At 45.2% G+C, this 137,733-nt stretch overlaps 2 protein-coding genes and 5 pseudogenes across 10 annotated transcripts; 3 read left to right on the top strand and 4 right to left on the bottom strand.

Annotated features, from left to right (window-relative positions):
- Positions 1–1,258: 1,258 nt before the first annotated feature.
- Positions 1,259–2,815, bottom strand: LOC138845753 (olfactory receptor 7A17-like; annotated as a pseudogene).
- Positions 2,816–4,924: 2,109 nt separating this feature from the next.
- On the bottom strand, positions 4,925–5,996 carry LOC100356692 (olfactory receptor 7A10-like; annotated as a pseudogene).
- Positions 5,997–23,621: 17,625 nt separating this feature from the next.
- On the top strand, positions 23,622–25,942 carry LOC100340716 (olfactory receptor 7A17-like; annotated as a pseudogene).
- A 16,637-nt stretch (positions 25,943–42,579) lies between these two features.
- On the top strand, positions 42,580–114,935 carry LOC100338792 (olfactory receptor 7A17). 9 transcript variants are annotated; one of them, XM_070058910.1, is made up of 16 exons: positions 43,716–43,840; positions 46,362–46,446; positions 46,835–46,922; positions 47,958–48,178; positions 51,120–51,681; positions 53,038–53,189; positions 57,830–61,624; positions 68,034–68,165; positions 68,524–68,664; positions 70,777–70,902; positions 71,650–72,826; positions 83,515–83,595; positions 98,174–98,499; positions 98,595–98,697; positions 104,056–104,163; positions 104,516–114,935. In XM_070058910.1, the coding sequence occupies exon 16, from the start codon at positions 104,525–104,527 to the stop codon at positions 105,452–105,454; it is 930 nt and encodes a 309-aa protein (XP_069915011.1). In that variant the 5' UTR covers positions 43,716–43,840; positions 46,362–46,446; positions 46,835–46,922; positions 47,958–48,178; positions 51,120–51,681; positions 53,038–53,189; positions 57,830–61,624; positions 68,034–68,165; positions 68,524–68,664; positions 70,777–70,902; positions 71,650–72,826; positions 83,515–83,595; positions 98,174–98,499; positions 98,595–98,697; positions 104,056–104,163; positions 104,516–104,524; the 3' UTR covers positions 105,455–114,935. The 9 variants fall into 9 exon arrangements, with proteins under 9 accessions (XP_069915007.1, XP_069915014.1, XP_069915011.1 ...); XM_070058907.1 differs by lacking the exons at positions 98,174–98,499; positions 98,595–98,697 and adding an exon at positions 101,452–101,545; XM_070058911.1 differs by lacking the exons at positions 98,174–98,499; positions 98,595–98,697 and adding an exon at positions 101,452–101,545 and having other exon boundaries at positions 104,113–104,163.
- On the bottom strand, positions 68,591–83,773 carry LOC100339287 (mRNA export factor pseudogene; annotated as a pseudogene).
- LOC138845653 (olfactory receptor 7A17-like) lies at positions 114,083–115,044 on the bottom strand (annotated as a pseudogene).
- Positions 115,045–131,852: 16,808 nt separating this feature from the next.
- Positions 131,853–132,883, top strand: LOC100339792 (olfactory receptor 7C2-like). Its single transcript, XM_008252380.3, has one exon. The coding sequence runs from the start codon at positions 131,853–131,855 to the stop codon at positions 132,786–132,788; it is 936 nt and encodes a 311-aa protein (XP_008250602.2). The 3' UTR covers positions 132,789–132,883.
- Positions 132,884–137,733: the final 4,850 nt, after the last annotated feature.

Genomic DNA, 137,733 nt, shown 5'->3' on the forward strand with positions numbered 1-137,733 from the left:
AGTTTAAGGACTCTGCCCTTTTCATCTAACACATTTGTATTATTATTTTTAAAAAATGTATTTAAGTCATACAAGTTTCACGTATTTCATATATACTGATTTAGGAACATAGTGATTCTTTCCACCATACCTTCCCTCTCACCCATCCTCCAACCCTACTTCCTCCTCCCTTTCTCATTCCCATTCTTAATTTTTATGCAGATCTACTTTCAATTCAGAACAGATAAGATACGGAATCAACCCAGATGTCCATCACTGGATAAAAAAATATATGGTATATATACATTATGGAGTACAACTCAGCTGTAAAAAAAAAGATGAAATTCTGCCTTTTGCAACAAAATGGATGCAACTGGAAATCATTATACTCAGTGGAATAATCCAGTCCCCAAAAGACAGACATCATATGTTTTCCCTGATCTAACTCATAGAGTTTGTATTATTTTAAATAAAATAATCCATGTTTCCAAGAAATGCCCCCAACAGATTCAGCATACCCCTCCTTTGCAAACATTGTGCCTCATGCTATGGCTTTCAGAGAACAACGGCTTCTCCCATATTTCTCAGATAGGAAAAATTATTCCTAAGATATCCTTACTGTCTCATGGGACAAATGGTAATTTCCAAAAATTTGTGTTTCCATGTTAGGATTCACTTTGGGAAGGTAGGAAAACATCAAAGGGAAAAGCTGTGGATACTAAAGACAACAAAAAGCTTAGTGAGTTGCTGAAACTGTGTTTAGGGGTTCATATCCACAAAATGGAAACTCTAGTAAATAAACATAGAAAAAATTCTGTTTTCAAGTCATGTATTTACTGTGGCGAGGGTCACATTTCACCATCTGGTTGGCCAGCTCAAAGCAAGCATTGGTGATCTCTGCTACAGACAGCTGTTTGTGGTAGGCTTTCTCAGTAGAGATAATGGGGCATATGTGGCCAGAGGACAAAAATTTCTGATTCCATGTTAGGATTCAGTTTGGGAAAGTAGGAAAATATCAAAGGTAAATCTGTGGATACTAAAGACAACAGAAATCTTAGTAGGTGAGTAGCCCAAACTGTATTGAGGGGTTCATATCCACTAAGTGGAAAATCTAGTAAATAAACATACGAAAACATTCCGTTTTCACAGTCAGATCCAAGATTAAGAATTATGGGTGGTGAGGTTTCATTCTTGTAATCCTTGGCACTTCTTTGGCGTAAGACAATTAACCCTTTTATGGTTTCCCATCAAAAGTACTTTACAGGGTCTTCTTTATGTATTAATTTCTCAGACTGTAGATGAAGGGGCTCAGCATGGGGGTGACCAGAGTGTACATCACTGAGGCCATTGCAGTTGAGTGTGGGTTTTGGACAACAGCAGAGCTAAAATACACACCTAATCCTGTACAATAAAATAAGGAGATGACAGAGGTGAGAGGCACAGGTCGAAAATGCTTTAATGCTTCCCCTGAGCTGTTGACATGGCACAGATGGAGGACATGATCTTAGAGTAGGAGTAAGGATCCCAGCCAGTGGACCTCCACTCAGCAGCACAGATACAAAATAGAGAAACAGATCATTAAGAAATGCTTCAAAGCAGGTGCTATAGACCACGTGATTCAGTTCACAGAAACAATGCATCACTTCCAGGTCCATACAGGACCATTTAAGCACCATTAAGCTATGTAACAAGACATGCAGGACACTGATGATCCAGTACATGAGAGCAAGATGCAAACAGAGCGGGGGGTTCATGATGACCATGTAGTGCAGGCAGTCACAGGCCATCACAACTGGAAGGAAGGTATCCATTCCTACAAAAAGAAAGTAGGAGAATGTTTTGGTGATGCATCCATCATAGGTGATGGTTTTTCTCTGTGTCTGGATGTTCACCAGCATCTTGGGGACAGTGGTGGAGGTGAAGCAGATGTCCACCAAGGACAGGTTGGAGAGGAAGAAGTACATGGGTGTGTGGAGGTGGGGGTCTGAGAGGATGGCCAGGATGATAAGCAGGTTCCCAGCCACAGTGACCAGGTACATGGAGAGGAAGAGCCCAAATATGAGGGGCTGCAGTGCTGGGTCCTCTGAGACTCCCAGAAGGAATTCTGAAATTCCTGTATCATTCTTTGGTTCCATTTGCTTGAGATCACTACTTGGAAAGAGACAACAACATGACTACATTTCCTAGAAAGTCATGGCTCACAGAATTGAAATGCTACAATTTCTATTTTAGAGGCTGAAAATTGATCTCTACAGTGTATGTATGGATCTGGTCCCAAATAGGGGACTCTTGTACTGTCATATCTGAGCAAGCTTTCCTTTCTGCTTAGCATTTCACTGACATTCCTGTACATGTCAGACTCTTACTAAGAAATTTTTCTTGCCCTTAAGCAGTAGAAATTGATTTCTGAGCATGTTCTCAGCACTGTGCAGTCAACATCTCCCATGCTGAAAAGCAAAGTTCCCTACATTCTAATGATGGAGAAGGAACATCAACAAAAAATAAACGATATGAAAGAAAAGAAATAGGGCATAACACAGCATCAGTGAAGGGTGTTATTTCTAGCAGGTGCCTGGATAAGACCCGAACAGGATGCCATGGATCATAAATGAAGGGACACAGGTGATATCTGGAAGTGAAGGACTTGCAGGGGGTCAACCTGTGCACAGGCCCTGGGGCAGGTGTTCTTACCTGGCATCAAGGCTCCGAAGAAGCAAGTGAGGTGATGACAATGAGCAGGAGGGCGAATGGTGGGGGATGCATTCAGAGGATGTTGAGGAAAGAGGTCTCCTCACTGCTGCTTCTGAAGTATCCACACAGAGTCCACCGTCGGCATGATGAGCCTCCTGCACCTTATCAAGTTTTCACTATGCCATGTGAGTATGGTTTGTTTCAACTTTCTAACATTTTAAATGTTGAAAACTTTTAATCAGATGCACCAAAATTGCACAGATTTGTGAGGCAACTATGTGATATGTCAATAACTGTCATTGTATAATATTCAGTGGTGGTAACCATATTTATGTCCTCAAATTTGGTGCATTTCTTCGTGGTGAAAACATCCAAAATTAGTCTTCCAGTATTTCACAACATTACACAAGCATTAAATACAGGCACACTACTATGTAATAGAACCTCAGAACTTCTTCCTTCTCTCTAATTATAACTTATCATCTATGATTCCAGCTTTCCCCCATCCCTTCACCCTTGTTCCCAGCCTAGACTATGATAAACACCATTATAATTACTAATTTTTTATTTTTAACTTTTATTTAATGAATATAAATTTCCAAAGTACAGCTTATGGATTACAATGGCCCCCCTCATAACTTCCCTCCCACCCGCAACCCTCCCCTTTCATGCTCCCTCTCCCCTTCCATTCACATCGAGATTCATTTTCAATTCTCCTTATATACAGATCAGTTTAGTATATATTAAGTAAAGATTTCAACAGTTTTCACTCACATAAACACAAAGTGAAAAATACTGTTTGAGTGCTAGTTATAGCATTAAATCACAATGTACAGCACACGAACTTGCCCATGTAAGAAATAGACATGGTGATCATGCACCCTTAACACAGGTTCCCAAATGATGACATCTTGCAAAATGTAAATTATCACACTCAGGTTATTAGCATTGAGAACAACCAAAATACAAAGCAGGCGCATCAACATAATTTCCATGAGTAGCCCTTTTACAGCCACAACTGCTATTTTCCTGGTCCAATACCTGATCCCTTCAGCTACTCATTTCTGCACCTTTTATGTAGTGATAGTATTTCAAAATATCCTATAGGCCGGTGCCGTGGCTCACCAGGCTAATCCTCCACCTGTGGCACCAGCACACAGGGTTCTAGTCCTGGTCGGGGCGCTGGTTCTGTCCCGGTTGCTCCTCTTCCAGTCCAGCTCTCTGCTGTGGCCCGGGAGTGCAGTGGAGGATGGCCCAAGTGCTTGGGCCCTGCACCCGCATGGGAGACCAGGAGAAGCACCTGGCTCCTGGCTTCGGATCAGCACCGTGTGCTGGCTGCAGCATGCCAGCCACAGTGGCCACTGGGGGGGGGGTGAACCAATGGCAAAAGGAAGACCTTTCTCTCTGTCTCTCTCTCTCTCACTGTCCACTCTACCTGTCAAAAAATAATATCCTATAAACAACTCTACTGGAAATGATGAAGTAGATACTGCTGGGGGCATGTTTTACAGTGACAATGGTGGACACTGTATGTGGAACTGAAATGGGAACAGTATACTTAGATGGGGATAAAACACAATGAGAAATTATAAAGCACACTTAAAGAGGCCAACACTGTGGGGTAGCAGGCTAAGCTTCTGCCTGCAGTGCTAGCATCCCATGTGGGCACGGGTTTGAGTCCTGGCTGCTCCTCTTCTGATCCAGGTCTCTGCAGATGACCTCGTAAAGCAGCAGAAGGTGGACCAAGTGCTTGGGCCCCACATGGGAGACCCAGAAGAAGCTCCTGGCTTCTGCCTTCGGATTTGCCCAGCTCTGGCTGTTGTGGCCACTTGGGGAATAAACCAACAGATGGAAAACCTCTCTCTCTGTCTCTCCCTGTCTATATCTGTAATTGTACCTCTCAAATAAATAAACCTTTAAGCACACTTAACTATTTAATTCCACATTATCAGAAAGAGAAGTTAAATTAGTGATGGATACAGGAATGATAAGTGTAAGAAAGAAAAACTGTATTCTCAGATTTTGCTGTGCTACAGATTATGGAAATGAACATAGCTACCACACGTGGTCTGTAGACTACATGAGTATTTTTCAGCAAAAAAAAGTACCTAGGAAGGACTTATTTGGAAGATGTTTAACTGTATTGTGATATATAAGGGAATTTCCAAATATTTTTGATCCCAGGTTGGGGATATTTTTGGGAAAGAAGGATGCTGAAGGGAAAAACTACAGTATCCTAGGAAAAGCAAAAAGATTACTGAATAATTCCATTGTACAGAGAGTTTGAAGTCAGTGTAATAAGAACTGCAGTAAAGAAACAGAAGAAAAAAATTCTATTTTCACAAACAGACCCAAGAGTAAGAGTTTCTGATGCTGAGAATTTGGTCCCTGCAGTGCCTGGCAGTTCTTCAGTCCCAAGGCAATTGGCCCATTTAGGATCTGTGTTCCTTAGACTGTAGATGAAGGGGTTCAGCATGGGGGTGACCATGGTGTACAACACCGAGGCCATGGCAGTTGAGTGCGGATTTTAAGAAATGGCAGAACCAAGATACACACCTAGCCCTGTGCAATAAATAAGGAGACAATGGAGAGGTGAGAGGCACAGGTGGAAAAGGCTTTATTCTTCCCCTGAGCTGACGAGATTGCATGGATGGCAGAGATGATCTTAGAATAGGAGAAGAGGATCCCAGCCCCTAAGGGACCACCTCCCAGAAGCACAGATGTGAAATAGATCATGAGATCATTGATAAAGATGTCAGAGCAGGCACTGCGGAGCACCTGACTCAGTTCACAAAAAAGTGAGGGATTTCCAAATATATGCAAAATGATAGTTGCAGCACCATTGAGCTGTGTAACATGGCCTGCAGGACACTGAGGATCCAGGAAGCCAGGACCAGCTGCACACAGAACTGGGGGTTCATGGTGACCATGTAGTGCAGAGGGTGACAGATGGCCACAAACCTGTCATAGGCCATCTCAGCCAGAAGAAAGTCATCCAACCCAACAAACAGGATGAAGAAGAACATCTGGGTGATGCAGCCTGCATAGCTGATGGCTTTGCTCTGCATCTGGATGTTCACTAGCATCTTGGGGATGGTGGTGGAGGTGAAGCAGATGTCCATCAAGGACAGGTTGGAGAGGAAGAAGTACATGGGCGTGTGGAGGTGGCGGTCTGAGAGGATGACCAGGACAATGAGCAGGTTCCCAGCCACAGTGACCAGATACATGGAGAGGAAGAGCCCACATATGAGGGGCTGCAGTGCTGGGTCCTCTGAGAATCCCAGGAGAAGGAATTCTGAAAGTTGTGTTTTATTGTCTACTTTCATATATGTGATGTTCCTAGAAAACACAGAAACAGAACATGACACAAGGAATTATTATCACCTTCTGAAATGCTATTATTTATATTTACAGCCAAGAATTCAATCTATTTTGTGTCTAATTCCAGTCTCCCATACTGGATCCCTGTGCCAACTCTGATTAGGAGCTCCTGTCCCATACACATCCTTTCTCCTTGAGGACTACAGATGGAATGTTGACCTTATTCTGGTAACTGTCTATAAATGAGCAGACAATGCAAGATAACAAATGTGCCTACAGTAACAGGAGGGGAAAAATGAAGATAATCTATCAATAGTTTCTTAGAATAATGATCAAAATATATGTTTTGTTTGAAGGCAAAAAAATTGAAATCCATGCATAGCTGTTTCATAATAGGCATTTCTCATGGAATTTCTGTTGATCCTTCATATATGTGGATTTCAATATGTGTTTACACTGAAATAAAGTTGTATTTTGGGAAGCTGACATTGTGACATAGCAGGTAAAGCTTTTGCCTACAGTGCCAGCATCCCATATGGGCACCGGTTTGGATCCCAGCTGCTCCACTTTTGACCCAGATCCCTACTAATAGCCTGGGAAAAGTAGCAGAAGATGGTCCAAGCATTTGGGTCCCTGCATCCACGTGGGAAACCCAGATGATGCTCCTTGTGGCCATCTGGGGAATGAACCAGTAGATGGAATAGATGGAAAATCTTTCTCCCTCTCTCTGTCTGTAACTCTGACTTTCCAATAAAGAAATGAATCTTGGGCGGAGCCAAGATGGCGGAATAGTGAGGGCACGCACCGATAGTCCGGGAAAATTTAGTTTAATAAAAGGGGAGTTATGGTATCCTCAGAAAAAAGAACCAGAAAAATATTGCAGAGGAATCTCTTCTGGATTGAGTGGCTGTGAATCGGAGGACCTACTGGGAGAACAAGGTCGCCCACCGCGCGGAAGCCGAGCCGCGGGACTGAGCCGCGGAAGCCGAGCCGCGGGACCGAGCTGCGCAAGCCGCAGGCTCTGCGCGCCAGTGCTCCAGGGGAGTGCGTGCCACACAGACAACAGCGGGGAGACTTGGGATGTCCAGGGCTCTGAGTCCACACATCAGCGCTGGAAGGGGAGCGGACCTGCGTGGAGAGCATGGGAGCCCATAGTTCGGGACACCAGCGGCAGACTCAACACACCAGCGCTGGAACGCGAGGTGAGCCGAACCTCAATAGCCCGAGACACCGGCAGGCAAGCAGAGAGAGGAGACTAGAGGGAATGACCCCCGGGGGGGGGGGCCAACAGTTCACCAGGCTAACTGGAAGAGAGACAGAGAGAAAAAAAAAAGGGTGACTGGTACGGACACGGGTTTCTCTCTCTCCGCTCACCTCTCAAGGGCGAGCAAGACAAAGAGCAGGCGCCATCTTGGACATACGTCATAAGCAGAGCAACCTCAGGTCTGCACCGGCCCTGAGCCTAGCAGTAAAACCTGACTCTGGGTGGGGCGAATTAACAGGAGATTAGGATCTAGTAAATTTGTGGTGCTACTGAACTGAGACTGTGAAAAAAGAGACGGTGGGGGAGAGAACTCATGGAATTCACGTGAGCACTCTCCAGAGACGCTACAATTCCGTAACTTTGGCAACCCAGTGGGAGACTGAAGGAGACTTTGAGCCCACTCTGAGGGCAGAACAGATTCCCTGTGTGGTCCTTGGGAAAGAGCTTCTGATCTCTGGCTCCTGTGGGTATATCATTTGCCTCCAACTTCGTTCAGCTGTGCAGAATAACTTCCCTTTTGAATCAAAAAAAAAAAAGAGAGAGAGAGAGAGGTTTACCACGCCTAACCTGGGAGTGTCACCTTTGGCACACCAAACAGAGCTCTCAGGCCACACCCATCTCAAGCCCTAAGGCGCCATCAAAAACAGATAGTCCACTTAATCTAGAGTCATAGTATAACAAGAAAAAGCACCACAGTGAAGAAACCAAATATCTCCAATATGCCAAATATCAAACGCAAAAACCAAGGTAATAAAAACAAGGAAGTCACCATGAAGCCCTCAAATGAAAAAGACACCCCAATTCAAGATTATGAGGATGATGACATAGAAGAAATGCAAGAAGCAGATCTCAAAAAATTGATAAGAACATTAAGAAGTTCTCAAAAACAAATTCTTGAACTACAGAAATCCTTAATGGACAAGATAGAAAATCTCTCTCGTGAAAATGAAATATTAAGGAGGAATCAAAATGAAACGAAACAACTAGTACAACAGGAAACTGGGATAGTGACTGAAGTGAAGAATTCAATAGATCAAATGAAAAACACAATAGAGAGCCTTACAAACAGAATGGGTGAAGCAGAAGAGAGAATATCGGACTTAGAAGACAGAGAACAGGAAAGGATACAGTCAGACCAAAGAAAAGAAGAGGAAATTAGGAATCTAAAACATATTGTCGGGAATCTTCAGGATACTATTAAAAAACCCAACATTCGGGTTCTAGGAGTTCCTGAAGGCATGGAGAGGGAGAAAGGATTAGAAGGCCTTTTTAGTGAGATATTAGCAGAAAATTTCCCAGGTTTGGAGAAGGACAGAGAAATCCTAGTACAGGAAGCCCACAGAACCCCTAATAAACACGACCAAAAGAGATCCTCACCACGACACGTTGTAATTAAACTCTCCACAGTGAAACATAAAGAAAAGATCCTAAAATGTGCAAGAGAGAAACGTCAGATTACTCTCAGAGGATCTCCAATCAGACTCATAGCTGACTTCTCATCAGAAACTCTACAAGCTAGGAGGGAATGGCGAGATATAGCCCAGGTACTAAGAGAGAAAAACTGCCAGCCCAGAATATTATATCCTGCAGAGTTATCATTTGTGAATGAAGGTGAAATAAAGACTTTTCATAGCAAACAGAAATTGAAAGAATTTGTTGCCACTCGTCCAGCCCTGCAAAAGATGCTTAAAGATGTGTTACACACAGAAACACAGAAACACGGTCATCAATATGAAAGCAGGTAAAGGAAGGAAACCAAGGAAGGAAAGCTCACAGCAAAAGATCACAGGGAATTCAAAGCATATATTAGAACTTATCTTTGGCAAATGGCAGGGCAAAGTTACCACTTATCATTAGTCACATTGAACGTGAATGGCCTGAACTGTCCAGTTAAAAGACACAGATTGGCTGATTGGGTTAAGGAACAAAACCCATCTATTTGCTGCTTACAAGAAACACATCTTTCCAACAAAGATCCATACAGACTGAAAGTGAAAGGCTAGAAAAAGATATACCATGCCAACAGAAATGAAAAAAGAGTGGGTGTAGCCATCTTAATTTCAGACAACATAAACTTTACCACAAAAACCGTTAAGAGAGACAAAGAGGGACACTACATAATGATTAAGGGATCAATTCAACAGGAAGATATAACAATTATCAATGTATATGCACCTAACTACAGGGCACCGGTTTATCTAAAAGATTTGTTAACGGACTTAAAGGGAGACTTAGACCCCAATACAATAGTACTGGGGGACTTCAATACTCCACTCTCAGAAATAGACAGATCAATAGGACAGAAGATCAACAAGGATACAGTAGATTTAAACGACACTATAGCCCAAATGGATCTAACAGATATATACAGAACTTTCAATCCTACAGCTAAAGATTTTACATTCTTCTCAGCAGTACATGGAACCTTCTCTAGGATTGACCACATACTAGGCCATAAAGCAAGTCTCAGCAAATTCAAAAGAATTAGAATCATACCATGCAGCTTCTCAGACCATACATGAATGAAGTTGGAAATTAGCAACTCAGGAATCCCTAGAGCATACGCAAACACATGGAGATTGAACACCATGCTCCTGAATGAACAATGGGTCATAGAAGAAATTAAAAGAGAAATCAAAAACTTTCTGGAAGTAAATGAGGATAACAGCACAACATACCAAAACTTATGGGACGCAGCAAAAGCAGTGTTAAGAGGAAAGTTCATATCAATAGGGGCCTACATCAAGAAATTGGAAAGGCACCAAATAGATGAGCTTTCAATTCACCTCAAGGATCTAGAAAACCTACAGCAAACCAGACCCAAATCTAGTAGGAGAAGAGAAATAATTAAAATCAGAGAAGAAATCAACAGGATTGAATCAAGAAAAACATTACAAAAAATCAGCCAAACGAGGAGCTGGATTTTTGAAAAAATAAACAAAATTGACACCCCATTGGCCCAACTAACTAAAAAAAGAAAGGACCCAAATCAATAAAATCAGAGATGAAAAAGGAAACGTAACAACAGACACCACAGAAATAAAAAGAATCATCAGAAATTACTACAAGGACTTGTATGCCAGCAAACAGGGAAACCTATCAGAAATGGATAGATTCCTGGACACATGCAACCTACCTAAATTGAACCAGGAAGACATCAAAAACCTAAACAGACCCATAACTGAGACAGAAATTGAAACAGTAATAAAGGCCCTCCCAACAAAGAAAAGTCCAGGACCAGATGGATTCACTGCTGAATTCTACCAGACATTTAAAGAAGAACTAACTCCAATTCTTCTCAAACTATTCAGAACAATCGAAGAAGAGGGAATCCTCCCAAATTCTTTCTATGAAGCCAGCATCACCCTAATTCCTAAGCCGGAAAAAGATGCACCACTGAAAGAGAATTACAGACCAATATCCCTGATGAACATAGATGCAAAAATCCTCAATAAAATTCTCGCCAATAGAATGCAACAACACATCAGAAAGATCATCCACCCAGACCAAGTGGGATTTATCCCTGGTATGCAGGGATGGTTTAATGTGCGCAAGACAATCAATGTGATACACCACATTAACAGACTGCAGAAGAAAAACCATATGATTATCTCAATAGATGCCGAGAAAGCATTTGATAAAATACAACACCCGTTCATGATGAAAACTCTAAGCAAACTGGGTTTGGAAGGAACATTCCTCAATACAATCAATGCAATCTATGAAAAACCCACAGCCAACATCCTATTGAATGGGGGAAAAGTTGGAAGCATTTCCACTGAGATCTGGTACCAGACAGGGATGTCCACTCTCACCACTGCTATTCAATATAGTTCTGGAGGTTCTAGCCAGAGCTATTAGGCAAGAAAAAGAAATTAAAGGGATACAAATTGGGAAGGAAGACCTCAAACTATCCCTCTTTGCAGATGACACGATTCTTTATTTAGGGGACCCAAAGAACTCTACTAAGAGACTATTGGAACTCATAGAAGATTTTGACAAAGTAGCAGGGTATAAAATCAATGCACAAAAATCAACAGCCTTTGTATACACAGACAATGCCATGCCTGAGGAAAAACTCCTAAGATCAATCCCATTCACAATAGCTACAAAAACAATTAAATACCTTGGAATAAACTTAACCAAGGACGTTAAAGATCTCTACGATGAAAATTACAAAACCTTAAAGAAAGAAATAGAAGAGGACACCAAGAAATGGAAAAATCTTCCATGCTCATGGATTGGAAGAATCAATATCATCAAAATGTCCATTCTCCCAAAAGCAATTTATAGATTCAATGCAATACCAATCAAGATACCGAAGACCTTCTTCTCAGATCTGGAAAAATTGGTGCTGAAATTTATATGGAGGCACAAGAGACCTCGAATAGCTAGAGCAATCTTGTACAACAAAAACAAAGCCGGAGGCATCACAATACCAGATTTCATGACATACTACAGGGCAGTTGTAATCAAAACAGCATGGTACTGGTACAGAAACAGATGGATAGACCAATGGAACAGAATTGAAACACCAGAAATTAACCCAAACATCTACAGCCAACTTATATTTGATCAGGGGTCTAAAACCAATTCCTGGAGCAAGGACAGTCTATTCAATAAATGGTGGTGGGAAAACTGGATTTCCATGTGCAGAAGCATGAAGCAAGACCCCTACCTTACGCCTTACACAAAAATCCACTCAACATGGATTAAAGACCTAAATCTACGACCTGACACCATCAAGTTACTAGAGAACATTGGAGAAACCCTTCAAGATATTGGGACAGGCAAAGAGTTTCTGGACAAGACCCGGGAGGCACAGGCAGTCAAAGCCAAAATTAACTATTGGGATTGCATCAAATTGAGAAGTTTCTGTACCGCAATAGAAACAGTCAGGAGATTGAAAAGACAACCGACAGAATGGGAACAAATATTTGCAAACTATGCAACAGATAAAGGGTTAATAACCAGAATCTACAAAGAGATCAAGAAACTCCACAAAAACAAAACCAACAACCCACTTAAGAGATGGGCCAAGGACCTCAATAGACATTTTTCAAAAGAGGAAATCCAAATGGCCAACAGGCACATGAAAAAATGTTCAAGGTCACTAGCAATCAGGGAAATGCAAATCAAAACCACAATGAGGTTTCACCTCACCCCGGTTAGAATGGCTCACATTCAGAAATCTACCATCAAGAGATGCTGGAGAGGATGTGGGGAAAAAGGGACACTAACCCACTGTTGGTGGGAATGCAAACTGGTCAAGCCACTATGGAAGTCAGTCTGGAGATTCCTCAGAAACCTGAATATAACCCTACCGTTCGACCCAGCCATCCCACTCCTTGGAATTTACCCAAAGGAATTTAAATTGGCAAACAAAAAAAGCGGTCTGCACCCTAATGTTTATTGCAGCACAATTCACAATAGCTAAGACCTGGAACCGACCTAAAGGCCCATCAACGGTAGACTGGATAAAGAAATTATGGGATATGTACTCTTTAGAATACTATACCGCAGTAAGAAACAACGAAATCCAGTCATTTGCAACAAAATGGAGGAATCTGGAACACATCATGCTGAGTGAAATAAGCCAGTCCCAAAGGGACAAATACCATATGTTCTCCCTGATCGGTGACAACTGACTGAACACCAAAAAGGAAACTTGTTGAAGTGAAAGGGACACTATGGGAAACGGTGACTTGATCAGCATAGCCCTGACTGTAATGAACAACTTAATACATTATCCCTCTTAGTAGTTTTTTTGTCTGTTCTACTTAATATGACTGGTTTAATTCTGTAATTAATACACAGTTATTCTTAAGTGTTGAAATTTAACTGAAATGTGATCCCTGTTAAACATAAGAGTGGGAATAAGAGAGGGAAGAGATGAATAATTTGGGACATGCTCAAGCTGACTTGCCCCAAATGGTAGAGTCAGAAACATACCAGGGGATTCCAATTCAATCCCATCAGGGTGGCATGTACCAATGCCATCTCACTAGTCCAAGTGATCAATTTCAGTTCACAATTGAGCATAATGAAAGGACTAAGAGTCTAAGAGTCAAAGGGAGCACATAAACAAGTCTAGTACCTGCTAACACTAACCGATGGAATAAATAAAGGGGAGAGTGATCCAACATGGGAAGTGAGATACTCAGCAGACTCATAGAATGGCAGATGTCCTAAATAGCACTCTGGCCTCAGAATCAGCCCTAAAGGCATTCGGATCTGGCTGAAAAGCCCATGAGAGTATTTCAGGCATGGAAAGCCAAGACACTCTGGCAAAAGATCTCTGCGAGTGAGATCCCAGTGGAAAGAACAGGTCTTCAAAGAAGGAGGTACCTTTCTCTGAAGGGAGGAGAGAACCTCCACTTTGACTATGACCTTGTCTAAACAAGATAAGAATCGGAGAACTCCGAGGGCTTCCATAGTCTTGGAAACTCATGACTGGAGCACAGGGAGACTACTGATGCCATAGACAGGAGTGTCAATTGGTAAAGTCAACAACAGGAGTCACTGTGCACTTACTCCTCATGTAGGATCTCTGTCCTTAATGTGCTGTGTATTGAGATTTAATGCTATAACGAGTACTCAAACAATATATTTCACTTTGTGTTTCTATGGGGGTGCAAACTGTTGAAATCTTTACTTAATGTATACTAAACTGATCCTCTGCAAAAAAAAAAAAAAAAAAGAAATTATCAACTCCCAACTTGACTCTCACTGGGATTAAACATGACAATAGGTCTGATCTGATTTCATCTTCATTAAAAAAAAATCATCTGTTATTTTTCACTTTATGTTTCTGTGTGGGAGCAAACTGTTGAAATCCTTACTTAATGTATACTAAGCTGATCTTCTGTATATTAAGATAATCGAAAATGAATCTTGATGTGAATGGAAGGGGAGAGGGAGTGGGAAAGGGGAGGGTAGTGGGTGGGAGGGACGGTATTGGGGGAAGCCATTGTAATCCATAAATCGTACTTTGGAAATTTATATTCATTAAATAAAAGTTAAAAAAAAAGAAATGAATCTTTAAAAGCTTATCATTTAGGCTGGTACCATGGCTCAATAGGCTAATCCTGCATCTGCGGTGCTGGCACACCAGGTTCTAGTCCCAGATGGGGCACCAAATTCTGTCCCGGTTGCCCCTCTTCCAGGCCAGCTCTCTGCTGTGGCCCGGAGTGCAGTGGAGGATGGCCCAAGTGCTTGGGCCCTGCACCCACATGGGAGACCAAGAGAGGCACCTGGCTCCTGCCTTTGGATCAATGCGGTGGGCCGGCTGCAGTGGCCATTGGAGGGTGAACCAATGGCAAAAGGAAGACCTTTTTCTCTGTCTCTCTCTCTCACTGTCCACTCTGCCCGTCCAAAAAAAAAAAAAGGTTATCATTTGACTCTATCATACACAGAGTATTTGAATTACCTTAGCGCTCTCTCATCAGGGAAAAAATATATGAAGAAAAAGAAATGAACTACAAAGGCGAAAGCACAGGTTTTCATTGAAAGCCTGAAAAAGGGGCAGAATTCACTCTTCCCACAGCACATACATTTTTACAGAGGAATGGATCCCAGGCAAAATGTTGGCCTCAGTGGTGTGATCATGTTCTGCCTTCTGTCTAAAAGCATGTTAAGAATAAAAATATTAAACACCTACCCAGTAAACAAGAAAATAAAATAGGCTCAATGGAGAAAAAAATCTAATTATCTCAGTTGAATCCTGAGCAAACACGTAGGAAGACATTCACAGATTGGAAACAGTCCAATAGGAAAAAATATGAGTGGGGTCAGCACTGTAGGGTAGTAGGCTAAGCTGCCACCTGCAGTGCCAGCGTCCCATATGAACAACTGTTCGAGTCCATCTGTTCCACTTCAGATCCAGCTCCCTGCTAATGCACTTGAGAAAGCAGTGGAAGATGGCCCAAGTGCCATTGGGGGAGACCCAGGAGAAGCTTCAGGCTTTGGATCAGTTCAGCTCTGGCTATTGTAGCCATTTGGAGAGTGAATCAGTGGATGCAAGATCTTTCTCTGTCTCTCCCTCTCTCCATCTGTAATTCTACCTCTCAAATAAATAAATAATCTTTAAAAATATGAGCAAAGAGTACTGACAATTCAAAAAAGAAAATAGACTAAACACTCCAAACACACACACACAAAATTGAGTCATTTTTAGACAGAACAGTAGAAAAGTTGTTTGTGCCTGTTCTTTATATATTGGGCCTGTTGGGTTTTGTTTGGTCATGTGGATGACATGGTCCCCTTTCTCAAAATCTGCAGAAAATGGAACTTACTGACTCAAGTAGTGCAGAAGCATTTTGAACATTTTAAAAGCAGTGAGGATAACACAACTGGGTAAATAGACTTGACCACACAGATGTATATACACTCAGACAATTCCCCCAGATAAATCTATGCATAGAGAAAATAACTGAATCACAGACAGCAAAGGTGGCACAATTTCCAAGTCTTACATTTTAAAGCATACGGTACATAAAGCAGGAGTAAAAAAGCCACTATGACTGCATGGTGCAAAAACAAATAACTTGAACCAACACTAGAGAAAGTAAATTATTAACAAAATCACCAATATATTCAGACTCACCCATAAGGGAATAATTGCAAATGAAGCTCATTACTGTAGGCCCTTTTTACATGTTCAATAATGTGTTTCTTCTGAATATCTGGCATGAAGGAAGATTGATGAAGACTATGCACCTCATGCACTTCCATTGCAAGGCAGTGTTAGCAAGCAACCTTTGGTCAGATTCCTTCTTTTCAATGTGGAAGTGTACTCAGATATTCTCCATCTTAAAAATATTATCTACATATATTATCTACATATTATCTACATATATTATCTACATATCTGTGTACAGAAAATACCTGATTTCTGTATTCTCTATCATTGCAAATATTCTTGTATTTACATTCTACACATCACACCTTCCGTTCCCTGCTCTAACTGGGTTTCCACTACCATCACTTCAAAGTCAACACTCACACTCTTTTGCTGAGTTCCATGGCTGCTTCTCTTCCTAGCATCATAAATAAACACATCAATGAATCAGTCAATCCAGAGATCTTTCATTTCTGGGCTGGCATGGATTGTCCCTCAGATGACCTTCAGATGAGCTATCTCAGCTCTCCCTGTTCCTGAGCCTTTCCTGCAGCACCTGCTGACTTTCTGGGCTTACCTGGGTGAGATCTGAACCATCTGCCACACTGAGGGCAGCACAGATTCTTTGTGGGGTCCTAGGGAAAGAGCAGGTGAATGTTAAACCCACAGGAGCCAGAGATTGGAAGCTGACTACCTTCAATTCTGCTCAGCTGTGTGGAATTACTTCCCTTCTGAATGAAAAAAATGAGAGAGAGAGAGAGAGAGAGAGAGAGAGAGAGAGAGAGAGAGAGAGAAATTTACCACGCCTAACCTGGGTGTGTCACCTTTGGCACACCCTTAACCCTGAAGAACCAAACAGAGCTCTCTGGCCACACCCATCACAAGCCTCTAAGGATCTATCAAAAGCAGACAGTCCACTTAATACAGTCATATTATAATCAGAAAAAAACACCACAGCAAGAGAAGAAGAATCCAAAGACTATCTCCACAATGCCAAGCAACAAACACTGAAACCAAGGAAACAAGAACAAGGAAGACATTATGATGCCCCCAAATGAACAGAACACCCCCAGCCAAAATTATGAAGATGATGAGATAGAAGAAATCCAAGATACAGATTTCAAAAAATTTAGGATAAGAACATTTAGAAGATTTAAAAAAATGCTTGAGCTACAGAAATCCTACATACATAAGATTTCAGAAATGAAATCTTAAGGAGGAATCAAAATGAAACACAGAAACTAGTAGAATAGGAAAGTGTGATAGTGAAGAGAAATCAAAATGAAATGAAGAACTCAATAGATCAAATGACAAACACATTAGAGAGCCTTAAAAACAGAGTCAGTGAAGAAGAAGAGAGAATATCAGACTTAGAAGACAGACACAGTAAAGTATACAGTCAAACCAAAGAAAAGAAGAGGAAATTAGAAATCTAAAAAATATTCTTGGGAATCCACAGAATACTATTAAAAACCCAACATTTGGGTTCTAGGAGTTCCTGAAGGCATGGAGAGAGAGAAAGGATTAGAAGGCCTTTTTAGTGAGATACTAGCAGAGAACTTCCCGGATTTGGAGAAGGACAGAGCCATCCTAGTACAGGAAGCTCATAGAACCCCTAGTAAACATGACCAAAAGAGATCCTCAACATGACACGTTATAATGAAACTCACCACAGTGAAACATAAAGAAAAGATCCTAAAATGTGCAAGAGAGAAATGTCAGATTACTCTCAGAGGATCTCCAATTAGACTCACAGCAGACTTCTCATCAGAAACCCTACAGGCTTGGGGAGAATGGCGAGACATATCCCAGGTACTAAGAGAGAAAAACTGCCATCACAGAATATGAAATCCTGCAAAGCTCTCATTTGTGAATGAAGGTGAAATGAAGACCTTTCATAGCAAACAGAAATTGAAAGACTTTGTGGCCACTCGTCCAGCCCTGCAAAAGATGCTTAAAGATGTGTTACACACAGAAACACAGAAACATGGTCATCAATAAGAAAGAAGGTAAAGGAAGGAAACCTCACAGTAAAAGAACACAGGAAGTTCAAAGCATATATTAGAAAATATCTTTGGGAAATGGCAGGGCAAAGTTGCTACTTATCAATAGTCACATTGAACGTTAAGGGCCTCAACTCTCCAGTTAAAAGACACATACTGGCTGATTGGGTTAAGGAACAAAACCCATCTATTTGCTGCTTAGAAGAAACACATCATTCCAGCAAAGATGCATGCAGACTGAAAGTGAAAGGCTGGAAAAAGATATACCATGCCAACAGACATGAAAAAAGAGCAAGCGTAGCCATCTTAGTATAAGACAAAATAAACTTTAACACAAAAACTGTTAGGAGAGACAAAGAGGGGCACTATATAATGATTAAGGGATCAATTCAACAGGAAGATATAAAGATATCAATGTATATGCACCTAATTACAGGGCACTAGTTTATTTAAAAGATATGTTAAGGGACTTAAAGGGAGACTTAGACTCAAATACAAAAGTACTGGGGGAATTTAATACTCCACTCTCATAAATAGACAGATCAACCGGACAGAAGATAAACAAGGAAACAGTAGATTTAAATGACACTATAGCCCAAATGGATCTAACAGATATCTACAGAAATTAGCAACTCAGGAATCCCTAGAGCATATGCAAACACATGGAGATTGAAAAACATGCTCCTGTCTGGCTGAAAAGCCCATGAGAGTATTTCAGGCATGGAAAGCCAAGACACTCTGGAAAAAAAAAAGACCTAAATGAAAGATCTCTGTGAGTGAGATCCCAGTGGAAAGAACAGGTCTTCAAAGAAGGAGGTACCTTTCTCTGAAGGGAGGAGAGAACCTCCACTTTGACTATGATCTTGTCTAAGCAAGATAAGAGTCGGAGAACTCAAAAGGCTTCCATAGCCTTGGAAACTCATGACTGGAGCCCAGGGAGATTACTGATGCCATAAATAGGAGTGTCAGTTTGTAAAGTCAACAACAGGAGTCACTGTGCACTTACTCCTCATGTAGGATCTCTGTCCTTAATGTGCTATACATTGAGATTTAATGCTATAATGAGTACTCAAACTGTATATTTCACTTTGTGTTTCTATGGGGATGCAAACTGTTGAAATCTTTACTTAATGTATACTAAACTGATCTTCTCTATATATAGAAAATTGAAAATGAATCTTGATATGAATGGAAGGGGAGAGAGAGCGGGAAAGGGGAGGGTTGTGGGTGGGAGGGAAGTCATCAGGGGGGAGGCGGAAGCAAGTGTAGTCCATAAGTTGTACTTTGGAAATCTATATTCATTAAATAAAAGTTAAAAAAAAGTTTCCATAAAAAAAGAAAAACATGCTCCTGAATGAACACTTGGTCATAGAAGAAATCAAAAGAGAAATCAAACTTTCTGGAAGTAAATGAGGATAACAACACAACATATCAAAACTTATGCGATACGGCAAAAGCAGTGTTGAGAGGAAAGTTTATAGCAAAATGTGCCTACATCAAGTAATTGGAAAGGCCCCAAAGAAATGATTTTTCAGTGCATCTCAAGGATCTATAAAAACTGCAGCACACCAGACCCAAATCTAGTAGGAGAATAGAAATAATTAAAATCAGAGAAGAAATCAACAGGATTGAATCAAAAAAAATTACAAAAAATCAGCCAAACGAGGAGCTGGATTTTTGAAAATATAACCAAAATTGACAGACCATTGGCCCAACTAACTAAACAAAAAAGACCCAAATCAATAAAATCAGAGATGAAAAAGGAAACATAAACAGACACTAAAGAAATAAAAAGAATCATCAGAAATTACTACAAGGACTTGTATGCCAGCAAACAGGGAAATCTATCAGAAATGGATAGATTCCCGGACACATGCAACCTACCTAAATGGAACTAGGAAGACATCAAAAACCTAAACAGACCCATAACTGAGACAGAAATTGAAACAGTAATAAAGGCCCTCCCAACAAAGAAAAGCCCAGGACCAGATGGATTCACTGCTGAATTTTACCAGACATTTAAAGAAGAACTAACTCCAATTCTTCTCAAACTATTCAGAACAATCGAAGAAGAGGGAATCCTCCCAAATTCTTTCTATGAAGCCAGCATCACCCTAATTCCTAAGCCGGAAAAAGATGCAGCAATTAAAGAAAACTACAGACCAATATCCCTGATAAACACAGATGCAAAAATCCTCAATAAAATTCTGGCCAATAGAATGCAACAACACATCAGAAAAATCATCCACCCAGACCAAGTGGGATTTATCCCTGGTAGGCAGGGATGGTTCAATGTTCACAAAACAATCAATGTGATGCACCGCATTAACAGACTGCAGAAGAAAAACCTTATGATTATCTCAATAGACACAGAGAAAGCATTCGATGAAATACAACACCCTTTCATGATGAAAACTCTAAGCAAATTGGGTATAGAAGGAACATTCCTCAATACAATCAAAGGAATTTATGAAAAACCCACGACCAGCATGCTATTGAATGGGGGAAAAGTTGGAAGCATTTCCACTGAGTTCTGTACCAAACAGGAATGCCCACTCTCACCACTGTTCTTCAACATAGTTCTGGAAGTTTTAGCCAGAGCCATCATGCAGGAAAAAGAAATTAAAGGAATACAAATTGGGAAGGAAGTAGTCAAATTATCCTTCTTTGCAGATGATATGATTATTTAGGGGATCCAAAGATCTCCGCGAGATCCCAGTGGAAAGAACGGGTCATCAAAGAAGGAGGCACCATTCTCTGAAGGGAGGAGCGAACTCCCACTTTGAATATGACTTTGTGTAAACATGATAAGAGTCGGAGAACTCAAAAAGCTTCCATAGCCTTGGAAACTCATGACTGGAGCCCAGGGAGATTACTGATGCCATAAACAAGAGTGTCCTCTGAGAATCCCAGAAGAAATGTTGACAGTCATGTTTCATTGCCTGGTTCCATTTGGTTGAGATGATGACCAGGAAGGAGAAAAACAACATTTCTTCTCTTTTTCACGCACTGTCACTGCTCACAGAGTTGAAATGCATGAATCGTATTTACTTGTCAGAGTAGTGATTTACATATTTTATGCATGGGTCTACCTGGTTCCATTTTGGAGACTCCCTGTTGGCAACCCTGAGTAGGGATTCTATTTGGTTCTTGCTTGGGTTTGAGCTCTTACTCTGCTCCCTGTTCCACCCTGGCTGGCAGCAAGTGTCATGTTATGTAGTTGTGTTCTTTCCACTGATGTCTGAGATGCAGATGATTTCCAGCTCCTGGCTTTCATGAGATAGAGCACCTCTCACCAGGTAGAGCAATGACTGCTGCAGGCATACGTGGAGTGATCCGGAGTATGCTAGATCACTCTGTGTCTCTTCCTCTCTGTGACTGCCTGCTTCTCGAGCAAATGAAAAAAATATATGTAAAAATATAAGAAAACACACTTTGTTTGTTTATATCCTTCCAGAGTCACCTATTTTTCTCTTCCCTTGGATCCTTGTTATACTTTTCCTGGAGCCACTTCGTAATCTCTGCTTCTAGTATCATCATTTCAATGCCAACAATGAGTTCTGGGTGGCTGGTTTCAATGAACACTTCCATTTTCCAGCATCACAGATAAATGCAGTGAATAATTATCAAGCAAGCAGAGTAAGAATACAAGCTGTTGATCTGAAATAGACTTGCTTGGACATCAGGTGACTTCAAGGAAACATTCTCAGCTTTCACTCTCTCGGGGACTTTCCTGCAGTAGTGAGTGGGCTCTCAGGCTCACTTACATGAGTTCTCTCAGAAGATGACCCCTCCATCAGGACAAGTGATTCCTTTCTGGATCTCTGATGATGGCTAGGGAAGCTTTAGAAGTCACAAGACAGCAGGAAGGAGTACGGCAGTGGTTCCAGAGTCAGATCAAGTCTCCAAAAGCAGCCACTGTGCTTTGTCCAGGTCGAGGTTGTATGCTTGGTGGACCACAGCAGAGGGTGGTATTTACCGCTCTCTGTCTCTGTTCATTAGGCACAGCTCCCTCTTGGTGTTCCAGTCTCTACACTCCTGACTTCCCTGCAAGGACACTGGTGTGGGCCAAAAAAGTAAACATTTTTTTTCCTGGTGATTCTCTATTCCCAAGAGACCAGGTAAGAAGTCAGGTGTGTACTTAGCTGTCATTATTCTTTCTCTGTGAACTCCTCTGCCTCCTAGAAGTCAAATCTCCCACCAATTTATTTTTCTTGAGTTAAAGTTTTCTCCAGGGTCGCAAAACTTGTCTTGTTAGTTGCCTACAGCTTTCATACATCTCTTGGCAATGCCAGCTCCTGAAATTTGCAAAACTTCATACACCCCTCCCTCTTCAAGAAGGGAAAACTATGGTGGACATTTGTTGTAGCCATTAAGATGCTTTTCATATGGCTGTGACTCATATAATGGGCCCCTTTTTTCAAATCTAGGCTCCACTTTCAATTCAGGTTCTGCTGATGCTCATTAAGCTGACAAATCATCTTGTGTATATGTATATCCAACCTCTCTTCTTGTTATTTCCTATGGTGTCTCTGTGCTTTTCTAGTTTTTATCTATTTCTGAAGGTTGCATCACCTCCACCATCACTTAGCATCAAATTTTCTTTATTCTTCACTCAGCATCAGCTTTTCCACTCATGTTCAGATCTTCACATAAGTGCAGTGATAACATTAGATTCATTTCCTGCTCACATTTTTAAAGACTTATTTGTTTATCTGAAAGGCAGAGGTACAGAAAGAGATAGAGAGAGAGAGAGAGAGAGAGAGAGAGAGAATCTAGCATCTGCTGGTTCGCTCCCCAAATAGCTGCAATGGCCAGGGTGGGCCAGGTTGAAACTGGGAGCCAGGAGCTTCTTCCAGGTCTCTGACATAGACACAGGTGACCAAGCACTTGGGCCATCTTCTGCTGCTTTCCCAGGCATATTATGAGGGAGCTGGATCCTAAGTGGAGCAGCCAGGTCTTGAACCAGCACCCATATGGGATGCATACATTGCAGGCCAAGGCTTAACTCCACCTCATCACAATGCCAGCTCCTCTCTCTCCCTCTCTCTCCCTTTCAAATAAAAATGAACAAAAATAAAAGGGTGAAAATGACCATACCAGAATAGAGTCCAAGGTTTATCTGTTCATGGGAGGCTTTCTCTTTTTGGAAGATTTATTTATTTATTTGAAAATCATAATTATACAGAGAGAGGAGAGACAGAGAGAGAGAGAGTGAGGTCTTCCATCTGATGGTTCACTCCCCAATTGGCCACAATGGCTGGAGTTATGCAGATCCAAGGCAGGAGCCTCGAGCTTCTTCCAGGTCTCCCATGTGGGTGCAGGGGCCCAAAGACCTGGGTCATCCTCAGATGCTTTCCCAGGCCATAGCAGAGAGCTGGATTGAAGTGGAGCAGCATGTCTCAAACTGGCAACCATATGGAATGCCGGTGCTTCAGGCCAGAGCATTAACTCACCACACCACAGCACCAGCCCCCATGGGAGGTTTTCAAGCTGGAACTTGTGGGTGGCATTTACACATTTTTGTAGGAAAGAACTTGATTTGGCCTGCGTGTGTCATGTCCATGCATTGCCCTATCCGTGCAGCCAGGAATGAGAAGGGCACAGTACAAACACAGCCCCAAAAGGCCACAGTACCTGTGTCTGTGTTTGTCTCTGTGTGTTTGTGTGCTTATGTGCACCTGCTGTGAGGTGAGAACAGTGTTCAAGCTGAGTTACCTGGAATCATTATTCCAAGGTGACGATGTTACTCAGACAAGAACTCAATGAACATACGGTACTTAGAAGGAATCCTGTTCAAATCAGTGGTTGCCTTTTCAAACACAATGATAAAGTCTAATGGTGGATATTAGAGAATGGAAAGTGAAATGTGGGCCAGGGGTGGAGAAAGCTTGTTCTGTGCTCACTAGGTTACAATTAGGGAGAAGTAAGACATTGCTGGGTTCTGTTGCAAGGTAGGGCAACTATAGATCATGGAAATGCATGGTGAATTTCTCTGAAACAGAACTAGAAGGTAGGATTTTGGATGTTTTAGACCCTGAAGAAATGCCCCATTTTTGAGTAGATAGATGTATGCACCCATAGACACACCCTGATTGGACACAACACAAGCTAGGTAGGTACTCACATATCACGTAGGAGCTCAAAAATTTCTACATCTATTTACATTTTCTAATATTCAAAAGGATTTTAATTTTAGAAAACTGAAGAAATATAAATAGTAAAAATATTTAATCTCAAAAATGTGAAAGAAAGAGTGGGAAAGGGAGGGATGGAGGGGAGAGAGAAGAGGAGGGGGGAGAGAGAGAGGAGAAAAGGAGAGGAGGAATAGGAGGCTGGGAGGGATATATCATTCTATTCTTAGGATTGTACCCATGATCTTTGTTAAATCTGTTCTCTTTATGTTAGAGTAAATAAAGTTAAAAATGAATGAGATGCAAGAGGCTCCCGTGAGGATGAGGGAGTCTGTGTTGACACAGACATCTGCGTCCCCACCCCACCACTCTCCCTCTGCTCATCAGCACTGCCATCCTCACTTCCTTGGAATGCTCCTGTTCTGTAATAACAGCCACCAGGGGGCCTTGGCACTCATCATGTCCTTGATGTGATCCATACTTCCACAAATCATCTCGTGGCTGTGGATCTCTGGGCAATGACCCCCAGTTTCTAGTCCTACTTGAACAACTAGAAAAGAACACCCTAGACCCATTCTCCTTTATAGCTGCTTCCATTTTATTGACAGCATTTATTTGTTCTCTTATATTCCATCTCCATCACTGGGATGTAGACAATTTGTTCTTCTAAAATATTAGACTTCTGACTGGCCAATGCTTGAAACATGATTGGAAGTCAATTTATACAGTCCAACTGTAGGAGATCATTACTTATTAAAATAGTAGAATACATACATGCACTTTAGGGAAAATGCTAAGTGGGAAAGAAACTCTGCTCAGAGATGCTAGTAAGAAATTTCAAATGGACTAAATGAGTCCTACAGGGACCAGATCCATGCACAGTGTATATAAATCAGTGTTTGCCTGCAACATATAAATGGTAGAATTTCCCCAATATGAGCAATGGCTCCTCAGTGATCATGTAATTATCTCTTTCCTGGTAGTCGTCTCAACCAGTGGCATCAGGGAATGATTCACAAACATCAAGATTTCTTCTCCTGGGATTCTCAGAGGACCCAGCACTGCAGCCACTCGTAATTGGGCTCTTCCTCTCCATGTACCTGGTCACTGTGGCTGGAAACCTGCTCATCGTCCTGGCCATCCTCTCAGACCCCCACCTCCACACACCCATGTACTTCTTCCTCTCCAACCTGTCCTTGGTGGACGTCTGCTTCACCTCCACCACCATCCCCAAGATGCTGGTGAACATCCAGATGCAGAGCAAAGCCATCAGCTATGCAGGCTGCATCACCCAGATGTTCTTCTTCCTGCTTTTTGCAGGGCTGGACAACTTTTTCCTGGCCGTGATGGCCTATGACAGGTTTGTGGCCATCTGTCACCCCCTGCACTACATGGTCATCATGAATCCCCGGCTCTGTGTGCAGCTGGTCCTGGTGTGCTGGGTCATCAGTGTCCTGCATGCCTTGTTACAAAGCTTAATGGTGCTGCGGCTGTCCTTCTGCGTGCCCCTGGAAATCCATCACTGTTTCTGTGAACTGAATCAGGTGGCCCATCTTGCCTGCTCTGACACTTTTCTTAATGACTTGGTCATATACTTCATACCTGTGCTGCTGGCTGTTGGTTCACTGGCTGGGATCCTGTACTCCTACTCTAAGATCACCTCCTCCATCTGTGCAATCCCCTCAGCTCAGGGGAAGTGTAAAGCATTCTCCACCTGTGCCTCTCACCTATTGTTGTCTTATTCTATTGCACACATCTAGGTGTCTACCTCACTTCATCTGTTAGCCACAACTCACACTCACCTGCCATGGCCTCGGTGATGTACACTGTGGTCACCCCCATGCTGAACCCCTTCATCTACAGTCTGAGGAATAAAGACATAAAGAAGGCTCTGGAAGGGTCCATTGCTCTGGAGCTAAGGAAGCAGTGATAATCACAGGACTCAAATGCCTGGGCCAGCAATCCTGGTTCCATGACTAGATTGTGAAAGTAGAATTTTTCCTTCATTTTGGTTCCTGGAGTTGGTGTTACTCTGATTTCCACCTGTCTAACTTGAGCAACTTGCTCATTAAGGCTTCTGCTCTCTTCGGTATCTAAACATCTTTCCTTTTCTTACTTTCCTGCTTTCCCAAAGACTTCCCAAACATAGAAGCAGTTGGAATTCACCATTGTCTCATGGTATGGTAGAATATTTTAAGAATAAGTTCTCTACACATGATGTGTTCATACTGAGTACACTTTTGTTTGTTTTACTGAGAAACATTTTATGTTTTTTGCTACTCCCACAGTCAGACTACAGCTGGCAACTGAGGTCATTTACTGATGTAGGTTAGGAAAATCTGAGGCCACTGTCTTTCTCCTTTATCTCCATCATTCCTGGGTGTATCACTAACGGCTCTTCCCGATAGCGGAACTTAATACATCCGTGTCTTTTCTAACTGGTCATTGGCTTTGGGCTTTGATTTTCTCCTTTAGGCTCCTGTTTCTGTTTTATATCCAAGTGTCTCCCTCAACCAGTGCTCAACAGGCACCTCCTGGAATCTACGCCATCATGTTCCTTAGATGTGTTTATTGTCATCATTATCAATTATGAATCCATATCGATTTGTAATGATAAACAGGAGTGGAGGTTTTTTTTTTTTTTTTTAAAGATCCTTATTTATTTGAAAAGCAGAGAGAGAGAGAGATATGAAGTGGAGATTGGAAGTGGAGAGAGCTGGATCGGAAGTGGAGCAGCTGGGATTCAACATTGCCATATGGGATGCCAGCACAGCAGTCAGTGGCTTCTCTGAGCTGGTTCTGACGTCACACCTCCGTGCCTGCCCTGTGCTGTCCCCTGTGCATAGCTGGTGCGGTTGTGCACAGAGGTCTCTGATCTGAACGCTCGTGAGATTGGCGCGTAGGCGTCTCTGGACTCCACTGCAACTTAGTGCAGCACCCTGAACTGCACCCACAAAACAACTGGTAGAGGAGGTCTCTTCCCCCCATCCCCGAGACTGGGGGTGAGCGCAGCCAACACAAAGGAGCAGGTCTACGTGACCCCGCTGCCTGCTGCCCAGGACAGACAGAACCAGGTCCTGCCCGGGCTCCAAGTCACAAGGCAGGGAGACAGGCTGAGGATGGAAAGACGGCAAATCCGTGGGAAAGGCGCTGAGAAACGCTGTGACGTCACCGCCGTGACGTCACCGCCGTGACGTCATCGCGTTTCCTGTTCTTCCTCATGCTGGACCTTCCTGCTCCTGTCACAGCGGCCTGAGGGTTCCTTCAGATGAAGCCAGATTAGGGCGGCGGCGGGAGGGGGGTCTCCTCGGGTCAGGCCTGCCGGGCCTCCCTGGCGGTGCTGGGGGCCGCGCCCCTCAGGTGGGGTCAGCCACGCAGGCCGACGCCTGCTTCAGGTCGCCCACGGCCTCCTCCATGGCGCCTCCGCTAGCAGAGCGGACCCCGCAGGAGCCCCGCGCCCACCACCGCCGCGGACTCCGCCTTTGAGTTTGCCCGGAGCGCGTCCTGTCGCGCGGCGCGCCCTCTGACCCGGAAGCGCTCGGCGGCCCGCGGCGGGACCGCTCCCCGCGCGGCGCCCCCTCCCCACCAGAGCGGGCCGCCCTGGGCCAGAAGCACGAGACAGCGTGGCGCTCCTCGGACGAGGGTGAGGCGGCGGCCCTTTTTAACGCGCCCGGGGACGTTAGGAGCGCGGGTCCCGGCACGGGGCGGGTGAGGAGTGGTCCCGGGTAGTGGGCGGGGCTCGGGGGCTGAGGCGGGGGTCCTGCGCATGGGCCTGAGGGGGTTCTGAGGAGACGGGCGGGGTCCGGGTACAGCAGCCCAGGTGAGTCCCGGGAGAGTGGGCGGGGCCCGGGCGCTGAGAGGTCCCAGCTGGGGTGGTGGGCGGGGCCCGGGGGCTGGGGGAGGGTCCCAGCTGGGTGGTGGGCGGGGTTCTGGGCGTGGGTCTTACAGGGTCCCCTAGAGAGTGGGTGAAGGGTGTCCCGGCTGGAAGTGGCCGGTGGTGTCTTGTCAGCCCTCGCAAAACACACCGGACACCGAAGGAAGGGAAAGGGTTTACTGGGGAACACCCTACAGACCAGAGTGAAGGGGCGGCGAAGGGAAAAAGAGAGAGAAAGAAATAGAGAAACAGAGAGGAGAGGAGAGGAGCTAGTGAGGAGAGAAGAGAGCAGAGAGGAGCCGAGAGAGAGAGAGCCAAGAGACCAGAGGAGGAGGCTGGAGAGAGAGCAGGAGAGGCGAGCCAAGAGAGCACTTGTTCAGGAACAGGCTCTTTTAAAACTTTGCCCGAGGGCGGGCTGGGATGCAGGAGCAGGGAATCCCATTAGGATGGGGGTGGAGCCTGGCTCAGGTAGCTGGGCCATGCGGCCACCTGGCTAAAACTGCGCCAGTTTCCTAACAGCTGGGGTAACGGGCAGGGGGCTTAAATTAAGGGTCCCGGGATAGTGGGCAGGGCCCAGGGGTTTAGGGAACCAAGCTGGGTGGTGGGCTGGGTTCTGGGCATGGAACTTACAAGGTCCCAGGATAATGGGTGAGGGGGGTCACGGCCGGATGTGGCAGGGTCTCAGGTATGAGGCTTAGAGGCTCCTGGGGTAGTGGGTGGGGCCGAGGGGCTGGGGGTGGTTTCCGGGCAGGGACCTAAGGGGGTTCTGGGCAGATGGGCGGGGTCCTGGGGACTGAAGCTGAAGGGAGTCCCTGGATGATGGGCTGGTTCCCAGGAGTGGGGCTTAGAGGGTCCAGGATGGTGGGCGAGGCCGAAAACTGAGGGGGTTACAGGGGGGATGGTGGGCGGGGTCCCAGGGTTCAGGGGTTCAGGGACTCCTGGGGAGGTGGGCAGGGCTCAGGAACTAAGGGGGTCCAGGGTGATGGTGGGCAGGGTTGAAGAGTTAAAATTGTATATGTGCGCGTGTAAAAAGTTAAGCTTAAGCTTACAGGTTTAAACCTTCCTGGTACAGCTGTAAAAATAAGACAGAGTGAAGTAGCACCTTGACAGTAGGGACCCCATTTTGGAGCACTTGAGACTCCATTCTGAGAAAGCACCCCCTCCCCCACCGTGAGACTCTGGTCTGAAACTATGATCTCAAATAGTCGGACAATAGCAGTGCACGACATCACCCTTGGCAATGCACAAAAACCCCCTAGCATGATTGCTCAAGCTTAAAAGTAGAAAGGTTGCACCTGGGTTACCTGGGCTAATAATAAAGATGTGATTTGTCTGTGTCTTACATTAATGTCAAGTCCTAATTGCTAATTGTAATATTGTAACTGGCATTGTCAAGATTATGATAAATATTAATTTCACTTAGGTTTTAGGTTATGTTAACCCCAGTAACCATATACTCTCTTTTGATTTTATGTACGCTCTTTTGATTTTAGCAACTGTGTATAGCAACCGTGCATAGCAACCATGTATTCCCCCCTTCCCGGTTTTGCGGTTTTTGCCTTTATAAACCCTAACCTTTGGTTATTCAGGGCTGCTCTGTTCATGTATGATCAGACAGCCCCAGCATGCTGGATAATCAATAAATCTTTAACCCTTTGCTGGTTGCATGAGAGAAAAGTCTCTTGGAGCCGTTCCTCGGGCGGTGGGCTTTTTCTGACTCTAACAGGGTTCTGGCATTCAGGGGCCAAGGGACCCCTGGGGAGGTGGGCCTGGGCACAGAGGTGGGGGTGGGCCTGGGACCACGCACTTGGCCCCTGGAAGATTCACTGGGTCTGGGGCACAAAAGGGGTCCTTGTTCTGAAGGGTGAGGATTCCTGGCCCAGTCTTGGGGAAAAAAAATTGGAAAATGCACTGGCTTTGTGGGAACTTGGAGGATCTCTCTCTCTCTCTTTTTTTTAGATTGATTTATTTCATTTCAAAGACAGAGTTACAGAGGTAGATGTTGTATCTGCTGGTTCACTCCCAAGATAGCCACAACAGCCAGGGCTGGGGCAGGCTGAAGCCAGGAGCCAGGAGCTTCATTTGAGTCTCCCATGCAGGGACTTGGGCCATCTTGTGCTGCTGGCCCAGGCCATAGCAGAGAGCTGGATCGGAAGTGGAACAGCTGGGACTAGAACCAGTGCCCATATGGGATGCCGGCACTGCACCTGTTGCACCACAGCGCCAGCCCCGGGAGATGTCTTGTGACTCTGCCTCTCTCCCTCCCCGTGGTCCTGCAGCAGCTGTACCATGTCAGCAGCAGGCAGGGCAGCATCCAGAGGAGGGACTTGGCAGGTGAACGCTCCTGGGTCCCAGCCTTGCTCTCAGTGAGGATGAGAGGCCTGGAGGGGACTTGGAGCTCACGGGGTGGGCCTGTCAGGCACAAGAACAGTAGGAGCTGGAAATGCATGGACAAGTGGAGGCTCCATCTCGTGCTTCTTTTTTAAGGGATTTGTGGAAACGACACTGTTAGTGCCCCCTTTCCCACCCAGAGTTTTGTGGGAGGCAAGGCTGAGTCTTGATGGAGCTTGGTGTCCCCAGTTCTGACACAGGGCTGTGAAGCAGAAAACGGTAAACACTACGGACCAATGGCTTTCTGTTTGATTTTCATTTTTCTATTTAATTTTTATTTTTTATTCAATTTTCAGTTTTCTATTCAATTTTCATTTTTCACTTGTTTTTCTCTTCAATTATCAGCTGACAACAGGAGTGCACCTGTTCAACAGCTTCTGGAAAGTTTCCTCCAGCGACTCCAGACGTACCCATGGCTGACTCCAAGGAGCCCGCACTGGGGGACGTGTGAGGCGCCATCTTTCTTTTCTGAGGGGTCTGCCCCGCCCACTCCCATGTGAGCTGTGGAGCAGACACCTTCTCCCATCTGGGCCATGGGTAGACAGACATTGTGGACCGTGTGAGACAGGGCTCAAGGACATGGAGCGGACCCCTTCGTTCTGTCCACTCAGACAGAAAGGCCACGTGGGGCATCAGGGATACCGTGGACGTGTGTGTCAAGGCCGGAGCCACAACACTCTTGGTGGACCTACTGCTATAGCCAAGATACCTGTCCCTCTCTTAAAGGCGTGTATTTTAGAGTTCTTAAAATAATTGGTAAAGGTTTATTCATTTGAAAGGCAAGTGACAGATAGTGATACAGAAACAGATTTTCTGTCTGGTGGTTCACACTGCAGATGGCCACAATGGCCAGTCCTGGGTCATCCGGGAGCCAGGAGCTTCATCTGGGTCTCCCATGTGGGTGTGGGTCTCCAAACACTTGGGCCATCTTCCACTGCTTTCCCAAGTGCATTAGCAGGGAGCTGGCTCATAAGTGGAGCAGCCAGGATTTGAACCACTGTCCGTATGGGATGCCAGCGTTGCAGGCAGTAGCCAAACCTGCTGCATTGCAATGTCATCCTGGTTTTTTATTTCTAGGAAACAAACTTTGATCAATGGTATTAAGTGTTTGTATTTTAAGGATGTCTGTGTCATTCAGAAATGTAGGTTTGAGGCCAGTATTGTGGTTTAGTGGGTAAAGCCGCCTTCTGCAATGCCAGCTTCTCATATGGGCACTGACTGATGTCCCAGGTGCTCCACTTCCAGTCCAGCTCCCTGCTAATGCGTCTGGGGAAGGAGTAGAGGATGGACCAAGTCTTTGGGCCCCTGCTACCCACGAGAAAGATGCAGATGAAGCTCCTGGCTCCTGGCTCCTGGCTGACCCAGCGCTGGCCATTGTGGCCATCTTAAGATATTTCTCTCTCTCTCTCTGTAACTCTGCCTTTCAAAAATACATTTAAAGAAAGAAGGAAATCTGTTTCAGGTTCATCTGCTCAGTCGAGATTGCTTTTCATGGATATTTTGCTTTTCCTGAGATGGATGTGAAGCTCCTGGATGTTCAATGATAATCAGACCCCGGATGGACTGTGAGACACGGAGACGAGACCCTGCCTGTGTACCAGTCAGCCACAGCATTCAAGGTGAACGGACTTTGTCTTCTGGGATGATTGTTGGAGTTCTGTGTGTCTGTATCCACGACACTTGCTTCCTCTTACCCTTTCATCCAGGTCTGCCACGTGGGTGCAGGGGCCCAAGCACGTGGGCCAGCCTCCTCTGCCTTCCCAGGCCATTAGCAGGGGGCTGGATTGGAAGAGGAGCAGCTGGAACTGGAACCTGTGCCCATATGAGATGCCGGCCCTGCAGGTGGAGGCTTTACCTACTATGCCACAGCACCGGCCCCTTAAAAATATTTTAATTTTTATTTATTTGAAAGGTAGAGAGAAACAGACAGAATCAGAGAGACAGAGAAATCCCCCCCACCTGCTAGTTCACGCCCCAACTGTCTGCAATGGCTGGAGCTGGGCTGATCCAAAGCCAGGAGCCAGGAGCTTCTTTGAGGTCTGTCACATGGGTGCAGGGGCCCAAGGACTTGGGCCATCTTCTACTGCTTTCCCAGGCCATAGTGGGGAGCTGGATCAGAGTGGAGCAGCTGGGACATTTTACTGGCACCCATATGGGATGCTGGCACTGCCGGCGGTGGCTTTACCCGCTATGCCACAGCACTGGCCCCCTCTCAGTTCTTAAAAATTATTTTTTTTTTTTTAGGTTCGGAGAGCCAAAATTTTTTTCCACACGATTCCTGCATTTCCCTTCCGGTCTCTTTCTGACAAGGATTTGGAACTCTGCCGTTTGTGGGGCGTTGTGGCCTGGGTTGATTTCTGTTCTGTTCTTTCCAGGCCAACACGTGATAACACAGTGACCGGCAAGAGCAGGTACCGTGTGCTACAGGTCGGCCGAGGAGGCCCTGCCAGCAGCTTTACGGTGGGAAGCAAGTGAAGGACCCACTGATGGCAGCGAGCCATGGCGGCCCGGTGAGTTCTAGTCTGCGATGGGTGTGTGTGAGCAGAAACTGGAAGAACAGCGAAAAGGTGGCGTGCTCCACCCAAGGTCACCATCATGGGGCTGACCCCTCTGCTCTGGGGTACGCACCCCTGGCCGGTCTCTTCCTTTCTGTGGCTGCTCGTGGCCCATCTCACCTCGGCTCGGCAGAAAGTTCCAGACCCGTTGATCTGCAGCCCGGGTGTCAGTCTCCCTGTGGGTTTGTTTGCAAGGCAGCCTCGCTGAAGGCAGATGGCACCTCCTGCTCCTCGCCATCCTGCATTGCAACCTTATCCATCCAGGAGCCAGGGCTGTCCGGGTCATGTGTGGGTGGGGCACAGCACTTCCCATGCACCTGGGCTGCTCCTGCCTCTGGCCCTGAGCTGTCACCAGCTGTGAGGCCAGGGGAGGCCGCGGCCGTCCCATCCCACCCCGCCGTCTCTGCGGCCTGGCTCTGAAGGAGAGGTAGAACCCTGCTCTGGGCCTTCTGATTGCAGGAGTGGCGGCTCGCTGTGTCGTCATGCGGGACGTGGGTTTGTCTCAGCAGGCAGAGACGGGGCTGCTGCTGGGGAACCTGCTCCTGAGGCTGTGCACATCCCAGTAGAAACCACCAGGAGAGCAGAAAGCTGGGGGAGGTCATGAGGTGACATGTGGGCAGGCGTCCCATGGGCATAGACGCCCTTCACAGCTGCTGGTCTGGGTGGGAGGAGCCTGGTTCTTCAGAAGCTCCAGGTCTGTGTCCTGGACCCAGGTGTCGGGAGACAGCAGGTGCAGCCCTGGCAGCATTCAGCTGGACCCTGTACAGAGGGAACCAGCCGTCCCTTCCCTGCCCCTCCAGAGGGAGGTGACCGAGTTGCCTAGGTGACTCACAGAGGTCACCCCCGAAGGCATCGGCAGGCTCTAGACCCTGCTGGGTGTTCCAAGGGTGGTTTGGTCACCATGGCAACACCACCCTGCAGCCCCAGTGGCTGCTGTGGATGGAGGAGGCAGAGGGCTGAGGCAGCCTCCCACCCACTGCCACACCACTCTGCCTGCTGTGGCCTGACCAGCCCACGTGGCTGGCTCCACCACTCATCTGCCACCACCCAGGCAGGCCCCTTCCTGTCTGAGCTGTTAGCATTCAGTAGCCCCTCGTGCTCTGATGCCCCTCCCCGCCCCAGTGCACAGTGTCTGTCGGTGAGCGAGGCTCTGCCTGTCCCACAGCACAGGAGACGACGGCTGGGCCCCCTCTGGGCAGCTGCCTCGCGTGGGGGCTCCCTGCCCACTGCAGGGCAGACGCTGCTCCCTTGTGTTGTTCCTGCAGCTGTGGACACACTAGGCTGAAAACGGGCACCCCTGGGGCTACGGGCATGGCCGCTGCAGAGACCAACAGGGGCTGCGGGTGGTGCTCCTGTGGCTTTGTGTCCTCCGTGCAGTCACCAGCTGGTGACCCTTCAAGGAGCCTGTCCCCTCTGTGCAGACGCAGAATCCCCCACCCTGTGTTTCCCTGTGGTGGCTGAGCACTGAGACTGAACCAGTTTGCATCATTCACAGTTGATGTTGTTAAACATTAATTTATTATTGAAAAGTGGAGGAGAGAGAGAGAGAGAGAGAGAGAGAGCGAGCTTCCATCTACTGGTTCCCTCCTCAAATGACCACAAGAGCCAATCTGAGCCAGACCAAAGCCAGGAGCCAGAAGCTCCATCCGGGTCTCCCACGTGGGTGCAGGGGCCCAAGCACTTGGCCCATCTTCTGCAGCCTTTCCAGGCCATAGCAGAGAGCTGGATCAGAAGCGGAGCAGCCAGGACTTGAACCTGCGCTCTAGTATGTAATGCTGTCATTGTCGTAGGTGGCTTAGCGTGCTGTGCACTGGTGTGGGCCTCCAACAGTTGGTTTTAAAAAGAGTTTTGAGGGAATTCTGGTTCCTGTTCTTCCCCCTGTTGGTGTCCTTCTTAAATAAGTGTCCAGTCAGTCGCTTCTCCTGTGTGACCTGTGTAGGTGTGACTCAGTGTGGGCATGCAGGTGACCAAGGGTGGGCTTGGTCGTGTGTACACTGGTGGTGGGTGGTCCCATGCATCACTTGCAGTTGAGAGGAGGGGGCCACCTTGTAGGAGCAGCTAGCGGTTTATTTGTGCAAGTCCCCATGTGCCAGTGCTTCCTGCCCCTGTGTTGTGCTGTCCCGTGGCCTGGGTTCGGGGGCCCTTGGTGCTGGGATTCTGGGTTTCACCTGTGCGGAGGGCTCTGGACAGAGAGGCAGAGTGTGTGTTTGTTCACTGCTCCCAGATTCCTGGGCCCTTCGCAGAGCAGTACCGGGGCTGCGGTACTTACCCAGCTGCACAGTCTTGCTGGCAGGAGAGGCTGTCCCTTAGCTGCTGATAGGGCCCACCGGCTTCTTTGTCTTTCCTTTTTTTTTTTTAAAGATTTATTTATGTATTTGGAAATCAGAGTACAGGGAGAAAGGGAGAAACAGAGAGAGAGATCTTCCAAATGCCTTCACTCCCCAGATGGCCACAACAGCCAAGGCTGGGCCAGGCCAAAGCCAAGAGCCAGGGGCTCCCCCAGGTCTCCCTCATGGATGGCAGGAGCCCCGCACACCCGAGCCAGCTTGGGAGCTGGACTGGAAGCGGAGCAGCAGGGACTCGAACCCCGCACATGTGGGACGAGGGCATCGCAGGTGGCGGCTTCACCCACTGCTCCACGATGCTGGCCCCAAGGTGCACCTGCTTTAGCAGGCCTCCTTGGGTGCTGCGCCCTGTACCTTGGGGTTAGTTCTTGGGGTTGGGAACTCTGTCACAGGGAGCCCAGCAACACCCCCTGCATTGTTGCCCAAAGTCCCTGGGCCACTGCTGGGGGCGGCACCCTGCCCCCACCCTGCCCAGCCCTGCAGCCTGCTGCTCTCAGCACACTGGGAATTCCTGTCACTTTCTCCAGGGGTGCCTGTGACCACCAGCCACTGTGGCTTCTCTCGTTTTTCTTGCAACTGAAGCACTTTGACCCCTGAGAATATGGAACGTGCCCTGGGCCTCCACTTGTTCTTCATAAGCGTGGCTTGTTCTGTTCACAAAAGCCATGGAGTGTTTTGAGAGGCAGAAGGAGTGGCAGTGCACCCTGGGGCTGAGGAAGGCATTGGGAGATGCCTGTAGTGGGAGTGGTGTGTGTACAATGGGAGGAGCCTGTGGTGGGAGTGGCATGTGTGGTGGGAGAAGACTGTGGTGGGAGTGGTGTATTATGGTGGAAGAAGCCTGTGTTAGGAGTGGTGTGACAGTAGAATCATAGAATGGCAGATGTCCTAAACAGCACTCTGGCCTCAGAATCAGCCCTTAAGGCATTCGGATATGGCCGAAGAGCCCATGAGAGTATTTTAAGCATGGAAAGCCAAGACACTCTGGCAAAAACAAACAAACAAACAAACAAAAAACAAAACAAAAAAACTTAAATGAAAGATCTATGCGAGTGAGATCCCAGTGGAAAGAACGGGCCATCAAAGAAGGAGGTATCTTTCTCTGAAGGGAGGAGAGAACTTCCACTTTGACTATGACCTTGTCTAAATGAGATCTGAGTCAGCAAACTCAAAAGGCTTCCATAGCCTTGGCAACTCATGACAAGAGCCTAGGGTGATTACTGATGGCATAAACAAGAGTGTCAGTTGTCAAGTCAACAACAGGAGTTACTGTGCACTTACTCCCCATGACTTTAATGTGTTGTACAATGTAAATTAAGGCTATAACTAGTAATCAAACAGTATACTTTGTGTTTCTGTGTGGGTGCAAACTGTTGAAATCTTTACTTAATATATAGTAAATTGATCTGTATATAATTGAAAATGGCCAGTGCTGTGGTTCACTAGGTTAATCCTCTGCCTTGCATTGCCGGCATACCGGGTTTGAGTCCCGGTCGGGGCACCGGATTCTGTCCCAGTTGCCCCTCTTCCAGGCCAGCTCTCTGCTGTGGCCAGGGAGTGCAGTGGAAGATGGCCCAAGTGCTTGGGCCCTGCACCCCATGGGAGAACAGGATAAGTGCCTGGCTCCTGCCATCGGATCAACGGGGTGCGCCAGCCACAGTGCGCCTGCCGCGGCGGCCATTGGAGGGTGAACCAATGGCAAAGGAAGACCTTTCTGTCTCTCTCTCTCACTGTCCACTCTGCCTGTCAAAAAAAAAAAAAAAGGAAAGAAAAAAGAAAATGAATCTTGATGTGAATGGAATAGGAGAGGGAGCGGGAGATGGGAGGGTTGCAGATGGGAGGGAAGTTATGGGGGGAAAAAGCCACTGTAATCCAAGAGCTGTACTTTGGAAATGTATATTTATTAAATAAAAGTTAAAAAAAAAGGAGTGGTATATGTGCAGTGGGAGTAGCCTATGGTAGGAGTGGTGATTATAGTGGGAGGCACCTATGATGGGAGTGTTGTGTGTGGTGGGAGAGCCTGTGGTGGAAGTGGTATGCACAGTGGGAATTCACTTCTCGGATTTCTCGGTTTATAGTTTTCATCGGGTTTGGAAGACGTTCAGCCAGGATTTCCTCCAATAGCATTTTCCTGTTGCCACCTCTTTCCTCCTTTTCTCTGGGACTTGGCCGAGCAAGAGATGTCTCTGATGTGATGTCACACGTGGCTGAGTGCTGTTGGTCTTTGTCCTGGGCTTGCTCCCTCTCCTCTTCCCTCCCTCCCCATCTGGGACTAATGTGAAAAAGGAAACGTATGCAAGACTGTGGGTTACGTTTTAGAATAAAGTTGTTTTCAGCGTATCAGATTAAGTGAACGATGCTGCAGTTGTCTAGATACATGAAGAGTAATTTCTCGTGGCCAGCACTGTGGCATAGCGTTTAAAACCTCCACCAGCAGTGCCAGCATCCCCTGTGGGCACCTGTTCCTGTCCCAGCTGCTCCTCTTCCATCCAGCTCCCTGCTATGCCTCGGAAAGCAGTGGAAGATGGCCCAAGTGCTTGGACCCCTGCACCCATGTGGGAGACCCGAAAGAAGCTGCTGGCTCCATTTGGAGAGTGAACCAATGGATGGAAGATCGTGTGTGTGTGTGTTTCCCTCTCTGTTACTCTGCCTTTCAAATAAATAAAATCTTTGAAGGACAAAGTATTTCGTGTATGACTATACTGTGTTTCTGTTGAACAGGGCTGGTCTGGGATCCATCATCCTATCACTCATGACGGTTGCGTCAGCAGAGAATGAGAGTTCTGGAAGCCGAGTGGCTCTTGACACCTGCTGTTGAGCCTTTTTGGGGTGAGTGAGCAGCCTTGGTTTTAGGACTAAGGAGCAATCCTTCTGGGGTATCCTGGATGGCCCGATTTGCCCTTGTGGCTGCGTCTTTCCCCATGGGATCTCTGGGAGTATTTCTGTGTGTGTTCCCACAGGGTCCTGTTGGCCTGGCTGTGTGGCACAGCTTGTGGGTCTCTTCCTGTGCAGCACTGCCCCCAGCACCCTGGGGTCTTGGCTCCCTGCCCTGGTTCTGTTCCACGCTGTCATCTGAAGACCCCCCCCCCCCCCCAAATTGGGGCACAGTCCCTCAGCAGCAGTGCAGAATAGTTGTTTGTGCGGTGGTCACAATGACGTGCAGAGGCCACCCACTGTGGCCCTGGGGTGAGCCACTGTTGCCAGTTTACTCTCTGCCTTCTGCTCTGGTTTATTTAAAATTTATTTATTTATTTATTTAAAGATTGATTTATTTGTTTATTTGAAAGAGTTACAGAGAGGGAGGGAGAGACAGAGAGACAGATCTTCCATCCTCTGGTTCACTCCGCAGGTGGCCGCAATAGCCAGATGCATTCTGCCTTTGGGATGGACGAGCTGGGAAACACTGCCTGTGTCATTTGTACACACACACACACACGCCACAGTCTTCCAAGTCTCCCAACAGGACTTTCACAGCAGTGACCCTCCTCCTTCCCCCCAGTGGGTGCCTGTGCTCAGGCAGGGGTGACAGAGAGAGGGCTGTCCCGGGCGAGGGCAGTGTGCAGGCCCCAAGCTGCAAGGTGGTATCAGCAGGTGCGGTTTTCAGTCTTGGGGCGCCCCTGGGGACTTTGGGAGACCTCACCTGTGGCATGACTCCAAAGGCAGAGCGCTGAGCCAGAGGGCACCTTGGGTGGCTCTGGGCTTACCTGGCTTGGGACACTGCTCACCAGAGAGAGAGAGAGGGGAGGCCTGGGGCTGGGGGCTCTGCCTCACACCTCTGCAAGTGCTGTCACAGGACTCAGCGCTCAGTCACCCCATGAGATGTTTAGAGGGGGTGGCTGGTCTGTGCAGAGTTTGTGTGCTTGGCCCCCCGGGCTCCCTTGGCCACAGCAGTGAGCCAGGTGTGGTCCCCTTGTCCCTGACAAGGGCTGGACCCAGCCTGGCAAATAAATCACCAGGGGTTTCAGCAGCCGGTGTTGAGGGCACCTCCTCTGCCTCTTGCTTACTCGGTGTTCACAGAAGCTTCACGCGTGTCTGTCTCATTTGTCCACAGACTGGGGGGGGCACTCTGGGCTTCCCCTCCGGGAGACCCTGTACCCCGAGGTCATCTTGCTGCTGGGTGCTCCAGGTGAGTCGCACGAGCACCTGTGGTGCTGGATGCCCCCAGATAGAAATGGCGCGGGTTCCCTGCGTCCTGGGAGCCGCCCTAGTAAATCTACAGCTCATGGGAAGGAACTGGGTCCAGGGCCAGTCCGTCAGAAGCACCTGGTAAAACCACCTGGGGGCAGTGCCAGGTGTGGGAACAGGGCCCCTCTTGGGTCACGCATTTCCAGGCAGGCCGGAACAACCCTCTGTTGAGCCTGCAGGTGGCTTAGCTGCGTCTGCACTGTGACTTGGGGTGCACCTGTACAGTGGGGGGAGGGGGCTTGTGGGCCCTGCTGGCTGTGTGGCCGGGTCAGTGCCCACTTGCCCAGGGGGACTCGCTGCCAGGGCGACCGTTGGGAAAGGTCTCCTCCTTCCAGATCCCCCGTGTGCTGCTCTGATGCCTAGGAGCCATCTCCGATTCCCGTGAGCTAGGGTTTTGCAGTGTCTCCTCCGTCCTGTCGCTGCCCAGGGACACGAGGCAATGCCTGCAGTGAGTTTCAGTTGTCAAGTGGGGTGGTGGTTCTAGATACCCTGCCCCATGTCCTGCTGTGCTGAGGCTGAGAAATCCTCCCCACACCCCACCCCCGCCACCCAGCACCTTCACGCGGGTTTGGTGAAGCTTTGCATTTGTTAGTCCATTTTTTTTAAGGAATTATTTTTTATTTATTTGGAAGTCAGAGTTACACAGAGGAGAAGCAGAAAGAGAGAGAGAGAGGTCTTCCATTCCACTGGTTCACTCCCCAGGAGACCGCAACTGTCAGGGCTGAGCTGATCAGGAGCCAGGAGCTTCTGCCAGGTCTCCCACATGGGTGCAGGGGCCCAAGAACTTGGGACATCTTCTACTGCTTTCCCAGGCTACAGCAGAGAGCTGGATTGGAAGTGGAGCAGCCAGGACTCATACCAGTGCCCATATGGGATGCCGGCACTGCAGGCAGAGGCTTAACCAACTACACCACAGCACTGTCCCCAAGACAGAGGGTAAAAGCTCTCATAGAATAGGGAAAGCCTGGGAACTGATCTTCAGCAGTCGGCACCACCCTCTTCCTGGCCTCTGATTCTGAGGACACGTGTAAGCCCTGAACCTCCCAAAGTTCCTTCCTCTGTTGGCCGTGGCCCTGTCCACTTTCCACGGTTGGGTTTCCTTTGCCTTTAGGAACACATGGAGCATTGCCGTCTGTCACCTCCTCATTGGGTTTCCACTCCCTGCTTCTCTGCGGGCTGGAACCTCACAAGGGTCTGCATCTGCGCCCTGGACTGGGCGCCTGCACGTTCAAGACATAGAAGCCCCCTTTCCTGAGGGCTGTTGGGTGGCTTGGAGTCCCCGGGACCCTTTCCCAGGCTTTGTCCGGCTGCACCCAGAGCCCTCTTTGCTCTTTGCTCTTAGGCACAGGCAGAGCCTGAGGGCCTGGCCAGATGCCCCTCGGGGATGGGACGCGGGTCATGAGCCGAGTGTGAGCTCCTGGCTTGTCATAGCCAGCTTATGCCTTCTCACAGGCTGGGGACAGGCTGGAGGAGTTTGACTGAGACACGGGAGGGAGTGCAGTTCCTGGCTTTCTTTTCTGCCTCTCTGCTGGGTCCCCTTTGTGACCTTGGCCATGGCCGGAACCTGCCCCAGGCCTGTGCTGGGCATTTTCTTGTTGCTTATGACGGGAGGTCCACGCCAGTCTGGTCCCTGGTTTTGCAGCCGAAGCTCACCATGCTGTGAATGCGTCAGGTCTGACTGTGGGGTGTGGCTTGTGCAAAGGGCTCTGGGTGTTTGCCACCCCTGCCCTGGAGACCTCCCTTACCCCCCTGCCCACTCCCACTCTGTCACCCAGGCCTCCAAGCTCGGATACTTTTCATCCAGCACAGCTCACAGAGCACTTGGCGTCCTGAGCCCAGAGGCCTCAGGGCTGACCAGCTCCTATCCCACAGGGAAAGTGTGAAGAGGGAGCTACCCCTTGATAACAGAGGTCCCTGCAGGCTGAGTGCGGGATCTCCTGGTCCTCACTGTTGGCGGTACAGTGCCCGTTTGTAAACCCTGATGTCCGGGTGGTGCTGTTGGGAGATGCTTGTGCCCTGGGCAGGCAGGGCTGTGCTGGGGAGGGGTGAGCCCAGCACTGGAGGGCGCCTGGCTGAGAGGCCTCAGCCACAGTGTGGGGCACCAGGCGTGCCCTCCACTCCTTCCACGTGCTCACCTGTGCACCCTGCCGTAGGTGTGGATCCTTCTTCAGGCAGAGTTCACAAGCCCCATGCTTTCGATTGCATTATCCTTGGAACCATGTTGTTTTAACCATATGGTACCAAGCCAGGCATGGGGGCAATGGGGGGCAGGTTCTGGGTAGCTGGGAATGAGAGAGCACTCCTGAAGTGCCAGGGAGCCAGTGAGAGGACACCCCGCTCCCTGGGATAGGGGTGGGGGCTGGGCAGTGGGCTGCAGTGCTGGAGTGGATAAGAGCCCTCGGAGAGGTTCCCAATGGATGCCAGTAGAGAGGGCAGCAAAACTGTTCAGCCTGTGAAGGAAGGATCACGGAGCTATGGCCACAGGGAGCAGAAGAGGAGTTCGTTACAAGGGATGAGGAAGGAGCCCACACCCCCGGGAGATAAGGTGGTGGGGGGAGCTGCAGCCACAGTGCTGGCCCCCGATGCTGCCACCTGCTCGCTCCCATGGCTGGTCCCCAGGCTTCCCCCAGGCCAGCAGCCCAGCTACTGGGAAGGCCGGACAGTGGGACATGGCCTGCGGTCCCATGGGACTCAGAAAGCAGGACAGAAGTGCCCTCCCCAGAGCCTGCCTATGACACGGCCGTGAGTCCTGGGTACTCAGCACGCGGGCGCTGGGTACCCTGTGCACAGCCTGGCAGGATGGAACCAGGCCTGAGCCCAGATCCTCGTGGCCGGCTCGGGCTCCACCTTGGGGCCCCATCAGGTGTTGTCAGATGGGTCATGGATGGTCCAGACAGCAGAAGGTGGTGACTGTGGCCCTGGTCTCCCTTGGAGATGCTGTGACTTGGTGAACCCTACAGTGGCCACATGGGACATTTGACGGCCCTGGCCAGGACTGTGTCCATCTCCCCCAGCCCACCCTACTGCTCAGGATGGAAGCAAAGAATTCATCAGACCCAGTGCCTGCCTTTTCTTAAAAAAAATCCATTTTGATACAGTTTCACAAGGCATAAAATCAACCACTGACTTTTTTTTTAAATTTATTTATTTGAAAGGCAGAGTTACAGCGAGGAAGAGAGAGAGAGAGAGAGAGAGAGAGAGAGAGAGAGATAGATAGATAGATAGATAGATATATCTTCCATCTACTGGTTCATTCCCCAAATGGCCACAATGGCCGGAGCTGTGCTGATCTGAAGCCAGGAGTCAGGAGCTTCTTCCAGGTCCTCCACATGAGTACTGGGGCCCAAGCATTTGGACCATCTTCCACTGCTTTCCTAGGCCATAGCAGAGAGCTGGATCACAAGTGGAACAGCCGGGACTCGAACCAGCGGTCATATGGGATGCCAGCACTGCAGGTGGTGGCTCCACCTGCTACACCACAGTGCCGGCCCCTGACCACTCTTTTACATCCATTGCCATTTGGTGCCTTCACAGTGCTGTGCAGCCACCACCTCTTTCAAGTTCCAGAACATTCTGCCCTAAAAGGAAGCCCCAAGCCCATTGGCATTCATCCCCCCCACCCCTGCCCCTGCAACCCTTGCGAGTTCCTGGCACTCATCATCCCCGTCCTCTACCTGTGGACTTGTGCTGCCCTGGGCCCTGTGCACCAGTGGGCTCACGGAACAGGTGCCCTTCTGTGTCTCACATCTGCTGAGCACATGTTTGAGATTCATCCGTGTGGATGCCACGTACCCTGTGTGGCCAAGGCCACTCCCCAGAGTGCTGGCAGCAAAAAGGAAGGCCTGGGCTCAGGCCCAAAACTACAAGGGGGCTGGCACTGTGGCGTAGTGGGTAAAGCCGCCACCTGTGGTGCCAGCATCCCATATGGGCACTGGTTCAAGTCCTGGCCTCTCCACTTCCGATCCAGCTCTTTGCTGTGGCCTGGGAAAGCAGTAGAAGATGGCCCAAGTGCTTGGGTCCCTGCACCCATGTGAGAGACCCAGAAGCTCCTGGCTCCTGGCTTTAGGTTGGTGCAGTTCTGGCCATTGTGGCCAACTGGGGAGTGAACCAACGAATTTAAGATCTCTCTCTCTCTCTCTCTCTTTCTCTGTGTGTGTGTGTGTGTGTAACTCTGACTTTCAAATAACTAAATAACTCTCAAAAAAAAAACCCAAAAAAAACCCAGAGCTGTGAACCAGATTCAGGAGGGACTTGGGAGATCCATCCCACAGCCCCTCCCCCACACCCACCCAGCCAGGTCAGAGCCATTCCCTTCCCCCCACCACCGTGGTGGCGTTGCCATGGTTGCCAGGTCCTGTGCTCTGTGAGGCACCTTGGGTTCTCTATGACCCCACAGGGCCCCTCCTCACTTCTCAAGTCAGCATTCGCTGAGTGAGAAGCCTTTGGTTGGACTTTGCCATCCAGATCTGATTGCAGTTGCGGTGAGTTAGGGATTCTGGTACCCAGGGGTGGGGGGAGCCTGTGGGGAGCTGATGCTGAGCTGAAGGGCTGTTTCTTGGGGGGGGGGTGGAAGATGGGAGGGCAGGGCTGCCCCAGGCGGTAGGGTGGGGGTGGCAAGAGTGGCCGAGGGGTGGACAGGCACCACTAGCATGCCTCCGGTTGGGACGCCCATGATGTGTGCCTTAGGGTGCCCATCCTGATGCCATGTTACAAGGGTGGTGGACAGTGAGGGAGGAGGCTGTCATTGCAGCAGGTGGGAATGGATAGCAGGTGGCTGAGGCCCCTCCCAGGAGTTGGTAGAGGCCAGGATGCGTTTGGTGGGGCCAGGCAGGGCCCCCAAACTCGAGCAGCAGTGACACACCTGTGAAGGTAGCTGACCAGGTGCTGGCCCCTCCCACTGAGACAGGACAGAGCCCTCCCCCATCTTCCCAACCAGGAAGATGAAAACCAGGGTCCAAAATGGGGTACGGATGTGACTGGGGACACTGGGCCCCAGCCCCATAGCGACCATTCTCTGAGACGGCCCTAGAATCCCAGAATTGGGATTCCAAGAGCTTCATGGCAAGTACTCAACAGGATGAGCCCACTGGGGCCCGTGGGGTGCCAGGGCGGCATCCAGGGCAGAGGCCAGGTGGCCAGGGAGCCTGCCAGAGCAGGCCCCTGACCAGGCAGGGGGAGGGGCTGGAGGCCCCCAGCCCAGGATGCAGGGTGACATCAGTAAGAAGGGTTCTGAGCCCAAAGAACCATGCAGTGCACACATGTGTGCCTGTGTACTGTGATGGTGTGTAGTGTGTATGTGTATGTGTATGCTGTGTGCATGTGGGGTGTGGTGTGTGTATAATGGGGAAGTGGTATGTGTGTGATGGAGGTGTGGGTATATGTGGTAGCTCTGTGTGTAGTGAATGTGTTGTGTGTGTGTGAAGATGTGTCTGGTACATGGGTGGGGTGTGTGGTGTGTGTGTATGGGATACATACATATGTAGATATGTGTAGGTGTGTCTGCTGTGTGGTGTATGTGTGTGGAATCTTGTGTGTGGTGTGTATGTATGGTGTGTGTGGTGTGTGTATGGTATATGGTATGTGATATGTGTATGGTGTGGTGTGTGGTGTACGGTGTGTAGTGTATTGTGGTATATAATGTGTATGGTGTGTGTATAGTGTGTGTGTGGTGTGTATGGTGTGTGTGTATGGTGTGTGATATGCATGGTGTGTGTGTGGTGTGTATGGTGTGTGTGTGGTATATGGTGTGTATGGTGTGTGTATATGCTCTGTGTGTATGTGATGTATGGTGTGTATGTGGTGTATACTGTGTGGAGTGTGTGAAGTGTATGGTGTGTGTATGTGGTGTATGACATGTATAGTGCGTATGGTGTGTGTGTGGTATATGGTGTATATAGTGTGTATGGTTTGTGATGTGTATTTGTGTGGTGTGTATGGTGTGTGTGGTATATGGTGTGTATAGTTGTATGGTGTGTAGTGTGTGTGTGTGGTATGTGTGGTGTGTATGTGTTGTATGGCATGTATAGTGTGTATATTGTGTGTATAGTGTGTAAGGTGTGTGATGTATATGGTGTTTGGTATCTGGTGTGCGTGTGGTATATGGTGTGTATAGTGTATATGGTATGTGTGTATGCTGTGTGGTATGTATGGTGTGTATTGCGTGTGTATGGTGTGTGGTGTATATAATGTGTGCGTATGGTGTGTATAGTGTGGTGTGTGTGTATGCTGTGTGGAGTATATGATGTGTGATGTGTGGTGTGTATGTGGTGTGTATGGTGTGCTGCATAATGTGTATAGTGTATGTGATGTGTATGGTGTGTGGTGTATGGTGTGTGTGTGGTCTATGGTGTGTGTGTAGTGTGTATGGGGTGTATGCTATATGGTGTCTATAGTGTGTGTGGTACATATGGTGTGTGTGTATATTGTGTGTGTGTGGTAAGTATGGTGTGTGTGTGGTGTGTATAGTGTGTGTGGTGTGTATGGTGTGTGTGTTGTGTGTATAGTGTGTGTGGTGGGTATGGTGTGTGTGTTGTATGTGTGATGTGTGTGGTGTGTATGGTGTGTGATGTTTGGCATGTGCGTGGTGCATATGGTGTATATATGGTGTGTATGGTCTGTATAGTGTGTATGGTGTGTTTGTGATGTATATGGTGTCTGATGTGAGGTGTGTCTGGTGTGTGGTGGGTATGGTGTGTGATGTGTATGGTGTGTGTGTGTGGTGTACATGGTGTGTGGTGTGTATGGTATGTGTCTGGTGTGTCTGGTGTGTCTGGTGTGTGGTGTGTGTGCGCACGCTGAGGTGGGGATGGATGGACAGACAGCTCCCTGGATGCCCTCACACATCCTCTGCAGCCTCTGTCCCCAGCCCCGCGGCACAGAGGAAATGGCCCAGAACGGCCACCTTGTCCTCCGGGGAGAAGGCTGTGCCAGGGCCTGGAACCCGGCAGCCCCAAGCCCCTCTGTTGGGTCCTACTTCTAACTGTGCCCCTTCCACCCCACCAGGAAGCAGAATCTCATTTGAGAGAGAGAAGCCAGGGCCACGTTTGGTCGTCCCTGGCTCTCCTCATTCTTGGGGACATCCCAGGTGGTAAGAACTAGACAGGCGCGTGTTGCATTCTCTGTGGCTGTCTCACCATTCCTGGGGCTGGGTGCTGCCTCAACAAAAGAAGCTTCCTTCATTCATTCCTCCTTCGCTCTCACCTGCTGGGCTCTGGGGCTGCACCTGCTGTGACCTGACCTCCCCCTCTGCCACCTCAACACCACCACACAGGGCAGGGCAGGGCTGGGGGAGGAGGAGGGAAGTGGAGGGACATCCAGATATCACAGTGGGCAGAAATGACATTGAGAAAATGGGACCCCACCACCACCAGGGATGCTGGGTGGCTGAGCCGTGCACTCCCCTTGCTGCCCTGTAGGTGGCAGTCGAGCCGCACCCAGGCTAATTCACCACCTGCTGTGCTCTCCCCCTCCTCCAGGTCTCCCTTTTCCACTTTCTGAAGGATCCACGCCACCAATCCCATGACACCTGACTGAAGAACCCGTGAGGAGAGGGCATCAGGCCAGGTGCCTTCTGCATCCCCATGCACCTCCCTCCCACCCGCCCGCGGGGTCCCCGCACTCTGCAGCTGACCTGCAGTGGCCCCCGGGGACCAACGCTGATGGCGCTGGCTGCGCTTGGGCTGTTAACACTGGTTGCTTTTTGCTTTTAGTTTGCACTCCATTTAAGTGCAACTATGTGTGATGTTTCCCGCACTCGCTCAGTGACGCTTGGATGCTTGGATCCGGCCACTTTTCAGATTGGGTGGAGTAAAACCTTGGGGTGATTCTTTGCAGGAGAGCTTGTGGAGATACCGTTCACACACCCCTTTTTTGAAAGATTTTATTTATTTGAGAGGCAGAGTTACAGACAGAGAGGTGTTCCATCCACTGGTTCACTCCCCAGATGGCTGCAATGGCTGGAGCTGGGCTGATCTAAAGCCAGGAGCCAGGAGCTTCTTCTGGGTCTCCCACGTGGGTGCAGGGGCGCAAGCACTTGGGCCATCTTCCACTGCTTTCCCAGGCACATTAGCAGGGAGCTGGATCAGGAGAGGAGCAACCAGTGCCCATATGGGATGCTGGCCCAGCAGGTGGAGGCTTAGCCCACTACACCACAGACCCGGCCAGACACACCCCTCTTAAACTGAATGATCCTGTGGCTGGGGGTCTGTCTCTGGCCCACAGCCACCTGGGACCCCCTGTAGAACCTCTATTGTGTTGTTGCTGTTTTAGATCTGACGTCAGTGGCTGGATTTAACACATCCATGCACTGTCTGTCTTGGGTTTTTCTTCCAAGGACTCTGATTTTTCCAAGTCCTCCTAGGTCACAATGTCACCTTTGGGTCACCCTTGGAACTTACTTGAGACCCAAAGCCACACTTCTTCAGAAACTTTTACGGGAAGATCCCATCCCATTTTTCTTGGTCTCCCTCTCAGTCACGCCCTGCCCTGGGAGTGCCAACAGGTGCAGGTGTCCAATGGCAGGTGGGTGGCACAGCCCCACCCCCTTACCACCTAACTCAGCCAGCAGCCTCATACACCCCCTGCTTCTCTGCCTTGCAGATGGCCCCGTGTAACTGTTGTTCCAATCAAGTCTCCCAGAACTTTGGCCTGGGGACAAGGAGAAGCCCCCTCCCCAACGGCTGGCCCGGGTGAACGGCTGGTTGCTGCCCCTGTACTGGTCCCAGGTGGTGGCCTGGCTCATCTTCCTGCTCATAACCACCTCCTGCTTTGGTGTTTTCATCCATTTTCTGCCCGAGAACTGGAGGCTTGTGGCTTACTGTGTATCCTTTTCATGGGGGAGGGCTGTGTCTGAGGTGGGGGTGGGGAGGGGAGGCGGGGCTTCTGGCCCCCTAGCTAGAAAAGTCTGCAGCCTACTGTGTAAAGGCTCTTGTCACAGAGAACCATCCAGGGTCCAACACCTCCCTGTGGGCTGCATCCAGCCCACTGGGACACGTGCTTGGGGAAATGCCAGGATGTGCCAGTAATTGACAAGGAGTTCTGGGCACGGCAGGCCTACGTCCTGGTCCACACGTCAGATCAAAGGCTGTTTGGGGCTCCCTGGGTGGATCCTGCCTCCCCCACACTGCATGGTCCCTCACAGGTCTGAGAGAGAATCAGAGTGTGCCCGTGGGGTGCAAGAGCTCCTCCCCTAGGCCAGCAGGAACTTACACACACACACACAGGTGGCACACAGACAAGTGGTGTGCATTCTCATAGGTGGTACACACACACACACACACTGTGCCCAGCTTGCCTTGCATCCAGTTACATCCAGCTACCGCCTAGTGGTGTCTCTTCAGGGACCTGGGGAGCTCAGTCTTGGAATCTTGAGCCACCCTGTGCAATTTCAATTGCCCTGCACCCAGGTATAAGAGGGAAAAGAGAGAGAGAGAGAGAGAGAGAGAGAGAGAGAATGAATGAATGCTTTCATCCATTGGTTCACTCCCCAAATGGCCAGGAGCTTCTTCTGGGTCTCCTATGCAGGTGCAGGGGCCCGAAGTACTTGGGCCATCTTCCACTGCTTTCCCAGGCCACAGCAGGGAGCTGGATGGGAAGTGGAGCAGCTCGGACTTGAACCTGCGCCCCTATGGGAAGCTGGTGCTGCAGGTGGAGGCTCAGCCTACTGTGCCACAGCGCCGGCCCCAATTCCCCCTTTTTCATAAGGACACAGTGGTGAAGGTCAGGCCCACCCCCCGCCCCACAGTGAGCACAACTCCATCCTCTGCAAAGAGACCCTCTTTGGGTGTGGAGGTGGAGGGGGCTGGCCAGGCCCGCCTGATTGAGCGCTGTTTTCCATGTGACTTTGGGCTCGCTTGTGCCATGCAACCGGGTAGCTTGTGTGGAAGGCACTGGAATCGGTGTCGCTTACTTAAATCCATGCTGCCCCCCTTCCGCTGCCCAGTGGGACCCTGGTGGGGGCTGGCACTGAGCAAACAGTCACAGAATCTGCCTGCCAGGGGCTGTCTCTCCTTCTCTGCCTGTTGGAATGGCAAAGGGCCTGTGGCTGAAGCCTCTCCCCGTACAGGAAATGGTGTCCTGTCTGCCCCCCACTCACCCACACTCACATCTCTCCGCCTACCCCAGGCTCAGCAGGCCTACCCAGGACTAGGACAGGACTATCCAAGGCATTTTGGGGGCAAAGTGGAAAGCAGACTTGGGGGTCACCAGCCTTGCTCCTTGGGGTGTCATGGGGTCCCACGGGAATGGTGTGGGTGCACACAGTGCCTGGAATCTCAGAGGCCCTCATGTTTCCTGAGTGGGCTCCTCCTGGCCACAGCACCACAGGCAGCCTTGGAAGGAGGTGCAGGTGCAGAGTATGGGTCTGGCAGGTGCCCAGGGCGGCAGCTTGTACACGAGCAGAGAGGGGTGAGGATGTGCAGCCTGTCCCAGCAGAGGGCCTGGGGCCTCCTTCCTTGGCCTAGGTATCTCCAAGGGAAGGATATCACACCTGGGCCATTTCTGTGCGCCCTCAACCCTCATGTAGTGTGTGCCCCAGCAACTATACAGACAGCCCCAATGCAGCCGTGTTCCCTCCCCCACCCCCGTGCAGCCTGCATGGAGAACATGATGTCATGTTCTTGGCAGTGACATCAGCATCACCAGCCGTGACAGCGAGTCCTGCACTCTTCTCTGCTGTCCCACACTCACCCACAGCAGGGGAAGTTGGTGGTGACAGAGGCCTTGCCCCCAGGACTATGGAGTCTGAGCAGCCCCAGAAGGGTCTCAGAACTTGTCCCCACCTCCTCACACAGCACTGGGGACTCTGGACCAGTCTTCCCATCCCTCATGTGAGTCCCAAGGCTGCTGCTGGCCCTCAGTCCCCTCCCCACCCACATTTCCCCTTTGCTCATGGCTGTGCTGAGCCTGGCATTTGTATCACTCTCCCTGGCCCCCTCAGGGTGCTCTCTGTGCTCCTGGTCCCGGCTCATGCTGGGGGAGGAGAGGCCAGCAGGGCTCATCATGCCCTGGGCAGGGGGCACCTGTGTTCTGAGTTTGGGTCAGAACTGGCTTCTCTTTCCTGCTTGTCACTCAGCACTCTGTATTTTTTTTTCTCTTCTTTCTAGATTTATTTATTTGAAAGAGTTAGAGAGTGACAGGGAGAGGGAGAGGAGAGGGAGAGGGAGAGAGAGAGGTCTTCCATCCACCGGTACACTCCCCAACTGGCTGCAATGGCCGGAGCTGGGCTGGGCAGGAGCTAGGAGCTGCTTCTGTGTCCCCCATTCAGGTGCAGGAGGTCAAGCACTTGGGCCATCTTCTGCTGCTTTCCCAGACACCATAGCAGGGAACTGGATCACAAGTGGAGCAGCTGGGACTGGAACCAGCATCCATATCAGATACTGGCATCACAGGCAGCGGCTTAACCCGTGGCACCACAGATGTCAGCCCCAATAAGGCACATTGTCAACAGCACCCACCCTGCCCCCTGCCACATGAGGAAAGCCTAGGGGTGCCGCCCCCCAGGGTCGCTGTGGTGGGTCAGGCTCAGCCAGAGGGTGGGGTGTGCTCTGGGTGGTAGTTGAAGAACCAGCAAGGGCCTCCATGGGGGCCATCCTACCTTGGTCCCTGTGGGCAACTGAGCCCTGCAGCAGGTTGGGGAGCAGCCCTAGCCAGGGAAGGGGGAGAAGGGAGGTGTAGGTGGGCACAGGTGACAGGGGGCCTGAGGGGACACCTTGCACCATGCAGGCCAGGCCTGTCCGCATTGCTTCTTAACATCTTCCCCAGGTGGCTGGCGGGATCTTCCTGTTGGTGTTCTTCACCTCCCTGGCCACAGCCTCCACAAACCTGGCTGAGACCAGAGAATGGGGCTGTGTTAGGGACACGGGTGATGCCCTTTGTAGCACAAGATCCACCTGGATCTTCCCAATGGCTCTGCCAGCCTGGCACAGCCAGGCCCCGAGCTCTCTCTGGTACCAACCGGGCAGGTCCTCCCAGGCACCAAGCTGTGCCAACCAGATCATTTGAACCTAGGATTGTACCCTGGAGCTCCCAGCACTGCCTCCCTCTGGGGTCCAGGGTGCTGGGTCAGCTGTTTCCCAGCCGGTGGTCTCTTGAGCTGGGATGTGTTCACCTGAGCTTGTCCCATGGAGAGATGCTGGAGCAGAAATGGACCCTGTTACTCTTTTCAGGGTACCCGAGTCTCTGGACCTCGTCTGAGGACCACTGCCCCTTGTCTACACTGCAGCCCTGTGTCTACACCTCTGCCCTGTGTCCACACTGCTCTCAGCAACTATCTGGCTATCTGGCACCACCAGGGCTGCTAGGGGGCTGCGGTGCCAGGCATCAGGTGTGGGAGAGGGGTCTTCCCTGCCCCCTCAATCCCCTCCACAGTCAGCCCTGGGATGCTCAAGTTGTGCTGGTCCCTGGTGGGCACGGGCAGGGTGGGGGTGGGAGTGGGGCTGCCTGGAGGAGTCAGCCATCTAGGAAAGGGGCTAGATGAGGGCTGGGTACACCTGAGCTGAGCAGGTCCAGGAGCCCCAACCGTGAGCACCACTGTCTGCATCGAGCAAGGGGGAAAGATGTGCCCATGTCCCAACCCCAGGGCCTGTGGCAACCCTCCTGATGCCAACCGAGGGTCCCTGCAGATGTGACTGAAGGTGGGTGGTCATGTGGGCCCAGGCCCAGTGGCAGCTGTTCTATGAGACACAGGGGAGAGAGAGGCACCAACCCAGAGGGGAAGCCAATGTGCCACAAGCCTAGGGGAACCCACAACCCCCAGGAGTCTAAAGAGGCAGGAAGGAACCAGGGCCAGGGCTCCCAGAGGGAGCACGGCTCTCCCGCCAGGCTGCAGACATGGGGGTGGACAGTGCTAAGGCTCCCCCATGGTGCCTAGTTGGCACGGTGGCTGTAGGATACAGGCCTCAGAGCCCCTCCCTTCCTGGTCCTTGTAAGACCTCTCTCCCCAAGGCCATGGCAGAGCAGAGAGCAGCATCCACTCCTGCTGTGTGTGCGCAATTGCCTGGCTTTGCTGTTCCAGAAGATTCCACGGGAAGTGGTGGAGGGTGCTTCTCCACCAAAGTGTGTGTCAGGCTGCAGAGGGCTACCAGGTCACTGCTAGAGGGGACCTTTGTGGCTCGGCTGCCTCCCAGAACAGCCCAGTGTACCACGCAGGCCATGCTGCCCAGGGCCATGTGTGCCAGGTGTCCCTTAGGACAGCTGAGTGAGCAAGCGAGCACCTCGCCCCTTGGAGCTCAGTCCCACCATGCTCCACCTCCCAGAAGCCCACCCGTGATGTTCTCAGCATGGGTTTTCCAGAATGCCATGCAGCTTTGAGTGTAGGTGACCCTGGGGTCGCAGAGGACAGGGTCCTAAGAGTGAGCAAGGTGGGACCGTAACCATCCCATTCTTTTTGGAGGATGGCTGGGTGTAGCATTGCGAGGATCAGGGGTGTGTGTGTCAGTAGCAGGGAGGAGGGAGGAGACCTGGGGACCTGGCCTCACCTTCCAGAGCCAGCGTGGGGTTATCACACCAGCCAGGCGGGGCAGGGGGCTGGGGGGCGCCCAGGGCACTCCAGTAAGGCAGAGCACACACCTGGGCATCCCTCGGGCCAGGGAGGGGGGAGGTTGCTTCACTCTGCCATACCCGGAGCAAAGTTCCTCCCCTTGGCCTCACCTGGCCGCCTGTGTCTCCCTTGTTCTGGCAGAGGTCGGAGAGGACACCTGGCTGCTTTTCCTGCTCGTGTTCACCGTGCAGGCAAACACTGCTGTGCTCGTGTCCCTTGGAGTGGACGTGCTGCTGCTCAGCTTTGTCATCATGCTGGTGCTGGGCAGCTGATTTTCTGTCACATCTGCCTGAGTACGTACCCCCCCCCACCCCCCACCCTGGTCTGAGCACTGCCCACCACCCCAGCATGCTCAGCTTGGCGCCCCAGGCAGGTGGCTTCCTGATCAACCTGGGCCAGACACGAGCTCGTAGCACAACTCTAGGATCTGTTGGCAAGAGCAGAGCACAAGGAGCACAGTGGGGGAGGCTCCACTCGGAAAAGCACCACCCCAGAGGTGCTGTCCCCCTTGCAAGCTCCCTCATCCCTCAGCCAGAGGGGGTGCAGGAAGCCAGGAGAGTGGGCTTCCCTCATTCTGCTTGGTCTCCAGTACAGCTCCCAGCCTGCACCTGTGCCAGCAACATCTGGCACAGAATCGATGCCCTCTGCTGAGAAAGACCCCGTTTGTCAACCCCGGGTCACCCACACACCACATCACCACAAAGCCCTTTGCAAGTGCACTGCACACTTGCTCCTTGCTTTGGGTTCACTTTGGGTCTTGCCTTGAGGCTGGCACTGGTATTTTCCTGGAAAGTAAAATGAAGCACTCTGGTCTGAGTCTTGCGGGGTGCCATACCGAACCCTAAAGTTCCGTGGACTCAGCCAGAATTCCCTGGCCCCTTCTCTACAGCCAGACCCTAGAGAATGGGGGATGAAGGTCCATGTGCTGCACCTTTAAAGCCTTCTTCCACTGCTGCCACTGTCAGGGTTGCTTTTAAATGCTTTCTAAAGCTGTCCAGAAGCTTCTGATATGAAGTGTATCCTGGTTTTCCTGGTGTGAGGTCTCTGCTTTCATGCCCAGTAGACACTTCTCCATCCCCCCCTTACCCAGGGCTCCCTCATGTCCAGTCTCACACCCATACCATGAACCACGTATATGATGTGATATACAGCACACTATGAACCACACATGTGACATGACACAGCACAGCATAAACCATGTGGGTGACATGACAGCAAGAATCACACATGTGACATGACACAGCATGAACCATGCATATGAAGTAACACAGCACAGCATAAACCACACATGTGACATGATACAAAGCTCACCATGAACCATGCATGTAACCTGACACACCAGGAAGCATGCATGACAGCACATGAACCATGCATGTGGCATACACAGCATAGCATGAACCACGTTTGTGACATGAGAGCATGAGCCACACATGTGACATGACACAGCACACCAAGAAGCACGCATGACAGCACATCATGAACCATGTATGTGATGTGATACACAGCACAGCATGAACTATGCATGTGACATGACACAGCACATGACACACAGTACAGCATAAACCATGCAGATGGCATGACAGCATGAACCACACTGATATGAAACAGCATGAACCACATGTGACATGAAGCACAACACAGCATGAACCACACATGTGACATGACAGCACACCATAGACCATGCACATGGAACAACACACATAACAGGAACCACATATATGTCATGGCACACACACGCAGCAAAGGAATAGGGCTTTTTTGCTTAGTACTGCACAGTTGGTCCCTGCCATTTTTCCTTCAGATTGCAATGATGGAGTGCCGGCCCCAAGCGGGGTGGAGGGATAGATGCTGGATGGAAACAGCGTGTGCAGGTGGCACTTACTTGGCCAGGTGGGCTGGCAAAGCACAGCTGTGAGGCATGGGGACTGTGGAAGAGGGGTGGGGATCCCAAGGGAGGAGGTGGTCAGCTTGGTGGGCACGACTGCCTCCAAGTGGAACAGCTGTGGATGTCCACTGCTGTGTGCTGGTTGCTAGGAGCTTACTGCTGCCCACGCATGCCCGTGTTTAGAGGGGAGCACGGAGATTTGGGAGGGCACAGCCCATACACGATGGGGCAGCCACACTGAAGCCAGTGTGCCCATGCCAGCACCCTTGTTTCTCCAGCATCCTGGTCACACAGCACAGGAGGCCCAGCAGGGTCCCGTGGCTTCCTACTGTTATTGCACATGAGCCCAGGGATACCACCCACGGCACAGCCGAGGCTTTTGTTTCCACAGATCCAAGCCACAAATACAGTTCCAAGGTTGGCCCTGGACATGGGCCATGCACTGCCTCCATGCCAGTATGGTATCCACAGTCAGCATTTGTGGACAGAACCCCTGCCCCCCCCCCCCCCCGAGGCTGTGTTTTGTTTTAAGGGTTGCCGGTGTCAGGTGCAGCTCAAGGAGCGTCCACCACTCCCTTTTCCATCTCTGCCAGGGCTCGCCCTGAAATTGGAGGACCAGGGACAGGTCCATGCCTTCAGCCTTTGTCAGGGTCAGAGAAATGGGGATGCACCCTGTGGCCAACACCCTGGGCCTGGCATCCTTCGCCAGCTGATAGTATGAGAGCACTTTGAGGTATTCCTGGAGAAATGGAATTAAAAGACAAGGTGTCTTCGGGTGCAAAAAAAAAAAAAATTTGAAACCCACATGTATGTGGAGTCTCAGAAAAGCTCATGAAAATGTGAATTATGGGGGGAAAAAAAGCAACACCTGTTGGGCGTCCAAAATACTTAGCACCAAAAACTCAGCTCATCTTTTAGTTCCATTCTTCTGTGAAGTTTCCACTGTGCCCTTGAACTCACAAGCAGCTTCTTGGGCCAAAACCTCAGGAAAGGGTGTGAGTCAAGCAGGGGTGTGGTGCCATGGGCCCTGCCCTGGATCCCCGAGACTGAGTGGAGACACCATAGCATGAGAGGCCAAGAGTCCCCAGAGCACTTAGGCTGGGATCTCATTCATTAGCGCCCCAGGGCCGTGCCTTCCAGCTCCCTGCCCGGCCACTACTCTGTGATTTGAGTTGAGGGTTGGGAGGAGGGGGGTATACAATGTGCCCCTGCTGGCTTGGTTTCCACCCCCCCACACCACCACCAGCAGGAGCCGCTGCTCTTGAAAGACAAGGTAGCACCACCAGCAAACCTGCTGTGGTCGTTTGGAGTTTGTTGGAGTTCAGGGATGTCCCAAGTCCCTCTTTCCCTCCCCACCCCCAGAGAAGTGGTAAGCACATGGCCAGGGGGACAGGGCTGCAGAGGAGTGAGTGCCAGACAGACACAGGCACCAGCCACAGCCTGGGAGGCGTCCACCAGGGGCAGGCGTGGACACGTGATGTTTATGTAGCAAGCTGGCAGTGAGATCAGGGGATCCTGGCCACTGGGGGTTGAAAGGCAGGCAGAGGCCTCCAGGAGGGTGGAAGTCGGGGTGGGAAGGGGAGAGGGACCTCCCTGCATCCTGCCCCACACCAAGGGGCAGGAGCATGAGTCAGGCTGAGCTGGGGATATTTGGACACCACCTGGAGTGGATCTCCATGAAGTTGTTAGGGTCCAGTGGTCCCAATGTGCAGGCGAGCTGGGCCCTCTGCCCAGACCCCCTGTGACAGGGCTTCCACGGAGGCTTTGGTGGGGACCGTGGTCCACAAGGAGGCTGAGGGATCAACCATGAGCGGCTGCTATGAAGCTGCTGGCAGGTGCATGGGCAGCAGGACAAAGCCTCTGTCTTGGTGAGTGGTGGGCTGCAGTGTCCTCACTCCATTCCTCACCTTGAGGGCTGTCTGTGGAGCAGCTAGCAGGATAGGTGTCTGGCTTCAGCAGAGTGAGCCAGCAGGAAGCACAAAGAGAGGCAGTCAGTCTCCTGCATCCCCCCGGCACGGAGGCACCACCTGATGCCACTTTTGTGTCCCATTACATAGAGGCAGTTGGCCACAGAGGCACGAAGCACCCAGGCTGTGATCTGAAGCTGGCAGAGAAGCCCTGGTGTGCCTCCAGCTTGTCCAGGCCCAGAGGAGCTCCCCCCATCCTCACCCCCACCCAAGAGAGATGGGAGGGAAGTAGAAGGGGAGAGGTGCTGTGTGAGGGTGGAGAACTGGTGGCTCACTCAGATGGCCCGAGTGGACACCCTGGCCCTGGCCCTGATTGGATTAGAGGACACGGCAGGGGGGGTGTGGGGACATGGAGGTGACATCTGTTGGGCACAGGCGCTGGTAGAGAGGTAGAAAGGTTGTGAGCATCCTCCATGCTGTATGTATGCTGTCAGCTTACAATGTTTTACGGGAAACGCGCACTACCCAAGCAGGTTTACCAGGAGGCGCTGTGCCCATGGCTCTGATAGCCTCTGGAGAAGCCCAGGCAAAAACAAGAGTGTTAGATTACAAACAAGTACAGGTGGACCTGTTCCTACCATCGCTCAGGTTCTTGGTGCAAGAAGACTGATTGTAGTCAGTCAGACAGCTCAGAACCAGGAGCTGCTCTCAAGGGAATGGAAGGGCTGGGCGTCTCACTCCCCCCACCCTCTGCCATCTGCTCCTGGGGCTGTTAGTGGCCATCTAGTGCAGTAATCCATACCAACCATCCGCTCCCATGCATGGTGGCTGTCAGGAAAAAACAGAGACATGGAAAGTGTGGTGCGCACACTTGGGCAGCCAGCGTCTCCACTGCAGGAGGTTCTGCCATAGCGCCTCAGGTCTGCAGAGGGCTCAGGACAGGCTGCCACTGACCCCTTCCCCCTCCCCCCACCATAGGAAGACCAGCCTAGTAGGGGAAGTCACCCTGGATCACAGGGCACAAACCTGGTCCTGTCCCAGGCAGGTGGAACATACAGGCCCTCTTGCCTGCTTGTTGGTGGGAGTGGGTGTGGTGACCCCTCTCCCCCTCCTCCACTCCCTCCCATTCTGCTGCTTCCAGTGACCAAGAAGATGAGCACATCTGACTTCATGGTGCAACACCGCTCTGACCAAGCTGCAGACACAGCAGGCAGCTGGGATCTGACTCTGTGCATGGAGGAGGGACTCAAACAGCAGGTGGGCTCATTGTTATGCTCCTGAGAGGCTGGGGACCCTGTGGGTCACATTTTCTTGTTTCACTGCAAGGCAGGCCCCTGTGTGTGCATATGTCTGTGTGTATGTGTCCCTTTCCCATACCCACTCCCAGCGTTCTCCAGGGTCGGCCACCTGTGAGTTCCCCACTGGGCTGTGCCAAGCAGGGTTGCCCTGTTTCAGTTCCTGAAGCTAAAGATTCTCCAGAGGGAAGGGATCCTTCTGCCCCACCCACCCCCCATCCCTGCAGGGCTGCACAGAAAGCAAAGGGGTGGCACCACTGTCAGGGAAGGTGACATTGGGTTGGAAAAACCCCACCAGCCCTCTCTCCAGACTCAAGCTCTCAGGATGCCCGCCATGCAGGGCCACAGCACATGGCCTTCCTTAGTGGGCTACCTTGAGGAGGTGCTCAGGTCACCTGCCATCAGGAAAAAGCAAAAACACTTAAGATTCTCCCAGGATCCTGTGAACCATGCATGGAGGGGTGAGGTCCTGAGGCATCCCATGAGGCCAACGGTGTGAACTGTGTGATGTCATAGCACTTGGGGAAGGCGTTTTATTTTATTTATTTACTTTATTTGAGAGTCAGAGTTATAGACAGAGAGGGAGAGGTCTTCCATTCACTGGTTCTCTCCTCAAATGGCCTCAACAGCTAGGGCTGGCCTGATCAGAAACCAGGAGCCAGGATCTTCTTCCAGGTCTCCCATGTGAGTGCAGGGGCCCAAGGACTTGGCCATCTTCTGCAGCTTTCCCAAGTCATAGCAGAGAGCTGAATCGAAAGTGGAGCATCCAGGACTCAAACCAGCACCCATATGGGATGCCGGCCCTGCAGGTGGCAGCTTTACCCACTAAGCCACAGAGCTGGCCCCAGGGATGACATTTTTAAGAATTAAAGACCTTCCCACAAGGCCTAACCTGGGGAGGCAGGCATGTGCACAGGGATATAGCTCAGCCAGGGGCTGCGAGTCTCCCTGGAATCTCCCATGGGGAAAAGCTAAGTGTCCAACAGCTTCATTTCATGAGTCTTTCCTTTATCCCCACGGAATCTTCCCCTAGAAGATTCCCCAAACTTCTCTTCTCCAGGGTCAGTTGTGGGCACAGGAGTTGCTGATTCATCTGGGAGGAGTAAATCCCAAACAGTGCAGGCTGTGGCAGAGCTGAAAATAATCCCATTTCCCCCGACAGCCTATAGGTGGCTCCCTGTGGAAACCCAATCGCCAATTCCCTCTCCAACAGGACTTTCTGCCCATGACCCCTGCACAGGGCACATTGCACGTGACCACTCTGCTCCTGACCCCTGTGTGTGCGTGCACGCGTGCGCACACACACACACACACACACACACAGAACTTCCATCTGCTGGTTCACTCCCCAGATGGCTGCAAGGGCCAGCACTGGGCCAGGCCAAAGCCAAGAGCTTCCTCCAAGGTCTTCTCTATATGAATCTCAGCCCAGCCCAGATGCCCCTGTTGTGTGGTGAGCTCCCTGCTCCCACAGCTGCAAGGACCTGCCTGACTGGCTGGGGTTCTGCAGATTAAGAGGGAAACCACAGGGAACCCCACAGCCTCCAGGGGGCGTCCGTGAGCTGTCTTCCCAAAGAGAAGCTGCTCTGCTGACAGGTGCTCCTGCCTTCTCGAGGGAGCTGGAGCTCCACTTCAACCATCAGCTCAGAGAACTCATGCCCCAAGGTGAGCCCTCGCCTGTCCCTTTTATCTCAAGTACAAGGTGCTGGCCAGATCCAGGCAGTCAGGTGAAACTCCATGTACTGGTTTCTCACCCACAGCAATCGATCTCTCACAGGTGTGGAGCCTGGGACGTTCCAGACCATGGCTGCCAGTGTCCATGAGGGCATTTTCTTTCTTTGGGGAGGGAACTTCCATTCACTGGTTCACTCCCCAAATGACTGCAGTGGCCCAGGGCTGGGTCAGGCCAAAGCCAGGAGCCAGGCAGGAGCTTCTGCCAGGTCTCCCACACTGGTGCAGGGTCCCAAGCCTTTGGGTCATCTTCCACTGCTTTCCCAGGTACATTACCAGGGAGCTGGATCAGAAGTGGAGCAGCCAGGACTCGAACTGCCGCCCCTGTGGGATGCTGGCACTGCAGGTGGAGGCTTAGCCTTCTATGTCACAGTGCTGGCCCTGCTTGGAGGGCATTTTCTGCTTTTTGGAAATGCCTTGCTGCATCCTGTGGAGGTGGGAGGGGTGAGGCAACTCTTTGGGATTCTCTTGCAGAGAGTCACAGGTCCTATGCTGAAGGCTGTGTTCCTGGTCCTTTGCCCTCTGATCATATCCTCAGCATGAGGGGCTAGGAGGAGTTCCACAGGAGGACTTCTTGGGGGAGGTACACACACAGGTGGACCCTGGCAACCACTCTCGCCACTCTTGAGGTAAACGCCACACAGCCATCATCGGGGTCTCACATAGAGAAAGAAGAGAGTACACTACTCCCCAGTAAGATACTCAGCTGTGGAGACCCAATCCCCGGGGCCCCTTAGCTCAGAACCGACCCTAACACACTTGGCATTTCATGTGACAAAGCACTGATGTCAGCGACTCCATTCTCATTGACCCCCTGTAGGACAAAGGTGACCACTGGAGGCACTCATTTTCTAGTGTGTTGTAACCCCTGGGATGGGCTCTTCTATCCGGTGAGTTGTAACCCCTGGGATGGGCTCTTCTATCGGGTGAGTTGTAACCCCTGGGATGGGCTCTCCTGCCTGATTGAAAGACTTTGGAAAGCGGCCCATCTAGGAGAGGTCATTCTCAAACAGTTGGATGACAGAAAGCAAAACAAAACAAAAAACCTTTGAATAGTTTTGTGCATGAACTATCTATCTATCTGTTTGTTTTGTAAAAGTATAATTATGCTATGCACATTTTTAGGAATTGTTTTTTAAAAAGATTTAGTTATTTATTTGAAAGAGTTACACAGAGAGAGAAGGAGAGGCAGAGAGAGGCCTTTCATCTTATGGTTCATTCCCAAATTGCCCGCAATGGTCAGAGCTGAGCTGATCCAAAGCCAGGAGCCAGGAGCTTCTTTCAGGTCTCCCACAAGGATTCAGAGGCCCAAGGATTTGGGCCATCTTTTACTGCTTTCCCAGGCCACAGCAGAGAGCTCGATTGGAAGTGGAGCAACAGGGACTTGAACCAGAGCCAATATGGGATGCCAAAACTGCAGACTGTGGATTTACCCAATATGCCACACTGCCGGCCCCAGGAATTTTATTTATTAGAGAGGCAGGCAGCTTCCAGCTGCTGGTTCACTCCTCAAATGCCCACAACAAACCTGGGCCTCTGCCAGTCTGCAGCCTGGAGCCAGAAACCCAATCTGAGTCTCCCTTGTGAGCGGCAGGGACTTGAGCCACCTGTGCGCTCCTGCCTCCCAGGGCTGTGCAGGAAACAGAGTGGGAACCCAAATCACCAGGTACTCCAGCACGGGCAGGGCTGTGGGCTTGTACCACGTATCTCTCTGGCTTGACACACACACTGGGAATTATGTCGTCAGCTCTGTGTGGTGTGGGAGGCTCTGTGGGAAGGGATGCAGAGGAATTGGGCCAATGGGTGTTCCCTCCTCCCTCCCAACCCCCAGCAGGGTCACACCTAGGGAGCTGTCCACCAGTTGGAGCTCCACTTTGACCATCGGCTCAGAGAACTCCTTGTACTCCAAGGTAAGCCCTCACCTGCCTGCCCCTTTTACAAGTTTCTCTCTACAGTGGAATGTTTGAACGTGTGTGTGTGTGTGTGTGTGTGTGTGTGTGAGAGAGAGAGAGAGAGAGAGAGAGAGAGAGAAACAGACTGAGGATGGACAAAGAGGTGTGGCTAAGACTGTGGCATCCCATGCAGGCTCTTGGGGATGAGCCGAGGGCTACAGTCAGCTGTGCTGTGTGCACCTGTGGTGAGGGAGGCAGGGGGTGGGAGGAGGGCCAGGATGGGGCCCTCATTGCAGGTGGGGTGGTATGTGTGCTCTGGGCAGCTCTTCTGAGTTTTTTTTATGTTTTAGATTTTTTCTGCTTTAGATTTTATTAATATAAAGAGAAGAGGTTTCATGTATTTTCTGGATGGTAACCAGGCAACCACACTTGTCTTCCCTCTCTCTTTCCCTCCTTTGATCCCTCTCCTTCTTCCCTTTCTGTTTTTGCCCTTGAATTTTGCAAAGGCATAATTTCAGTCCACCCTGTAATCATAGTCTAATACACCACTAGCCACAATGTCCAATAAGTAAAAAGTAGAAAGACCACATTTCCACAGGTACATAAACCAGCATTAAAAATGACAGCCATATCACAAGATGTCTGTTTCATCCATATATATTTATTTTCAGCTGTTTTTCTGCTTTTAGTATAAATGAAGGCAAACCTGAAATAATAAGTGGCTATGATGTTCTCAATGCTTCATGCACCTAAAACAGTATTTATTTAATTTCCATAGCTTTTTGTCTTTATTTTTTAAACTTTCATTTAATAATTATAAATTTTGAAAGTACAACTTTTGGATTATAGCAGACCCCCCATATCCTCCCTCCCACCTGTAAACCATCCCTCTCCTACTCCCTCTGCCATCCCATGCTTCATTAAGATTCATTTTAATTATCTTTATATACAGAAGATCAGTTTAGTATATGCTAAGTAAAGATTTCAACAGATTGCCCCCACACAGACACACAAAGTATAAAGTACTGTTTGAATACTAGTTTTACCATTATTTTGCATAATACAACATACTAAGGACAGAGATCCTACACGTGGAGTAAGTGCATGGTGACTCCTGTTGTTGACTTAACAATTGGAACTCTTATTTATGATGTCAGTAATCACCCAAGGCTCTTGTCATGAGCTGCCAAAGCTATGGAAGCCTCTTGAGTTCACAAATTCTGACCTTATTTAGATAATGCCATAGTCAAAGTGGAAATTCTCTCTGCCCTTCAGAGAAAGATACCTCCTTCTTTGATGGCCCATTTTTTCCACTGAGATCTCACAGAGATCTTTCATATAGGTAATTTTTTGCCACAGTGCATTGGCTTTCCATGCCTGAGAAACTATCATGGGATTTTTGGCCAGATCCAAATGCCTTAAGGGCTGATTCTGAGGCCAGAGTGCTGTTTAGGGCATTTGCCATTCTATGAGTCTGCTGTGTATCCTGCTTTCCATTTGGGTCGTTCTCTCTATTTAATTCTATGAAATGCCTGAATGTATATACCTTTGTCCTCCTGTCCACCGGAGCTGCCTGGCTCATCCTGGATGGGGGTGTCTCCTTGCCAGCACCTTGCTTGGCAGTGGTGGCCAGGAGGACAAGGGTGACCTAACCCCGGAGGTGAGGTTCTCTTTTATGCCACAGAACTTGTCCCTGAGGAACTCCATCAGCAAGAACATGTTGGAGACAGGCAGTGAGAGCCTGGGGGATGAGTGGCAGTCTGTCTCAGGGATCACCTCTATTTGCTACTCCATTGTGGAGTCACTGTCTCAGGAGGGACAGCCCATCCCAGAGAGCTGAGACCTCAAGGGAACCTCAAAGCTGAATGCTGAGTAAGAGCCTGGAAGGCTAGGACAGTGCTGTGGCTCAATAGGCTAATGCTCCACCTGTGGTGATGGTCACCGGGTTTTAGTCCCGTTCAGGGTGCCAGATTCTGTCCCAGTCACTCCTCTTCCAGGCCAGCTCTCTGCTGTGGCCTGGGAGTGCAGTGCAGGATGGCCTGTGCCTCGCCAGCCCTGGGTCCTCCTCAGGAACACCTCCCTGTGCCAACCTGCATCTCAGCAGTGCTCCCACTCCCTGGCCTCTTGTTTGGTGGCAAAGTAGCTGCACACATCCTAGTTTGTAAATATTTTGTGTAGAAGAGGGGACTTCAGGGAGTAAAGAAGCCACTGCCAAGAAAAAAAAACATCCCCTACAACAACAACCCACCAAAGGTCAACCAGCATGGGGTACCCATCTCAGATAGTGGACTCAGCAGAGCACACACTCAGATGTGAGTGCCTAGTATGCCCCGTAACTAATGTGTGCCTTCCTATCAGTTAATGTTCCTAGGGTTCTGGGCCCCAGGAGGAGGAAATACAGAGTCACAAGGGCTGAAAACTACACTGCAGAAAAGTTGTGCTCTGAGCATTTCAGGCATGGAAAGCCAAGACACTGTGGCAAAAAATGAGCTACATAAAAGAACCCTGTGAGGGAGATCCCAGTGGAAAGAAGGGGCCATCAAAGAAGGAGGTACCTTTCTCTGAAAGGAGGAGAGAACTCCCACTTTGATTATGGCCTGGTCTAAATAATGTCAGAGTTTGTGGACTCAAGAGGCTTCCATAGCCTTGGCAGTTCATGACAAGAGCCTCAGGTGATCACTGATTTCATAAATAAAAATGTCAATTGTTAAGTCAACAACAGGAGTCACTGTGCACTTGCTCCCCATGAAGGACCTCTGTCCTTAATGAGTTGTACTATGAGAATTAATGGTAAAACTAGTCTTCAAACAGTACTTTATACTTTGTGTGCCTGTGTGGGTGCAAACTGTTGAAATATTTACTTAGTATATAGTTTTTCTTCTGTATATAAAGATAATTAACAATGAATGTAGCATATGATGGGGGAGGGAGTGGAGGTGGGATGGTTTTGGGGGTGGGAGGGTTGGTATGGGTGGAAGAACTACTGTAACCCAAAGTTGTACTTATGAAATGTATATTTATTAAGTTGTGCTCTGAGGTAGAATGTGTGATAGTCAAAGCATCATGGGGGCCATGCCGCTTCCCAGTTCTCTTGGTCGTTTTGTGATCCCCCTGTAACCACACCAAATATGTCTCCTCATAGTATGATGAAGAGGAGCTGACTACTGAGCTTAGAACTCACGAAAGTCTGTGCAGACAAATTGTGCTTGTGAGTTCCAGAAACCAGTCCTCCCAGGTCAGCATGACCAGAGTATTGAATTTTTAATACAGAATGTAAAGGGGTGTGAGTAACTAGGGGTGCGATTAGCATGGGCTCTAGGCTGAGTGGACTTCATCGTGGGTAATGAAGCCCTGGAATCTCTAACACAATCAAATTCCTCTTTCAGATCCCAGCCAGATAACATTTTGTAAACACTTAGTTGTTCAAAAACCTGTGATTGTTTTATGATGATAGTGTAAGTCTCACACAAGTTCAAGGAACTGTTACCATGCCCTCAAGCAACTTCAGCCCCTGAAGATCTGTTCCTGACTTGCCAATGTCCACACCCTCCACAGGTTTTTTGAATCCTTAATTTTTGAACTCCTTAAAATCCACATTCTGTCCACACTGAGTGAGATAGAAGTGTGAGACCCCCCCCCCCCCCATGCTATCATTCCCATCTTTCTCTGTTTTCTAACCTTGTCCTCCTGATTCTGGTAAGGAGATAAGGATTGGATTGGATTTTGGGAGCACTCCTATACACCTCCTTTTTTGGCCCAAATTCTCATCCCACTGCTTATCACCAGCAACTGGCCCAGGAGAATTCCCTCTCTGGCCTCTCCCATCCTCCACACTAATGGAAGGGACATAGCAACTCTGGTTACCTCATATTCATGCAGAGATATAAGTGATGTGAAAAGGCTTTAGAAAGTGAGTTAGCTGAACTGGGGAACTGATATCTTCTTACATCTCGCTACTTCTACATCACACCTCAGTTCTAGGTGCCAACATTCTAATGGTATCCATGGCCTTTGGTTGCTCTGCCTACTGATAGGCCAAGGTACATGTTACCCCAAGAAGAAGGACTAGCATATAGAGCCATTTCTTCTCTGTCCTATTTCCCTTAATTCCTCTTGAACCTATGCCATGGAACCATTTCCCTGATAGGCGGGGCTACTCACTTCCCAGATGGGTGGGGCATGTTTATGTCATAAGGGACACTGTGACACAGGCTGGCCTATAAAAGCAGCTGTAGTCCTGGACCCTTACCAGTCACTGGTTCTGACTTCTAGGAGCCTCTCTAATCAACATGACAGATAAGCCCCAAATAATTTTTGCCTCCCAATGCCATCTTCCCCCTTATTCCTTATCTTCCCCCCGGCCTGACCCTCCTGATCCTTTAGCCCAGCCTCCCCTGTCTGGTCCTCTACCCCAGCCTGACCCCACTAGCTCTGTATTTGAGCCTTACCATCCTGCTTTTCCACACTGGCCTCACCCTCCTCCGGGCCCTCCACTCCAGCCCAACTATCTGAGTCGGCCATACCATTGTTACTTCCCTTCTGTCTCTTCACACCAGGCAAAACCCCCGGATCCTGCATCTTGGATTCACCCTCCTCCTAGTGCCCTCCCCACGTCTGACTCTCCTTTTCTTCTCCTGGACCCTCCTCCCTATCCAGTATTTGAGCCTTTTCCTCTACCTGCTCCTGCATACTGGCCCCACCCTCCCTCTGATCCTGCACCCCAGCCTGGCCCTGCTCCTGTACCCCCAGTTCACCCTCCTGGGATTCAATTAAAGTCTCATCCTACTACTAATTCCTCACTCAAACCTCATCTCCCTTCTCATGCTAAACACCAAACATGCCCTTCTATCTGTAAACATAAGCCCTGTCCACCCCCTGCTCCCAAGCACAAGCCTCACCCTCCTGCATCTAAACACAAGTCCCAGCCTCCTCCAGATGTTCCTCTCTGCCTTCCATTCTCTTGTGGCCATGATCTCCAGAAATGCCTTCCAGCACTTCTTGCACAAAAGCCTCACCCTTCTCCTAGCCTTTTACACAGAATCCACCTTCCTGTCACTGCTCTCCACAAGCCTCACCTTTCCTCCAGTCTTTCTCCACAGCGCCACCTACCTTCTGTCCCCCCACATTGGCACCAGCCTCCCCTTGCACCTGTACACCAACCTCACCCTCCTCCTGGTCCCCCACCCTGCTCTGAGCGTCCTGCTGCTTCTCTGTGCCAGCCTCGCTTGCCTTCTGATCCTGAACCCAAGCCTTGCCCTCCTCCTGCTCCTCTCTCCCAGCCTCAGCCTCACCCTCCTTGACCCTTTGCTTCACCCTCCTTTTCCTTCTCTCTGCCATCCTGTGTACCATCCTTTTCCTCTACATCAGCCTCACCCTTCTCCTGGTCCTCTTCCCAAGCCTCACCCTCCTTTTCTTTCTCTTTATCAGCCATCTCATATTTCTGTTCAACACCAGCCTCAAGTTCCTGCTGTCCCTGCCCCCCAGCCTGTCCTTCCTTCTGCTCTGTCATTCCAGCCTCATCCTACTCCTTATCCTCCATCTCAGCCTCATGCTGCTCCTCCTTCTCACCCTCCTGGCCATCTGTACCTCAACATTTGCTTTGCCCTTCTGCTCCTCCATCCCAGCCTGACCTTCCTTCTGGTCCTGCCTTCCTGCCCCACCCTCCTTCTAGTCCTTTTCCCTAGCCTCCCCTCCTCTTTCTCCACCTCCTGATTCCTCCACCTCCTTCCTCTTGTTCCTCCATAGCAACCTCAACCTTCTGTGACTACATTCTGTTTGCCCACTTGTCTGATCTTCCACACTGTCCTTACCTTCTGTATGACCTCTTACCACAGTCTTGCCCTGCCTCAGACCCATCAAAGTATAATCCTGCAATCTACCCTCCTCTCAGTTCTCCTCTCTTTGTCACCTTTTTCCTTACCTGACAAATGACACTACTTCCCAGTACCTGACCTTATTCACTTCATGCCCAGCTCTTCAAGACCCTGTTCCTATCATACCTAATCTGCTCATTGCCCTGTGTTGTCCTACCTGTTTCTATTTGGCCTCTATGTTATCCCCAACTCTTCCCAACAGCTCTACTTACTAGTTCTCTATATCCCAACACACCCCCACCCATTTGTGATCCAGTCACCCCATCCATACCTACTGGTTCACAAATATAATCCCAGAAGGAAGTTTCCTTCCCACTGTTATGATTCTGGTGAATCTTACGGTTGAGAATACTGGGCTGCCAGAAACTTGATGTTGGGTATAGGGGATGTGGCACAATGGCACATCATCCCTCAACCAAACACTATTTGGTTCATTACAGGACCCTTTTCCATGAGTAAATCCTGGTTATATAATTAAAATATTTTGCCTTCATTCCCAATTAGTTCAATAGACTAGAGCACCTTTAACAATTTCCTTTTCTTTCAATGGGCAGGTAGATCCTCTCCCACCTGATCAATGTGCTTGCATCAGCCTTCACCTTACAATGTGATTGGAGCAGAGCAAACTGCAGGACCATAGTGGAGGGAAGAATGAGGGGGATTCATCCCCTCTGTTCTCCAGGAGGGTAAGTTCTGATGATTTGCCCTGAGTTAAAGTGAGTGAAAGAAATGGGGAGCCCTGGGAACTCACCTACAGGGGATGAGGATTCCACTGCAGGCAGAAGGGGACCTGTGTGGTTTTGTTGTTGATTTGGTGGGAGGGGTTGGCATTGGGGAGTGGTGGCAGTTGTAGTTGACTTGATCTGGTTGTGCTCAAACTGTTGTTCCTTTTAATCCCCAAATATTTTATAACAAAGTCCAGGGTCCATAGATTATTTTCCAATAATCTTGAATATACATGTTGTTGAATAAGCATGGCCCAGTCTCTGGCATTGCTCACAGGAATCTAACTTCTATAGTAATTTCTGTCTCCCTGGAATTCAGAAAATCCCTGTAGCAGGCATGTAATGGAGAGAAGGAGTCACTGATTGGCTTATGAACAATGACATCATTATCTCCAGGGGCTGAACTCCATTTCCATGGATGACAGCCCTCCAATCTTGGGACTCAAATGTGTGCAGAGAGGTGAGAACAATTCTGGACAATCCTGATGCCTCTGACCTTTAAGCTGTAGCTCTTCTGCTCCCTTATGCAGGAAAATGCAGTCTTTCTTTGAGGGATGAAAAAACGCCTGTCCTTTGGACCAGTCATAGCTGCAAGGATAGGCAGGGCTGTTTCCATTGTGATTGAGTCAGCAAGTTGCTCTGTGATTGAGCTGTCCTGAAGCTTTGGTTTTCTTCTGGCATTTTTGTTCTAGAATTGACAAAACAGGTCCCCCAGTTGCACCTTTGGCAAGGTGCCAAAACCAAGATGGATTGAAATTCCATTTACTCCATAGAGAACTTGAGGCACTGAAGTGCTGATTCCATTGGATAGATGACATTTAGAGATGCAGTTATCTTTGGCTGGGTTTGCAAGATTGATATAATGAACAACAACTCTCCATGCAATACTTCCCAGGGCAAAACAAGTTGGCTTGTTCTGTTTGTTTATAAAAATAGCCACACATCAATGCTGATGTTTCGGTAGAGATTTTAATTCCTCTGAATTCAGAAGGTTGATTCTCTTACTGTCTCCACAGTTGCTACCATAGTCATACTGTATCACTTCTGTACAGTAAAACTCTTCAGGGTGCTGCAACATCATCATAGGATTTGATAAACGGGCATCCCAAAACTTGAGTCTCATCCAAGCAACTGGTCATCACATATCACACAACTGTAGTCTGGGGCTTTGATGAAATGTCTGCTTGTAACAGGAGTATCATGTTGTGCAATCTGTAGCACTTGGTTGCTATTGAGGTCCTGATTTTTTTTGACAGGCAGAGTGAACAGTGAGAGATAGAGACAGTGAGAAAAATCTTTTTTTTTTTTTTCTCTGTTGGTTCACCCTGCAATGGCTGCTGCGGCCTGCGTGCTGTGGCCGGTGCATCATGCTGACCCAAAGCCAGGAGCCAGGTGCTTCTCCTGGTCTCCCATGCAGGTGCAGGGCCCAAGGACTTGGGCCATCCTCCACTGCACTCTCAGGCCACAGCAGGCGAGAGCTGGACTGGAAGAGGAGCAACTGGGACAGAGTCCGGTGCCCCGAACAGAACTAGAACCTGGTGTGCCAGGGCCGCAGGCAGAGGATTAGCCTATTAAGCCATGGCGCCAGCCCAAGCTCCTGGATTTTTACATTGCTATATCAAAACACAATACACTGGTATATATAAAATTGTATTTTGCACAATATAAAAATGTTAGACCCAAGGATTATCATCAGTCCTGACACAGCTTCATGAAATCCCCAAATTCCTTGAAATGTTACTGCTTTCCTCCTTTGACATTTTAATAATTGTCCAAATGTGTTAATTTTAATAACCTAAAAGTATGTGCTATTTAGGAAATTCATATCCTACCATTATTCTGCTGGTACATAAATGTTGCTGGTGGTGGTGGCCTCAGCTGCTGTGGTGTAGGCTGTGGGACATAAGGCAGGGGAAATTCTCCTTGATTTGAAGAATGCATCAGTTCAGGGCCCGTGCATACATAGGAGAGAATTATAGTATGAACTGTGGTACTTGCATCAAAGTGGTGTGGACACATGACATTGTCTGAGGCTCAATGTGAATTTTATAATCCCATTGTCTTACACCACCTGAGACATGTAACCAGGAGGAAGATATATAGGTGACAGAGTACCACTTGGTGACATCAGAGGCACATAGGCAGCCCGTTGAATATTCTGAATGTTCCCATCTTTAGTGTTGATAGCAAGAGTCTCCCCAGGAATAACTTGTACCAATATAATCTGTTGTATCCACTATTGAGGAAAGGAAGGCCATCTGGCATCTCTCTTGGGATGTCATCGTTTGTGAGTAATTAGTAGTATACTGGGTTGCAATGGTGGTGTTCACACGATAGCTCTCCATGTCCTTGCGTGGGCCCCAGCAGCCTTATAACCTCCATTCACTTGTTTATAAAATGATTCTCCACATGACAGAGCTGAACAGCAACCAATGGCCAAGCCCTGCAGGAGTATAAACAGATATTATGTAGTCATATATATTTTGTGTGTGAGATAAGCAGACGGTTTATCTTCTGGGCATCTGTTTCAAAGTGTCAGATGTCTGACTTCCTCCAAAATCTTTTTCAGCAGACTGGCCTACATGAGGTCCAGTCAGCAGGTGACTGCTTCCTGCTTCTGGCACACAACCCCAAGCCCTGTCCTGGTGGCATCTGGAAGTGGCCCAATGGCAGAGTCGAACCTGAGGAGCTGGGTCAGGTGAGTTCAGAGCTGGAATGGGACAGGGGATGGAATGGGACACTAAGAGGCAGGACATGGGGTAGAGGTGGGACAAAGACAAGCAGTCTGGCTGTTATAGAATCTGAAATGGATTTTGAAAGATTACATGTGAGCTCATAAAAACCTTGGGCAGATGTTATCAGATTAGGGGGATGAGCTCTTCAGACCCTGGAATGTGAGCTAAAGCTAAAGCAAGGAACTAAGGAAACTGAGAAAAAGGGCTACACAGCTGTGATGTCCACGGCCACACTGTGTCCCCAGCGTGAACGGTCCTGAAATCCTTGTGCTTGATGGGTGAGTGAATGAGGAATGAAGGGAAACACAATGGGTGGAACCCGGGCCTCAGAGTCAGTATGTAGGTGCTTCCTAAAAACAGGACTTGGCGGGGCTTCTTTCTTTTCCAGGACTGTTTCTGTTGCTTTAAAACAAAGTATATCATGTAAGGCATGTAGTGGAGTCAAATTCAAAGAAGTAGACTTAGCCCTCCTGAACTATACTCTTACTAAATTTTATGTGTATGTTTCCAAGTTTACAAGTCAACACTTATGTGTATGTTACCATAGTTACAAGCCAATAAACTGTAAAATTAGCAAGTTGGTTAGGTTAGCAAAGGGTGATTTTTTCTCATTGGTGATTCAGGACACCTTGGTTCAGGTGCGAGACATCCATTTTTGTGTTTGAGACAGACAAAGAGGGTTTTGACTGTGGCCATCTACTTTAATGCAGGAGAAGATTCTGGCTTCTTCCAACATCTTCTTTTAAGAAGTGATTAGCCCAGATGAAGTCTGGTCATGAAGTCCTCTCTTCCTGGGTCTGCCAATGACAGCAGGGATTTGGATGCAAAGTGGATCCAGATACACATGGGCAGGTGAGTCAGTGTTGGAATGGGCGGAAGAAGAATCCTAAACATTGAGTTTTGGATTCAAACATGGTATGGCACAAACTAGGACTTTAAGCTACAGAGCAGAGAATGGCTTTTGAAAAGTGATATGTGTGTGCTCATGTAAATGTTGGGTAGGTATCCTCAAACAGAAAGAAAAAGAGTAAGAACCTTCTAGGCCATGGAACATTAGCTAACAGAAGGAATGATGAAATAGGGAATTGCAGAAATGTCCAAACAACTAGCTTGTTCCACACTGTCTGTTTCTGATGTTAACAAACCTGAAACACACTGGCCCTGAATCAAAGGATAAATGTAGTCCATATGAGAATGGGGACAGCATTCTACACTGCATGTAAGACACCATTTGGGATGCCTGCATTCCTTAGCAGTATGCCTAAACATTTGTGAAGTGTGCAGTCGGGCAGAGTGCAGGTTTTAGTGTTTAACTGTTGACAAAGACGAGGGCTGGTTACACCCCCATGCAAGGCCTTTGTTCATTCCTTTCTCTTATTTAAGGTATGTGTAGAGGTCCGTATCACAGAAACAGAAAATAGAATGCTGATTGCCAGGAACTAGAGGGGAGGGGAAATGAAGAGTAGGTTAATGCTTGATAAAATGTTCTGGAGACTGCATATAATAGGAGTCTAAACAGTCCTACAAATGACTACAATGTATAATTTCAAATTGTGTTCTATCCCCCAATTAAAAAATAAATAATAGCTAAACTGCAATAGCATCATCTTAGATTAGGGTTTATTTTATGTTACTACTTTGGCCACAATGGGCTGAATTATTTCGCACATAAGAAACATTGTGTGTGTGTGTGTGTGAAAAAGAGATTCTGTGCTTCAGATAGTGTTGGAGAGACTATTGACTCCTTATAAAATGTTTTTAATAGACAATTTGCCCAGGTGAAATACAGAAATTAGGGTTAGCCTGCCATGTACAAGATGGCCAGCCCTTGCTAGCAGTATCCAGATGAATGTAGTACCCTCATTGGACAGAGAAGAGCTGATCAAGGTGAGTCCAATGCTGCAATGCACCAGTCACAAAATAAGGTCATGACAGGAGGTACTTTCAGTAAAACAATGCACAAAATATATGCCACTAGGGCCTACAGAGGACAGATTGGGTTTTTAAAATGCCTATTTGTTTACATTTACTTCAAACACCCACTGACAATGTGGTAGAGAAAGAGACAGAGAGAGTTCCAGCTGCCAGTTTACTTCCCCAAAGTGCAACAACTAGAGCCAAGCCAGGCTGAAGCCAGAAGCCTGGAACTCCATATGAGTGTCCAAGGTATGTTACAGGGTCAGGCGTCTGCATCAGAAGAAGATGAGCTGGAAAGGAAGTGGCCCTCTGAAAACTCCATGTGAGCATAAAAACATTGCGTGGGTGTTCTCAGGAAGAAAGGCAGAAAGAATGTCGCACCACAGGCTGGACACAAAGAGAAAGGAATTCTGAAGGAGTTGTTCCAAACAAATATTTGTATTTGTTCAACAGTGCTTCTCCCAAATGGAAAGGCATGTAGAATCAAACATGTCCATTGCAACCGAGTGAGGAAAAGCATTAACAAGTACATAATGAGGAAGAACTACAGGCTTAAAGTCAGTGCTTGAGGGCTCACTAAAAGCTGGTTTGGTTCCTCATTACCTAGCAGTCCTAGTGCTGTTTCCTTTACAATGCCTGTTTTAAATACAGTATGTGGATCAGCTAAGGTCACCAAAAATAAATAAAACACAAAGAAAATGAAAATGGAGAGTCATTGACGGGTGAAAATCACACTAAATGGTAGAGAGCCCAAGGTTTGTTCTTTGTGGATTGTTTTAAAATCATATTGGAAAAGTTTGGAATGTTTGCACAGATGAAATATATCAATATTGAAATATATCAATGGCATATTTTGAGTGTAGGCACATTCAAATACCACTTGTTAATGGTCTATATGACAGATGGGGAGGGATCCATTACACAGAAACAGGAATTGAAGATTTCATGGGATAATGCAGAGTAGCTGAATGGGTGTGAAAAGCTCCAAGTTACTGAGAATAGCAGCAGGAAAAGATTATGCTCTCTATATGGTTGCATAATAAGATCATAATAAAGTGGGTATCAAAGTTTTGTCAGAAGGGAAACAGTCTAGATATGTGTGTGTGTGTGTGTGTGTGTGTGCGTGTATGTGCACTTGTGTTGACAGCAGGCAGAGGGGACTTGGGATATGGGAACCTGACTTGAAGATAAGGTAACTTCTGACTCTTTTGCAAATCATTTATAGCCCATTACTGATGCTTGTGAGTATCAGCAATAAAGTAGTCCCACCTGTGTGGTTTGAGGGAAAGGTATTCTGTGGTGGGATCCAAGGTGGGCCACTCTACAACATAGAGGCTAACATGATGCCAGGCTTATATCACACAGGAGGGTACACTATAGTCCCCAAAGACAAAACTGAGAGGTGAGATATCAGGGTAGAAGCTTAATATAGAGAAGAATGAGGGTGCAGTGGGGTGTAGAACGTTTTGAAAGATTTCATATGAGCTCCTGTAAGCAAATACTGGGAAGCCGTCCTCAATCAGGTTCCTAGGAGGAATGCTGTGGAGTTGTACTCAATGCATAGAATTAGAGTTGCTCCACACGGTGCAAGTTTCAAGTGCATTCCTCCCTGATGTAAGGACGTCCTGAACTAGACTTGTTCTTCACAGCTGTGTGAGGAAAGAACCGAGTGGAGAGAGAGAGAGAGAGAGAGAGAGAGAGAGAGAGAGAGAGAGAGAGAGAAGCCTCAGGCATGTTGCCTAAGTTAACAAACCAGTCTGAGTTTCAGATCTGTTGTGGTAGAAGGTGTAGCCCCACCAGGCTAACTTGCAAGCTGTGAGAAAGGACACACATGAGTTGATGTTTAGGGGGTTATTAACCCAGGGCTGGTCCACTCCTTCATAGCAGTTGTACTGGTGCTAGCATTAAAATGACCTCTTTTTAAACATTTATTTACATAAAGAGAACAGATTTCATGTATTTCATATATTCAATTTTAAGCCTGCAATGATTCTTCGCTGCCTCCTCCTTTCCCTCCCTCCTTCCTCCTGCTTTTTCCCCTTTTTAATATTGTTTATTTTTTTGAAAGCAAGAGTTAGGAGGAGAGAGAGAAAGAGAGATCTTCCATCTAATGGGTCACTTCCCAGATGGCCACAGTGGCCAGGCTGGGCCAGGTCAAACACAGGAGCCGAGAGCTTCATCCATGTCTCCCACATGGGATACTGTAGTCCAAACACCTGAGCCAATCTTTGCTGGTTTTCCCAGGCCTTTAGCTGTGTCACAGGACATAAACCAGCTCCCATATGGGGTGCTGGTGGCCACATAACACTGAACCCCATACATTCAATTCACTTCATACTCACCAGTTTAATCCTGCACTAAATTAAGAATTCAACAAGAAAAAATACAAAGACCACTGTTGTGCAATAGTAGACAAGGGCTATAAAAATTATCAAATATAAAGATGTAGTTTCACTCATATACACTAAAATGTGGGGGGTACAGAGGACCCTTTCATGTGCTAATTTCATTTCCTTTGGGTAATTTCCCAAGAGTGCAATGGCTGGGTCATAAGGTAGATCTATTTTCAGATTTTTGAAGCATCTTCATACTGTCTTCACAATGGCTGTACTAGTTTACATTCTCACCAACAGTGGACTAGGTACCTTTCCTCTCGCATCTTCATGAGCACTTCTCTTTTTCTTTTTAATTTTTGGATGATAGCCATTCTAACGTAGGTGGCATGAAATTCATTGTGGTTTTTATTTGTGTTTCCATGATGGTTAGGGACCCTGAGCATTTGTCCATGTGTCTGTTGGCCATTTGTGTTTCATCCTTTGAAGAATGCCTGTTCATCTCTGTTGCCCATTTATTCACTGGGTTGTTTGTTTTGTTGTGGTTCAGTTTCTTGAGCTCCTTATGTGTTTTATGTCTTAATTGTGTATCAGGAGAATAGTTTGCAAGTATTTTCTACCATTCAGTTTGATTCCTTTTCTCTTTGTCGAGTGTTTCCTTTGCTGTTCATAAACTTCTTAGCTTGAGCTAAGAAGCTTAGAGCTTCTTCTGGGTCTCACACATGGGTGCAGGGGACCAAGGACTTGGGTGATCTGCTGCTTTCCCTGGTGCATTAGAAGGGAGCTGGATCAGAAGTGGAGCAGTTGGGTCTCCAACCTGTGTGCATATGGGGTACTAGCACCACAGGCAGAGGCTTAACCTGCTACACTACAATGCTGGCCTCATTATTGGCCCTTTGTAAATGATCCTTTGAAAAATGCCTATGTTGTCCTTTACCCATTTCTTCACTAGATTGCTTGTTTTGTGTATAGTGAGTTTCATGGACTCCTTATTATCCCTACATACTAATCCTTTATCAGCTGACTAGTTTGCAGATATTTTCTCCCATTCTGTCAGTTGCTTCTTCACTTTACTGTTTCCTTTGCTGTTCAAAAGCTCCTCAGTTTGATGTAATTATTTGCCTATTTTTCTTTCATTACCTGTGCTTCTGGCTTCATAATGACACAGAACATGGCTTTTAATGTTCTGAAAGATTGAAAAAATCTACATTTTATGTGTGTGTGTGGGTGGGGGTGTGGGTGGGTGGGTGGGTGTGTGTTGCATGCATGCATGTTGACAATAGGCAAACAGGTTTTAGAGGGTTTCTCAAATCTTTTATAGGAAATGAATGATGCAGGTGAATGTTACCAATGATGCACTTATCACCTGTACAGTATGAAGGAAAAGCATTCTGAGGTGGTAGAAAGGTGTTATAGTGTGCAACACAGAGATTGGCAAGCTGTAGGACATACGTAAGATCAAGCATTCAGACAGAACTGAGAAATAAGATATTGGTGGTCAAGGTTGTATAAAGGAAAGTGTGAGTGGTGGGGTAGGGTGGGGTTACAATGAGTTTTGGAAATTTCATGTGAGCTCATGTAAGCAAACACTGGGAAGACATTCCCCGAAACAGGTGAGTAAGATCCAGGCCATGGCTGCAGCACACAAAGAATTAGCAGGTTGTCCATACAGTGAATGTGTTCAACAGTATTCCTCCTGATGTAAGGGCATCCTGAACTATGCTTGTACCGTACAGGTGAGTGCATAAGAGGACAAATTACGTACATAGTGAGGAAGGACAAAAACATTTGAAAGCTGAGGCCAGTTGCTTCCTTTAAGGCAGCTGTACTGGTGCTTGTGTTAAAATGAGGGAGTATGTGAATGAATCAAGTTCACAAATAGAAAGATAAACAGGAAAATGGAGAGTTTTCTCTTGATATTCCTCTGACATGTGAGTATGAGTGAGGAAGACATTACCTCCTATGTGGGGTTTAAGGCAAGGCCATCGCAGATAGGAGCCAAGGAGGTCAGCTTTGGAAGATTCCTGTACACCACCACAGACCAAGCCAGAACTGTTGCAGTGACTGAGAATGAGAACATCACAGCCTGCAAGTTAGCCTGGTGGGGCTACCCCTTCTACCACAACAGATCTGAAACTCAGACTGGTTTGTTAACTTAGGCAACATGCCTGAGGCTTCTCTCTCTCTCTCTCTCTCTCTCTCTCCTAAATAGCCATTTGGTGATATTGCTTAGATTGTGTGACATAGTGTGTGATATCTTGGTATGAATTAGAGCATAGGACAATATCATATTGGTTTTTTGGAGTATTGTGTCACATGACTAGCACCCCCCCCCTTCTGAGGCCTGAAGAACCTGCACTCATAGCCAAGCATAGATGACAAATGCAAAGGCCTGAGGTTAACCTTGGGATGCTCCCCTTTGTGGAGACTCCAGCCTGGCTGCCTGAGGAGTTCTGTGCGGGGTTTTCCTCCACTGTCTTACAGGAAGCAGTAGACTCATGGCGCCATCTTACACTGCTTATGGCAAGTGGTGTTCTCAGCAGGATTCTGTGCTTTCACCACGGAAACCCAGGTTCAGTTCCCAGTTGGAGAAACAAGTCAGCATTTACAATTTAAATTCAAAACAAATATTTTTTTGAATTTAAAACAGGTTTCTGGCTTCCTATTAGTCGCTTGTCACTAGATACAATTCTACTGAGGGGAACCTAAATTTAAAAAAAATTAAAAAAATTTTAAAAACCCAATTATACTGAGGGGCGAAAAATCCAATGAAGTTTACTGCCAAGCTTTTATTTGTAAAGGGAGAATTGTATGAAGAAAAGGCACGATCTCATTTCTGGTCGAGAAGATTTGTTTTGAAGTATTACTATTATCAAGTGCTCTTCTGATATAATGTTATACTAGCCTAACATTTGGCATTTGGCTCAGAAATATAAGAAGCAACTTATCATTAGGAGACATCCTAATACTGTGCCACGTATAGAGGATCCTTGGTGCCCAGCAGAAGTAGAAGTCAGACAAAGGCTTCCTGTACAAACCCCCATGGATGTACAGGGAGACCTCACTACCTGTCAGAATTTCGAATCTCTCTTAAGTAGAGCTCCATGGAAGGAGATATCAGCTCTGTCAGTTAAGTCCCTGTCACAGGTCCATAGTGACAAATGAAAGAAAGATGTTATTAAGGAAAGCAATTAGAAGTAGATCTGCAGAGTCTGAGCATGTAAAATTTCAAGATGATAAAGGTGTACCTAATGAATATAAAGGTAGAGACTGTAAGCCAGAGGAAAGTTGGGACACTGAGACATTCCATGTAGCAAAGCCAGTTACAACCAGGAAGCTTAGGGTAGGTTACCACCATGGAAGAGGACCCCCACAGAGAGTAGATGAAGGAAGAGAGCTTACTAGAGAAGAACTAGAAATGAGGTGAACTGACTTTTGCCAAAGGACATAGAAAGATGCTTATTGATTATTTAAAAATACGGGATTTAGGAACAAATACTACTATCATATTATTAGGACATGAAATAAGGCAAGAAAGTGCTGTAACTGTACCACGGGTGCTTAATTCATGTTTAATGCAGATAACCACTCAGCATCCAAATAGGAAATTTTCTTGTGGGCCTGCACAGCTAAAGCTTTGGGCAAAACACGTCCCATTATAGAGCTAACTGCTTTAGGAGATTCTGCTACATGGGGCAGTAACCAGGAAGCTCTAAGAACAGCATACAAGGGAGAAGGACTAGCTTTAATATATGAGAAAAACCCTGAAATTAACAAATCAATGCACATAGCAGCAAATAATGGTATTAAAAAGGTTATATTAAGAGAAGTGCTACCACATTTTAAAATGTCATATATGAACCTCCAGGACTCAAGCCAACACCGTGGAGGATACAATTATAATTACATCTTTAGTCCCACCATTTGATGTTCTCACCAACAGTTTTGTTTTTCCCACTTCTTCACCAACACTTGTTACTACCTTTTTTTATAATAAAGTAGCCATCTTGTTGAGTAACTCATTGGGGTTTTCATTTGCCGTTTACTATTGACTAGTGATACTGAGCATCTTTTCATGTACTTATCAACCATCTCTGTCTCTTACTTCGAGAAATGCCCCCCCAAAATTAAAAAAAAATTATATCTTTATATTAGCTAAAGATATACAAGGCACTAAAAGATTTACTTTTTAAAAAAAGATTTATTTTTTTTTTTATTTGAAAGGCAGAGTTACAGAGAAGGCGGCAGGGAAGATATTGTCCATTCACTGGTTCATTCCCAAATGGCTGCAATGGCAAGAGCTGGGCCAGGCCAAAGCCAGGAGCCAAGAGCTCCTACATATAGGAAACCTCAGAGATCTCTTGTGTATGAAATATCAAATGTCAGGCCATAGATAAGATTCTATATGGAAAATGCACATCAAGTATTAGAATTTTTAATAACAGGTCTCAAGTAAGCTTACTTAGGAAAATACATAATAGGACATATAAGGATAATATAAATATAAATGTAGCATGTCTAGGAGGAATAATAGTACTAGCATATGAAACTAACATTAATTTTAAATTATAATAGTGATCTAATATGATGTAGAGTGTTTACCTCTGAGCAAGTAGAAAATATTCTGAGGATGGACATAATTCCAATATTGCTCAAGGAGTTCATTTCATTAAAAAATGTTAAAGGAAGTTAATGAAGACTAGCATCAATAAAAATAACTCCTAAAAAATTGCCACAGCCATTAAAGTTTACATTTACTCAACAAAGTCCCTTGAAGGGAGAACACAGAAAATAACTTTAAAAATATTTGAGTTACAAAAAGATGGCATACTTGAAAAAGGGAGAAGTCACCTACATAATTATCCAGTAAGACCAATTATCAAGCCAATGGACAATATAGATTGACTGCAGACCGTAGAAGTTTAAATCAAGTCAGCCAAAAACTGCCTGGAGCCTTGTCAGAGGTGGAGGAGATTAGTCATAAAATTACTAGTAGTAGTAGTAAATTTTTCACAATGGTTGATATGTCAGTTATGTTCTTTGCCATGCCTTTAAATAAAGATTACATCTCATTTACATGGGAATGTGTGCAATTCCATTTTAACAGACTGCCCCAAGGTTATTTAAATTTAAACACTCATGTTGTGGCTCATTTAATAATGGGTTAATACAGGTGAAGTTGGACTCATTCCAAAATTACATATTGAGAAAATGTTAGATTCCTATGAATTTAGTCCACAGGAATCTGAGGCAGAATTAACTGATAAAGATGTGATGGAAGTGCATCATCTCACAGGATGTGCAGGTGTACACAGCCATTATGAATGCTTTCAAAAGCAGAATCAGAAAATGTTCTGATTATGGCAGAGAATACTGTTGAGATCTTGTGAAAAATGTGAACATTTTACAGATAAATTTAGATTTAGAGAAGCACTTGCTACTTAGAAACCTGACACATCTGACAGATTTAATTTTATGTGTCAGATTGATTTTATAGGCCCTAGGGAATTATCCTATAAAAATATGACTGTCCCATGTGGATATCTATTCAGGGATAGGAATGACCGTGTCCTCTAATTATCCAGCCAAATTAAGCACGTTAAAAGCCATTTAAAGTTGATGTAGCCATTATGGATCACCAAAAATTGCTGCAAGTGACGAAGAGTCACACTGAACTGCTAAAAGAATTCAATATATAATTGATCTTTTGGGTACCCAATGGAATTTTCATTTGAGCTAATCCAACTGCATCAGGTTTTGTTGAAAGATTAAATGAATTGAAGGAGAACTGCAGTTGATAGATATACAGCCTAGTCTGCAGCAAGCTTTAGACTTAGCCTGTTTAACTTAAAGAGAAATATTCCATAAACAATCACCTCATAGCTATTTAAACCCTGCACCGAATATTGACAGTTCTCCAAATACCACTATAATCCCTAAATTAACTTATAAGGTGACAGCAAAAGATCACAAAAGTAATCTGTTTCCACAGGGATTCTTCGGAGATGGACACGGGAACATTTATTGGACAGCTAATAGGCATGGGAAAGCAGTTAGCCAAAATGACCCAACTTTGACCCCGCTGATTGTATTACTAATTTTATTTTTCTTTTCCCTAAAATTGTTATATTATTAGTTATGATTTATATAACTAGCTATGCACCCTACCCTTAAGGATCCTTTCTCCTCTGTATTACCAGAGGGAAAACATTTGCTTTTACATTTAGATGCTTAAATTAGCTGAAGATCTACAAGGCACTACAAGATTTACTTTTAGTGCTTGAAAATTACAACCTAAAAATACTCCACCAGTCAGATCCACTTAAACCCAAGTTTAACGATCACTTAAACCTAAGTTGGAGTAAGTTTTTTTTTTCTATTTTTATTTAATGAGCATAAATATCCAAAGTACAGCTTATGGATTACAATAGCTTCCTCCCCCCAGTAACTTCCCTCCCACCCACAACACTCCCCTCTCCCACTCTCTCTCCCCTTCCCCTTCATATCAAGATTAATTTTCAATTATCTTTATATACAGAAGATCAATTTAGCATATGTTAAGTAAAGATTTCCACATTTTGCTCCCACACAGAAACACAAAGTGTAAAATACTATTTGAGTACTAGTTATAGCATTAATTAAACACCTAAGAGTAATTGTGTATTAATTACAGAGTTCAACCAATAGTTTTAAGTAGAATATAAAATGCAACTTTTGTATTGTTGTGGCTTCCCCCCAAACCTCCCTCCCTCCCGTGGCCCTCCCCTCACCCACTCCCTCTCCCATCCCGCCCTTCATCACGTTTCATTTTCAATTACCTTCATATACTGAAGATCAACTTAGTATATACTAAGCAGGGATTTCAACAGGTTGCACTCACACAACCGAACCAGGTATAGGGTATTGTTCAACTAGTAGTGTTGTTTTTGAGTTTCATAGTTAAACATATTAAGGACAGAGATCCTGCATGGGGAGCATGAACCCAGTGACTCCCATTGTTGATTTAATAGTTGGCACTCTTATTTATGATGTCAGCAATCACCCGAGGCTCTTGCTATGAGCTGTCTAGGCTATGGAAGCCCCTTGAGTTCACCAACTCTGAATTTGTTTAGTCAAGGCCGTATCACAGTGGAGGTTCCTTCCCCCCTTCAGAGAAAGGCGCCTCTCTCCTTGATGGCCTGATCCTTCTGCTGGGGTCTTGTTCACCAGGATCTTTCATTTAGATTGTTTTTTGCCACCGTGTCATGGCTTTCTATGCCTGTGAGACTCTCATGGACCTTTTAGTCAGATCCGAATGTCCCAAGGGTTGATTCTGAGGCAGGAGTGCTGTTTCGGGCATTTGCCATTCTATGAGTCTGCTGTGTGTCCTGTTTCCCCTGCAGGATCATTCTCTCCCTTTTGATTCTATCTTTCATTATTTGCTTACACTGGTCTTATTTGTGTAATCTCTTCGACACTTACCCTATCTTTTTGATCAGTTGTGTATTTATACTTATCACTTTACCAAGTGTGCTGGCATTGGTACCTGCCTCCTTGGTAAGGTTGAGTTGAAATCCCCTGGCACATTTCTAGTTCCACCATTGGAGGTAAGTCTGAGTGAGTATGTGCCTGGAGTACGTTTTATACTTTTGGAAACATAGCATGGGCTCAAGATGACTTAGTGCACTTGGCGTGCTCGGTGTGCTTGGTGGAACACACAGTGTTGTGCAGTGCCAGGATATTTGGGTTGCTCTCGTAAGAAAGCCTGAGTGATAGCTTTCTTACCTCTGGCAGACAATACACTTAATAGATAGCAATTTTGCAACCTAGCATTATAGAACAAATATCTCAATCCCTTAAGCAAAAAGAAACAAGTGCCTTACTAAAATATGGCAATATTAGACTGGTTTAAACCTTCATAACAATATTATAAGTGAAAAATGTGAAAAAGCAATAGTAACATAGCTAGACTGAATAGCTAGCTATCATCCTAGTGCTACTTAACAGATTTATAGTGAAAGAATCTACCTACCATGGTAAATAATATGTACATCGAGGGAAATGTAGCCAGAGCTTCTATGTCAGATTGGCTTGTTCCCTTTTCTGTCCTTTCCTTTATAGACTCTGAGCCCCTTCAGGTATTACTTTCTGTACCCACAACTCTAATATCTATATTGATCCTGATATATGTCATGCTGACCTTAATGGGTAATAATTACACCTTCTGTCCAGACAGAAACTGTAAACAAAATGTCAGTGTCATGATCTCACATGCTTGTAGAATAATTAACAATTATACTTTGTGCCTGATGGAAACCCTCCTCTGGAACTACTGCATGAGAGCAGAACACTTGAATGCTAGACCAGATTTCCTGAGACCAGCCACTGGACATCTTCCTAAAGAAGCAATGGAACAAATCCTTCCAGGTAATCATTACCTAGCACCATACCTTGATCACCATATTTGTGTAAGTCTTGCTTTGATATTCTACTATGAATTTGTATGTTTGACAAATTTTGTGTATAAAAGACATAGAACTCAACAATCCATACTCAACATTGCCTGAGATATACTTACCTTTCTCACATCCTTCTGTGTTTCCATTGCTTTCTGAGATATTATAGTATATAATCTTCTTCTGATTCTTCTTTCTTGCTTGCCTTACTACTATTGCTGCTAAGCCACTTATAATTCATTATGCAATCCCTAGAACAAATCATCTTGAGTAAGGGAAAATGATAAAGGAAATAGAAATGCACTTCTGTACCCTCCTGAAAATCCTGGTGTACCATATGACATAAATAGACCAACTTCCACTCCAACAGACATTCAGATTCCAGGACTGGCAGAGCAGATTCCAGAATATATAGAATATATATGTAATATGTAATATATATGAGAGATATAGATATAAATACACACACATTACAGTATGCTGTGAACTTTGGCAGGTCTTATTGCTTGGGTTCAAAATGACTGTCATTACCAGAACAAGATCTGGACCTGATGCAACTGGTGATGGAGCCCTGCAGGAAGAGCCAGAAGCCCAACTAGTTGGTGACTCCTTTTGGCAAGATAGGCAGAGACATTGTGTCATGCCAAATTAGGCACATTGATGTCTACACCTCAACTGGCAGTTTTGCAGTTGTGTGACTGGTATCATGTCCAGAACATGGTAACAACCATCAATGCTTCAACTGTTGTTATTGTGATAACCAAGCTGAAATCATGGAACTCATTGGTACTCTAAGATAATATTGCTTGTACTTTGACCCAGTACTTTATAGAGGGGAGCCACATATTCCTTGTCATACTTGGATAGTATACTACTTCTCATGAAAGTATCATGGTCGCCCTCAGACCCCTTGTGAAGCCTAAGATTGACAAAAAGGTGACCAACAAGCTCATCCTGCACCAGTCAGACTAATAAGGAGCTAGAGGTGTTGCTAATACACAACTAATATTACAGTGCTGAGATTGCTCAGTGTTTCCTCCAGGAACCACAAAGCCATCATGGAAAGAGCAGCCCAGCTGGCCATCAGAGTCACCACTTACTCCTCAAGTAGGATCTCTGTCCTTAATGTGCTGTACATTGTGATTTAATGCTATAACTAGTACTGAAACAGTATTTTTCACTTTGTGTTTCTATGTGGGTGCAAACTGTTGAAATCTTTACTTAACATATGCTAAACTAAACTTATCTTCTGTATATAAAGAGAATTGAAAATGAATCTTGATGTGAATGGAAGGAGGAGGGAGAAAGAAAGTGGAGGGTTGTGGGTGGGAGGGAAGTTATGGGGGGGAAGCCATTGTAATCCATAAGCTGTACTTTGGGAACTTATATTCATTAAATAAAAGTTAAAAAAAATAAAAGGATAACGGTGGGAGAGTAGATGCTAGCACAGAATCCTAGGGGAAAAAAAAAGCCTAGGACCAGATGGATGCACTGCTGAATTCAACCAGACATTTAAAGAAGAACTAACTCCAATTCTTCTCAAACTACTCAGAACAATCGAAAAAGAGGGAGTCCTACCAAATTCTTTCTATGAAGCCAGCATCACCTTAATTCCTAAGCCGGAAAAAGATGCAGCATTGAAAGAGAATTACAGACCAGGGGGCGGAGCCAAGATGGCGGAATAGTGAGGGCGCGCACCGATAGTCCGGGAAAATTTAGTTTAATAAAAGGGGAGTTATGGTAGCCGCAGAAAAAAGAACCAGGAAAATATTGCAGGGGAAACCCTTCTGGATGGAGTGGCCGTGAATCGGAGGACCTACTGGGAGAACAAGGTCGCCCACCGCGCAGAAGCCAAGTCGCGGGACCGAGCCGTGGAAGCCCCAGGGTCTGCGCGTCAGTGCTTGAAGGGGAGTGCATGCCACACAGACAACAGCGGGGAGACTTGGGACGCTCAGGGCTCCGAGTCCACACATTGGCGCTGGAAGGGGAGGTGAGCTCAATAACCCGAGATATTGGTGGGGAAACGGGGATCAGAATCTAGAGGGGGGCCGGAAAGTGCAGCAAACACACTACCGGAAAGAAGGAAAAAAAAGCTTGGGGGTTTCTCTTCCCCCTAACCTTGCAAAGGTTACAAGGCTGCAAGGCTTGAAGAATTCCCAAGAGACAAAGAGCAGGCCTCCTCTCTGGATTTACATATCAATGGGGGAGAGCTAAGGAACTGAGTCACTACAATTCAGTAGCCTAGGCAACCCAGTGGGAGTCCAGAGGAGCCAAAGACTGGAAGCAAAATACCATCAATTCTGCACAGCCGTGCCATGCGGTGTTACTTACCCCCTGAATAAATAAAATACAAAAATAAATGAATAGAGAGAGATTTACCACGCATAACCTGAGGGTGTCACCTTTGCACACCCTTAACCAGGAAGAACCAGGCAGAGCTCTCAGGCCACACCCATCTCAAGCCTCCAAGGCTCCTCCAACAGCAGGCAGTCCACTTAACACGGACACAGTATAAAAAAAAAAAGCACAGTGACACAAGAAGAATTAACTATGCCAAGTAACAAACACAGAAATCGAGGGAACAAGATCAACGATGACACTATGATGCCTCCAAATAAGCAAAACACCCCAAGCCAAGAGTATGAAGATGATGAGATAGAAGAAATGCAAGATACGGATTTCAAAAAATTTATGATAAGAACATTTAGAAGTTTTCAAAAGCAAATCCTTGAACTACAGAAATCCTTAATGGACAAGATTGAAAATCTCTCTCGTGAAAATGAAATTTTAAGGAAGAGTCAAAATGAAACTCAGAAACTAGTAGAACAGGAAAGTGTAATAGTCAAGAGAAATCAAAATGAAATGAAGAGCTCAATAGATCAAATGACAAACACATTAGAAAGCCTTAAAAACAGAATGGGTGAAGCAGAAGAGAGAATATCGGACTTAGAAGATAGAGCACAGGAAAACATACAGTCAAACCAAAGAAAAGAAGAGGAAATTAGAAATCTAAAAAATATTGTTGGGAATCTACAGGATACTATTAAAAAAACCAACATTCGAGTTCTAGGAGTTCCTGAAGGCATGGAGAGAGAGAAAGGATTGGAAGGCATTTTTAGTGAGATACTAGCAGAGAACTTTCCAGGTTTGGAGAAGGACAGAGATATCCTAGTACAGGAAGCTCATAGAACTCCCAATAAACATGACCAAAAGAGATCCTCACCACGACACGTGGTAATTAAACTTACCACAGTGAAACATAAAGAAAAGATCCTAAAATGTGCAAGAGAGAAACGTCAGATTACTCTCAGAGGATCTCCAATCAGACTCACAGCAGACTTCTCATCAGAAACCCTACAAGCTAGGAGGGAATGGCGAGACATAGCACAGGTGCTAAGAGAAAAATTGCCAGCCCAGAATATTATATCCTGCCAAGCTCTCATTTGTGAATGAAGGTGAAATAAAGACCTTTCATAGCAAACAGAAATTGAAAGACTTTGTGGCCACTCGTCCGGCCCTGCAAAAGATACTTAAAGATGTGCTACACTCAGAAACACAGAAACACGACCATCAATATGAAAGAAGGGAAAGGAAGAACACCTACCAGTAATAGAGCATGGGAAGCTCAAAGCATATACTAGAAAATATTTCTGGGAAAATGGCAGGGCAAAGTCACTACGTATCAATAGTCACATTGAACATTAATGGTCTGAATTCTTCAGTTAAAAGACACCGTTTGGCTGACTGGCTCACAGAACACAACCCAACTATTTGTTGCCTACAAGAAACACATCTCTCTAACAAAGAGGCATGCAGACTGAAAGTGAAAGGTTGGAAAAAGATATTCCATGCCAACAGAAACCAAAAAAAAGCAGGTGTAGCCATATTAATATCAGACAAAATAAACTTTAATACAAAAACTGTTAAGAGAGACAAAGAGGGACACTATATAATGATTAAGGGTTCAATTCAACAGGAAGATGTAACTATTATAAATGTATATGCACCTAATTACAGGCACCGGTCTATTTAAAAGAGATGTTAAGGGACTTAAAGGGAGATTTAGATTCCAATACAATAGTACTGGGGGACTTCAATACTCCACTCTCAGAAATAGACAGATCATCTGGACAGAAGATCAACAAGGAAACAGCAGATTTAATTGACACTATTGCCCAAATGGATCTAACAGATATCTACAGAACTTTCAACCCTACATCTACAGACTTCACATTCTTCTCAGCAGCGCATGGAACCTTCTCTAGGATTGATCACATACTAGGCCATAAAGCAAGTCTCAGCAAATTTAAAAGAATTAGAATCATGCCATGCAGCTTCTCAGACCACAGCGGGATGAAGCTGGAAATTAGCAACTCAGGAAACCCCAGAAAGTATGCAAACACATGGAGACTGAACAACATGCTCCTGAATGAACACTGGGTCATTCAAGAAATCAAAAGAGAAATCAAAAACTTTCTGGAAGTAAATGAAGACAACAACACAACATATCACAACTTATGGGATACAGCAAAAGCAGTATTGAGAGGCAAATTTATAGCAATAGGGGTCTATACCAAGAAATTGGAAAGGTACCAAATAAATGAGCTTTCAGCGCACCACAAGGACCTAGAAAAACTGCAGCAAACCAAACCCAAATCTAGTAGGAGAAGAGAAATAATTAAAACCAGAGAAGAAATTAACAGGATTGAATCCAAAAAAACATTACAAAAAATCAGCCAAGCAAGAAGCTGGTTTTTTGAAAAAATTAACAAAATTGACACCCCATTGGCCCAACTAACTGAAAAAAGAAGAGAAAAGACCCAAATCAATAAAATCAGAGATGAAAAAGGAAACGTAACAACAGACACCACAGAAATAAAAAGAATCATCAGAAATTACTACAAGGACCTGTATGCCAGCAAACAGGAAAACCTATCAGAAATGGATAGATTCCTGGACACATGCAATCTACCAAAATTGAACCATGAAGACCTATAAAACCTAAATAGACCCATAACTGAAACAGAAATTGAAACAGTAATAAAGGCCCTCCCAACAAAGAAAAGCCCAGGACCAGATGGATTCACTGCTGAATTCTACCAGACATTTAAAGAAGAACTAATCCCATTTCTTCTCAAACTATTCAGAACAATCGAAAAAGAGGGAATCCTCCCAAATTCTTTCTATGAAGCCAGCATCACCTTAATCCCTAAGCCAGAGAAAGATGCAGCACTGAAAGAAAATTACAGACCAATATCCCTGATGAACATAGACGCAAAACTCCTCAATAAAATTCTCGCCAATAGAATACAACAACACATCAGGAAAATCATCCACCCAGACCAAGTGGGATTCATCCCTGGTATGCAGGGATGGTTCAACATTCGCAAATCAATCAATGTGATTCACCACATTAACAGACTGCAGAAGAAAAACCATATGGTTATCTCAATTGATGCAGAGAAAGCATTTGATAAAATTCAACACCCTTTCATGATGAAAACTCTAAGCAAATTGGGTATAGAAGGAACATTCCTCAATAGAATTAAAGCAATTTATAAAAAACCCACAGCCAGCATCCTATTGAATGGGGAAAAGTTGGAAGCATTTCCACTGAGATCTGGCACCAGGCAGGGATGCCCACTCTCACCACTGCTATTTAACATAGTTCTGGAAGTTTTAGCCAGAGCCATCAGACAAGAAAAAGAAATCAAAGGAATACAAATCAAGAAGGAAGAAGTCAAACTATCCCTCTTTGCAGACGATATGATTCTGTACTTAGAGGATCCAAAGAACTCTACTAAGAGACTATTGGAACTCATAGAGGAGTTTGGCAAAGTGGCAGGATATAAAATCAATGCACAAAAATCAACAGCCTTTGTATACACAAGCAATGCCATGACTGAGAAAGAACTGCTAAGATCAATCCCATTCACAATAGCTACAAAAACAATCAAATACCTTGGAATAAACTTAACCAAGGACGTTAAAGATCTCTACGATGAAAATTACAAAACCTTAAAGAAAGAAATAGAAGAGGATACCAAGAAATGGAAAAATCTTCCATGCTCATGGATTGGAAGAATCAACATCATCAAAATGTCCATTCTCCCAAAAGCAATTTATAGATTCAATGCAATCCCAATCAAGATACCAAAGACATTCTTCGCAGATCTAGAAAAAATGATGCTGAAATTCATATGGAGGCACAAGAGACCTCGAATAGCTAAAGCAATCTTGTACAACAAAAACAAAGCCGGAGGCATCACAATACCAGACTTCAGGACATACTACAGGGCAGTGGTAATCAAAACAGCATGGTACTGGTACAGAAACAGATGGATAGACCAATGGAACAGAATTGAAACACCAGAAATCAACCCAAACATCTACAGCCAACTTATATTTGATCAAGGATCTAAAACTAATTCCTGGAGCAAGGACAGTCTATTCAATAAATGGTGCTGGGAAAACTGGATTTCCACGTGCAGAAGCATGAAGCAAGACCCCTACCTTACACCTTACACAAAAATCCACTCAACGTGGATTAAAGACCTAAATCTACGTCCTGACACCATTAAGTTATTAGAGAACATTGGAGAAACCCTTCAAGATATTGGCACAGGCAAAGAATTTCTGGAAAAGACCCGGGAGGCACAGACAGTCAAAGCCAAAATCAACTATTGGGATTGCATCAAATGGAGAAGTTTCTGTACTGCAAAAGAAACAGTCGGGAGAGTGAAGAGACAACCGACAGAATGGGAAAAAATATTTGCAAACTATGCAACAGATAAAGGGTTAATAACCAGAATCTACAAAGAGATCAAGAAACTCCACAAAAACAAAACCAACAACCCACTTAAGAGATGGGCCAAGGACTTCAATAGACATTTTTCAAAAGAGGAAATCCAAATGGCCAACAGGCACATGAAAAAATGTTCAAGATCACTAGCAATCAGGGAAATGCAAATCAAAAGCACAATGAGGTTTCACCTCACCCCGGTTAGAATGGCTCACATACAGAAATCTACCAACAACAGATGCTGGCGAGGATGTGGGGAAAAAGGGACACTAACCCACTGTTGGTGGGAATGCAAACTGGTCAAGCCACTATGGACGTCAGTCTGGAGATTCCTCAGAAACCTGAATATAACCCTACCGTTCGACCCAGCCATCCCACTCCTTGGAATTTGCCCAAAGGAAATTAAATTGGCAAACAAAAAAGCTGTCTGCACATTAGTGTTTATTGCAGCTCAATTCACAATAGCTAAGACCTGGAACCAATCCAAATGCCCATCAACAGTAGACTGTATAAAGAAGTTATGGGACATGTACTTATGAAATACTATATAGCAGTCAAAAAGAATGAAATCCGGTCATTTGCAATAAGATGGAGGACTCTGGAAAACATTATGCTGAGTGAATTAAGCCAGACCCAAAGGGAGAAATATCATATGTTCTCCCTGATCGGCGACAGCTAACTGAGCCCCAAAGTGGAAACCTGTTGAATGAAATGGACACTATGAGAAATAGTGACTTGATCAGCCCTTGTCCTGACTGTTGATGTACAATGTAATACTTTATCCATTTTAGTATTTTTTTCACCTAGTACTATTGGTTGAACTCTGTAGTTAACACACAATTATTCTTAGGTGTTTAAATTTTAACTGAAAAGTGATCCCTGTGAAATATGAGTGGGAATAAGAGAGGGAGGAGATGTACCATTTGGGATATGCTCAATCAGACTTGCCCCAAATGGTGGAATTAGAAACATGACATGGGATTCCAATACAATCCCAAGTACCAATGCCATCTCACTAGTCCAAGTGATCAATTTCAGTTCACAATTGATCATAATGATACGTCTAAGAGTCATAGGGACCACACAAACAAGACTAGTGTCTGCTAATACTAACTGATACAATAAAAAAGGAGAATACGATCTAACATGGGAAGCGGGATACACAGCAGACTCATACAATGGCAGATGTCCTAAATAGCACTCTGGCCTCAGAATCAGCCCTTAAGGCATTCGGATATGGCTGAAGAGCCCATGAGAGTTTTAGGCATGGAAAGCCAAGACACTCTGGAAAAAAAAGAAGGCCTAAATGAAAGATCTCTGTAAGTGAGATCCCAGTGGAAAGAACAGGTCATCAAAGAAGGAGGTACCTTTCTCTGAAGGGAGGAGAGAGCTTCCACTTTAACTATGACCCTTTTGGAATAATATTGAAGTCGGCAAACTCGAAAGACTTCCATAGCCTTGGCAACTCATGCCTGGAGCCTAAGGAGATTTCTGACGCCATAAACAAGAGTGTCAAATTGTTAAGTCAACAACAGGAGTCACTGTGTACTTACTCCTCATGTGCGATCTGTCCTTAATGTGTTGTCCAATGTGAAGTAATGCTATAACTAGTACTGAAACAGTATTTTACACTTTGTGTTTCTGTGTGGGTACACACTGACGAAATCTTTACTTAATATATACGAAATCGATCTGCTGTATATAAAGATAATTGAAAATGAATCTTGACATGAGTGGAATGGGAAAGGGAGAGGGAGATGGGAGGGTTTGCGAGTGGGAGGGAAATTATGGGGGGGAAGCCACTGTAATCCATAAACTGTACTTTGGAAATTTATATTTACTAAATAAAAGTTAAAAAAAAAACTGTGCTTCTCACATATATAAATAAAATCTTTAAAAAAACAAAGACAGTGGAGGATCTAAAATGGTGGGAGTGGGCAGGAGCTTCTTGATGTAGTGTAGGAGAAGACAGTTTAATAAAAGTGAAGACATTATAGTTTCAGGGAAGATTTAGGGAAAAATGGAAGAGGAAACTCTTCCGTAATTAGAGGAACATGGTGTACCTACATGGAGGGCACAGGTGCCCATGCCTGGTACTCTAGCTTCTGAGAGCCTCCATCCCAGTGCTTGAATGTGAGTTGATACAAAACCACAGTAGCCCAGGACACTGGCAGAAAAGTGGCAGGAAGAGCCTAGAGGGAATGAGACTGAAGCCCCATGGGGGAAAGTACAGCAGAGTGACTAGAGGGGAGAACAAAACAAAACAAAAAGGACGGTATGCACACGATTCTCTCTCTCTAATCACCTTACAAAGGAATATGAGCCAATAATGTAGGTACCATTTTGGACATATGTAACAGCTGTGTAAGCTTGGGATGACACCTGGCAATCAGCTGGAGAAACCTGACTCTGGTGGAGAGTAATAACAGGAGACTAAGACCTAGTAACTGTGTGGAGCTTCTGAACCGGGACTATGAAAAAAAAAAAAACCAGCGTGTGTGGGAGAACTCAAGGTGTGGCCAAGACTTTGAGTAGTCTTGGTGGAAAATGCCACAAGCTCATGCGGCCCTGACAAACCAGTGAGAGACATTACAGGGGAATCTGAGCTTATACTGAGGACTGCACAGATCCTTTGTGTGGTCCTTGGGACAGAACAGATGAATATTATACCCACTGGGGCTAGCACTCAGGAACTGATCACCATCAAGGAGAAGAGCTCAGCTGAATGGAATTACTTCCCTTCTGATTAAAAAAAGAGAGCGAGAGAGAAAAAAATTTACCACACCAAACCTTAGTGTGTCACCTTAGACACACCCTTAACCCTGAAGAATGGAACAGAGCTCTCTGACCACACCCACCACAAGCCTCTAGAGATTCACTGAAAGCAGACAGTCCACTTATCTACAGAGTCATAGTACAATGAGAAAAGCCACCACAGTGGAAAAAAAAGAAGAAACCAACGAGTATCTCCACAAATGCCAAATAACAAATGCCACAACCCAAGAAACAAGAATAAGGAAGACAACATACCACTCCAAAAAGAACATGACATTTCAATACAAGATGATGAAGATGATGAATAGAAGAAATGTAAGAAATAGAACTCAAAAAATTAATGATAAGGATACTTAGAAGTAATCAAAAACAAATGCACGATCTACTGAAATCCATGCAGGTCATGAAAGAAAATCTCTCTCATGAAAATGAAATCTTAAGGAGAGATCAAATTGAAATTAAGAATCCAATAGACCATGAAATTGAGATATTGAAGAGAAATCAAAATGAAATGAAGAATTCAATAGAACAAATAAAAACCACAGCTGAGAGCTTTGAAAACAGAATCAGTGAGGCAGAAGAGAGAATATCAAACTTGGAATACAGAGCACAGGAAAGTATAGTCAAACCAAAGATAAGAAGAGGAAATTAAAAATCTAAAAAATATTATTGTGAATCTACAGGATACTATTAAAAAATCCAACATTCAGGTTCTAGGAGTTCCTGAGGGCATGGAGAGAGATAAAGGACTAGAGGGCCTTTTTAGTGAGATACTAGCAGAGAACTTTCCGGGTTTGGAGAAGGACAGAGACATTCTAGTACAGGAAGCATGCAGAACTCCCAATAAACATGACCAGAAGAGATCCTCACCACGACATGTTGTAATCAAACTCACCACAGTGAAACATAAAGAAAAGATCCTAAAATGTGCAAGAGAGAAACGTCAGATTACTCTCAGAGGATCTCCAATTAGACTCACAGCAGACTTCTCATCAGAAACCCTATAGGCTATGAGGGAATGGCGAGATATAGCCCAAGTACTAAGAGAAAAAAAAAACCCTGTCATCCCAGTATATTATATCCTGCAGAGCTCTCATTTGTGAATGAGGGTGAAATAAAGACCTTTCATAGAGAATAGAAAAAGAAAGATTTGCCACCTTTCGTCCAGCCCTGCAAAAGATGCTTAAAGATGTGTTACACACAGAAACACAGAACATGGTCAACAATACGTAAGAATTTAAAGGAAGAAAATCTCTCAGTAAAAGATCACAGGAAGTTCAAAGGATATATTTGAAGTATCTTTGGGAAAATGGCAGGGCAATGTCACTACTTATTAATAGTCAACATTGAATGTAAATGGCCCCAACTCTCCAGTTAAAAGACACAGACTGGCTGAATGGATTAAAAGAAACCTATCTACTTGCTGCTTACAAGAAACACATCTTTCTAACAAAGGTGCATGCAGACTGAAAGTGAAAGGTTGTAAAAAGATATTCCATGCCAACAGAAACCAACAAAGAGCTGGCATAGCCATCTTAAAATCAAACATAATAGACTTTATTTTTTTAAGATTTATTTTATTTATTTGAAAGACAGAGTTACAGAGAGTTATAGACAGAGAGAGAGAGAGAGAGAGGTCTTCCATCTACTGGTTCATTCCCCAGATGGCTGCAATGGCTGGAGCTGTGCTGATCCAGATCCAGGAGCCAGGAGCTTCTTCCAGGTCTCTCATGAAGGGGCAGGGGCCCAGGAATTTGGCCATCTTCTACTGCTATCCCAGACCATAGCAGAGAGCTGGATCAGAAGAAGAGCAGCCGGGACTAGAACTGGCGTCCATATGGAATGCCGGCACTTCAGGCCAGGGCGTTAACCTGCAGCACCACCACGGCAGCCAGGACAAAATAGACTTTAACACAAAAACTGTAAAAAGAGACAAAGATGGACACTATATAATGATTAAGGGATCAATTCAACAGGAGGATATAACTAACATAAACGTATATGCACCTAATTACAGGGCAGCAGGCTATTTAAAAGATATGTTAAAGGACTTAAAGGGAGACTTAGACTCCAATACAATACTATTGGGGGACTTCAATCTTCCAATTTCAGCAATGGACAGATCAACCAGATAGAAAATGTACAAGGAAACAGCAGATTTAACAGATATCTACAGAACTTTTCTTCCTACACATAAAGAATACACATTATTCTCAGCAGTGCATGGAACTTTCTCTAGGATTGACCACATACTGGGCCATAAAGCAAGTCTCGGCAAATTCAAAAAAATCAAAATCATACCATGCATATTCTCGGACCACAAGGAAATGAAGCTGGAAATTAGCAACTTAGGAATCTCTAGAGCCTATGCAAACACATGTTCCTGAATAAACAGTGGGTCATAGAAGAAATCAAAAGAGAAATAAAAAACTTTCTAGAAGTAAATAAGATAACAACACAACATATCAGAACTTATGAGATACAGCAAAAAAAGTGTTAACAGGAAAGTTTATAGCAATAGGTGCCTATATCAAGAAATTGGAAAGGCACCAAACAAATGAACTATCAATGCATCTCAAGGATCTAGAAAAACTACAGCAAACCAGACCCAAAGCTAACAGGAGAAGAGAAATAATTAAAATTAGAGAAGAAATCAACAGAATTGAATCCAAAAAATTACAAAAGATCAGCAAAATGAAGAGATGGATTTTTGAAAAACAAATTGACACATCATTGGCCCAACTAACCCAAAAAAGTAGAGAGAAGACCCAAATCATAGATGAAAAAGCGAATGTAACACAGACACCACAGAAATAGAGTCAGCAGAAATTACTACAAAGAATTGTATGCCAGCAAACAGGGAAATCTATCAGAAATGGATAGATTCCTGGACACATACAACCTACCTAAATTGAACCAGGAAGACACAGAAAACCTAATCAGACCCATAACAAGGTCATTGAAATTGATCAGTAATAAAGACCCTCCCAACAAAGAAAAGCCTAGGGACAGATGGACGCACTGCTGAATTCAATCAGACATTTAAAGATGAACTAACTCCAATTCTTGTCAAACTATTCAGCACAATCGAAAAAGAGGGAATCCTCCCAAATTCTTTCTATGAAGCCAGCATCACCTTAATTCCTAAGCCAGAAAAAGATGCAGCAATTAAAGAAAACTACAGACCAATATCCCTGATGAACATAGATGCAAAAATCCTCAATAAAATTCTGGCCAATGCAATGGCAACAACACATCAGAAAGATCATCCACCCAGACCAAGTGGGATTCATCCCTGGTATGCAGGGATGGTTCAATGTGTGCAAAACAATCAATGTGATACACCACATTAACAGACTGCAGAAGAAAAACCATATGATTATCTCAATAGACGCAGAGAAAGCATTTGATAAAATACAACACCCTTTCATGATGAAAACCCTAAGCAAATTGGGTATAGAAGGAACATTCCTCAACAAAATCAAGAAAATTTATGAAAAACCCATGGCCAGCATCCTATTGAATGGGGAAAAATTGGAAGCATTTCCACTGAGATCAGGTACCAAACAGGGATGCCGACTCTCACTATTACTATTCAATACAGTACTGGAAATTTTAGCCAGAGACATTAGGCAAGAAAAAGAAATTAATGTGATACAAATTGGGAAAGAAGAAGTCAAATTATCCCTCTTTTCAAATGATATGATTCTTTATTTAGGGGATCCAAAAGACTCCACTAAGAGACTATTGAAACTCATAGGAGAGTTTGGCAAAGTAGCAGGATATAAAATCAATGCACAAAAATCAATAGGCTTTGTATACACAGACAATGCCATGACTGAGAAAGAACTTCTAAGATCAATCCCATTCACAATAGCTACAAAAACAATCAAATTCCTTGGAATAAACTTAACCAAGGATGTCAATGATCTCTATCATGAGAATTACAAAACCTTAAAGAAAGAAATAGAAGAGGATATCAAAAAATGGAAAAATCTTTCATGCTCATGGATTGGAAGGACCAATATCATCAAAATGTCCATTCTTCCAAAAGCAATTTATAGATTAAATGTGATACCAGTCAAAATACCAAAGACATTCTCCTCAGATCTAGAGAAAATGATGCAGAAATTCATATGGATGTAAAAAAAATGCAATGATTTGGAACAGCCCTTGTCTCGACTGTTGAGGAATAGTGTTTTTTATGTTTTTTTTTTTGTTTTTTGTTTTTGTTTTTGTTTTCATGCAAATGGTGGAACACTTTACTTAGTGTAGAGTTGGTCTTCCATTTATAAAGTTAACTGAAAATACACCTTAGTAGAGAATATGACTGCATTTTGGAGTGGAAGGAGGGGGAAGAGTGGGAGGGCAGGTACGGTTGAAGGAATCACCATATTCCTAAATTTGTAGTTATGAAATGCAAAAAAAGTCATGCTTTCGCTTATTGTGGAGAGCTGAAAAAAAATCTCAAAAAACCCTAGGGGCTGGAACTGTAATGCAGCAGTTCAAGACATCACCTGCAACACCAGTATTCTATATGGCTGCCAGTTCAAGTCCTGATCCTGCCTTTCTGATCCAGCTCCCTGATAATGTGCTTGGAAAAACAGGCAGGGGTAGTTCTAAGAGCCTGGGCCCCTTGAGGACCTGAGGAAGCTCCTGGCTCCTGTCTTCTGCCCAGTCCAATGCCACATGGTGCAACCATTTGAGGATGAACTAATGGATAGAATTTCTCTCCCCACCCCCTCTCTCTCTTTCTCTGTATTTCCCTCTCTTGCATCACTCTGCCTTTCAAATAAATTAATAAATGTCTAAAAAAGAACCTTGAACATTGGTTACTAGAGGATGGGAGAGATTAGGTGTATAAATGGAGATTATATTACAAAACAGGGCAAGTCAGTTGAAGTTTGTAGATTGTGATAAATAGATCATACTAATGTGAGATTTTTTTCTTTTTCTTTTTCTTTTTTGACAGCCAGAGTGGACAGTGAGAGAAAGAGAGAGACAGAAAGGTCTTCCTTTGCATTGGTTCACCCTCCAATGGTGGCCGCGGCCAGTGTGCTGCGACCGGCGCACCGCACTGATCCGAAGCCAGGAGCCAGGTGCTTCTCCTGGTCTCCCATGGGGTGCAGGGCCCAAGGACTTGGGCCATCCTCCACTGCACTCCCTGGCCACAGCAGAGAGCTGGCCTGGAAGAGGGGCAACCGGGACAGAATCTGGCGCCCCGACCCGGACTATAACCCGGTGTGCTGGCACCACTAGGCGGAGGATTAGCCTGTTGAGCCACGGCACTGGCCTAATGTGAGATGTTAACAATGGGGGGCTGGATGTGGGGGTGTATGAGCTCTTTGTCCTACTTCACAATCTTACTTTTTCTATAAAAACTGGCAAAAAAGCAAAGCAGGATTTCTGAGGATGAAGGAGAACTTCTGAGTGAGAAATTGCAATTTGAACTTGAATTCCTGGTGGTCTATGTGCACACGGATGTTGGAATTGCTGGTATGAATCGATGTTCTTATCCTCACTGTCCACATTTGGTACAGAGCAGACATAGGTGATGGATGCTACCCTGTGTGACACAGAAGCTCAGAAGCATGCTTCACGTTGCAAATATCCCTAAGCATACATCCATCCCTGTCAGGAACCTCTGGTGCAAGGGTTGAGGACTGGGGGCATACTTCAAGGCACCAACCCTTACATGAGGGTCAGATTGGTGTCCACCCCTCTGGGCCCTATTTTGGCAACCAAGATTTTTAACATAGCCTCCACAAAACAGACTTTGGCATGTATTAAATCAGACAACTGCTAGAATGTGCTACTCTCTGATCCAACATGGGAAGTGAGATACTCAGCAGACTCATAGAATGGCAGATGTCCTAAATAGCACTCTGGCCTCAGAATCAGCCCTAAAGGCATTCGGATCTGGCTGAAAAGCCCATGAGAGTATTTCAGGCATGGAAAGCCAAGACACCCTGGCAAAAGATCTCTGTGAGTGAGATCTCAGTGGAAAAAATAGGTCTTCAAAGAAGGAGGTACCTTTCTCTGAAGGGAGGAGAGAACCTCCACTTTGACTATGACCTTGTCTAAACAAGATAAGAGTCGGAGAACTCAAGGGGCTTCCATAGCCTTGGAAACTCATGACTGGTGCATAGGGGGATTGCTGATGCCATAGACAGGAGTGTCAATTGGTAAAGTCAACAACAGGAGTCACTGTGCACTTACTCCTCATGTAGGATCTCTGTCCTTAATGTGCTGTGCATTGAGATTTAATGCTATAACGAGTACTCAAACAATATATTTCACTTTGTGTTTCTATGGGGGTGCAAACTGTTGAAATCTTTACTTAATGCATACTAAACTGATCCTCTGTAAAAAAAAAAAAAAAAAAGAAAAAGAAAAAGAAAAGAAAAGAAACTATCAGCTCCCAACTTGACTCTCACTGGGATTAAACATGACAATAGGTCTGATCTGATTTCATCATCATTTAAAAAAATCATCTATTATTTTTCACTTTATGTTTCTGTGTGGAAGCAAACTGTTGAAATCCTTACTTAATGTATACTAAGCTGATCTTCTGTATATTAAGATAATCGAAAATGAATCTTGATGTGAATGGAAGGGGAGAGGGAGTGGGAAAGGGGAGCGTTGTGGGTGGGAGGGACGGTATGGGGGGGAAGCCATAGTAATCCATTATTCGTACTTTGGAAACTTATATTCATTAAATAAAAGTTAAAAAAAAAAGGCAAAAAAAAAAAAAGAATGTGCTACTCTCAGGCCATGTTCTAATATCTCCCTGTGATTATATTAATTAGCAGGAGAAATAGAATGAGGGTTCACCTAATTCTTCCTGGTCTCTTGGGAGCCACTAACAAGAAAACTGTGTTTTGTCCAGGGAAATGTCCCTCAGAGGAATCAGAAGCTTACAGCTCAGAGCCACAGGCAGGGAGGTGCCTAATGAGCAGGTGTAGGGAGCAGAAATACCCCATCTGCTGCCCTCCCTCAGATTGTGCAACCTTGGATGAGAAGCAACCTGGTTGCATTTGGAGTCCTGAGTCTGGCTCAGGGACTGATGCCTCCCTCCTCCCTGCTGCTTTGTCTGGGACAGAGCTTCAGTCTCCATCATCCACCATCCAGGGAAGAATTTGGGCTTCCACCCAGAGACCTTCCTCCCAGAAACCCCATGTAGGTGAGTCTGGCTGACACTGCAGGAGAGTCCTAGGCTTGGACACAGACTTTCACCTGGGATCCACCAAGAGTTGCACCAACTTAGCTCACATCCCAGAGGGGACTGGGGTTGCTTGTTTACTTGATGAACATTTGTTTGTGCAGTTGTTTGTGATGATAAAAGGGCAATGGCCATTGGCTGAAGAAAAAATGCTGGTGAGGGAAGGCCATTTCCTACAGGGAATGAGAGGCATTAGTGCCTAACAGACAGGGAGCCAAATTCACAGCATTTTGAAATCTGGGGCAGTAGAGGAGTTTCATTTCCTCCATGTGTGTGCCCTTATTGTTGACAACTCAGAATTGATTAATGCAAGGGAGAAGATGGCTCCTGATGCTGGAGACTCAGTCACCAACCTTCCTACTCTGGTTTTTAAGGGAGGACATAGCTGACTTCTCTGTGGGAAAGAAAGGCCCAGATAGGGAGAAGTGCTTGCATGTGTACCATTATAGTAGCAGCTGTGGAGACATACACGTCTCAGTGTTTCCACACTTGGTGCTTACATGACAAAATGTATCAGTGATGCAGTAAGAACAGGTCCATTATGGCCAGCACCATGGCTCACTAGGCTAATCTTCTGCCTGCGGCACTGGTACTCCGGGTTCTAGTCCTGGTTGGGGCACCGGTTCTGTCCCGGTTGCTTCTCTTCCAGTCCAGCTCTCTGCTGTGGCCCAGGAAGGCAGTGGAGGATGGCCCAAGTGCTTGGGCCCTGCACCTGCATAGGAGACCAGGAGGAAGCACCTGGCTCCTGGCTTTGGATCAGCGCAGCGCACCCACTGTAGCAGCCATTTGCAGGGTGAACCAACGGAAGGAAGACTTTTCTGTCTCTCTCACTGTCAAAAAAAAAAAAAAAAAAAAGGAACAGGTCCATTAAAGACACCTGCTAGGCAGGTAGTTTATTGGCTATGAGCTTTGGTGTACTCAGCAGTTTCCAATCCTTTGCTCTCTCTTCTACTTCATCCCGGACTTCGCGTTATGTGCATTCAGGTGAGATTGTTTATTCCTGTCTGCCACTGTCATCTTTTCTACAGTAAACTGGCCAAGTTCACCACCTTTTTCTGCCCTGAAAATCTTTCATGTGCAGTGAGAGAGTACTTCAAAGTCATGGAAAATTGTATCTGAAAGGTAAGTTTTATGGCCCAAAATATTTAGTGCAAAAAAGGACTTAATCCATGCTTCTGATAGGTCATTCAAATTTGGGGAAATCTTTATTTTGCAACATTTATGCACCCAAATAAAGCATATGCTTTACCTTTACTTTCCAAGATGTTTTTAAGTACTGTCTTTGATGAATGTAGGAGGACATGTGAAAGCTTGTAATTTTCTATTGTCAAAATTAATAACTCAACCTTGGTCTTCATCCTATTGTCTTAAACCTTGAAAGTAATTCTGCAACCTTAGTGTGAATGTCACCTGTGCATATATTTCCAACTTGCTGCACATCAAATTGTTCTGATAAGTCGATATGCTTTGTTATTATCTTTGCCTTTGTCACTGGAACATGTCCCTTCTGCTGCCATCGGAAATGTCCCACTGTTAACCATGTGTCTGTAGATAGTCTTCCCTCTCTTAAGGAAACTGGGATCCATCTGTCTCTTATAACACACAGCACTGCTTCTTCCCCTCATTTGAGAAGTTTCCATTAGGCTGCATTTATTACCCAATGTTTCAAAAGTTATGGTGACCGGTACTGATGTCATCATATTGTTATACACTTCAATTTAATTTTTAAAATATGTTGTGTCTTTGCTTTTGTTTGCTCATTTATTTATTTTCTTTTTCTATTATTTATTCAGTTATCTATTTAAAAATTTTAATTATTTTCTTGATGCAATATATATTCAGGGACACAATAAATACATGACAGTTACTATCACATTGTTAATAGTAATATCACTGTGACTATCTCATAATTACTTTCTTTTTTTTTAGAGGTAATACATTTTAATTTTTTCTGCTGTTTGTCCATTTACTTCTTTTTTAAATTTTATTTTATTTAATGAACATAAATTTCCAAAGTACAGCTTATGGATTACAATAGCTTCCCCACCTCCCTGTAACTTCCCTCCCACCCACAACACTCCCTCTCCCACTCCCTCTCCCCTTCCATTCACATCAAGATTAATTTTCAATTATCTTTATATACAGAAGATCAATTTAGCATATATTAACTAAGATTTCAACAGTTTGCACCCACATAGAAACACAAAATGTAAAATACTATTTGAGTACTAGTTATAGCATCATAATTACTTTCAAATAATTAACATCTCATGCTAATGTGCTATTAATACTAAGAGTTCATGGATACAGTTTTTGTCTTATTATTTTTTCATAGATACAATTCTTTTTTTTTTTTGACAGGCAGAGTGGATAGTGAGAGAGAGAGACAGAGAGAAATGTCTTCCTTTTGCCGTTGGTTCACCCTCCAATGGCCGCCACGGCTGGCATGCTGCGGCCGGTGCACCATGCTGATACGAAGGCAGGAGCCAGGTGCTTCTCCTGGTCTCCCATGGGGTGCAGGGCCCAAGGACTTGGGCCATCCTCCACTGTACTCCCTGGCCACAGCAGAGAGCTGGCCTGGAAGAAGGGCAACCAGGACAGAATCTGGCACCCCGACCAGGACTAGAACCCAGTGTGCTGGCGCTGCTAGGTGGAGGATTAGCCTATTGAGCCACGGCACCGGCCAAATAGATACAATTCTAACCATAAGATGCTTCCATCTCTTTTCCCTTTCTTTCTCTTTGAATTTTTCAGTTAACATCTTAATTTATATTATAGTCGAAGGCTTAGAACTCCACCAAATAAAGAGTTCAACAAGTGAAAACAAAAAAGAGAAACACAGGCAAGGGCTACAAGCCATAGAGGCAGTGTTAGATGATATTTTGATTTTGGGAACATGTGCACCTGGCTGCGCTCTCTATGCCATTCTTTATTCTAAAAGAGCAAAGGGACAGAGCCAGAGTTAGGATCCTGCCAGACACAGTGGGGACTTTTGACCTCACAGTCCTTCAGTGAACAGCTGGTGATCTCAGATGTTAGCTTCCCTCATGTCCATTTCTTTCTTTCTTTTTTTTTTTGCTCATGTCCATTTCATTCTCTCTCTCTCTCTCTCTCTCTCTCTCTCTCTCTCTCTTTCTCTCTCTCCTTTATCAAGCATATCTTCCATGTTTCTTTAAATAGAGCATAAATCATTGCCCAGTAGGGTGAGAATCATTAGCAATAGTGCATTATTTGGCTCAAGTAGCTCGGAGAGAAGTTTTGGCATGTTCTTCCAACACAGAAATAATCAGTATATTAGGCAGTGAGAATGCTAATTACTGAAATGTGGCCATTATGCAATGCTGAATTCTGCCCCATATAAACATAATCAATTATGATCTGTCAACCATGGTTAAAAAAACAGCTAAAAAATAATTATAATCTCAAAAAGTAAATAAAATAGTCAAGTTTAACTTTTGTACATGAGAGAATTATAGATTTGGATTTTTGTGTACTGTTTTCCTTTGGTGTGTGTATTGTTTTTCAAATACAAGGAGTTTGGCACAGTTTCCACAATATGTATATCTATGCATGCTTTTCAACTTCTTATACCAAAATAATTTTTAAAATCCATTTTACACACTCATCCACAGGGCCTTGTATTTGGGGAAAGTTAATCCTATTGTGACTCCTTGGTGTGGCTGTGTTAGCAGGACATGGAGCTGACACAACGGAGGAGGGAGCTCTGTGAGCCCGTCTAGGTGAGTGTGTGTCTCATGTGGAATGGGAGCTGGGCTCAGAGCAGGGGTTCCCAGGCTCACTGAGTAGACACAAGGGAACTCTTGGCTATGGGAAGACCTCAATTGATAATTTTCAAATGACTACCGGATTTTCCATCAAAACTGACAAATATTTGATGTCTTGGGGAAGGATTGAGGGTGGGACAGAAATTCTTGGTCAGAGATGGCACTAGAAGCTGCCTGATCTGGAACAGTTCCATCCAAAAATACAGGTGCTATATTCTCAACCAGAAAATAGATTTTGAATTCCCACTCTACTGCTAATGTCTGTTTGAGTGACTATTCCTCATGTTATTTTTCTTTTTATTGATAGTGACACCTCATGGAACCGAGAAATGAAACCCAAGTTTCAGAATTCCTCCTCCTGGGTTTCTCAGAGGACCCAGCACTGCAGCCCCTCATTTTTGGGCTCTTCCTCTCCATGTACCTGGTCACTGTGGCTGGGAACCTGCTCATTGTCCTGGCCATCCTCTCAGACCCCCACCTCCACACACCCATGTACTTCTTCCTCTCCAACCTGTCATTGATGGACATCTGCTTCACCTCCACCACCGTCCCCAAGATGCTGGTGAACATCCAGACACAGAGCAAAGCCATCAGCTATGCAGGCTGCATCACCCAGATGTTCTTCTTCATACTCTTTGCAGGGCTGGATGACCTTCTGCTTGCCGTGATGGCCTATGACAGGTTTGTGGCCATCTGTCACCCCCTGCACTACACGGTCATCATGAACTCCCGGCTCTGTGTGCAGCTGGTCCTGGTGTCCTGGGTCATCAATGCCCTAACTGCGCTGTCACACAGCCTACTGGTGCTGCGGCTGTCCTTCTGTGAAAACCTGGAAATCCCCCAGTTTTTCTGTGAACTGAGTCAGGTGATCCACAGTGCCTGTTCTGACACTTTCCTTAATGACATGTTGACATTTTGTACTGCAGTGCTGCTGGGTGGGGGTCCCCTGGTTGGCATCCTGTACTCTTACTCTAAGATCATTTCTTCCATCTGTGCAATCTCCTCAGCTCAGGGGAAGTATAAGGCGTTCTCCACCTGTGCCTCTCACCTCTCCGTTGTCTCCTTATTTTATGGCACAAGCATAGGTGTGTACCTCAGTGCTCGTTCTGCCCCCAGCTCAGTCTCCACTGCCATGGCCACAGTAATGTACACTGTGGTCACCCCCATGCTGAACCCCTTCATCTACAGTCTGAGGAACACAGACATGAAGAGGGCTCTGGAGAGACTCCTGGTCCATGAGCTGTAGAGGAACCCATGGCATTGGGACTGAAGGAGAATCTAGGACTGCAGGTTTCCAAGCCTCAGAGCCAGACAATGGAATATTTTATCAGATTAGAGGAACAGAAGTTGCATAGTCTGTCCACTGTGGTTTTTTATTACAACTTTCGTGACCATGTTCAATGATTTACTTGTTGTACAGAGTTATCTCTAGTATCTCAATGTATTTTCTTTTCAATTTTCCTTTCCCCAATTTTTTTTTTTACCAATGTTGTTCCTGAAATACAAGGGTGCTTCAAAAATTTTATGGAAAAATCATAGTGAAAGAGTAGTTAATTTATGTATTAAACAACTTTGTGTTACACTGTTTTTCTTTTCACAATGCACCTGCTCCTTATGCAATTAAGTATAAAACAATTTAAATAGCCACATATCTCGTGGTGCAAAATGTGTATTGCTTAGGAGTAATTTCTTGTAAAATCACACATACCATGCCCATGAAATATCTCTTTTTTAAGTTAGTAGTTTATTTTTGATATAAAGTATTTTAAATTAACATTACAGTGAAAAGCTTAAAGGCCCTATTCCAGTCCTTTGGGCACCTACACTTGGTATCTGAAGCCATTTCTGCAATTTCAGAATGGAACAAATCATTCGGCCGTAGTTTGCTCTTCTTTGTCCCCCCTCCCTTCCTGCATCCAACCTACAGAATTCCTGCAAACACCACAGACTCCAGCATCAGCGAGCTGTGTGGGTGGGTACTGGGTTCCTTCCCTCCCACAATCCTGCTCCTGGAACCAGCTTGGGAACCACAGTGCCAGACTGGGTCACTGACACAACCTGAGTCACTTTTGCTCCAGGGTAGCTCATCACACTCACACCCCCTCAGTACAGGCACCAAGGAAAGAGAAGTTTGGAAATGTAGATTGGGTATGGGCAAGTCATAAATGACCTTCAATAAAGGCAGCCAGGTCTTTAATCATAAGTAGCATTGTGATGTCATTGTATTCCACTGTCATATGTACATGGACGCTGTGGAGAAAGGGTGTTCTTATCTAGATGAAGGATCCAAACCTGTGTCTTTTTTCCCATAGCACCTATCACCATCTGACTTGGGTGATTTTTAACTTTATTTCCTTATATTCTTACTCCACTTCTAGACTGTAGGGTTAAACATTGTGTTTTATCACCTGATGGTAATAAAAAGATGGGTAAACCTTTCTTTGTCACGGGATATCTGGATATTTATAGCATCAATCATGGGCCATAAAAATTATCAGTTTAAAAATTACCCTTCTAGGTATAGCTAAAAACTTGCCATGGTAATCTGAATCCCATTAAGCTGGATGGTTATAATGCCATCTTAAGTGTTAACATGATCACCTTAAGTGTTAAATTGATCAGATAGATAGGATTAAGTGTTAAATGGATCATACAAATAAGATCAAGTGTATGGTAATAATAATAAATATAATTAAAAAAGAAAGAATGTTGCAACATGGGATGCAGTCCATACAGCAGACTCAAAGAATGACAATCACCTTAAGTAGCACCCTAACCTCAGTTCGGCCCCTAAATCATTTGGATCTGGCTATAAAGCCCATGAGAGCATTTCAGGCATGGAAAGCCAAGACACTGCTCCAAAAAATATGTTTTTCTTGAAGAATCTCTGTGAATGAGACCCCAGTGGAAAGAAGGGGTCATCAAAGAAGGGTGTGCTTTTCTCTGAAGGGAGGAGAGAACTTCCCCTTTGATTATGGCCCTGTCTGAAAACTGACAGAGCTTGTGGACTCAAAAGGCTTCCATTGCTTTGGCAGCTCATGTCAAGAGCCTTGGGTGATCACTGACATCATACATAAGAGCGTTAATTGTTAAATCAACAACAGGTGTCACTGTGCAATTACTCTCCATGTAGGACCTCTGTCCTCAATGAGCTGTACTATGAGAATTAATGCAAAACTTGCTCTCAGTTTTTGTATTTTGTGTGTGTGTGCAAATTGTTGAAATCTTTACTTAGTATCAAGTTGGTCTTCTGTGTACAAATTTAATTGAAAATAAATCTTAATGGAGAATGGCACTGGGAATGGGAGACATAGGAGGAGGTGGAGTGGGAGTGGTCATGGGAGGGTAGGTATGGTGGAAAGAAACTCTATATTACTAAAGTTGGTCTCATGAAATTTGTACTCATTAAATAAAAGGTTTCTTTGGGGGGAAAATGACCCTTCTATAGACTTACTGGGTTTTGAGTCTCATCTGTGTTTGCATTTCCCACTCCTGCATTGCTGATCATCTAAACTGTGTGGACCCTGGGCGGAAGGTAATTACTCATGCTCATATTATGAAGGAATTTCTCATTAACAACATGGAATAAAGGGTGTCTTAGGAAGGATTGAGATAGGGCAGGAATTTTCTGGTCAGTGATGGCACTGGCAGTATCCTAAACAAGAAGATATCCATCCACAAATATGGAGCTCAAATCATGATGGGAGACTGTGAGTTTAGGTTTTCCACTGAGTTGACTATGACTGTTTGTGTGACTATTCCCAGGATCATTTTTACTTTGTCCTGGTAGTGACACTTCATAGAATCAAGAAATGAAACTCAACCTTCATAGTTTTTTATTCTGGGATTCTCAGACACCAGCACTGAAACCCCTCATAAGTGGGCTCTTCCTCTCCATGTACCTGGTCACTGTGGCTGGGAACCTACTCATTGTCCTGGCCATCCTCTCAGACCCCCACCTCCACACGCCCATGTACTTCTTCCTCTCCAACCTGTCCTTGCTGGATTTCTACTTCACCTCCACCACCATCCCCAAGGTTTTTATTTAATGAATACAAATATCATATGTAAAGCTTTTAGGGATATAGTGTTTCTTCCCCCCATATGTGCCCTCCAATTCCTACTCCCATCTCACGTACTACTCTCTCTCCCATCCCATTCTTCATTAATATTTTTAGTTAACTTTATATACAGAACACCAACTCTATGCTAAGTAAAGATTTCAACAGTTTGCACCCACAAAGACACACAAACTATAAAGTACTGTGTGAAGATCAGTTTTACCATTAATTCTCATAGTACAACTCATTGAGGACAGAGGTCCTACATGGAGAGTAGTCAGTTTTCAGACAGGGCCATAATCAAAGTGGAAGTTCTCTCCTCCCTTCAGAGAAAAGTACATCCTCCTTTGATGGTCCCTTCTTTCCATTGGGGTCTCATTCACAGAGATCCTTCATGTAGATCTATTTTTGCCACAGTGTCTTGACTTTCCACACCTGAAATGCTCTGATGTTTTTCTTAGCTAGATCCAAATGCCTTAGGGGCTGATTCTGAAGTCAGAGTGCTGTTTAGCTCATTTGTCATTCTATGAGTCTTCTGTGTGGACTGCTTCCCATGTTGGAATTTTTTCTCCTTTTTAATTCTATCTATTGTTATTACCAGACATTGGTTTTAGTTATGTGATCCCTCTGACTATCCTATATGATCAATTAAACACTTAATATGATCATTTTAACATGTAAGATGGAATTAGTACCACCCAGCTTAATGGGAATTGGAGTACAATGGCAGGTTTTTAGCTGTACCTTTAGGGGTAAGCCTGTGGAAATGCTTGCCAAACTGTTGTTGTCATATGTGACATCTCAAACGAGAGTGGAAATATCAGTCGCAGCTGTTCCACATCTGAATCACTTCCCTGCTAAGGCACCTGAGAAGGCAGCAGGTGATGGCTCAAGTGCTTGGGCCCCTGCCACCAATGTGGAGACCCAGATGGAGTTCCAAGCTCCTGGCTTTAACTTGTCCAACCAAAGCTATTGCAGCCTTTTGGGGGAATGAACCAAGGAAGAGAGAACTCTCTTTCTGTCTGTCTCTCTCTTTCTCTTGGTAACTCTGCCTTTAAATAAATAATAAGTAAATAAATATTTTTAAGATTTATTTTATTTATTTGAAAAGTAGAGTTTCAAAGATAGAGGAATGAAGAGATAGAGTGACAAGTCTTCCAGTCTGCTGATTCACTCCCCAAATGACTGCCAAAGCCATTGTGTTACAGATGTTCCTCAAGTTAGCCATTCAGTAAATGCTCACATAGGTCATGTAAAGATTTGGGCTTTAAAGAGTTTTGGTTTACTTACTGGATGGGCAGAGAGTGTGGTGGTAAGAGAGAGATAACGGAATAAGAAATATAAATTTGTCTCTTTTTCTCTCTTTCAAATAAATAACTACATCTTATAAAAAAAAAGACAAAGAGCTAAACATCATTTCTTCATGAAAATGCTTCCCACACAATTTGTCAAAGAAACAAAATTAGTTGTCATCTTCCATTTTTAGATTCTTTTGGGGCTGGTACTGTGGTGTAGCAGGTAAAGCTGCTACCTGCAGTGCCGGCATCTCATATGGGTGCTGGTTTGAGTCCCAGCTACTCTGCTCCTGATCCAGCTGCAATGATCCACCTCCATGGAGAGGTTGAGGAAATCTATTCCTCACATGTGAATTGATGAAGAATGTTGTTCACATGCAAGTTCTAAAGCTGCAAGTCTAATGTGTCCTAGGGATTCAGAATTTGTGTTTTTTAAAGATTTATTTATTTGAAAGACAAAGCTACAGAGAGGCAGAGGCACATACACACACACACAGAGGGAGAGAGAGAGAGAGAGAGAGAGAGAGAGAGAAGAGAGAGATCTTCAATTGGCTGGTTTACTCCCCAAATGGCCACAATGGCCAGAGCTGGGCTAATCAAGAAGGCACCAGGATCCAAGAGGTTTTTCTGGGTCTCCCACCTGGTTCAGGGGCCCAAGCACTTGAGCCATCTTCTACTACTTTCCCAGACCATAGCAGAGAGCTGGATTGGAAGAGGAGCAGCTGGAACTTGAACCAGTGCCCATATGGGATGCCAGCACCAAAGATGGAGGCTTAGCCTTCTCTGCCACAGTGCTGGCCCGATGCTACTTCCTTTTTAATTGTATTCTTGCAAGCAAAAAAATTGGAGATGCTTTTAACCAATGTTCATGTTTCTGTTCTGCACAATTATAAATTCTATAGAGTCAAATGTGTGAACTGTTTTCACTGTGTCCCTCATTGCTTTATAAATGCAGAAAGTACTTCTGCAGAATTTGGGGAAGCCAATCACTTTTTATATGTAAACTGATTTTCTCTTGTTTTGAAAACTTAACATTTTTTATGTTTTGCCACATTCACTCCCTAGGCAGACATACAAACATACACACAAGTACCATTTTTTCTTGAAAATGGAGATATTAAGATCACAAAGTGAGGGATTCATGATGATGATCATAAAAGAGAGAAAGAAGGGTATATTTTCATGTACATTAAATGATTCACTGTAGCAATCTTTATAACTACATACCAATCATATGACAGTCACTTTACATATCCCTTCTTGTTAAAGATTTATTGGAGAGGCACAGTTACAGAGAGGAAAAGACAGAGCATATGGGAGAGAGGGGGAGGGGAGAGAGATTTTGCATCCACCGGTTCACTTTCAAAATGGCTACAATGACTGGGGTTAGACCCATCTGAAGTCGTGAGCACAAAAGTCCCTCTGGGTTTCCCAGTGGGATGGCAGGGGCCCAAGTACTCTGGCCATCTCTGCTGCTTTCCATGCACATAAGCAGGGAGTTTGGTAAAAAGCAGAGCAGCTGGGACTTGAACCTGTGCTCATACAGGATGCTGGTGCTGCCCAAAGCAGATTAACCCTCTGCACCACAATACCAGTCCCTTTAGACATCACTTTTGACACAAATTTCCAACTTTTATTTATATTTCCCTGGTATGCACATTCAACATATGCAAATCAATAAATGTGATACATTACATAAATTAAAGAATAAAAACTTTATTCAATACGTTGCAGAGAAAGCATTTGATAAAAATACAACATCCTTTCATGAAGAAACATTAAGCAAATTGGGTATAGAAGGAACATTCCTCAACACAATCAATGCAATTTATGACAATCTTCCATGGCCAACATCATATTGAATGGGGTAAACTGGGAAGCATTCCCACTAAGGTGAAAAGCCAGTAAAGGATGCTCTTTTTTACCATTACTTTTTTTTTTGACAGGCAGAGTGGACAGTGAGAGAGAGACAGAGAGAAAGGTGTTCCTTTACCGTTGGTTCACCCCCCAGTGGCCGCTTCAGCCAATGCGCTGTGGCCAGCACACTGTGCTGATCTGAAGCCAGGAGCCAGGTGCTTCTCCTGGTCTCCCATGCGGGTGCAGGGCCCAAGCACTTGGGCCATTCTCCACTGCACTCCCGGGCCACAGTAGAGAGCTGGACTGGAAGAGGAGCAACCAGGACAGAATCTGGCACCCTGACTGGGACTAGAACCTGGGGTGCTGGTGCTGCAGGCAGAGGATTAGCCTATTGAGCCATGGCACTGGCTACCATTACTTTTGAATATAGTTCTGGAAGCTTTAACTAGAGTCATCAGCCAAAAAAAATGAAATTAAAAGGATGTAAGTTGGAAAGGAGGAAGTCAAATTATGCCTGTTTGCAGAAGACATAATCGTATACATATGAGAACTAAAAGACCCCACTAAGAGATTGTTGGAACTCTAAAGAGAGTTTGGTAAAGTTGCAGGATATAAAAATAAGCAAACAAAAATCAACAGTCTTTTTACACACAGACTATGATGCTGTGGCTGAGAAAGAACTTCTAAGATCAATCTCATTCACAATAGCTATAAAAAATTAAAGACCTTAGGATAAATTTAACAAAGGGAATCCGAAAATTTTAAAATTACAAAAAAATCTTCTATATTCATAAATTGGAAGAATGAATACTATCACAATGTACATAGCCCAAAGCGATTTACTATTCAATGTAATCCCAATGAAAATACCAAGGACATTCTTCTCAGATCTGAAAAAAATTAACCTAAAATTTATCTGGAAATGCAAGAGACCCTGAATACCAAAAGCAATCTCAAACAACAAACTCAAAGTTGGAGGCATCACAATACCAGACTTCAACCTACTTCAGGGCAGTTATTATCTAAACAGCCTGGTACTGGCACAAAAATAGACAAGCAGACCAATGGAACAGAACAGAAATCCAAGAAATTAACCCACACATCTACAACCAATTAATCTTTGACAAATGAACTAAAATCACTCTCTGGAGAAAGGATAGTTTCTTCCACAAATGGTTCTGGGAAAACTGGACACCCACATACAGAAGTATGAACCTTACACCTTATACAAAAATCAAATCAAAATGGATCAAGGGTCTAAGCCTATGATCTGATACCATCAAATTACTAAGGGAGAACATTGGGAGAAACTGCAAGAGATTGAGCATAGGCAAAGACTTCTTGGAAAAGACCCCAGAGGCACAATCAAAGTCAAAATAGACAAATAGACATCATACTGAGAAGCTGCATTGCAAAGGAAACATTCAGCAAAATGAAGAGGCAACCAACAGAATGGGAAAAATTATTTGCAAACTATAAAACTGATAAAGATTTAATATTCAGAATCTATAAAGAGCTCAAGAAACTCAACAACAACAAACAAATAATCCACATAAGAAATGGGAAAAGGCTATGAACAAGCATTTTTCAAAGGATGTAATTAAAATAGCCAACAGACATATGGAGAAATATGATTGTAACTACCACATAGTTCAACCACAGGTGTCAGCTCCACCTCCACCCTAATTGGATTCGCTGCTCCTAATTCCCTGCCTGCCCCTCAGCAAAGGTTTAATAGAAGCTATTTCCAAACACATGCTCTCTCTCTCTCTCTCTCTCTCTCTCTCTCTCTCTCTCTCATGCTCTCTTTCTCTCTCTTACTCTCTTGCCCTCTCCCCTCAGCCCATGGGGCTTCACCCACCCAACAATAAACCTTCTCTCTAAAAAAATCAACAAAACTAAAAAAAGCTAAAAAAAGATAAGAAAAAGACAAAAACAATAAAAAAAGAAATTGTAGTTACTAAGAGGTATGCACAGGAAAAATGGTACAAAAGTCTACAACTGCCACAGTAGAATTTCCTCAACTGTAAAATTATATAAATGGCCTCAGCTGGCTACTATCATTGTCACTGCAGAACCAGGAATAAATACATCACTGCATGTGATGAATGGGAATCACTCAAGTCTTTATGTTATCAGGATGGGAAGAATGTTGGGAAAGTCAGAAAAAAAAACAAGGGGAGAAATATTGTGTGTCATTTCAGAGAGCATCACAGCTTAGAAAGTGTGGTTGCTTAAATTCAATAAAGCAGTATCATTTAAACAAATTTATAAGACTGGAAAGGAATTAAACAAGGGATTTCTCTTTGAGGAATCTGAGAAATGAATTGCAATAACAGGAAGACATGATACAGTGGCTTAAGTCTCTGCTTGAGATACCCACAACCCATTCCACAGTACCTAAGGTTGGGTTCCACCTCTGCCTTTTAATCTGGCTTTCCCCGAATGTGATGGCTCAAGTATTGAGTCCCTGTGACACATGAGGTAGATGCAAATGAAGTTCCTGACTCCTGAATTGCATCTGGCCCTACTTTGGCAGTTGCAGGCATTTGGGGAGTTAACCAACAGATGGAATACCCCTCTCCGTCTCTCTCTCTGTTGCTGTCACTCTTCCTTTCAAATAAACAAAAATGAATAAAAAATGAGCATTATTTTGAAGTTATTGCAATCTCAGCTACTGTGACTTAGGGCTCGGCAGTTCTTGGCACTTTCTCTAAGAAGGTTGTTTTATGGCTTCCTGGTGTAGAGTCTTTTCAGCGTGCCCATCATGTACTTATTCCACAGACTGTAGATGAAGGGGTTCAGCATGGAGGTGACCATATTGTACATCACCGAGGCTGTGGCAGTGGAGTGTGAGTTGTGGGTAGCAGAGGAACCAAAGTAAACACCCAGGCAGGTGCAATAAAATAAGTAGAAACAGAGAGGTGAGAGGCACAGGTGGAGAATGCTTTATGCTTCCCCTGAGCTGAGGAGATTGCACAGATGGAGGAGACGATCTTAGAGTAGGAGTAAAGGATCCCAGCCAGGGGGCCACAGAACGCCAAGCCTGCTGCAAAATACATGACCATGTCGTTGGGAAAGGTGTCAGAGCAGGCAATCTGGATCACCTGGTTCAGTTCACAGAAGAAGAGGGGGATTTCCAGGTGTGTGCAGAAGGACAGCCACAGCACCAATAGGTTTTGCAACAAGGAATTCAGGACACAGATGACCCAAGACACCAGGACCAGCTGCACACATAGCCGGGGGTTCATGGTGACTGTGTAGTGCAGGGGGTGACAGATGGCCACAAACTTGTCATAGGCCATACGGCCAGGATAAAATTATACAAAACTCCTAAGACTATGAAGAAGAACATCTGGGTGATGCAGCCTGCATAGGTGATGGCTTTGCTCTGCATCTGGATGTTCACCAGCATCTTGGGGATGGTGGTGGAGGTGAAGCAGACGTCCACCAAGGACAGGTTGGAGAGGAAAAAGTACATGGGCGTGTGGAGGTGGGGGTCTGAGAGGATGGCCAGGACGATGAGCAGGTTCCCAGCCACAGTGACCAGGTACATGGAGAGGAAGAGCCCACATATGTGGGGCTGCAATGCTGGGTCCTCTGAGAATCTCAGGGGAAGGAATTCAATTTATCTGAGTCCCATTCCTGGGCTCCATGTGGCTAACAAAAAAAGAAAAAAATAACACAATAATGTAGTACTAACCTAGCAGAAATGCCACCATTTATTTCCCCAGAAATGGTCTGGACCCCCATAGGCTATCTAAAATCTGCTCCCTGCAGGAAGTCCCTGGGCAGTTCTGATCAGGAATCCCTGCCCTACTCTCAGCCTTCCTACAGCACTGACATCAATCTTCCACCACTTGTTCACACCTCACAAACACAGTTGAAATCTGTGCATTGAGTGTCCTTCCAAAAGTTCCATGAAGAATGCATAGCCTGGGGCTGGGCATGTGGTCCAGCCTTTCAGATGCTGGTTGAGAACCCACATCCTACAGGAGAGCCCCTGGGTGTGAATCCAGGTTCTGTGGGCAGTCCAGCTCCCTGCAGTTGCACACCCTGGAAGGGAGGCAGCAGATGAGGGATGAAGTGCTTGCATCATTGCCACACACGGGGGAGACTAAGATGGAGCTCCAAGCTTCTGCCTGGCCCAGAACCTGATGATTCAGGAAAGCAAACCAGTGGTTGGAAAGATTCTCTCTTTGTCTCTGTCCCTTTGCCCATCAAATAAACAGGAACGGAGGTGAATGTAAGTAAAAACTTTTTTGAAAACAATTCACAGTTTGAGAAAAGTATGCCTGGATTCTAAAGCTTTTTGCACAAAAATGAAGCCATCTTTTAATTCTATTTTTCCATGGACATCTTGAGGCACCCTCCCATTAAGCTCAGGTCCAGTTTCTCTGAAATCTGATTTCACTGATGAATGCACACACACACATTCATGTGTACACACACATGTACACACATGTGTACACTCCCACCCACACATGCAGATTGGGAGCACAATACACACATGCACACCATGCACACATGTGCACACACCACATGCCATGGCCTCCTGGGGCTGGTCCAGTGTTCTCACCACAGTGACAACATCAGAAAACAGCATGTACCAGACACACCATCAATGTCAAATGTTCCTTCTCTATAGGATGTACAAACAGTATCCAAAATTCCAGCCTGTGACTCTCCCCAGCCTGTGTGCCCTGGGGCCACAATCTGCCCATGTTTGCAAAAGTGAAAAATAAATGTTCCCTGAGCCAAAAGTGAGGAATTCAGTGGCCCCCAGTGGGGAAAGCACTAACAAGCTCAGGTAGCTCCTTAGAGACTCTGAGGAATAACGAGCTCCTGGCCCTGGCACCCTTCCAACTCCCAGGATGGCCTCAGAGACCAGCAGCAGCCAGCAGAGGACACAAACACCCTCTAAGGAAAGAAGGAAGACGTCCTTCAGGTGCTGAGACTCCTCCGTGTGTGGGGAAACAACAAGAATCAACTAAACACTCACACGGGAAACCCACAGAGAGCAACACGTCAGGACATTGTTACAGGAAATGTTGGGGTTGTTTTCCCTGCACTTGTTCCATATTGATTTGGCCAACTTTCCTAGTTTTATTTTTTCCATTTTTTAAATTCTTGAGATACCACCTTTTCACTTTCCCTTATAGTTGAAGGCTTAATGCTCCCCTAAATGAAGAGTTCATCAGGTGAAAAGTAAAAAGCCCACAGGTCTGCAGGAATGTAGGCAAGAGCTAAAACAATCAAATGAAAAATGCCAACTTCACTGTACACAGCAAATGCACATAGATGATGTGCACTTTTATGGGTAGAATGCAATGTCTTGATACAGGATAACACTGTATTTATGAAGATAATATTCAAAATACACAATGATGCAATTAAGAATTCATTGTCATTATGTTTAACCCTTGACATCCTACAGGTCTTGAAATAGAAATTCAGACTCACCCTGCCAGGATAACTGCAAATCTGTCCCAAGTGACCAAGGCTTGCAATCTCTGCCCCCACCCCTCCTATGACCTGGTGGCCACTCCTCTACACTGTTTCTGTAAGGTCAACTTTTGTACGGATTGCACAGTTAAAACTGCGGGAGCAACCGAGACTAGACTAAATTACTGGAACTGCTAGGACTAATTTTATGCATCTGATCTCCCACCATATGGCGCTAAGAAGGAGTAAACAACTTCTACACAGCTGCCTCACCAATTCGACTGATAAGCTGCAGGAGCTGATCCTGCTCCTGATTGGAGGAGAGCAGCGTGCTTGGCGTGTGGGCAGCAGAGTTGGGATTGGTGGAAGAGGACTATAAAGGAGGAGAGAGACAACATGCACTGGGGAACATCTGAGCAACCCCTGAGCAACCCCTGAGAGAGCCAGCCCACGGTGTGCTGCTCCTCTGCGGAAGCGGGGAAAGCGGCAGGGGTGCCGCCCCTCTGTGTGTGTGGGGGGGGTGGCAGCTAACCCAGGACGGCATGGTTCCTCCGCGAGTGAGGGAATGGCAGCTAACCTGGGAAGGACCAGGCAAAAAGAACAGCGCAGGGTCCGGTGTCATTCCTCTGCGAGTGGGGGAGCGACAAAAACTAATTGGTGCTTTTGTTTCTGTGAAATAGTGAGGCACAGAAAGGCCAACGTCACTTGGTTTTATAAGGTCCAACAGCAGGTGAGTCAGGTGCATTTCTCAATATTCTTGTCTGACATCTTTTTTATCATTCAAGACAAATTATTCAAAATAATATGACCTTGTTATTTGCAATGTAGGGGGGGGGAGAGTGAGCGAGAGAGAGATAGGGAGAGAAGAGAGAATGAATTTTCTCTCAGCTGCTGATTCACTCCCCAAATGCCCGCTACAGCTGGTGCTGGGCCAGTCAGAAGCCAGGAGCCAAGGACTCCATATGTGTCTCCCATGCGCGTGGCAGGGACCCACGCACTTGAGTTATCCAAGGCTGCATATTAGCAGGGAGCTGGAATTGGAAGCAGAGGCAATACTTGAACCTAGCTCCTCCTATTAGGGATGCAGGTGTCCACAATGCCTGCTCTGGGCTTTGAATTCAGATCTCTTTTGTGACAAAACTCAAGAGTGCACTCAAGTCCTGCTTCCCTTCTTTGTCCAGAATGTAAAGGCCTCCCCAGACCACGCTCTGTAAGGTCCTGAACCCTGCACAGCAGCTCTGTCCCTTCTACACTGAACAAAACGTGCAGAGAGTTATCTCTGGGGCCATTATGTCCTTAGCACATTGATTACATGGCACTTACTCTTCACCTGTATCTTGCAAGAGCTCACCTGCTTCATCCCCTCTGCATTGTTGCAGAGCTGTGTGAACACACGTGCATTCTGCAGGAAAGGAAGGCAATGTGAATTTGTTGAATAAAGAGGATGGTGGGAGGGCATTTGGTGAAGGGTTAAGACACCATCTGGGGCTTCCACATTCAACATCTGGGTGTCTTGGCTCAAGTCTGGGCTCTGCTGCTGATTCCAGTGCCACTGAGAGAGGCAGCAGGTGGTGGCTTAAGTAGTGTTGTCCCTGCCATGCACACGGGAGACCCAGATTGTGTTCCCAGCTCCTGGCTTCAGTCTAGTGCAGTCCTGGCTACTGCAAGCATTTTGGGTGTGAGTTCTCTCTCTCTCTCTATTTCTCTCTCTCTCTTTGTCTTCCTTTCAAATAAAATGAAAATAAATGCTATGAGAATAAAACTAGGTGAAATACAATGATTTAAAGACAAGTATATAGGGGCTGGAACTGTGGTGTAGCAGGTAAAGCCAAAGCCTGCAATGCCGGCATCCCATATGGGTGCTGGTTCAAGTCTTGGCTGCTCCATTTCCAATCCAGCTCTCTGCTATTGCTTGGGAAAGCATTAGAAGATGACCCAAGTCATTGGGCCCCTGCTTCCACATAGGAGACCCAGAAGAATACCCTGACTCCTGGCTTTGGATAGGCTCAGCTCTATCTGTTGGGGCCATCTGTGGAGTGAACCAGTGGATGGAAAAACTCCCTCTCTCTCTGCTTCTGCCTCTCTATAACTCTCCCTTTCAAATAAAAGAGACAACTATATAAAACAGAATTGAACCCAGTTCAAACATTAATGAGATATAACATGCACATAATTAAATGGTATGAATATGGGTTAATAATTGAACTAATGAAAACTTTGACCTAAATTAATATAAAATATTCCTAGAATCTTCTTGCACATATGCAAATGTGCAGTGATTATTTGTTGACTGTATCAGGAATTGTACTTCAGTATATGAGACACTTAATATTTAGCAATGTTATCTTTCAATATAGGTTGAAAAAACTTGACTAGTTTGATAAAAAGCCTTCAAATGTATTGCTCTGCATTGAGAGGAAAGGAAGTTAGTCTCTTGCCTCATGGGTTAAGCATGTGATTATAAAATAAACTGAAAATAATCTCATTGTAAAAATTAAAAGAAAAAAATAAGCAAAGAAGAAGGAAAGAGGGTGGGAGTGTGGGCAGGAGGGAGGGTAGGGTGGGAAGTATCATTAAAAAAAACAAAGGATAAACCATATACTCAATATTTAACCAACAATAAAAATACAATTAAGAACTTTAAAAAAAGTTAGAAGAATGAAAGAATTCAGTATACAGGAAACAATATATGTTAGATGAACTTCTGGAAAACTGTTTAATATCTATGTATGGGCAAAGCATCTTACTTAAGGCAAGATATAGTCCTGTTTAACTCAATAAAATTTGAAAATATTTTGTGACAAAAATATCTATAGAGAAACACTGATATGGAGAAATGTATTGAGATGTTTATAATCATAGACAATGAGCATAGGATAATAAATCAGCAAAACAAATGGAGCTCCATCAGGTACAGGCATTTGGTGCAGCTGTTACAATCTCTCTTGGATGCTCACATCCAAGGATCCCTAAATCCACTTCCAGTAGAGCTTCCTCAATTCCACACCCTAGGAGGGCAACTTAAGTACTTGGGACCCTGTCACCTACATCAGAGACCTGGATTGAGTTCTGGGCTCTAAGCTTCACTCTGGCCAAATGTTGAGTATTACAAACATTTGGGGAGTAAACCAGCAGATAGAACATCTGTGCTCTGTGTGTGTGTGTGTGTGTGTGTGTGTATGCGTATGTGTGTCTTGCAAATAGAACTAAAATAACGTTAAATTTTTTAAAGAAATTTTTGAAATAGTTTGCATCTCAGAAATAAAAAATGACCTCATTTCACTGCCTAATCCTCTACAGAAAAATATATGATATCTCTTACTGATTCTAGAGGCCCTTAGACATACATTCAGTCATCAAAAAGTTCATGTAAAATGGGTGATATGAAAAATAATACATGAATGCCAAAAATTTTTGCGCCATAATATATTACCTCCCAATTCCACTTTTCCAAAAACTTGATGAATTTCCTTGTGATTTTTTTAGTGAAATCACTTTAAGCCTCCTGTTCCTACTTTCATTGCAATCAATTGTAAGCAATACCCCTCTGCATCACTGTGTTCAACAATTTCCACTTTAACATCATAAAAAGTAAATATTTCAACTGGCTAAGCCATAAAGCAAACACTCACAGCAGTCTCTCAGCTGTGACTTGGGATGAACTGGCTTTCAGGTGACTGCAGGTAAATTCTCATGGATTCCATTCTCTCTAAACCTTGTCTGCAGTACCAGTGGGTCCTTGGGCTCACCTGGATGGGTTCTCTGAGAGGACGGTCTCTGTGTGGAAGTCTGAAATGCCTCCCTGGATGGTTGATGATGGAGACTGAAGCTCTCTCCCAGAGAAGACAGTAGGAGGGAGTGACGCATTAATCCCCGAGTCACAGGCAAGTCTCCTAAAGCAACCACCGCACTCTGTCCAGTCCAGGGTTGACAACAGCAGAAGAGATATTTACAGCTCCCTGCATCTCCTTCCCAAGGGCACATTTCCCTCTTGTATTCCAACCCTGAGCTCATTATTGCTCTGTGAGACATCACTCTGCATAGCAATTAATTCTCTCTTGCTGATTCTATGTTCCTGAGACACCAGGTTAAACATCAGGTCGAATCAGTCTTTGTTACTCCTTCCCTACAGACTTGCTTGTGTTCCCAAGATCTAACTCTTAATACTTTATCCCAGTACCAGGTTATAATTTTCTGTAAATTATGAGGAATCTACTTTGACTGGGATCCTTGGATTTTCAAAGCATTCACTCATAGTGAGAACTTGATATCCCCAGAAACAAACCCCTTTTCACAAAGAGGTAAACAAATGGAATTTATATCTCTTTATATAAACCCATAGACATATTTCTTGGCTGCATTATTATCTTGTCCAAACATTAGAAATGTCATAATTACACCCCAAGATAGTAGCTGTCATTTAGTTTCATAATACTGAGAAATTTGGTAATGAAAGAGATATATTGAGATCTTTATATTCCCTTATTTACTCTCTACAAAAGTCCATTCTTCATAGTCTGGGCTTGGAAGAGTTAAATGATCTTGCAAAAATTATGACCCACATCAGAATCAAGATTTATTTAGAACTTGGTCAAGACATTTTGATTTCTTCTGGTCTATGCAATGGCCCCCACTCAGGAACGATATTGTCTCTAACAGATACTTGGAAATATCTGGAGATTTTTGTTTCTCACAATTGGGAAGGTGTAACTAGCTACCTAGTGGATTGAGGCCAAGGTTATGCTGAAGATTCTACAGTGCCCAGGATAGTCCCCAACACAAAGAATAATCTAGCAAAAATATCAACACTAGGGGTCTGAGAAACTCTACTGTAGACCAGGACTTCTCCATTATCATTCTGTTTCTGAATCACTGGGGAATCTTCCTGAGATGTGGATTCTTATTTGGAGTGTTAGGTAGCCCAGAGATTCCACATTTGTAACTAGCACTCAGCTGATTCTACACAGCCAGTGTGGATACTTGGACAACTCAGACTAATAAGGCTTAGGTATAATGTAAGAGACAAGTGTGTATATTCTGAGGTCTTCCACACCAAGAATCCTCCATCCACCATAGGATCTGACCACAGATGGTTAAATGTTGGACTTAGTGGCTCAGTGTCTGCATATAAGGTGACTTCAAAAAGTTAATGAAAATGGAATTAAGAGACAAGTTCAGTTTTTCTCTCTTAGTACCTGGGCTATATCTCACCATTCCCTCCTAGCCTAGAGGGTTTCTGATGAGAAAAACTGCCAGCCCAGAATATTATATCCTGCAAAGCTCTCATTTGTGAATGAAGGTGAAATGAAGACCTTTCATAGCAAACAGAAATTGAAAGAATTTGTCGCCACTCGTCCAGCCCTGCAAAAGATGCTTAAAGATGTGCTACACCCAGAAACACAGAAACATGGCCATCAATATGAAAGAAGGTAAACGAAGGAAACCTCACAGCAAAAGATCACAGTGAATTCAAAGCATATATTAGAAAATATCTTTGGCAAATGGCAGGGCAAAGTTACTACTTATCAATAGTCACATTGAACATTAACGGCCTGAACTGTCCAGTTAAAAGACACAGATTGGCTGATTGTGTTAAGGAACAAAACTCATCTATTTGCTGCTTACAAGAAACACATCTTTCCAACAAAGATGCATACAGACTGAAAGTGAAAGGCTGGAAAAAGATATACCATGCAAACAGAAATGAAAAAAGAGCAGGCGTAGCCATCTTAATATCAGACAACATAAACTTTAACACAAAAACTGTGAAGAGAGACAAAGAGGGGCACTATCTAATGATTAAGGGATCAATTCAACAGGAAGATATAACAATTATCAATGTATATGCACCTGATTACAGGGCACCGGTTTATTTAAAAGATTTGTTAAGGGACTTAAGGGAGACTTAGACCCCAATACAATAGTACTGGGGGACTTCAATACTCCACTCTAAGAAATAGAGAAATCAACAGGACAAAAGATCAACAAGGAGACAGTAGATCTAACTGACACTATAGCCCAAATAGATCTAACAGATATCTACAGAACTTTTCATCCTACACATAAAGAATTTACATTCTTCTCAGCAGTACATGGAATCTTCTCCAGGATTGACCACATCCTAGGCCATAAAACAAGTCTCAGCAAATTCAAAAGAATTAGAATCATACCATGCAGCTTCTCAGACCATAAAGGAATGAAGTTGGAAATCAGCAACTCAGGAATCCCTAAAGCATATGCAAATGCATGGAGATTGAACAACATGCTCCTGAATGAACAATGGGTAATAGAATAGATTAAAAAAGAAATCAAAAATTTTCTGGAGGTAAATGAGGTAACTCACAATGTACCAAAATTTATGGGATACAGCAACAGCAGCATTAAAAGGAAAGTTTATATCAATAGGTGCCTACATCAAGAAATTGGAAAGGCACCAAATAGATGAGCTTTCACTGCATTTCAAGGATCTAGATCTGCAGCAAACCAGACCCAAATCTAGTAGGAGAAGAGAAATAATTAAAATCAGAGAAGAAATCAACAGGATTGAATCCAAAAAAACATTACAGAGAGTCAGCCAAACGAGGAGCTGGTTTTTTGAAAAAAAAAATAAACAAAATTGACACCCCATTGGCCCAACTAATTAAAAAAAGAAGAAAAAAGACCCAAATCAATAAAATCAGAGATGAAAAAGGAAACATAACAAAAGACACCACAGAAATAAAAGAATCATCAGAAATTACTAAAAAGAGTTGTATGCCAGCAAACAGGGAAACCTATCAGAAATGAATAGATTCCTGGACACATGCAACCTACCTAAATTGAACCAGGAAGACATAGAAAACCTAAATAGACCCATAACTGAGACAGAAATTGAAACAGTAATAAAGGCCCTCCCAACAAAGAAAAGCCCAGGACCAGATGGATTCACTGCTGAATTCTACCAGACATTTAAAGAAGAACTGACTCCAATTCTTCTCAAACTATTCAGCACAATTGAAAAAGAGGGAGTCCTCCCAAATTCTTTCTATGAAGCCAGCATCACCTTAATTCCTAAGCTGGAAAAAGATGCAGCATTGAAAGAGAATTACGGACCAATATCCGTGATGAACATAGATGCAAAAATCCTCAATAAAATTCTCGCCAATAGAATGCAACAACACATCAGAAAGATCATCCACCCAGATTTATCACTGGTATGCAGGGATGGTTTAATGTGCACAAAACAATCAATGTGATACACAACATTAACAGAGTGCGGAAGAAAAACCATATGATTATCTCAATAGACACAGAGAAAGCATTTGATAAAATACAACACCCTTTCATGATGAAAACCCTAAGCAAACTGGGTATAGAAGGAACATTCCTCAATACAATCAAGGCAATTTATGAAAAACCCATGGCCAGCATCCTATTGAATGGGGAAAAGTTGGAAGCATTTCCACTGAGATCTGGTAGCAGACAGGGATGCCCACTCTCACCACTGCTATTCAATATAGTTCTGGAAGTTTTAGCCAGAGCTATTAGGCAATAAAAAGAAATTAAAGTGCTACAAATTGGGAAGGAAGAACTCAAACTATCCCTCTTTGCAGATGATATGATTCTTTATTTAGGGGATCCAAAGAACTCTACTAAGAGACTATTGGAACTCATAGAAGAGTTTGGGAAATGAGCAGGATATAAAATCAATGCACAAAAATCAACAGCCGGCCGGAGGCACGGCTCAATATGCAAATCCTTCACCTAGCGGCACCGGCACACCGGGTTCTAGTCCTGGTCAGGGTGTCAGATTCTTTCCTGGTTGCCCCTCTTCCAGGCCAGCTCTCTGCTGTGGCCAGGGAAGGCAGTGGTGGATGGCCCAAGTGCTTGGCCCTGCACCCCATGGGAGACCAGGAGAAGCAACTGGCTCCTGCCTTCTGATCAGCGCGGTGCGCCAGCTGCAGTGCGCCAGCCATGGCAGCCATTGGAGGGTGAACCAACAGCAAAAAAGGAAGACCTTTCTCTCTGTCTCTCTCTCTCACTATCCACTCTGACTCAAAAAAAAATCAACAGTCTTGTATATACAGGCAATGCCACGGCTGAGGAAGAACTTCTAAGATCAATCCCATTCACAATAGCTACAAAAACAATCAAATACCTTGGAATACACTTAACCAAGGACGTTAAAGATCTCTATGATGAAAATTACTAAACCTTAAAGAAAGAAATAGAAGAGGATACCAAAAAATGGAAAAATCTTCCATGCTCATGGATTGGAAGAATCAACATCATCAAAATGTCCATTCTCCCAAAAGCAATTTACAGATTCAATGCGATATCAATAAAAATACCGAAGACATTCTTCTCAGATCTGGAAAAAATGATACTGAAATTCATATGGAGACACAGGAGACCTCGAATAGCTAAAGCAATCTTATACAACAAAAACAAAGCTGGAGGTATCACAATACCAGATTTCAGGACATACTGCAGGGCAGTTATAATCAAAACAGCATGGTACTGGTACAGAAACAGATGGACAGACCAATGGTACAGAATAGAAACACCAGAAATCAATCCAAACATCTACAGACAACTTATATTTGATCAAGGATCCAAAACCAATCCCTGGAGTAAGGACAGTCTATTCAATAAATGGTGCTGGGAAAATTGGATTTCCACATGCAGAAGTATAAAGCAAGACCCCTACCTTTCACCTTACACAAAAATTCACTCAACTTGGATTAGAGACTTAAATCTATGACCCAACACCATCAAATTATTAGAGAACATTGGAGAAGCCCCACAAGAGATAGGTACTGGCAAAGACTTCCTAGAAAAGACCCTGGAGGCACAGGCAGTCAAAGCCAAAATTAACTATTGGGATTGCATCAAATTGAGAAGTTTCTGTACTTCAAAAGAAACAGTCAGGAAAGTGAAGAGGCAACCAACAGAATGGGAAAAAACTATTTGCAAACTATGCAACAGATAAAGGGTTGATAACCAGAATCTCAAAGAGATCAAGAAACTCCACATCAAAACAAACAACCTACGTAAGAGATGGGCCAAGGACCTCAATAGATATTTTTCAAAAGAGGAAATCCAAATGGCCAACAGGCACATGAAAAAATGTTCAAGATCACTAGCAATCAGGGAAATGCAAATCAAAAGCACAATGAGGTTTCACCTCACCCCTGTTACAATGGCTCACATTCAGAAATGTACCAACAATAGATGCTGGAGAGGATGTGGAGAAAAAGGGACACTAACCCACTGTTGGTGGGAATGCAAACTTGTAAGGCCACTATGGAAGTCAACCTGAATATAACCCTTCCATACAACCCAGACAAATTTCTTGGAATTTGCCCAAAGGAAACTAAATTGGCAAACAAAAGGCTGTCTGCACATTAATGTTTATTGCAGCTCAATTCACAATAGCTAAGACCTGGAACCAACCCAAATGCCCATCAACAGTAGACTGGATAAAGAAATTATGGGACATGTACTCTATAGAATACTATACAGCAGTCAAAAACAATGACATCTGGTCATTTGCAACAAGATGGAGGATTCTGGAAAACATTATGCTGAGTGAAATAATCCAGTCCCAAAGGGACAAATATCATATGTTCTCCCTGATCGGTGACAACTAACTGAGCACCAAAGGGGAAACTTGTTGAAGTGAAATGGACACTATGAGAAACAGTGACTTGATCAGCCCTTGTCCTGACTGTTGATGTACAATGTAATACTTTATGCATTTTAGTATTTTTTGTTCTAGTAATATTGGTTGAACTCTGTAATTAACACACAATTATTCTTAGGTGTTTAAATTTTAACTGAAAAATGATCTCTGTTAAATATAAGAGTGGGAATAAGAGAGGGAGGCAATGTACAATTTGGGACATGCTCAATCAGACTTGCCCCAAATGGTTGAGTTAGAAACGTGACAGGGAATTCCCATACAATCCCATCAAGATTGCATGTACCAATGCCATCTCACTAGTCCAAGTGATCAATTTCAGCTCACAATTGATCATACTGATTGGTCTAACAGTCAAAGGGATCACACAAACAAGACTAGTGTCTGCTAATACTAACTGATACAATAAAAAAGGAAGAATGATCCATCATGGGAAGTGGGATACACAGCAGACTCATAGAATCGCAGATGTCCTAAATAGCACTCTGGCCTCAGAATCAGCCCTTAAGGCATGCGGATCCACCTGAAGAGCCCATGAGAGTTTTAGGCATGGAAAGCCAAGACACTCTGGAAAAAAAAGAGGACCTAAATGAAAGATCTCTGCAAGTGAGATCCAAGTAGAAAGAACGAGGCCATCAAAGAAGGAGGTACCTTTCTCTGAAGGGAGGAGAGAACTTCCATTTTGACTATGACCCTGTCAGAATAAGATCGAAGTCAGCGAACTCAAAAGGCTTCCATAGCCTTGGAAACTCATGACTAGAGCCTAGGGAGATTACTGATGCCAGAAACACACACGAGTGTCAAATTGTTAAGTCAACAACAGGAGTCACTGTGTACTTACTTCTCGTGTGGGATCTGTCCTTAATGTGTTGTCCAATGTGAAGTAATGCTATAACTAGTACTGAAACAGTATTTTACACTTTGTGTTTCTGTGTGGGTGCACACTGATGAAATCTTTACTTAATATATATGAAATCAATCTGCTGTATATAAAGATAATTTAATAGGAATCTTGATGTGATTAGAATGGGAGAAGGAGCGGGAGATGGCAAGGGTGCAAGTGGGAGGGAAATTATGTGGGGGGAGTCATTTTAATCCGTAAACTGTACTTTGGAAATTTATATTTACTAAATAAAAAATATAAAAAAAAAATAAAGTACTAGATGGGAGCCATATCATCTGTCTGTATGTCTGTCTATTTCTTTCTGTCTTTATGCCTCTCTAAAAAACTGAAAATATATTTTAAATATTGAAAACATAAGTTTATTTAAGTGCAAACCAGTCATGAAACCATGCTTGTTAATATTGTGCATTTATAAGAACTTTTTTTTGAAGTGTCACAATGCCTATCCCTTCCTTGCATCATTTCACAGTTTTAAGAAGCAGTTTCTTAATGGCCCCAATGAGAGGGTGCACATTCTTGTGACATCAGAGATACCCTTGAGAGGACCTAATGGACAGAGATGTTTCCATTCATTTATAGTCCCAAGATAGCTAACAATTATATTGCTTAGAGAGTAAGACATTTGAAAATGTGACTTAATGAGAAGCTGTGAGAATTCAGGTTCTGGAGCTGAGCAAACATTATACCTCCAGCTCTCACCTTCAGTTCACCAATCCACAGAAAGCAGATACTCTCTCAGGCCTCCTGAAACATCACTGTGGTCCATGAGCCCTTGTCTGACTGAACCCCTTCCCCCAATGATGAGGATCCTGTTGCTGCCTGTACTGTGAAGTTGCTGGGGATGACAAAGCTTACAACACATCTGCAAGCCACCACAAGAGAGCACAGTAAGTTCTTGGAAAATAAAGCAAAGGAACAGAAAGACAGCTCATCTGTGGGCGTAGCTTGGAGTAGGGAAATGAGGAAGACCCATTGATTAAAAAAGGTCTAGTCCATAACAATGGAAGGAGCTTCTGGTTTTAACTGCAACCCCCAGCTCTCCCTATCTGTATCTTCCCTCTGCTCCTTCTAACTTCATTTCTGCAGAGCGCTCCTCCGTCTCCCAAGGGATGCTGAGTTACTCCTAGCATCTCACCCAGGGCCAGGCTTCCCTGATTGCCTTACTGGCTGTTGCATATCCAAGGGTCCAAGCCCCTTCATTGATTCACACACATGAGAAATTTTCCAAATCATCTCCATTGTCTCTGCCACAGGCAGGCAGGAATGGGGCCTCTCTCATGCCTTTCTAAGGAGGTGAAATGTGGTGGTTCAGCCGATGGAGTTGCCATAGATTCTGCAGGTGATGTTCATAATGTGATTTACTACTCATTTCATTTCCCAACCACCTTCACTGAGCCAGAGGTCTATGTATGTTACATTCCTGTGCTTTATTGAATAGGATATTTTCCCTATGACACATGTGTTTATTGCTGTAAATAGAGAAGAAAATGACATAAAAGGGCACTCCAGAATATCAGTGGCAAAATGGAATTAAAATATCAGTGCATTTTGGTGGAAAAAATGTTTTTGGAAACCAGGCATTGTGTTTTTATAACATATATTTCCCATGATGTTTATCAAGATCCATTGTATTCATTTGTCTGTCATGATTGCATCTTACCAAAATGACTTTTCTAGTTGGAATAGGTTTCTGATGGATTTTAACTTCCCAGTTTTGTCATTTGAAAGTAAACTGGGTTTACACTTGCCTAAGATATGAAGCTGTGTTCAATGCTTCTTCTCTGGTCACATTTGTTTGAGATGTCAAGGCCATGCGGGGTAGCAGCAGGAGCAGGTGTATTTGTTCCTTTGGGAGCTTTATGGAGATTCCTCATGTAATGTATAAGGGATGTTATTAGCTGAAGGTTAAGAAACCTCTTTCATCACAGTTAAGATCTTGGCACTGTTTCCACACAGTGTCTTTTTGGCATCTATCAAGATAATTCTTCGTATCTAGATGATTTTTCTACTCATTAGCTGTACTACAGTAAACCGGCCACTGATAGGAAATGTTCAGTGTTTTCTGGTTAAATGTTACACATCACTGTAGGTACTGTGCCTTACACATGGATGAATAATATATTTTATAACTATTTCATTGAAATGGTTTCCATTTATGTTAATTAGAGAGTGGCTTTAAATATTTTTTGCAAATGCATTTTTTCTTCATTCTTTTTTTTGACAGATAGACAGTGAGAGAGACAGAGAGAAAGGTCTTCCTTCTGTTGGTTCAGCCCCCAAATGGCCACTATGGCCGGCGCTGTGCCAATCCAAAGCCAGGAGCCAGGTGCTTCCTCCTGGTCTCCCACGCAGGTGCAGGAGCCCAAGCCCTTGGGCCATCCTCCACTGCCCTCCCGGGCCACAGCAGAGAGCTGTACTGGAAGAGGAGCAACCAGGACTAGACCTCGGTGCCCATATGGGATGCCAGCGCCACAAGCGGAGGATTAGCCAAGTGAGCCATGGCTCTGGCCCCCTTTTCTTCATTCTTATCATCTTTCCAACTTAATATTTTATCTACCATTTTTGGAGATAACCTAGTTTTAATTGACATTATATTCAAAGGCTTCATGATGCACTAAAGTGTTCAACTAATAAAACGTAAACAATGAATAAAATGTAAAAAAATTAAAAAAGCGCTCATAGTTGAGCATGGAAATTTGACACAAAGCTTGGACATATTTCCGGGGTACTCTGTGGTGCTTTGATATATGAACACATCATGCGATCTTCCATACTGATAGGAAAATCAATCCCCTCAATTATTTCATATGATCTGTATAGTGAGATCATCTAGAACCCATCTTCTAGGCTTTTCAATACAGAAATGTACAGTACTAAAGCGATACCTACAGTCAACCGACTGTGCAGTAGACTCACGGAACTTCTTGCCATACCCATCTATAACTCAGTACTCATCAATCAATACTTTGACATCTCTCCTTCTCTTCCTTTCTCCCTGGTCTCATATTCTAACTTTTGTGAGATCATCTCAACATACGAGTGAGATCACGAGAACCTTGTCTTTCTGAGTTGAGTTATTTTCATGCTGCTGCTGTATTTTGGTATCAGGGATAACGAAGATTCAGAAAAATTCATTCACTCTTACTTCAGCCAAGTATTTTGTATTACTTTAACTACATCTATTTATGGAGGACAATGTGAAAACTCAATACATTTATGCAGTATGTGAAGATCAAGTCAAGGTAGCCAGCATTTCCATCTCTGTAAACACTGAAGGAATTTTCGTTAACACATAATAATTACACATATACAGGACATAGTGTGAGATTCTAAAAAAAGTAGGCAATGTGCACTGGTCAAATCCTGGCCATCAATGTGTCCCTCTCCTTACCACTACTTCATAATTGGAGCCTTTGAGACCCTCTCTGTTGTGTGCTCGGAAGCTATATAATGGGATATTTTGGACTGATGAATTTCCACTGTGCTATATAACACTACAAGCAGGCTGAATAACAGGAATTGAAAACACAGAAAGAATAGGTTACAACTAATATTTAAATATTGCAAATGGATGAAAATTCAAAATTACAGATTTGGTGTTTCGTCTCTCAAGGTAGATAAATTTGGTGATGATGCAATTTGATCCTTGATGACTGGTCTCTTATGCCTTTTTATTTTTATTTATTTACTTCAGAGGAAGGAAAGGAGAAGATGGAGGTCTCATTTGCTAGTTCACTCCCCGAATGTCCACAAGGATCCCACAGAAGGGGCCAAATCTGAGAGCAGAAAACAATCCAGGAGTCACACAGGAGTTACAAGAGCTCAATTACCTGAACCCTCACCCTGCCCCCCATTGTGTGCCTTAGGAGGAAGCTGAGCCTGGGGAGGAGCCAGGTGTCAGCCCCAGCCACTCTGATATGGGTTGCAGGCACTATAAGGAAACATCTGCCCTCTCTTGTAGGGTTTAATGGAAAAAATTAATCAAGAACATGGAAAATGTGGCATTCCTACCACTTATGGAAATCACACATAGATGCATGATTATTGAACTATTATTCCAACTGTTATGATTGTTGCATTTAAGAGTAGAGCAGAGTAACTCAGATTCATCTGAGTTGACATAATCTGACTAGAGCAGGTGTCGGGCAGTAGGACGGGTGAAATCAGCTCTGTGTACTAAATCAGATTTTGCGTCTAGCTTTTCAAGCTCTGATTGGCAACAAAGGCAACGATGATGGATTTTGTAAATTCCACATTGAAAGAAAGAAAAGAAGGGACCATTATGAAGGGACTGGGTTTTGTCAATGCATCAGATTCAAGTTAGAAGTCATCACATTTCCTAAACTCCCGTTAGTTGTTTACCCTTGTTTCTGCCTCTGCCTTGCAGGGATTCCCCTCACATGGAACCAGGAAACCACACCAGGATTCCTGTATTTCTCCTCCTGGGACTCTCAGAGCAGCCAGAGATACAGCCTTGTCTTTTTGGGATGTTCCTATCTCTCTACCTGGTGACAGTCGCTGGGAACCTGCTCATCATCCTGGCCATCCTCTCAGACCCCCACCTCCACACGCCCATGTACTTCTTCCTCTCCAACCTGTCTTTCTCTGACATATGCTTCACCTCTACCACCGTCCCCAAGATGCTGGTGAACATCCAGACACAGAGCAAAGCCATCAGCTATGTGGGCTGCATCACCCAGATGTTCTTCTTCACAGTTTTTGGACTCTTGGACAACCTCCTTCTGACGGTGATGGCTTACGACCGCTTCGTGGCCATCTGTCACCCCCTGCGCTACACAGACATCATGAACCCCAGGCTCTGCACTCAGCTCCTTCTCCTGACCTGGCTCATCAGTGTGCTGGGGGCCCTACCCGAGAGTCTCTCTACATTGCAGCTCTCTTTCTGTGCCATTGTCGAAATCCCGCACTATTTCTGTGAACTTCCTGAGGTGCTCAAACTTGCCTGCTCTGACACCTTCATCAACAACATCATCTTGTACCTTGTCACGGGGATCATGGGCTTTTTCCCTCTGGTGGGAATCCTTTTCTCTTACTCTCAGATCGTGGCTTCTGTCTTGAGGATCTCCACCACAGGAGGGAAGCGTAAGGTGTTCTCCACCTGTGGGTCTCACCTCTCCATTGTCTCCTTGTTTTATGGGACCTGCCTGGGGGTCTACCTCAGTTCCACCTGGTCACAAGCATCTTGGGCAGGGGTGTTTGCCTCGGTTCTGTACACAGTGATCACCCCCATGCTGAACCCCTTCATCTACAGCCTGAGGAACAGGGACATGAAGGGAGCCCTGAGGAAGCTTCTACACAGCCGCTTGTCACAGTGACAGCAACGGTGGCCCTGTGCCAGGACGAGTGCATTCTAGAGTGAGGGCACAGAGCACTTCCTAGAGTGGACCCTGAGGCTTTGCTGTCTGGGTTCCAATGGGGGTGCTTTACTTATGGAAATTTGTAGATGTTCTTTTATAAAATATGGTTTCCAGTCTTCTGCCCACTTCCTATTCTGTTTCTTCATTTTGATTTGTAGAAGGAATGGAATTCTTTGTCAGGAATCTGGCATTTGGTCCAACAGTTGAGATACCTGCATCCCACATGGGAGTTTGAATGTGCCTGGGTTTGAGTCCCAGTTCTGCTTCCTGTTCTGTTAGTGCACAGTCTGGGAAGCAGCAATGATGGTGCAAATACTTGGGTCCCTTCCACCCACATGGGAGACTCAGATTGAGCTCCTGGCTCTCGGCTTCAGACTGCCCCAGTCCTGGCTGTTGCAAGCATTTGGGGAGTGAACCAGCAGGTGGAAGATATTTTTTTCTCTTCTCTCTCTCTCTCAAATATATATATATATATATATATATATATATATATATATATATCATATATTATTTGTCAAATAAAAAGTCTTTGGAATGTAGAATTTAAGATATTTATTGGGCAGCAAAAAAATGTGAAATCCATACATAATTGTTTCCCAAGAAGCATTCTCATGAACTTTTGAACACTGTGGGTATACATGGTTACTAAAAACATTTGCACTAAGATAAGCTTACTTTTAGATCTATCTTTCCACAGACTTTCTGAAGTACCCTAGTAATTAGTGACTATGTTTCTCCAATGAGTGGGTTTCCTACCCATTTTATTCATGGGGTTTTTTGATGAGCAAACATACTCAAAGTTTTGATGAAATCCAACCTTTTCTGTTTGTAGCTGCATCTCCTTTCTGTAGCTCAGAAGTCCAAATATGGCACTACTGCGTTTTCTCATTTCTTGTTTTCTCAAGATTTCTTTTTTTATTTTAATTTGATAAGGAATACAAACTTCATGCATTTCATACATACAAACTTAGGAACACAGTGATTCTTCCCACCCTCCTTCCTCCTCCCTTTCCCATTCCCACACTCGTATTCTTTTTTTTTTTAAAGATATATTTATTTATTTATTTTGAAGTCAGAGCTACACAGAGAGGGAAGGAGAGGGAGAGAGAGAGACAGATTGAGAGAGAGAGAGAGAGGGAGAGAGAGAGAGAGAGAGTCTTCCATCCACTGGTTACTCCCCAACTGGCCACAATGGCCAAAGCTGCACCAATCCAAAGCCAGGAGCCAGGAGCTTCCTCCAGGTCTCCTATACAGGTGCAAGGTCCCAAAGACCTGGGCCATCTTCTACTGCTTTCCCAGGTCACAGCAGAGAGTTGGATCGTAAGTGGAGCAACCGGGACTTGAACCGGCACCCATAGGGGATGCTGGCACTGCAGGCGGCTGCTTTTACCTGCTGAACCACAGTGCTGCCCCACCCAGGACTTATATTCTTTTTCCAAAGATCAATCTTCAGTTAATGTTATACTCATAAAATTAACCTTATATTAAGTAGAGAGTTCAACAAAAAGTATAAAGAAGAAATAAACAAAACAGTGTTCCTCAACAATCAAGACAAAGGATGTTCAAAATCATTGTATCAAAAAGTGTCAGTTTCACTCCTAAAGATTTATTTTGAAAAGTAAAGTTGGGGAGAGAGAGATAAAGAGAGAGAGAGAGTTCTCGCTTGCATCCACTGTTCATTCTTCAAATGCTTGCAACATCCAGGACCCAGAAACTCCATCGAGGTCTCCCATGTGAGTGGCAGAGACCCAAGCGCTTGGACCATCTTCTGCGGCTTTCCTAGATATATCAGCAGGAAACTGGATTGAAATGTGGCAGCGGGATATCAGACAGGTGCTAGGATGGGATGTGTCATGACAAGTAGTGGCTTAAGCCCCTACACCACAACACCAGCCATGTGACTGTGGTTTTAATCTCAAATCTCAGAGGCTGAAGCTAGGAAACCAGTTGGCTGTGTTCTCACCTGGAGTTCATGGTTTGTGTCCTTGTCCCATTGTTGATGGAATTTAATTCTTTGTGTTTGTATACCTGCGACCCCAAGAACTTCCTAGCAGTTGGGATGAGGTTTTGGGTTCAAGGACTGAATATTTCTGTACCCTCAAAATCCATGTGTGGAAAAACCACTTAGAACAGCAATGAAAACACTGCTTGGGACACCCACATCGAGTATGAGAGTTCCTGCCTTTGAATCTCCACTGCACTTCTGATCCAGCTTCCTGCTAATGCATACCCAAGAAGGCAGCAGGTGGTGGCTCAAATAATTAGGTCCCTGCCACTCAAGAGGGAGACCTGGATTGAGTTGTGGGCTCCTGGGTGCTGCAGGCATTTGAAAAATGAATCAGCTGGTGTGAAACCTCTCTCTCTGCCTTTCAACTATGTAAAAATTTTACCTTGTATGTGACAGTAAACCCTTCTTTTTGCAATTTATGATCATGTCATGAATTCCATTATGTGATATTAATATCCCTGTTTTCAAGGAAAATATTGTATATGTATATAATATATATGAGGTAAATATGGAAAATATCAGAAGTTATCTTATAAAATATTTTTAGCTTTAAGATTTAATAATTTCAGGGGCTGGTGCCATGACTTGGTGGGTGAAGCCTCTGCCTGTGGCACCAGCGTCCCATATGGGTGTCAGTTTGAGACACAACTGCTCCTGTTTTGATCCAGCTCCCTGCTAATGACCTGGGAAATCAGTAAAAGATGGCCCAAGTGTTTTTGCGCCTGTATCCATGTGGGAGACCTGGAACAAGCTCCTGGCTTCTGGCTTCAGATCGGTGCAGCTCCAGCCATTGCCGTAATTTAGGGAGTGAACCAGCAGATAGAAGATTCTCTTTCTCTCTCTCTCTCTCTCTCTCTCTCTCTCTCTCTAACTCTACCCTTCAAATAAATAAATAAATCTTTTTTAAAAAAATTCTGTTCCTACCACCCAAATGCAAGGCATGGATTGAATTTTTGGCACTCAGCTTTGGCTATCAAATTGTTGACAGCAACTGAGAAGTGAGCCAATGGGTAGGAGCTCCCTCTCTCTTTAAAAAACAAATAAGATTTAATAATCTTTAACATTTTGCTATTCAGTTGGTTTGTAGATATTACATACATACCCATATATACTGTTTATATTGAGTCAGAAAATGTAATATCAAAAAAGGAAGAATTCGTGACATGGAGAGAGAAATGTCTGTTCTCAGATATGTGATATGATTCAGTGAAGCAATATCTATAAATATATAACAAATCATATGACATCTACACAATCTTTCAAAGACTTATTTTTTGAGAGGCAGAATTACAGAGAGAGAGAGAGATGGAGAGAGAGGTCTTCCATCCACTGGTTCACTCTTCAGATGGCTGCAAAAGCTGGAGATGCACTGATCCAAAGTCAGGAGCCAGGAGCTTCTTTCAGATCCCTCACAAGGGTGCAGGAGCCCAAGCACTTGGGCCATCTTATACTGCTTTCCCAGGCCATAGCAGAGAGCTGGGTCAGAAGAGGAGCAGCCGGGGCTTGAACCAGCACCCATATGGGATGCTGGTGCTGCAGGTAGAGACTTAACCATCTACGCCATAGTGCCAGCCCTGTCCACTCAATTTTTACATTCTATATTAACTTTCACAGATAAGATTAAAACATTTGATACTTGCCTTTCTGTTTCTGAGTTATTTAACTTAGCATAATGATCTCCAGTTTCACCCTTGTTGCTGCAAATGTCCTGTTTCATTCTTTTTATGGATGAATAATATTCCATCATGTATGTATATACACAATGTTTCTTCTAAGAGTACAAAGAAAACAAGAAATGTTATACTGCACCCCATACATATGTATAATTGTTGTTATTAATTTTTTTTAATTGTATGTCTATATATTTTCAAAAAGCAATCTAAAAATGAAATTAAGGGGAAATTTTCATTTACAGCAGCAAAATAGTACTTAAGAGTATAACAAAAGAAGTATAAAACTTTTACTCTAAAATTTTTACTCTAAAACTTAAAAAAAAACATTTGAAAGAAATTAAAGATCCAAATAAGTTGGAAAATATCCCATATTCATGGATCAGAAGACAACATTGCTGAGATGGCAATATCCTTTGGTCTACAGATTCAAAATAATCTCTATTAGAATCCTAGTTGATTTCTCAGGAAATTGGCGAACTTATTTAAAAACCATATGGAATTCTAAGGGGCCCAGAATAGTCAAAACAGTACTGAAAAGGAAGCATAAATATACATTTCAAAGTCTCAAAAATTACTACAAAGTAATGGTAATCAATACAAAGTGGTACAAGTACAAGCACAGAGATATAGGTCAATAAATAGAATTGAGGGTCATGAAGTTAACCTGTACATCCATGGTCAACTGATTTTCAACACTGATGCCATGAACATTCAATGGAGAAAGAATTAATTTTTCAACAAATGATACTGAGACAATTGGATATCCACATGTTGGATAATGAAGTTATCTCACACCATGCACAAAATTTTTAACTCACAATGGATTGGAAAAATCCTAAATGTAAGAGCGAAAACTGTGTAACCCTTAAAAGAAAACATACAGGTAAATCTTCATGATCTTGGAGTTGGCAAAGGAATTTTAAATATTACACCAAAGCTGAGGAACAAAACAAAAAAGAAGTTCAATTCATCAAAATTAAGAACGATTTCGCTTCAAGGAACACTATCAGAAAGTGACAAGACAACCTACAAAATGTGTTGAAACTTAACTGAAAAGTGATCGCTGTTAAATATAAGAGTGGGAATAAGAGAGGGAAGAGATGTGCAATTCGCGACATGCTCAAGCTGACTTACCCCAAACGGTAGAGTTAGAAACATACCAGGGGATTCCAATTCAATCCCATCAAGGTGGCATGTACCAATGCCATCTCACTAGTCCAAG

The sequence above is a fragment of the Oryctolagus cuniculus genome, chromosome 16 (genome assembly GCF_964237555.1).
Source record: "Oryctolagus cuniculus chromosome 16, mOryCun1.1, whole genome shotgun sequence".
In the NCBI taxonomy this organism is placed as follows: domain Eukaryota; kingdom Metazoa; phylum Chordata; class Mammalia; order Lagomorpha; family Leporidae; genus Oryctolagus; species Oryctolagus cuniculus.

Excerpts from the sequence above, each read along its gene's own strand:
- LOC100339792 (XM_008252380.3), top strand. The coding sequence starts at position 131,853 with ATGGAACCAGGAAACCACACCAGGATTCCTGTATTTCTCCTCCTGGGA.
- LOC100338792 (XM_070058906.1), top strand. The coding sequence starts at position 87,663 with ATGTTAAGGGACTTAAAGGGAGATTTAGATTCCAATACAATAGTACTG.